The sequence below is a fragment of the Dasypus novemcinctus genome, chromosome 6 (genome assembly GCF_030445035.2).
Source record: "Dasypus novemcinctus isolate mDasNov1 chromosome 6, mDasNov1.1.hap2, whole genome shotgun sequence".
Lineage (NCBI taxonomy): Eukaryota > Metazoa > Chordata > Mammalia > Cingulata > Dasypodidae > Dasypus > Dasypus novemcinctus.
Genome location: NC_080678.1, coordinates 7,226,381 through 7,370,559, shown reverse-complemented (window position 1 = coordinate 7,370,559; position 144,179 = coordinate 7,226,381). Strand labels below are relative to the sequence as shown.

The window sequence follows — 144,179 nt, the reverse complement described above, 5'->3', positions numbered from 1 at the left end:
GCTCGGGGTCAACGGGCTCCCCAGCGGCCGTCCCCTGACCCCAGGCCCTGCCAGAGCCGAGGGCTCGGGGTGGGTGTGCCTGGAGCACGAGCGGAGGCCGCCGTCGCCGCCTTGCCATGAGAGGGTCCCTGGGGAACTGCAGGCAGGAGCTGTCCCTGCCGATAGCCAGACAATGGGCATCTCGGGCCCATGGCCATAGGGAACTAGATCCTACTGGAAACCAGAAGGAGCTTGGAGCGGATTCCTCCCCAGAGCTTCAGGGGAGAAGGCAGGTGGCCAGCATCCGGATTGCGGCCCCTGGACTCTGAGGGGGAGGCTGGGCCCCTGGGGTGGACCTCAGAGCCCGTGCCAGTCGGGCGTTGAAGCGGCTAAGCCTGCGGGAGACGTTACGCAGCGGGTGAGAATGGTCGGTGGTTTAGCTTCCTCTCGACCCCACGCCGTGTCAGGAAGAGAGCTCTCCCGTTCTTCAGAGCTCGGTCTCCACAGTGGGACGCTCCATGTGGCCAGGTGCTCTGGTTTTTCAAGAAAAGATCTTGTCTCAACGTGCAACTTCCTGGCTTTAAAGTTTTCAGTAATGAATCTCAGCTCCAGGTTGTCGGTCGTCTGCGTCCGTTTTTCCTAAGATCTTACAAGATGGGCCTCGCCGAGGGGTTCCTTAGTCAAAGGACTTTGGGAAATGTTACATAGTTTTGTAAATGGGCACGTCTTGTGAATTCTTTAAGGGCTCTGAGAAGTCTTGCAGTAAAGATACCCTCTGGACTTTGTGCTCTGGGGGACAGGTCTCAAACTCTCTTCCTGGGAACCTAAGCTGATGTAACGTCTGTTGACATCGGACAGGCTGCCCTCAGTCTCCTACCTTCTGGCAGCCTCCCCCAAAAGTGTGTATGTGGCAGCAAAGGTACATACGAAGGAGCGTCTGCAACGGCACAGATCCTAGGAAGACTCGCCAACCGGCCGATCGGGGGGCTTCGCGAGCTTCTGGAGGATGGCAGGTGCGTGAGAGGACAGGGCCGCCTGGGGCAGAGCCGAGGGCAGGTGGCCTGGAAGAGGCCCAGGAGGCGCCAAGGCAGGACAGCAAGCGGACAGAGAGGGGTGGGCGACGGGGACCCAGGAGAGCGAATCAGAGGGCGAGCGGGCAAAGGGGACTGGCGGCTTAGGGGCATGGGCTTTCTTTTGGGGTGATGAAATGTTCTGGAATTAGAGAGTAGTGAAGGTTGCCCAAAGGTGAGAATATACTAAACACCATTTAATTGTACTCTTAAAAAAGGTGGATTTTATGGCATGTAAGTTACACCTCAGAATACCCATGTAACCAACTGATTCTCACAGAATTCTTTTGTTTATTTTTTATTTTTTTTGAGATACCGGGGGCCGGGGATTGAACCCTGGACCTCATATGTGGGAAGCCGGCGCTCAACAACTGAGCCACATGGGCTCCCTGAATTGATTTTTTTCATTTGTTTTGCTTGTTGTTTTGTTTTGTTTTTGTTTTTAGGAGGCACCAGAAACCAAACCCGGGACCTCCCACGGGGGAAGCAGTGTACAACCATCCGAGCCACATCTGCTCCTCTTTTGTTGATTTTTGCCCAACTTTTGTATTCCTGACCAATCTCTAGTTATAGTTGATGAATGAGAGTAGTTCTGGCATGAATGGGGGTTGACATTTAACAAGTCATAGAGCACAAAGCAATGAAGAAGTTTGTCAGAGCATTACCCATTTGTCAAGGGCCAAGCTACTTCTCTGCTGAATTGGATAATAGTTTTTGAACACTGGGAGAATACATACTCAATTGTTGTCCTACTCATAATGTAACGGCTACAGATAAGACATCCTTTTAAATGTAACCTGCATTGTTACTATTTCTTCCATCACTTTTTTTTTTTAACTCTTTTTTTTTTTTAAGATTTATTTATTTCTCTCCCCTTCCCCCCTCACCTGGTTGTCTGTTCTCTGTGTCTCTTTGCTGTGTCTTCTTTGTCCGCTTCTGTTGTTGTCAGCGGCATGGGAATCTGTGTTTCTTTTTATTGCATCATCTTGTTGTGTCAGCTTTCCATGTGTGCGGCACCATTCCTGGGCAGGCTGCACTTTGTTTCACACTGGACGACTCTCCTTACGGCATGCACTCCTTGCGCGTGGGGCTCCTCTACGTGGGGGACACCCCTGTGTGGCACGGCACTCCTTGTGCACATCAGCACTGTGCATGGACCAGCTCCACACGGGTCAAGGAGGCCTGGGGTTTGAACCGCGGACCTCCCATGTGGTAGATGGAAGCCCTAACCACTGGGCCAAGTCCGCCGCCTCCATCACTTTCTTAAGTCTATACAATCAAGGAAACAATGAAACAAGTCTTGACTGGTAGCAAAAAACCAAAAACAAAATGCAAAGTAACAAAAACAAAACAACAAAGAGGTTGATACTCAAAGAAATAAAAGAGTTCTTTGAGATTAAATAAATGGCTGCCCACCACCACAAAAAGAACTCAAGGAAAAAAAGAAAAGAGATCCAGAAAATAGTTGCATTAATCCAAGAGGGCTATATGAAAAGAAACCCTAGTCTGAGAGCTTGCAAGACAGCTAGTCCAAATTAGACATTCAGAAATAGTGCGATTGAGAAGCTGGATGATCTTCCTGACACGGTGAGAGAAGCATGTTTCTTCCATCAGGAGAGAAAAACAAAGGCAATTAGCAATGCCAGGATAAACAAAGAGTTATAAAAGAAAGCCATATGAAAGACTGTGGCATGATTTTGAGCCGTCGATAAAGGGTAAAAATTGTGTAAATCCATTTTACATTGGTTCATAGATCATTCTGGGTTTAGATTTTATTTTCTTCTTGGGGATAAAAAGGAATAATATTTACAAAATCATAATATTATATATTTACTTACTTTAAAATAATAGACTCTGTGATTTCACTAAAAGCCATTGATTATGCACTTTGGATAGATTAGATGTTACGTGACTATGTCTCAATAAAGCTACTTAATAAATAAATAATTGTGCAAGAATAGCCAGAAATAGCAGCTATGTACAGCAGGGGAAATATCGAGGGATTGAGAAGTGAAGAATTTTCTTGTTTGTTTGTCTGTTTTTTGTTTATTACTATTATTGAAATAATGAAAATGCTCTAATAATGATTGAAATGATGAATGCACAACTATGTGGTTATACCAAACACCATTAACTGTACACTTTGGATGAATTGTATGCTTTATTAATATGTATCAATAAATGATAGACCTGATGTATTGGGAAATTACAGGAGAGACTAGTAATACATTCAGAACCAAGTGCAAAGGTTATCAATTCTGCTCTGGCCATTTTTTAAGTCCTAACTCCCACCTCGCTTCTCTTTTCCCTGCTTTAACTTTCTCCCTAGCACCACCACTTGATACACTGTGTATTTTAAATATTTTTGTCATTTGTTGTGTCTTTCCCCAAAACTAGAAATTAGCTCCCGAAGAGGAGGGGTTTCTGTCTGCCTTGTTGTTGCCCAGAGCAGCGTGTAAACAGCGCGTGCTTCTAGCTGCTTTTTACTGAGTCATTGAAATCCAGACGAGGTAAAAGTGGGGGCCAGACCAGCGTGGGAGCTCTGGCACAGGACGGGGGGCTCCTGCTACTTCACCTGACATCGAGAGGGTCACAAGATTGTGCTCCTGGCTGGTGAACCAGGAACAGAAGTCTATGGATGTGATTCTGAGCTATTAATGAAAAAAAAAAAAAATAAGAGCTAAAACTAGTATAACTATAAGGGGAGCGCTTAGGAGGTAGAAATGACTTAAACTTCTCTTTCATACCGGGAAGTCAAATGGAGATTGTTTAAAATTGATAAATCCAGAAACCAGAAGTAAAAGCGTTTTATTTAGAATTATGGTGGTAACAACAAGATCTGAAAACATAAACTGTTCAAATGATTTTCTCCCAAGAGGGGGACCAGGAATGGGAAACTTTTCTTGTTCAGATAATATCAGCCTATACAGCTCTAATATTTTCACTTGGTGTGTGTATTACTTTTATAATTTTAAAAAATGTGGGGAAAAAGCCATGTACACAGACTCTAATATCTTTGTTTCCTGTAAAAATGTCTTCACTTATTTATGATTTAGTATTACAACACTGAATTTTATAGACGACAATATAAAAAATGGCCACCTGAAGAGTGTATCTAGATCATTGAAAAACTGCAATAAAAGACATTCATGCCCATTATGTCACCCAATGTCCCTTATACAAGGAGCCGTGCTGCAAACTTCTAGAATTTCACATCTGAAAAAAGTTTGTCCCAACTGGGGAAAAATATCTACAGAAGATCTGAAAGACAAAGGGGCTGGCATTCTTGATATAGGAAAACTCTCTCAAATTAATAAGCAAAATTCCTAAATACTTCACTACAAAAAGAATGAAAGACACAAACTGCCTTAGAAAAGAAGAGATTAAAAGTAGCCAAATCAAGCAGAGAACTCGCATGTTTACTTCTCCGAGTGGCAACGTTGCAGGAGAGGAGACGTGGGAGGAGAGGAAAAGCCAGTGAGGACGGGCCCGGGCCAGGCTCCTGCCGTCGCGGCAGTGCCTCCCGCGTGCTCAAAAGCAGCCTCACGTCTGGGAGAGCAGCCTAGGGAGTAAGCCAGCATGTGCACAAAGAGGGATTGCAACCAGATGGTCGAGAGAGAGTTCTTAAGCACCTACTGTGTGCCAGGCATTTAAGGATGCTCATTGCAGCATTCTTAAAAATTTAATGGCCAAATATTGGAAACAAACTGTGTTCCCAACTAGGGTCATGCCTAAAGATATAAAACACTCCATACCTTCAAAGCTATGTGGTCGTTTAACTGAGTCTGGACATTCATATTTAGTGACAAAGAAGAGGGTCCGCAATGTAAGGCTGAGTGACAACTGCAGTCACAGAGTATCACCAGCATGGCCCGGTTTTACGCACACGCGCACACCCGAAGGCCCTGTTCTAAAACGCTCAAGGGTCGTGCCCACCTGCGCCTCTAACACACGTTTCTACAGCACCTGTCCTGGGCTGAGCGCTGGAGCCAGCGCCGCGGAGCAGCCGGGGAGCGGGGGCTTGGGGTCTGGTGGAGCAGCGTGGAGATTCCCTTCTCCTCCTCCGCATTTATCAGGATTTGTAATCACCCAGCTCCTCGCGGGTTCCACTGTTCTCTGCGCTTCGCGGGCACCACTGTCCTTCACAGCCGGGGACCAGTCATCCAGTCAGCATTTAAGTTGCCCAATCAGCATTTAGAAGGAATTGTGCGTGCTTTAATTTTCATCTTTAGTTTTGCTTTGTCTGTATTTCCTAGTTTTTCTACAAATGAGCACATGATTGCTGTCCTACTGAACAGTAATCAAAGGGCTAAATAAGACTTTTTTCCCTGTGAGGAGCTCAGCAGTTGCTTGGACGGAAGGATGAGTGCATGCAGTGAGTTAACGCTGGAGGACGAGTACGTGCCATGAGTTAACATTGGAGGACGAGTACGTGCCATGAGTTAACGCTGGAGGACGAGTACGTGCCATGGGTTAACGCTGGAGGACGAGTACGTGCCATGAGTTAACGCTGGAGGACGAGTACGTGCCATGGGTTAACGCTGGAGGACGAGTACGTGCCATGGGTTAACGCTGGAGGACGAGTACGTGCCATGGGTTAACGCTGGAGGACGAGTACGTGCCATGGGTTAACGCTGGAGGACGAGTACGTGCCATGGGTTAACGTTGGAGGATGAGTACGTGCCATGGGTTAATGCTGGAGGACGAGTACGTGCCATGGGTTAACGTTGGAGGATGAGTACATGCCATGGGTTAATGCTGGAGGATGAGTACGTGCCATAGGTTAACGTTGGAGGATGAGTACATGCAATGGGTTAATGCTGGAGGAAGAGTACGTGCCATAGGTTAACGTTGGAGGATGAGTACATGCAATGGGTTAACGCTGGAGGATGAATATGTGCAATGAGTTAACATTGGAGGACAAGTACATGCCATGAGTTAACGCTGGAGGACAAGTATGTGCAATGGGTTAATGCTGGAGGACGAGTACGTGCAATGAGTTAACATTGGAGGACGAGTACGTGCAATGAGTTAACATTGGAGGACGAGTACGTGCCATGAGTTAACGCTGGAGGACGAGTACGTGCAATGGGTTAACGCTGGAGGTTGTTCGCTCTGTTTCCCGCAGCTCCCTCTGCACACGGCAACCTTCTCCAGGGCAGCCAGGGGCACCGCCTGCCTTGGTGGGCATTAGGATTCCTGCAGCATGAAGGCAGGGGTCCCCAGGTTCTGACATCCAGGCAGGGGGTCACTGCAAGACCAAGGGCTTAGAAGCCAGGTGTTTTGAAGAGAGGACTTTCCAAATCCCTTTAACTTCCAACCTGGCACCGGTCAGACTTGGTGGATCAGAACGTGGACTTTACCTAAAGAGAGGCCCTTGGTGGACAGGTGAGGAAGGGACCCCTGTCATTCTGGCTCCCACGGGCTATGGGATGGATGGGAGGCAGAGCTGGGGAGGTGGGCAGCACCCCCGAGCCTCCCTGCCCAGGGTGTCTGAGGCAGTGGGGGGTTGAGGAAGACAGGGGAGAGGGTGCAGGGCCCGATCCCACCCTGTGCCCTGGGAGACCCCTGGCATGAGGTGGGGCCCCAGAGGTGTGGGGGCAAAGCAGCACAGGCGGGCAGCCCTTCCAGCCCTGATGGGCGTAGAGGCGGGGCTGGCCCAAGGTCCGCCCCACCAGGGCAGGTCCCCCAGGCAGGAGCTGCACAAGGGACACACCAGACAGGGGCTGAGGCATAGTTGCCCTCCACCAAGGCGTGCCCTGTTTCCTGAGTTTGCACGGCCTCGGCTCAAAACCCTGGCCCCGTGACCCGTGCGTGAGTGTTAGGCTAAGCTGATGCAGCACTGGGACTGAAAAGACACCGTGGCTTAGAGATGCTGGATGTTGGGGCCTCCCTTGGTACAGCCCTCAGCTGGCCAGCGGTCTCCACCCCGGTCCACAGCAGAGCCCCAGATGTGGCTGCCACAGGCGTGGCTGCTGCAGGGTCGGCTGGCAGGGTGGAGGGAGCCCCAGGACTGCAGCCTCGAGGTGAGGGTCTGCTTGGAAGTTGATGCCACTGCTGCCCCACCCCCCAATGCCGTGATCCTCGGGGTCCCTGACTACAAGAGGGGCTGGAGAGGTCCACAGGCAAGTCCCTGCTGGGGCCCAGGCTTCTCTTCCGTAGAGGAGGGCAGACGGAACAGGAAGTCTAGCCAGCTCGGCCCCACCCAGCCTGGCTCGATTTGTTCCCATCCCAGTCCCAGCAGGTGTGGCCTGGGAGGCAGGTCAGATAAAACAAACAGGCCCCTAGGGCCACCTGGAGAAGGCGGCATGGGCTCTTGAAGGAACGGGGCTCCCCAATTGGCTACAGATGTGAGACTGGAATAAGTCCAGAAGATGCAATGCCCCAAAGTGTTGGCTCTCCGCCGTACAGTCACGGCGAGTCCCTCCTGGGAGGGTGCTGCTTTCCCTGTGAGCTGCAGCAAGAAGCAAGCGGGAATACGCGTGATCTGACTGTGTCTAACCGGAGGGCACCGCACGTGTCTGTGCGCCAGGATGTCCGGTGCGTACCTGGACCTGTGACCTGGGCCTGTTCCCCTGGATCTGCATGCCACGCTGGCACCTGAGGGAGTCACGGGGGCCACTGGGCACATCGTCCAGCGTCACAGCTCAGAGGCCGGCGTGGGCCTTTGTCGAGCCCCTGTGCGGTTGGGGCAGCTGTCACATTCGGGCGAGGGCTCTGAGGGCTTTCTAGTAACCCATTCGCGTCCGACTCCGGGTGGCCGAGGAGCCCGTTGGGACCCCACGAGGAGCTGGGCTCACCACGCTGCACACACAGCACAAGCTAGAAAGCTCTCGGGCTCTTTCAAGCCACTAAGGTGGGGGGCTGTTGGCTGTTGCTCGGCTCCTCCCAACAGAGGAGGGACACAAGCTCAGCAGCTGTCGGGCAGCGCCAGCTCACAGCCCCAGGCCTGTGGCCGCCGGGAAGGCGAGGGCAGCGCGCTGCAGGGACGGCCTCGCCGCCGGATGCCGCGTGGGAGGCGGTGCCGGGCGGCCGCACCGTCTAAGAGAAGCCGGGCCCTCGGGCGCTGGTGAGCTTTCTGACCACGGAGCAGGCAGAGCGGGGCGGCCGGGGGCCGGGGGGCACGCAGGCCACTGCCCGACCTGGGTGATGGTAAGCGATGTCCACGCCCTGCGGGAGAACGCACGCAGCCCCTGGTCAGAACAGTTCGCTTGCTGCTTCTGACGTGGCACAATGTCCACGAATCGCAGAAACACAAAATCCCATTTTAGAAAACCTGAACATAGAAATAAAAAGAAATGTCTGTATCATACATACATGAACGGATGAAGGAAATGGGACATGGCTGCAGTACTGTTAAGGAATGCTACTCGGCCATGGAAAGGGAGGGAGTGCTGATTCACGCCACAGAGGATGAACCTTGAGGACGTGATGCCAAGGGAAAGAAAGCAGACACAAACACCATGTATTGTGCGATTCCGTTTACACTAAAGAAGGTAATACAAATAAATGATTCTGTTTCTATAAAATGTGCAGAGACAGAGAGATTGGTGGTTGTTTAGGGCCTGGGGGAAGGGCTGGAGAAAGGGGTCATACTAAAGGGTACAGAGCTGCTTTTCTGCGGTGATGAAAACTGCACTGCTCTGTGAACACACTAAAAGCTACTGAATTACCCACTGAATGGGTAACTTGTATGGTTTGTGAATCGTATCTCGATAAAGCTGTTTAAATATAAGGAAGTGTGCATATTTGCACACTCATGGACCAGACCTGCTAACAGCACCAGCCCCGGGGGGGTTGGAGGTGGGACGACCCACCTCGAATGGACAGCCTGCCGTGGGCGCCTGGCCGGGGAGCCTGGGGGGTTGAGGGCCACCCACTGGGCGTTGCCATCACACGGTAGGTGTTTGGACAGGCCCCTACTCCTCTTTTTTAGGAGGGGTGGGAGTGAATGCCGGCGCTTGTACCTGGGAAGCAGGTGCTCAACCACTGAGCGCCCCCGCCCCAGGCCTCTACTCCTCTCTCCAGCCAAGGGCCCTGGTCCCAGGGGGGCTTTGGTGGCAAGACCTGTCGCCGGTGGGCAGAGGGCCAGTTCCTGGAGGGTGGTGAGGAGCTCCGGGAACCCACAGCGGAGGGGCAGCAAGGATCCCCGGACGTCTCAGGGCGGGAGGCTCGCGATGGTCTGGGGGCGAGGGCGCGTGCGCTTGGCACACAGGACCCCCACGAAGACCGAGAGCTGCACCCCTGCACACGGCGTCCCCGGGAGGTGGGGGCTTCACGCCCGGGGGGCCGCCTGCCAGCGCTGGCACAAGGCTCCCCGCAGCGCGATGGCGGGTGCAGCCTGGAGCGCCGGGCGCGGGGCTGGAAGGGGACACTGCCCCGGCCAGTGGAGATGGGGCGTGCGGGCAGCGCCCAGGGCCCAGGCACGTCAGGGCGGCTTGTCCCGCAGCGAGCAGGGGGCTCAGAGCTGCGGTGCCCGCGTCTCCCCTCCCCTCCCCGGGGCTGTGTGGTGAGCTGGGCTGTGGCCTAATCCCTGAACCTGGGGGCTACTTCATGTGGAGAAGGGTGCACTTGACATCTGGGAGGAGAAGCTTCTCCTGGGTGGGCTCCAAGGTCATCCCGTGTCCTGGTGAAGAACTCGGAGATCCGGCACAGACCCTCAGAGGAGAAGGCCGTGTGACAACGGACACAGACGGACAGACGTCTGGGGCCCCGGAAGCAGGACGGGGCCTCAGCGGGAGCGCGGTCCTGCCCCCGGCCCCTCGGATTCAGACGTCTGCCCCTGGAACCGTGCGAGAATGAACTTGGGTTGTCGTACCCCCTTTGGTGGCTGTCGGGGACGGCAACCCAGGAAGCTGGGGCAGGCGGTGCCGCTGTCCCCATCCCCCGTGCTGCTGTCCCCGTCCCCGCCGGGAGGACATGGGGCTCAGACGCCTGAGGATAGTCGCAGCGGCCCCAGGCAGGATGCAGGTGGACCCAGGACGCAGGCTCAGGCCTCTGGGTCCTTTTCATTTCCACTCCAGGGCGGCCGCCCGCACCCCCCTCCCATGTGGCCCGCTGTCTCATCCTCGAGCTCCTGGTACTGCCAGGTCATGGGGGGCACCGCGGTGGGGAGTGGGGGCAGGAAGCACCAGGAGGTGAGCGGCCTGGGGACAGCGACGGGTGTCCGACTCGGCTGGTTGTGTCCACCGTCTCTGTCCTCCTGGGGCGTCTGGAACGCCTGACGGAGCCCCGGCTGCGCTGGGCCTCCCGGTCCCACCCGGAGGGGCGACTTTCACCAAGCTCAGCCCCTGAGAAGGCAGCAGGCGCCAGGTGGCCACGTCCGGGGGCGGCCCCGAGGGTCCCATGTGCCCCAGGAGCTGCCCGGGCTCCAGATCACTCCCACGAGGCAGGAAGGGCTCCGCGCCACGGTCAAAGAGGGAGACCTGGGCGCACGGCGACATGGCCAGGTGCGCAGGGGTGGAGCCTCCCTGGTTCCAGAAGCCGCGCTCGGCTGCCCCCTGCGAGAAGCTTGTCACGCTTAGCCGAACGAGGCGGGCGTGTCACGCCCAAGGTCAGAGCTTTCCTCCGACGCCGTCCATCCCGGGAGGAGGGTGACGCTGGCGTCGGGGTGAACGGTGGAAGGGACGAGCCTCTGCTGCTCGGGTGCTTTCCCCATGCCCGGCCAGGGAGTCCAGGGCTCGGCGGGGCTGAGCGCAGAGGCGAGGCCGACACCCTGCGCCGCCCCCCCGGCTCCACCCCGGCCCCCCGACCCCGCCCCGGCTCCCCGGCCCTCACTCGCCCGTCCAGGCTCCTCAGATGTTCCAGGGGTGGGAACCAGGCCCGGGCGCGCGACGCGGTCAGGGGCGCCCCTGTCCCCCCCAGAGGAGCCGCCGCCCTTCCTCCCCGTCCACTCAAGCCCCTCACCCAGCACGGCAAGAAGAGCAGCCCAAGAACAAGGAAAGCAGCAGGAAGTGCCGTGGGGTGGGCTCGGGGCCATGGGCGGAGGGCCACTTGGGCCCAGGTCGGCGCTTTCGTGACAATGTCGCCCACGTGGGGGCTCGGCCACCTTTGGTGGCGACGGGTTCCTTTAGAAACCACCTGCCCCTTTCCGCTTGCCTGTGGCCTGGCGAGTTGGACCATGGCTGGTGTCGGAAAATTCCTCCGTGGCTTTCCGGGGCGGTTTTGCAAAGGCGGACCAAGCGCAGACTGTCCCGCCCAGCCAAACGAGGACGTCACGGGAGCGTGAGCTGTTGATTCAGCATCCCCTGAGTCATGGCCACGCTCCGTGAGGAAGACATTTTCAGCTCTGGAATCTGATGGGCTTGTCCTTTCTAACAAGTCCCCCGTCAGGCCTCCGCTGTCCTCTGCACTGGCCTGTCAGGAGCTGACCACGTGACAAACGGGCTTACAATGTGCATTTCCATTTCCAAGGGAGCCTTCCGGCCGGGGCTGCAGCTTGCCGGCCTCTGGGGGGCTAGTCCTGGGGCCCTGGGCAGTGGTGGGGAGGGGGTGCAGGGTGGGAGGTGGCTTGTCTGCAGATGGCCAGACAGATGGTCATGCTGCTGGGATTCCCGAGACGACATGGCCTGTCCACCGTCCCGCGGGTCCTGGTGAGGACAAGAGCGGCACCTCGCGCAGACCCCCTGGAGGGGCCGGTTCTGGGCCAGGGGCTGCTCAACCATCAGCCCACGTAATCCTCAAGCAGGTCGTGGTATTATCACAGCCTGTGGAGGAGGAAACTGAGGCACGGAGAGCTCGGGAAACTTGCCCAAGACCACACTGCAGGGAAGCTCAAAGCTGCAATTCACCCCCCTGGATCCGGCTCTGGGCGACGAGAGGCGTGGACGTGGCTGTCTCCCCGGTAGAGGATCCTCTGCTCGCCACTTCGCCCTCTCCCGGGGACCCCGGCCCTGCTGCTCCCACCCTGCCTCCGGGGCCGTGCCAAAGCTGCCCAGCGGCTCACGGCTCCTGCCCTCCTGTCCACTGGCCGCACCCTCCGGCCAGCTACAGTCCCCGCGGGCTGCCGAGGGGGCGGTGGACCCTCGCGCGCCCCCGGAGCCCGCTGGCCAGGCAGGCGCAGCCAGCTCTGCCCGCAGGCCGCCCTCCGTGCGGGCAACGTGGCTCGGCGGAGCGGTGCGGACGCTCTCTTTATCAATAATCCTCACTTGGGTTGCGGGGCTTTGCTTTTTTCCCTTTTATTGATTTTGTTGCCTCGCTACGTGAGATTTTTCCCAGGGCTTTACCGTAATAACGCTTTCTAGTCGGGCTGATGATGTCTCCCCTAAGAGGTATTAATATTCGAAGAAATTGTTCTTAAGGTGCATCTACTTATGAAATAAACTATAATAAGCTCTCGGCAGCGTCCCGTAGAGCGCAGTATACATCATCATATAGAGAAAGCTGTGGAGTATTCGTAACTTTTTAAAACTTCCTGAATCAGTCAGCAAGGGATGGGGTGCCTTTCTAGAACAATCTCTGTGAAAGAGAGAAACTCAGCCAATGCTTCCTCTGGTGGGTGGGGTGGGTGGCGATCAGCGGGGAGGGGGCTTGGGCCCCTCGGGGAGGCGTTCTGGTGGCAGCGGGAAGCCGCTTCACCCACACGCAGCCAGCAGGCCCCAGCAGGCACCGGAAACTGAGGTGTAGCCCCTGGCTCCCCCGAGCTCCCGCCTCTGACCTGCCCGGAGACGCCACTGCCTGCACCCCAAAACCCCTCTTCCAGGAGGCTGGCCTTGTGTTGGGAGCTCTTCTCTTCAATGGGGGGTGTCAAATACGTAGCCTCATGGAGAGAGCCGCTCATGAAGGATGAAACATCTGCTCTAAGCAGCCCTGTGACGGGCAAATGAGAGCCCCTGGGCTAGGTGTGAATGCAAGGTTCATTATCCGCACAGCCCCAAACCTTCCCACCTCACCCCAAGGCTGCGCGCTCACGGCTGGCTGGCAAAGAGGTGCCTCCGCGCCTGCACCCCGAGGCTGCAGGGGGTGAAAGGATGATGCCAGCCGAGGGGCTGCCTGGAAGAAATGGAAAAGAAAGTCACACTTGGCCAGTTTTGATCACCCCCAAGAAAAACCTGAGACCCAGTTCAAAGAGCTCGGGGGCTTCACGGCCAAAGCAAACCCACCTGTGTCCTTGGCTGCAACGGTGATGGTACCTGCAGGCTCCGGCTGGGTGGGGGGCCGTGTGCCGAGAGCTGTGTGCTGCCCGCGGGGTCACCTCCCTGCAGGACATGTGGCAGAGAGGACTCACTGGTGGTGCCCCTCCTTGGGGAGATGAGCCCGGTGCTTGCCCCAAGATGACCGAAGCAGGGGGAGTGAGGGGTGAGCCAGAGCCTGGGCTCCCCGAGCCCCGGGGCCCCTCGGAGGCTGGTTAAACCATGGGCTGGGGAACTCCCTCCTCCCTCTGCCCGGGGCCCTGCTAGCTCAGCATCTCTCCAGAAACGATCTCATCTCGCCAAGCCCCACCCCACGCCAGCCGCCTCACCTCCCGGGCTAGATGAACATTCTGGAAGCTGGCTGCCTTGCTTTGGGACTCCCCACTCTCTAGGACACCCCTTCTTCTCTGCTACTAGCCTAGGGCTTTGCATGTGGCAAACGTTCAATACCTAGTTCTTGAGTCCCTGAAAGAAGAAATGAAGGTAATGCAAAGCCTGTGAGAGAACCTGTGAGTCTAACCTTCACCAGGCCCCAATCCCAACTCGCTTCCCGTCAAGGTGGGGTGGTCAGAAGCCAAACGGTAAATGCAGAGGGTCATGAGTCCCCTTAGCTGACCACACGGAAGGGGCTTCCTGGCTCCCCTATGCCGACAGCTGCTGTTTTGTCTGCCCTCACCCTCTTCCTTGTGGTGACCCCAAATCAATGTGGGTGGGGCTGGCCTCAGGCCCATCCTCCTCACGCAGGAACTGGGTTGGGAATGGGCAGAAACTCAAGCCTCTGGTCCACTGAGGCCTCCTGGGTCGTTCTCCCGAGCTGCTGCAGAAGGCTGGGGCTTTAACACACACCCAGTGCTTCTTAGAAGTTTTTTTTTATTATCCGTATGAAGAAATGCATTTTGCTTCGGATCCATACTCACAGATTGATATTCCACTTATTGTATGTTCCAATGGCACGTTTTTGGCCTTTTAGCATCTCTTAGACGCTATTGCACGAAGGCCCCACAACATCTCCACCTGCCAAGAGGCGGCCGGCCCCAAGCACCACTGTGCCAAGCGTGGCCCTTGCCAAACATGTGCTTACCGCCCCACTTGAGTTGCGTGGATTATTGCTACCACGTGTGTTGAACTTAATTTTCATTAAAATGTCTTCAAATGGAGTCACTATGATGGGGCCTTGAAAGGAAGAGATTTTAAGGACACAGAAAGATACGGAAGCAGAGCAACAGGGCATCAATTCCATATTAGCGAAGCAAATGTCCATTGCGGGGAGAACGACCACAAGACTTTACTATCATCATCATCACCATCATCATCATCATCACCATCATCATCATCATCATTATTGCAAAACAACACCCAAGGGCTTTTTGAGTCTTAAGAATAAAAGAGACCCACAGGCAGGTAAAGTTGGATTGTATCTGTTTCCTGAGACCTGTGCAAAAGGTTGTCCCCCAGTCTGTAGCAGATGATGACAGACTCAAAACCACCAAGAAGCTGCTGTGACCGAGTCTGGCCGTTAACACACTGCATCGTGATTTAACTGGCTGCATGTTTTCTTGCTTCATCATTCATAAAATCACAGCACACATTGGGGCACGTGACACTTAAATGGACAATGTGACAAATGCAACCCTGAAACAGGTTTGAAAAAACAATATTCCCCTTTCATGGGCCATCTCTAAATATTCCCCCATTTTATTCTATTTCCCTTTTTTTTTTAGGAGGTATTGGGGATTGAACCCAGGACCTCTCACATAGGAAGCAGGTGCTCAGTCGCTGAGCTACATCCACTCCTCTTTATTTCACTTTTGAAGCATTCTGGTCATGATCTACTAAATTGAATTCCTGACCCACTAATGGGTTATGACCTACAATATAAAAAAAATCTAAATTAATAAGAGTTGAGAAAACAGTACTGACAGGCATCCTGTCCACTGTGGAAGAGACTTGCCGATGGTGGTGGTGACACCCCCAGGCCTCCAGTCCACACTGCCAGAGAGAAACAGGACGGGAGACACAGATGCTACTCAATGTTCTGGTAGCCACGTTAAAAGGGTAAGAAGAAGAGGTTAAGTTTATTCTAGCAATATATTTTATTTAAACCAATCTATTTAAAAATATCTTAACCTGTCGTCAATATGCAAAAATTATTAATGAGTCATTTATTTTACGTCCTTTTCACTCTGTCTGTCTGTCTTTAAAATCTTGTGCGTGGTTCACGCTCACAGCACATCTGCATTCAGACCAGACACGTTTCAATCACTCAGTAGCTTCAGGACACTGGAGGCGGCCCTCCTGGGTATCACGGCTCCAGACCAGGGGTCGGCAAACTGCTCCTGTGAGGGGCCAGATGCTAGCCCCGCAGGTCCTGCCTTTGCCGTCTCAGCTCTGCCACTGAGGTGTGAAAGCAGCCATAGACCTGCGCAGAGCCCTGCCGTGACTGTGAGCCACTAAAGCTTTATTTGCAAAAACAGGCAGTGGACCAGGTGTGGCCCCGGGGCCATGGTTTGGCAAACCCCCAAAGTGGATCATTCCGTTCTTGAAACCGTCAAGATTTCTCAACTTTCCAGTCCAGGTCAATACATCATCATCATCATTATTTTAATTTGCTTAAGCTGTTGTGGCCGTTTGATAATAGCATTTGGTACCAAGAAGTGGAATGGTGCTTTTGCAATTACCAAAATGCTGGAATGATTTTATAAGTGGGGAAGGGGTAATTTTTGGAGGAATTGGGAAATGCTTGATAGAAAAGGCCTAGATTGCTTTGAAGAGACTGTTGGTAGGAATATTGAAGATGAGGCCTTAGAAGTAAATGATGAAACTGTTATTGGAAACTGGAGGAAAGGTGATCCATGTTTTAAAATTGCAGAGAACTTAGCAAGATTGACTCCTGGTGCTGTACGGAAGGCAGAATTTGAAGATTATGAGCTTGGACATTTAGCCAAGGAGATTTCCAAATTAAATATGGAAAATGCAGCCTGGCTTCTCTTTGCAGCTTATACAAAATGTTAGTGGAAAGAAATAAGCTGATAACTGAATTGTTGAGCACTAAGAAATCAGACACTGTTTCTGGAAATTCCAAGCCTCTGGAAATCAAACCCCCAGGCAATACTGTCCCATTTGAGGAATTAACTAAACTAGGAACTTTTAAGTCAGAATTGAAAATGTAAGTCAAAATCTAAAATCTAGGAAAGGCTTATGGAAAGTCTTATTGTCTGTTGGCTTGGACCCCTGCTTCCTGCATGCTAAATCAAAAAGCTTCTTGAGAAAGCGATATGAACAAACCACTGTCAGGCTGGACTGAAAGGGACATAGAGGGGAGAGATGGAAGGGAAAATGGCTTTAAGAGGAAAACCATGGAAATGGAGGTTTGGAATTAAAACATCTTCTTGAGCCCGAAGAAGGGCCACACCCATGTGTACGGGGAGGTTGAGTTTGCCCTGGCATTTGAAGAGGGTAGATGTTCCAGCCCACTGTTCAGGGAGAGTTTTGCCACCCCAGGCTACAGAGAGGGTGGAGCAAATTCCCCAAGGGTCAGGGAGAGTGAGGTCAACACACCAGTGCTCTGAGAGGGGTGGGCTTCTTCCATAGGTCAGGGCAAGTGTAGCCACCACCCCAGTGTTCTTGGAGGGTGAGGTCTGGAGCTCAGTCACCATGCAGATGCCTGATGAGGCTGGACCCAAGAACAGGGCTGTAGGGCAAGCCTGTGGGAAGGGTGGGACCCATGAGGCCCCGGGAGAAGAAGAAACTATTATCTTAAGAATGTCTCTTGGGAAACGGACTTGGCCCAGTCATTAGGGCGTCCATCTACCACATGGAAGGTCCGTGGTTCAAACCCCGGGCCTCCTTGACCCGTGTGGAGCTGGCCCATGTACAGTGCTGATGAGCGCAAGGAGTGCCGTGCCACGCAGGGGTGTCCCCCGCATAGGGGATCCCCACGCGCAAGGAGTGCACCCCGTAAGGAGAGCCACCCAGCGCGAAAGAAAGTATGCCTGCCCAGGAATGGTGCCGCCCACACTTCCCGTGCCGCTGACAACAACGGGAGCGGACAAAGAAACAAGACGCAGCAAATAGACACAGAGAACAGACAACTGGGGGAGGGGGGGAAATTAAATAAATAAATAAAATCTTAAAAAAAAAAGAATGTCTCTTAGACTTTGAAATCTAATGAAGTATGCCCTGCGGGTTTTCAGAACTCTTCGGGACCTGGGGTTCCTATTTCCCTCCTAAATTCTCCTTATGTAATGCAAATGTTTATCCTTTGTATATTGGAAGCAGATACATGGTTTTGTTGGTTTCTCAGGTCTACAGCCAGATTGGACTTTGCCCCAAAACAAACTGTATTTCTATAAACTGAGTGTGATATGATTTTGTACGTAGCATTGTTACTGATTTAAGGTGTTTGTTTGTTTGTTTTAATATTGCAATGTCTTTTTGGAATTCAGAGGGTGGAGTGTGGCAGTTTGATATTATTTATGAACTCCAAAGAGAGATATTGTTTATGAACTGGTCTGCGCCTCTGGGCATGATACCCTTTGATCGATTTAAATTCAAAAGCTTTACATTTACTTGGTTAAATCAAGATTAGGGCTTTGATTCAACCATGCCATTGGGTGACTCTTTTTGAGTCCCTGACCCTTTATGGGCTTTATAAATTGACACTCAATCAAGAAGACAGGGAAATGAGATACAGAGAAGTAGATACAGAGAAGACTCTACAGAGGAGAGAACTTGGTTTTGACACTGGAGCCCCAAAGAGAGATGAGCCACTCGCCTGATCGTCCACAGCTGACCTTGTGAGGAGAACACAGCAGCTGAGCCCAGAAAGAAACAAGCCCTGGGAAGAGATGAGCCTCATGCCAGCCCACAGCTGAGGTGGGAAGAGGTTGGACCCACAGAGCCTTGAGAGGAAGAAGGAAGGCTGAGCCGGACATCACCCGCCATCTTATTTCAGCACATGACAACAGACTTTGGGTGAGAAAGTACCTCTTTTTATTTGTTTATTTGTTTGTTTGTTTATTTATTTATTTCTCTCCCCTTGCACCCCCATCTCTCCCGCCCCCGTTGTCTGTTCTGTGTCCATTGGCTGAGTGTTCTTCTTTGCCTGCTTCTGTTGTTATCAGCGGCAAGGGAATCTGTGTTTCTTTTTGTTGCATCTTTCTTTTTGTTGCGTCATCTTGCTGAGTCAGCTCTCCGTGTGTGCGGCGCAATTCCTGGGCCGGCTGCACTTTCTTTTGCGCTGGACGGCTCTCCTTACGGGGCGCACTCCTTGCGCATGGGGCTCCCCTATGCAGGGGACACTCTGCATGGCACGGCACTCCTTGCGCGCATCAGCACTGCGGGTGGGTCAGCCCCACGTGGGTCAAGGAGGTCCGGGGTTTGAACTGCGGACCTCCCATGTGGTAGACGGACGCCCTAACCACTGGGCCAAGTCCACTTCCCAGAGAAAGTACCTCTTATGGTACCTGGAGTTGAACTCTTTAGGGCCTTGTGATTGTAAACTTCTACCCCAAATTAAAAACCCAACAGATTTCTGGAACCTCGCATCAGCACCCCTTTGGCTGACTACTACAGCTGTCATAAAAAAATTCCCAGTAGAGAACTCCAGCCCCAGTGACCCCAAGGGCCGCTGTTAGCCCTCCAAGCCCCCAGGGCCGGGCGTCCTCTTCCTCTAGAGGAGGTGATGCGCTCTCCCGGGAGCACTCCTGGGACCCTGCACCCCCTCCCCCCCGAGGGCTCCTGCTCTGGCCTCACCACCTCCCGCCACCTCCTGTCCCCACCCCTTCCCTGAGCTGTCACTGGGTTCCCCTGCATTTGAAAAGCGAGGAGGGTCGAGGGGCCGCCGTCTATGAAAGCCAATACCGTTTGCTCGTGGACACGGAAGCCCCGTCCCACCAGTGGGGAACAGGCAGAGCGGCTCAGGGCAAGCCGAGCAGGCGCAGAGGGCCTTCAGGGTGCACGGAGAAGGTTTTGCTCCCTGTCTCCCTGGCCGGTGTCCTTTCGCGGTGCCGGAGGAGCTGGCAGAAGCAGCGCCGAGCGCCTCTCACTTGCCAACACAAGTCCATCTCAGCCAGGCGACTCGGACGTTTGCTTTTAGCTCCAGGTTAGGCACTTGCTCAGCGCCGCGCAGGAACGCTTCCCAAACGACAAGCACTGCCTAGCGGCTTCCAGCTCCCACCGCCGGCCGAGCAGGTGCGCCTGCTGCGGGGTTCCTGTCCCACTCCAGCCTCGGGTGTTGCTGTCCTGAGGGTACTGGATTGGAGCAGGAAGTGCGGGAATCTGTCGGTGGAGGCAGGCCCGCTCCAGGGAGAAGGCCGATGTGCCGTGGGGGCGAAGGAAGCCACCGGCCAGTGTGCCCAGCGGTCACGCGAGGTCCCCGGGCACTCCTGCCTGGCCCCGGCCTGGACACCTCGCTCACGCCTGCTTTTCTGGCCCCGCTCAGGGCACTCGGTGACATCTCCAAGCTCTTTCAGTCCCCTTTCCGCCTGAGCCACTTCCAGTTTTGTTTCCACCACTTGCAAACCAATGACAGGCCAGCCGGGGAAAAAGGCAGGCAGGCAGAGTCCAGAGACACCGGGGTGGGGGTGGCTGGGTCCCGGGGGGCCAGGCCATCTGAAGCCAGGGGGCTAGGGGCACTTTCCCACCACCCGCCTCCTTACCAGGGTGCTAGGTGTGTGGGCAAAGAGGCCTCTGCCTCGTGGCGTGGGCACTCACTCTTCACCAGGGGCTGGCGCTTGGCCCCGCTGCCCTCAGGGGCACCCGGGGAAGGGCTGCTGGCTCAAGAGACGGGGCGCCCGGGAACTGGAGGGTTTGACCAGTGAGATCCGCCCCCCAAGAGCGCTCACAAACAGCCGATTCACCTGCTGCAGTTGCCTTTAGAAAGCCTCTGAGACCTCGGGCAATGTCCCAGGACACGGTGGCATTACAGGCATGGCTTGTCCCTCCAACCCGGGGCTCCTGGTCACAGACGCTGTCCAGGGAGTGCACTGGGGTGAAGAGTCTCCCCTCCAAATTCATGTCCACCCAGAACCCCAGACTGTGACTTCACTTGGAAATAGGTCTTTAATTAGCTCAAATGAGCTGAGCGCACGCTGGAGCGGAGCGAGCACCCCCAATGACAGATGCCCTGTAAGACGGGCACAGGGCAGACGGTGCCCGCGGAGGCACAGCCAGCGGCCGAGGAGGCCGGGAGGAAGCATGGCCAGCACCCCTCGTGGGTGACCAGAGCCAGCTGGGACCCTGACAGGTGTGGGGTACAGAGCTGGGGCAGGGGAGAGCTGGCTGGGCCCCACTGCTTGGAGACCCCAAAACACGGGGGCCAGGTGGGAGCTGATTGCAGACTTCCCTCTGCTCACCCGCCTCGGCTCACCCATCTCCCTCCTCCAGCCCCAGCGAAGGCTCGCGCTCCTCCCCCAAAGGCTGCTCCACTCTCACTTCCACCTGGCTTGATGCTTGGCTAATATTTCCAGGTAGGGTGGTAGAATCTTCCAGAGCCTTTCGCTGGCCTGCTGCAAGGAGCCTATAATCGATGACACCTATCGGGGACCTCCTCCGTGCTGGTTGCAGAGCCACGACGGCAGGATGGCTCGTCCCAAGCCCAGTTCCGACCAGCCTGGCACAAGGGGCTTCCCGGGGCCACCGGCCGCCTCCTCTGTGCCTGAGGCCGAGAGGAGGGCAGCTCTGCCCGGAACACCTCTGGCTGGCGGGACCTGCCTTTGTGAGAATCGGAGAAGGGCTCCTTCCCAGCACACTCGGCTCTTCCTCAGGAGCCGTCTTCCTCTGCTGATGTGCCAGAAGGAGACAGCGTGGCCTAAACCCTGCCAGCGGCCAAGGGCTGCCCAGCGGCCTGGCCCCCCCCCCCACTTCTCCGGTCAGACCTGTCAGGCTCATCTGGGGCTGCCTCTCGGCGCCATCACCCCAGCCTTCTGCGCCCCTCCTCCTGTCCCTTCCCTCCGGGTAAAGTTATAGAAACCGTCGCATGGAAAGCTGCATGTTGATTCCATAAGTGCTTGTTCCTGGAAGTAGGCACAGGAGAACCTCTACCCTGGGCAGGCGGAGGCTCTCGGGGAAGGACGGGCGTGAGAAGCGGCTGGAAGTTCCTTTCCTTCTGCATCGCTTGTGGGAGGGTTGCCAGTTGGAGATTAGAATGTTGAAGAAGGCTGCCACGACTCACCCTCATTGGCTGTCTAACGTGGCCCCAGTGCGTCCTAGAGTGGAATTCCTCCCGCGTTGTCTCCCCCCCGGACAAGGAAGCCTGGGCCATCCGGCCTGCAGGGCACACACCGGCCGGCTGGCCTGGGCAGGCAGCCGTGCCTCCGAGCCCCAGTCCCATCCTCCAGGTGGGAAGACTGATGCCCATCGCGAAAGGTCATGGCACAGGAAGGCTGGAGCAGTGGGGCTGGCACACAGGAGGGCCCCGCTAAGTGTTATCGATTACAGGCTCCTTGCTTCAGGGCAACGAAAGGCTCTGGAAGGTTCTACCAGCCAACCCAAGCAGAAGCATTAGCCAAGAGTCAAGTCAGCAGGAAGTGTGAGTGGGCAAGCCTCCCTGGCTGTATCTCCTTGTCCTGAAACTTCGATGTTTTAATTGATTCACTGAATGACACCCTGCCGTAATCCAAGATGGACTTAAGTGGTTTTACAGTCTGTGTTTCCAGGCAGAGGTGCTGGGGCCAGTTTTTAAGCCACACACAAAGCTGTGAGCACTAGCCTTTCGCCTCTACCGGCGTGTGGCTTCTGAGTCCGCATCTCGGGCAGCATTCCTGAGCCAGCCGGCTGGTGCGCGGCACCCTGGTGGAGGGACCCCCAGGAAGACGCCTGCATCCTTCGGCTGGTAGGATGGGTGCTGCTTCCTGAACGCCTGTGGGCTTTCCTCAGGCTTCTACGGCTTCCAATCTGTGAGTTCTTCAAATTTCTTTTCCAAAGGATTTTGAACACATCACGTGCCTCCCGAATGCTCCCTGCCAGGCGAGTTCACGGGACGTGCGGGGCAGGTGTCCCCTCTCTCCTGCCAATGCACTTAGACATGATTGTGTTGCTAAGGCTGTGGATTCCAAAGCCTCCCGCCTGCTGGACGTTTCCCCTAATTTGAAACGTGCTCCCCTCCCAGCGCTGGGGAGCCTGTGCAGACAGCCTGGACCAGAGCTGCCCAGCCGGCTGGCCGCGGGGACAGCGGAGCAGGTCAGTGCCTTACGAAGGCAACCAAGGGCTCTGTGCACACATCAAGGCACCGTGGAGGAGCGCGGGATCGGCAGTGGAACCACCGGGCCACTGCTGTGGGGCCCAACGAGAGGCGGGCCTGGCGGGCCAGGGGTCCTGCCAGGGACAGGGGTGCCGGGGTCCCCAGGCTCCTCGCCTCCTCGGGCTGGCCTGGCTCTGTGGCTGTTTGGCCGTGAAAGGGGTCCTGAGAGTCCAGCACCGCTGAGCAGAGCCCACGGCAAGGGTCCCTGCTCCAGCCACTTGCCCTTCGGAAGGCGGGGGGCTGGCTGCAGCGTGACATCCTGTGCCTCCAGCCAGCGAGAGCAGGCACGTGAGCCCTGACTGCTGAGGGGTCACTGGGTGCCGAGGGACAGGCAGAGGGGAGAGGCCCTCGCACCACTGCCCACCTCCCCAGATCAAAATCAAGGCCAGACACACCCGGGCACCTTTTCCAGGCTGAAGCCTGCAGCCCTGCTGCGCAGCTCCTTTCCCCCCACTGCCCACTTTGGGGACCTGCCCTGCCCAGTGCTCCCTCCCCAGCTGTACTAGTCAGCCAAGGGGGGCTGATGCTAAGTACAAGAATGCTGTCAGCTATTACAGAGCATATTTATCTGGGGTAGAAGCTTATAGTTACCAGGCCATAAAGCCTAAGTTACTTCCCTCACCAAAGTCTGCTGCCACGTGTTGGAACAGGATGGCTGCCGACATCTGTGAGGGTCCAGCCTTCCTCTCCCTCGTCAGGCTCCATGGTCTCAGCTTCTTCCAGTATCAGCTGTAGACTGGGTACGTCTCATCTCTCTTTCGGGGCCCGATTCTCTCCAGGTTCAGCTGCTCTGCTCCCTCCCCAGGCCTGCTGTAGACCATCAGGTGAACGCTCGTCTCTCTTCCCAGGCAGGAGCGCCCAGCCGAGCACTCACCCCGGCCCTGGCAGCGACTGCCACGGGATGGAGGGTTCTGGGCCCTCCGCTCCAGCCACCTGCTCCAAGCACCTCCTGGGCCCAGGAGGAACCCGAATGGATGCCGCACTCTCAGGACGGCAGCCCCTGCAGCCCAGGGCCTTCCCGTGCCAGCCACGCCGGGAGCCTCCTCCCTGCCCCACCAGCCTTCCCACCCTTTCCTGAGCGACCGGGCCTTGGTCCCTGTCAATGAAAAACAAGAAACAACAGCTCCCGACGAGGAGCGAGTTTTCCCTCTAGTTCTGCCTTTTGCTTTCCTCCCTTGGGTGGCGAAACCCATGGACTCTGCCCGACCTGGGAGGGACAGGGGCTGGGGGCTCGAGGGTCCCAGGGTGCAGATCTGCCTGGGCTCTGGCAGTCTCCTTAGCATAATGGTTTGCGGTCCTTGCAAGTGCTGAGCTCCTGGGCAAAGCAGGTGCCCAGGGCCTGGGCTGGCGCCCGAGGAGAGGGCCAGCTTCAGGGTCAGGGCTGCTGGGAAGGCCGGAGGAGACTGCACATCAGGGGCCTCGCCTGGGGCAGGATGAGCCGGGGACCCGAGGTCTGATCGCGGGCCCCTCCTGCCAGCTGGGGCTCTGGGCTGGCTCCCCTGCCCTGGGCCGAGCTGCCAGGCTCAGCACCGGCTTCCAGCTCAAACAGGTCAGTAGGTGGCCACCCTGGAAGTGGGGCCTGCTTGCCCAGGCAGCTCCGCAGAGTATGGACATCGGCGTCCAAATCCCACCGCCAGGCCTGGGAAGACAGGAGCAAGCAGAAACCAAAATAGCCCCCCACCTCTTCTAACCTCCTTAATTTTTATTTCAGTGACGTCTAATTATTTCTACAGCCTCAGTGCATGGAAGCTGAGGTTTTTTTTTTTTAAGGTCACTTATTTTTATTTTCCTTTCCACCCCCACCCCAGGCTGTTTTTGCTGTGTCCATTCTCTGTGTGATCTTCTGTATCTATTTCTCTTTTTGTCTTCTCTTCTCATCTCTCTCCTCTAGGATCCACTGGGATTCGATCCCGGGACCTCTGAGGTGGAGAGAGGTTCCCTGTCAGTTGCGCCACCTCAGTTCCTGGTCTCTGCTGCACTTCACCTTGACTCTCCTGTTAGTCTCTCTTTTGAGTCATCATCTTGCTGTGTGACTCATTTGAGCAGGCACTGGCTCACTGCGTGGGCACTTGGCTTGCTGTGTGGACACTCGGCTCGCCACATGGGCACTGGCTCACCACGCAGGCACTCAGCTCACTACGCAGGCACTAGCACGGGCACTGGCTCACCGCGCAGGCACTCAGCTCACTACGCAGGCACTAGCACGGGCACTGGCTCACCGCGCAGGCACTCAGCTCACTACGCAGGCACTAGCACGGGCACTGGCTCACCGCGCAGGCACTCAGCTCACTACGCAGGCACTAGCACGGGCACTGGCTCACCGCGCAGGCACTCAGCTCACTACGCAGGCACTAGCACGGGCACTGGCTCACCGCGCAGGCACTCAGCTCACTACGCAGGCACTAGCACGGGCACTGGCTCACCGCGCAGGCACTCAGCTCACTACGCAGGCACTAGCACGGGCACTGGCTCACCGCGCAGGCACGCTTTCTCTTCTTTTTCACCAGGAGGCCCCAGGGATTGAACCTGAGTCCTCCAATATGGTAGGCAGAGACCTTATCACTTGAGTCACATCCACTTCCCTATATTAGTTTTTTATTGCAATAGAAATTACTGCCGACTTACTGGCTTTATACAACAAATTCTATTATTTTACAATTCTGTGGGTGCAAAGTCTGACATGGGTCCAACGGTCCCCATGCTGGCAGGGCTACACTTCCAGATGCTCCAGGGATGTTCTGTGGCCTTTTCCAGCCTCTAGAGGATTCTTTGTCTCATGACTCCACCTTCATCTTCAAGGCTAGCAAAGGTCGGACCTCTTCTTGCACCTCTGTCTTCTACTGGTTACTGCATCAGGCCCACCCAGATAATCCACAATAGTCACCCTAGTTTAAGGCCAGCAATTAGCAAACTTAATTCCCCTTGGCCATGGAAGGTGACAGATTCACAGATTCTAGGGATTAGGGAGGCCATTATTCTCCTAAGATTGGGGTTTTCCTGGATATTTTATTGTTATTGGTTTCTACATTAATTCCATTTTGGTTAGATAACATTTTCTGCATTACTTCTATTCTTTAAATTTATTATTTCTTGCTGTGGGGCCCAGCAGGTGGTGATTCTGTCTTGGGCAACATACCATGCACACTCAAAAGAGAATGTGTCCGATTCCAGTGTGCTTTTTGGGGCCCAGGTCCCATAACCTAGAGGAAGTAAGTCAGCCTCAGGAGAGGCAGGTGCTGCACTGCAACAGGACACCTACCCCAGCATGGTTTTTCCACCAGATTCATCCAGCCCCTGAGATACATGGCTGCATATCAAGAAGCACCAGGACTTTTCAAAAGATGCCCCACTTCCACCAGCCCTGACTCCCACTGCAGAGCTTCCTTTTAAAAAGTAAAGGAGTAAGAAGGTAGAGAGTGCATGTGTAGTGCTGACATTTGAATCCCTGGGCCTGATCATTGTCTTAGGATTTCTGAGGTTTCAACCTGAGTCTTTATTTGTTCTTCCTCTTCTGGGAAAATTTAGAACTTATCATTTACTCAGGGTTAAGACAATAACTGTTTTTTTGTTTTTCTCATTGACTCTAGTATTTATTTTCTTTCTTGATTGTTAACCTCTTTATCCAACTGAAACTGGAGTCTTTGATGGGTTTTGTTTTCCATAGTATTTTTTTAAAGATGCATAGATCATAGAAAAAAATAAGTGATTTTTTATAGTCCTTTGTAAAAAAAAGAGAGAATGTGTGTTCTAACGTTGTAGGGTATAGTGTAAATATCAATTAGGTCAAGGTAATTGATAATTGTTTTTTTTGCTAAAGACTGCTGAAAGCCATATGCCAGAAATGGGTTGGCTTTTACAGTGGGATTTACGGGGCCACGGAAGTGTCCAAATCCAGGCAGCATCAGGCGGTGCTTCCTCCTGAGGACCCACACGTGCAGCATCGTCAGGCTTTCCCTCCGCTTCCGGGTTCTGTTGCTTCAGCTTCCGGCTTCCTCTCTGCTGGGTCTGGTCAGCCCTTTGCTCTCTGGACTTTCTCTCTCTGCTCCTGTGGCTTTTTCTCTGTCTTCTGTGGATTCATTCTGTTTATAAAGGACTCCAGTAAGAGGAGGAAGACCCGCCTTGGGTCAGGTCCTACTAAGTCTCCTAATAAAGACGGTCCCACCTACGACAGGTTCACACCCACAGGAGTGGATTAGCCCTGAGAACAGGATTTTCTGGGATCCATAAAAGTCTCAAATACCACGAAAATGTTTACATATCACCTATATTTTAGCCAATCTTTTCTCTATTCTATTAACTGTTGGGAGAATGTGGCAATTTGAGCTTATTTTTGAATTAAAAAAAAGATTATGTTTGTAAACTGATCTGTTCCTCTGGGCACGATACCCTTTGATTGTATTAAATTCACAGCTTTTATGTTTACTTGATTAAATCAAGATAAGGGCTTTGATTCTACCATGTCAGTAGGGCATAACCCAAGGTTGAGTCCCAGCCCCCTTAGTGGGCTATATAAATGGACACTCACTCAAGAAGATACACAGAAGAAGATACACAGAAGAAAGAGAGAACTTTGTCAGTTTTGGTCCTGGGGCTCCCAGGAGAGCTGAGCCATTCCCCTATTAGTTTGCAGGGGAAGAGACCAGAACCCTGAGCAGCTGAGAAGGCCCAGAAAGAAACGAGCCCTCCAGCTTAAGCTGAGATTGGGAGAAGCTGGGCCCACTGAGCCTGAAGAGGAAGAGGAAGGCTGAGCCCTCACAGACGGGTTGCCCACCATCTTGCTCCAACATGTGGAGGTAGACTTTGGTGAGGAAGTAACCTTGACTTGGACTCTTTGGGGCCTTCTAACTGTGAGCTTCTACTCCAAATAAATACCCTTTATAAAAGCCAGCAGACTTCTGGCACTTTTCATCAGCACCCCTTTGGCTAACACAAAGAGGGCTGTGAAAATCTCTAACTATGATTGTGGAATTATGTATTTCTTCTTTTGATTCTGTCAATGTTTGATTTATATATTTTGAAACTCTTTTATTAGGTGTATACACATTTATAATTGTTATGTCTTCCTAGGGAAATGACTTTTTTTTTTTAAAGCTCTGAAAAGACCTTTAACAACCAGGGCATGGACTTAAAGGTGGAGTGGTCAAGGCCGTGGGCACCGCAGTGGAAAGATCAGTAGGATGTCTCACCTGAAACCTGAGATTGGTACCGGCAGTGGCTACCTTAGTGCCTGTAGCCCTCATTTTTGCGGTCACCATCCTTCTGGCTTCAGAAGTAGCCATCATATGTACGCTGCTTATGGTCACATACCTGCTCATTATTCTCCACCAAGCTGCCCAGTTTCTTGGCCACTTGCATAGCCCAGTTCTGCTGGGCAGTGGGCTTTGCGTGGTGAATCACCAATGTCTGTGCCAGCTGTTCCAGGGAGGCCATCAACTCCTTGTTAATGACCATCTTGCTGATGATGGAGTGCACAGGGGACAGATCCAGCTCAAACATGTGAGGCAGTGTCTCCATGCCAGTGGAGTCACAGACGTTGCTGTAATGCACTGACTCTTTTATCATTAAGAAGTGTCCCTCCATGGAGCTGCCCTGGATGGTGCTTCAGAGGTAATCACCGGACATTGTAAATCCTCACAGGGCCTACATGATGGAATAGAGGAGAGTATGGGCCATGATGTGAACCAATGTATATGAGGTGCAGAGGTGCCCAAAGATGTACTTACCAAATCCAATGGATGTGTCATGATGATGGGAACGAGTGTTGTTGGGGGGGGGGGGGGAGAGGGGGGGGTGGGGGGGTGGGGTTGAATGGGACCTCACATATATATTTTTAATGTAATATTATTACAAAGTCAATAAAAAATAAAAAAATTAAAAAAAAAAAAAAAAAAAAGAAGTGTCCCTCTTTATCTTTCTTAGTACTCTGTCTTGAAATTATTTTGTCTGATATTGATGTAGCCACTTTAGCTTTCTTAAGCTTACTAGTTGCATCTTCCCCCTTCTATTTACTTGCAACATATTTTAATTTTTATATTTAAAGTACAACTATTATGTCTGGGTATTGCTTTATGAAATCTATTCTGATAATCACTGCCTTTTAACTGGGATGCTTAATCTGTTAACATTTAATGTAATTGTTGATATGGCTGTATTTAGGTATACTAATTTATTTGTTTTCTGTTTGTTCCTTCCATTTTATGCCCCTCTGTTCCTCCTTTTCTACCTTCTTTAGAATTATTTGAAATTGTTAAAATTTCATTTAAATTAATCTATTGTGTTTTAGCTACACCTCTATACATTACATTTTTACGAGTTGGTTAGGGATTGAATTAAACACCCATAACTTTTCACAGTCTAGTTAGAGTTAATATTGTACCACTGTACATAAAATGTAAACTCTTAAAACTGTTCAGGTTCATTCATGCCTCTTGAGTCCTTTATGTGAGAGTTGTCATAAATATTACCTTCATTCATCAAATGCAATGAATGTACAACACTATTGAAAGAAGTTGTTGATGGAGGAAAAGTGGGGGGTGTGGGGAGTGGGGCATATGGGAACCTCCTATATTTTTTAATGTAACATTTCGTATGATCTATGTATCTTTTAAATATTGAGGTGGAGTGGACATCACCAACCCAGGGTCCATAGGATGAGGAATAAAATATGGGTAAGAATGAACTTACTGGTATTCTACTATAGAACTATTGTGACTAGTAACGGAAGAAACTGTAGTATTGATCTGGAGAATGTAGCCACGGTAGTTGCTGAGGGCAGGGAGAGGAAAGAAGAGATGAGATGTGGGGGCATTTTCAAGAATTGGAGTTGTCCTAAATGATATTGCAGGGACAGATGCTGGACATTATATATCCTGCCATAACCCATGGACTGGGGGAGAATGTAAACTACAATGTAAACTATAATCCATGTGGTACAGCAGTGCTCCAAAATGTATTCACCAAATGCAATGAATGTGCCACAATGACAAAAGAGGTTGTTGGTGTGGAAGGAGTGGATGGGTGGGGTGTGGGGTATGTGGGAACCTCATGTATTTTTTAACATAACATTTTTTGTGATCTATGTACCTTTAAAAAAAGGCAATTTAATAAAAAAATAAACTTTTTAAAATGTATCTTTTAAAAATAAATTTAAAAAAATTTTTTTAAAGATAATAATATTTCATTATCCCCAAAAGACAAGGTTTTAATTGTTGCTTTAAATAGTCTTATGTATTTTAAAGAAATTAATATTGTTAAGCAGTCTTTTACATTTGCCACATATATCCAAGGTTTGATACTCTTCATATTTTCCCTAACATCTGAATATCTAAGTGCTATCATTTCCCTCCAAATAATGTCCTTTAGTATTTCTTATAAATGGCAACAAATTATCTTAGTTTTATTTTATATGTAAATATCTTCATTTTGCCTTTATTTTTTATTATAGAGTTCTAGTTGTCAGATTTTTCTTTCAGAACTTTAGAGATGCTATTCCACTGCATTCTGGACTCCAAAGTTTCTGATGAGACGGCAGCAATTATTCAACTCATATTCCTTTTTATATAATGTGTACTCATATTTCTTTTATATAATGTGCAGTTTTTCGTTTGTTTGTTTTCTGGCTGCTTTCAATATTTCTTCTTTCTTTTAGTTCACAACAGTTTGATTTTGATGTTGTGGTAATTTAAGTCTTTTGTGGACCCCAGAAAATTATGTTCTTAAATTGGTCCATTCTTATGGATATGATACCCTTTGATTGGATTGGATTCAGTTGAGGGCGATTTGATTGAATTGCTTCAGTGGAGCATAGCCCAGGGTGGATCTTGGTCCTCTTGCCACAGAAACAGAGAAATTCCCAGAAGCTGAGAGAGAAGGCCCTGGGAGCCAAAGCAGAAATCAATGGGACACAGAAGTTGAGAGGATCCATTGAAGCCAAAAGCTAAAAGCAACAAGGAAGGAGAGATGAAGCTGCCATTGTGCTTGATCACCCACAGCTGCAGCTCAGGGAGAACACATCTCCTGCTGAAGCCTTGATTTGGACATTTTTCTTGGCCTTGAAACTGCAAGCTTTTAAGATTAATAAATCCCCATTGTGAAAGCCACTGCATTTCTGGTATAGTGCCTTGGCAGCCTTCAGCACACTAAGACAAATGCATCGCTATGGTTTCTTTGTATTTATCCTGTTTGTAGTTCACCAACCTTCCTGAATCTCTAAATGCATACATTTCACCAAATTTAGGAAATATTTTGGCCATTTTATCTTTGAATACATTTTCTGCTCCATTTTCTCTCCTTCTGAGAATCAAGTTACATAAATTTTAGATCTTTTTTTTTGTGCCAAACATATTAGTATTTACTTTCTTTTTCTTACGCAAATGGCAAAGACCCTGTTAACCAGCTTTACTTTTTATAAACGTAAGCTTAACATTACATATTTAAACACTTGTCAAAACTTACTAAGTTACCAGCATTCATGCACACATCCTTAATTTATATTAAACCAGAAATGTATCACTATTAATGTATTAATATATTTTGCTATTATATATTGACAAAAAATGAAGTTATTTTTGTAGAAGCTTCATCCTGGCAATGCTAACTTCACAACAAACTAAAAATAGTTGGCTCACATTTGAAACAAAATGGAAAGAGCAAGATCCAAGCTGATGTTAGTGTACAATTTTGTCTTAGCACTACTAGAGAATTACAAATCACTTTGCAAAGTGATAAAGTGTATACAGATATTTACAATTTTTAAGACAAAAAAAAGGTCCTATTAATGTGGTCCTAGCAATAAACTCAAAAATCTATGAAAAATAAATGCTCCGATGAGCTATTCATAAAAATTTTAGGTACAGTTATAGTGAAAGTAGAGTTCATTTGAACTCTTCCAAAATAATGTTCCAGTTAATCCTCAAATGGTGCTTGTTAAGTTTAACATTTCTGTTGAATGAGTGTGTTGACTTGTTATCCAAGAGTAGCAGCTGCTCCTTACCATTTATTAAGGACTTTGCCTGGCCATCTTCTTAAACTTCTATTCATTCTTGGCCATTATCAATAATTTTCTTTGTTGTAATTGTTCTGCCATTAACTATTTCAGTAGAAGTTGATATAGATTTGAAGTTGCCCATCCTATTACCACCAACAAATGTCGAAGAAAATGAAGTAAGGCCCCTGTGCCCCAGTGAACCAAATGAAGTAAATCCTGTATTGAAAGAGAAAATCCACTCCAAGAGATGGACCCACACTGAAGGCAGAGAAAATTGATCTCATGCCCTTGCTTCTGGTTCCACAGAGGCCTCTTTGATTTCCAAAAAAAATGTCCCAAATGGGTCTTTGAAGAAATCATATGAAAATGGGTCCCTTCCACCAAAAAACTCCCTGAGGACATCATCTGGATTGCGGAATGTAAAGTCAAACTCCAATGGACTGCAGAAATGACTTCCACCCCCATCGCCTCCGTGTGATCCTTCTTTGCCGTACTTGTCATAGATGTTCCCTTTTTTAGCATCTGGTAATACCTCATCTACCTCAACTACTTGTTTGAATGTTCCATCTGCTTCTTCTTTAGTCTCAGTATTTTTATCAGGGTGCCACTTCGGTGTCAATTTATGATATGCCTTTTTTTCCCTTCTTTATTTTTTTTTTAACGTTACATTCAAAAAGTATGAGGTCCCTGTATACCCCCCACCCCACCTCACCCCACTCCTCCCACATTAACAACCTCTTTCATCATCATGGCACATTCATTGCATTTGGTGACTACATTTTGGAGCACTGCTGCACCACATGGATAGTGGTTTACATTGTAGTTTACACTCTCCCCCAGTCCACCCAGTGGGCCATGGCAGGACATACAATGTCCAGCATCTGTCCCTCCAATGCCACCCAGGACAACTCCAAGTCCTGAAAATGCCCCCACATCATATCTCTTCTTCCCTCTCCCTACACTCAGCAGCTACCATGGCCACTTTCTCCACATCAGTGCTACAATTTCTTCCATTACTAATCACAATAGTTCCATAGTAGAATATCAGTAAGTCCACTCTAATCCATACTCCATTCCTCCAGCCTGTGGACCCTGGGATGGTGATGTCCACTCCCCTTCTATATCAAGAAGGGGCTTAGATTCCACATGGATGCTGGATGCAATTCTCCTACTTGCAGTTGTAGGCACTCTTGGCTTCCTGGTGTGGTGGTTGACCTTCTTCACCTCCCTGTTAGCTGAGTGGGGTAAGTCCAATAAACCAGAGGGTAGGTGTTGCAGGTCTGCTGAGGCTCAGGGCCCGCCTGTCACATGAACAATCCAGGGATTCAGGTCTCCTGAGTATATACCAACCCCAGTGCCAACCACAGGTCTGGTAAAAGTAACAGAAGAGGCACGTGTAGAAAGGTCATATCTGAGTCCAACTCCATCACACTCAAGAACACAAACTCCAAAGTAGGGTCAACTGACATGGCACCAAACTGCCTTTTTAATATCCTTGGTAAGTCCTGTCTCTGCACACCTAGAACTTCACAGTAATCTACCAGGTTTTCACAGATTGTTGGAACAAGTCCTGAGGAGGTTGGCAGCTAGAGGCAGGAAGGAGAGGCTGGTGAAGGTGGTGGTGGTGATCTAAACTTTAGACCTTTTGATATTGATCCACAGGTTTCAATAACTCTGCCCATTTTTCTTCAATCTTTTTTTTCTCTCTTCTTCAGATTGGATAACTGATATTCATCTATGTTTAAGTTTACCGACTCAGCTGTTATCTCCATTCTGCTATGAAGCCAATTCTGCGAATTCTGAATTTCAGATCCTTGTATTTTTTTTCAGTTCTAGAATTTCCATTTGGTTCTTATTTTTTTTTTTTTTTTTCGTTTTTGCTTTGTTTTATTTTTTTTATTTTTATTTTTTTAATTTTTTTATTTTTTATTGACTTTGTAATAATATTACATTAAAAATATATATGTGAGGTCCCATTCAACCCCACCCCCCCACCCCCCCCTCTCCGCCCCCCCAACAACACTCGTTCCCATCATCATGACACATCCATTGGATGGGTTCTTATTTTTTGTAGCTGAGCTTTCTTTTCTTTCACTGCCAGCCTATTTTCTTTTACTTTGTTGAATAGATTTATAATACCGTCTTTAAAATACTTGTCTTCTAATTCCAACATCTTGTTCATCTCCGGATTGTTCTCCATTGACCAACTTTTCTCTTGAGACAGGTCACATTTTCCAGGTTCTTCATAAGCCAAGCAATTTTGTGTTGTGTCCTGGATATTGGGAACGTCATGTTGTGGAGATTATAGATTTTCCTTAATTCTTCCAGAGAACATTGATTTTCTTTTTAAGCAGGCAATTAATGTGGCTGGATTTAAACTGCCGACTCTGTCTCTTGAGTAGTAGCTCAAATCATAGTTCAGTTCTCTTATCCTTAACTTCTTTGGATGGAAAGCACGTGCAGTTCATGGGCCAGTCAGAGACTTGGGTAGAGTTTTCTTTCTTTTTTTTTTGGTCGAGAATGGATTGGTAGGAGGTCTGGGTCCAATAGCAATTTCCTTGGCTTCCCCTATGTTTGTTTTTAACACTTATTCGCCTGTCACAAAGCTAAGAAGCCCAAGAGCAGGTGTCTTGGTGACAGAGAACAACCTTGGAGGAGGGTGGGGGATAAGGGACCAAGTCTCCCACCCTGAGGGCAGAGGCCCCCGGGGGCAAACCTGCCGTCAGAGGCTGAGGGCTGCCCCCCCGAAAGGCCAAGGAGGGAAGAGGCCGACCGCGGGCCCCGGCTCACGAGGCGCCCAGGCGGAGACGGCTGATCCCAACAGCCAGCACGACTCCCGTGGGCCGAGCCCCTCCCGCTCACACGGCACCTTCACCTGCCCGTCTCCTTCGCCCTCCCCGCTGCCAAGGTGGCAGGTACCGCCCCCCCCACGGGAGGTGTGCAGACCCCCGCACCTGGCATGGACTCCGCCGACCTGTGCTCCAGGGGGCTCTTGATTGAGGGGTCCCCATGTCACACCCCTACTGTGGTGAGGAAACCGAGGCTCAGAGACGTGTGGTCATGGAGCCAGTGAGAGGCCCAGCTGCTGACCCAGGAAGCCCGTCCTGGCCTGAGCTCTGGGACTGCCATGACCTCAGGACGTCCCTTCGTGAGAAAGCTGTTAGCCCCGGACGGGCTGGGGGGCTGGACGGTTCTGTGGGCTCAGCGTCCACTCTGGCAGGTCCCACAGCCTGGCTCGAGGCCGCGGTCCCCTCTCCAGGCCCAGGGCCTGGGGTCCTGCCTGAGGCCCCCACCGCCAGAGGAGCGGCCCCCTTTTGTCCCTGGCCACACAGCCGCACGGTCCCTGCGAGTGCCCACGCCTCGGTGGCCTGTGCTTGACCATCCAGGGGAGACGTTTTCACCCTCGCCGGCGTCACCATTCACTGTAGAGTGTTTCAAGCCCACGATACGACAGCACCGCGAACGGGCCCGCAGCCCGCCCGTGCGCCCTGCCTCGCGTTGCTTTCTCCCCAAGGGACAAGGCGGGGCTCCCAGAGGACAGTGGTGCGAGCGGGGTCTGCAGGGCGGGGCCTGGAGCAGGGCATGGGGCGCCCCTACCGCCCCCCCCCAGGCGACCACACTGGAAGTGGGAGTCTCTGCAGAGACCTGTGCTGTGTGGAGTGGGGCGGGTCCTCCCGGGTGCAGGGGAGAGGGGTGGAAGGACACCCAGAAGGAGCAGAACTGGACGGGGGGGCAGAGGGGCCTCGAGGTCAGCTTGAAGATACTGAAGAGTGTGATGGACAGCCGAGCCCACGGCCCACTCCCCTGCCCTTGGAGCCTCCAGAACGCCAGGGCGCAGGGACCGTGGGAGCAGGGTGACGTCCTCGCCACCGCAGGGGGCTTGGACAGGTAAAAGGCCTCTCGGGACTAGACTCCACCACGGCCAGCGCTGCAGTTTCTGTGGGACTTTCATGTCAGAGGGAATGTGTCCCCAAGCACTGCTGCTTGCCCCAGCTTTGCTCATCCACTGATTTGCCTCAATTACACTCTCTGGAAAGCAGCTTGTCACCCTTGAATCCCTGGGGCAGATTATCTGATAAGCAAACAGATTCAGAGCAGGGGCGCTCAGCCTGACTCGCCAGCTCCCCTTGTCGTGAGGGGAGTTGGGGGGCTTGACCTATGGCCTCCCATTTGTCCTACAAGCCTGCCCCCTGTGGACCGGCCATCCCCAGGGAAACGCAGTGCGCAAGGTGCCTGTCCCGGACAGAGAAACAGCAGCACACGCGCAACTTGTTGTCGGGTAACTGTAGCTCAATGCCAGCCGAGTGCAATCCCGGCGGGCAGTGGCGCAATTACAGGGACAAAAATGCCCCAAGGAGAGCAGCACGCACTTATTAATATCCGAGCCAGAGGTGACAAGTGTCAGACGATCGGTCAACAAGATGCCGGTGGCCGTGCAATCCCGGCTAACGCGGGGCGGTCTTTATGAAGCGTTCTTCTGGGGGTCCAGATCTTCAAATATGAGGGGAAGGCCCTTTCCTTTTATTAGCAGCTAAGCTCTTTATACTTTTACCATATTGCGGCAGGTTAGAAGTCTAAGCTTTATTGTCTTATGTTATTGAAAATCCAGATTCCGGCAGCCTTCTCCCTCAGGTCAAGATTTGTCTGCGAATACATTCTCATTTTTCCATGTTCAGAGACTGTCTGGAGAGAGGCAGAAAAAGATTATGACTGTAATATACTTAAATCCAATTTATTTGCCTGACCAGAAACTTCCACCCGCACAATTGCTTCCAACCCGAGATTCTGTCTTTAATTCTTTCATGACAGGAAGAAACACACACCAGCATGGTGTCCAACAGGTGCAGGCCGAGAGGGGGCACGGACCCCGCACACGGGCCAGCGGGGGCCCCGGGGCCCGGCCAGGTGGGCAGCCACTGGCGCGTTCCCTTTCAGTCTTGGCATTTGTTTATTAGGCGTCTTCAATCCCGCGTCTTTTGCTGGAAGAAGAAATTGATTTAATTAGAGAAGAGCGCATCACCTAGAAGAGCTCACGGCCAGCCCTGTGAATGCAGGCGCAGCCCTTCACTTCTGTCCTATGTCGTCTGGGAGTGCTGTCCCCGCAGCTGCCCGGCTCGCGTGTGGGCGGGAGGTCTGGGGCAGCCTGCGCACGGGCTCACGGCTGTGAGGGGCATCGTCCGGGGTGATGTTCGCACATTTTAAGTGATCATCGCGCAAAGGCCCTGAGGCACCCACCAGCCGTCCACATCCCGGGGGGCAGTGCCTGGCGCCTGCCCTGGCTCCTGACGGCTTGGCCAATGAACTTGGACTGGGCGTCCCCCCAGTTCAGTGCAGCTTGGCATGCATCATTAAGCACCTACTGTGTATACTCTTTTGTGCCAGAAGGAGGAAGCAGAGATGGCAACTCAAAAAGAGTGATGACGGAAACGAACTTGGCTCAATGGATAGAGCGTCCGCCTACCACATGGGAGGTCCGCGGTTCAAACCCAGGGCCTCCTGACCCTTGTGGAGCTGTCCCACATGCAGTGCTGATGCACACAAGGAGTGCCCTGCCACACAGGGGTGTCCCCTGCATAGAGGAGCCCCATGTGCAAGGAGTGTACCCGTAAGGAGAGCTGCCCAGTGTGAAAAAAAGTCCAGCCTTCCCAGGAGTGGTGCTGCACACACGGAGAGCTGACAAAGCAAGATGACGCAACAACAACAAAAAAAGAAATACAGATTCCGGGTGCCGCTGACAAGAATACAAGCGGACACAGAAGAACACACAGTGAATGGACACAGAGAGCAGACAACGGGGGGAAGGGGAAGAGAAATAAATACAAAATAAATCTTTAAAAAAAAGGAGTGATGAGGCGGTGTGCCCGAGCTCAGGACATGGGAGGAGGGCACTGAATGGCTGGGGTCCTGGCTGGCAAGGAAGCCCCCAGGGAGGGTCCTGGGCAGTGTCCTGGGAGCTGCCAGTGTCCCCAGGCGAGCAGGGACGTTGGCCACTCTGGCAGCCAGGGGTGGCCCCAGGAGCCCCGCCCACTGCTGAGCTGCTCCCTCGGGGACCCCCGCAGTCCACTTCCCTCCCTAAGCCCCTGCTTCCTCCCCTATAAAAGGCAGGCGGTAAGGACCCATCGCCTCCAGAAACCTCACAGCGGCTTCTACGCACCCTCGCTGGGTCCGGAGCTCCCTGCAGGGCACGTGGGATGCCTTTAGGGAAAGCACAGCGGTGGCCCCCAATTTGGTGTCCCCCAAGAGCCCATGGCCATGACTCTTCTAGGGGCGGCAAAGCCAGCTGCGGGGGCCTGTGGGCCCCGAGCACTGGGCTCCTTGGACTGCGAGGTGGGCCAGGGGGGCGCCAGGCCTGCCCCCGCAGGAGAGTGGCCTTGGCCGCGGGCGCAGGCGCTGGGAGCCGGGCTGCAGGAGCCTGAGCTGGGGTGCCGGCTCTTTAAGGGGAGGCCGTGAGGGTGCCCCGGTCCCAGCGAGCCTGTTGCCAAGCAACCAGGAGCTGCTGGGACTATGCGTGTCACCCCCCGGCCGCCCTGCTCGGACTGTGCTACCCGAGGCCAGCGGGCTGGGGCCAGCCCTGGGCCTGTCCGAGAGGCGGCCACGTTGAGGCTCAGGCTCGGGAGGTGCGTCCCTGGTTGACGGCCTCTGGGCGCTGCGGGCAAATTCCTCCTCAGACTGTGAACACAGGGTGAACTGTGGTCCACGTGGTGCAGCAGCGCTCAGAGTGTGTTCACCGAGTGCAACGAGAGTGTCACAGTGAGGGGGGTGGTTGGTGTGGGAGGAGTGGCGTGGGGATGGGGGTGTACGGGAACCTCTTATGTTTTTCAATGTAACATTTTTTTGAGATGTATATATATATCTTCAAAAAAATACAATTTACAAAAATGATAGGGTGGGGGGTAGGGAGAGGAATATATGGGAACCTCTTACGTTTTTTTATGTTTTTTAGTGTAACGTTCTTTGTGATCTATTAACTTTAATTTTAAAAAGTTAAAAAAATATTCCTCCCCACTGGACTGAGGCAGCGTGAGGGTCCTCGGGGCCCACTCGAGCCCAGCCCGCCATGCCCCGGGGTGGGAAGACGCTTACTCAAAATGTGGGGAGACCGGGGGGAGCTGGGGGCCCTGGGGGGCCGCACCGAGGGTCTGGGAAGCCGGGCGGCCCCCTTGCTCAGCGACCGTTCCCGGCATGAAGCGCTGCGCGGGGCGGCTTCGTGAGGCCCCCCCTCCCCGGGCCCTCCAGCCTCCGGGGGCAGGAGGCGCGCCCGTCCTCCCCTGAACGGCAGTTGTGCAGGTGCGCCTGGTGTTAAGGGGGCAGGGCTGCGGAGAGGGGAGCTGGAGAGAAGATGCCGACGCGGCAGCGCAGAGGGCGCCGCGGCTGCGTCCCGAGGCTGCTGGCAGCTGCACCAGCTTCTGAGTGTCAAGACCTACCCCGGAAGGGGAAGGTCAGCGCCCTGCAGGCCGCATGGGAACGAGGCGGGGGCCAGACCTGGGCAAAAACCCACACGTAGAACCAACTCTCAGGCAGGCACCCATGGAACAAAGGACCATCGCTGGCCCAACTGTCCTTCGAAATGCCTGTAGCGCTCTCCATTGCTGCAGCAGTGACCGACAGCGCCGAATTTCAAGATCCTTGCTGCACCGTCGTCAACTCCTAAACTTTTGCTGACATGCTGGTAAAACGGTATCTAGGGAATTTGATTCACGTTTTTAAAAAGTGTTTGAGCATCTTTTACTTTTGCTGTTGCAAAAAGTCAAGAGCAACCCAAGCGTGCGTCAGTAGGAAATGACGTGAACTACTTTTCATCTCGTCAGTGTACGAATGCATGGCTCTTCCAATGAGGCGTGCAGGGAGGTCAGGGTGTGCTGGGGCTGCGTGTACAGGAAAGACCTCCAACGGAGTAAGTGAAAATAAAAGGCGCAGGGCTTGTGTGTAATTTTAATACACGTGTGCACACACTCACACACACATCACCTGCACACTCATACACACATACGAGTGCACACACCATACTGTACACACACCGGCAAACTCATACACACGTGTGCATGCACCATACAACACCTGCACACTCACATGCACACGAGTGTACACACCATACAATACACACGCCTGCACACTTACACACACGAGTGTATACACACCTGCACACTCATGCACATATGTGCACACACCATACAACACACATCATCTGCACACCATGCACACACACACATGCAGACACTCACACACACACATGCGCACAACCCCAGGCAGAGCATCATGAACATCTAGTGGGAGGACGGGAGGCAGTGCCAGCCTGCGTGTGTGTGCCAACAATTGGGCAGGGTCCCACCACACGCAGTCGCTGTGGAGACGGAAAGCGCCTTCTGCAAATGTGAACCACAACCACATTAGGATAGTTTGGATGTAGCTACATTAAGTGGTGGAGGAAATAACATTAGAAAACGAAGAGGTGCTGATTTACTGGTGCTTACATTCGGAGAAGGGTTTGTGAGTTTCTAGAAGTCACCTCCTTTAGCTCGCTTCTCAGAAGAAAGCCTGTGACCAGCATCTCCTGCTGGGCTTCAGGCGCTCTGACCAGCGGGTTTCGGGCTGAAGCCTCCACGTCCTGTTCCGCTGCCCGGCCGTGGTGCCCTCAGCGAAAACCTCACTCAGCCAGACGCTGCCACCCTCTTTCCTTCGCCATCATCGGGCCAGGCTGCCGCACACCAAGCATTTGTAACTCGTCCTTCACTGTTGGTTTTGCATCTACATGAAGGCTGTTCAACGCCGCAGCCACTTCCATCTTTGCAAGCCATGCTTCAGAAAGGTGACCTAGGGAAGCAGCTGTGGCTCGAGCAGTTGCACTCCTGCCTACCACATGGGAGGCCCTGGGTTTGATTCCCAATGCCTCCTAAAGAAGATGAGCTGACATGATGGGCTGGCGAGGCAAGCTGACACAACAAGGCGATGCAAAGAAGAGACGCAAGGAAGAAAACACAGTGAGAGACCCAAAAAACAGGGAGCGGAGGTGGCTCAAGTGACTAGGTGCCTCCCTCCCACCTGGGAGGTCCCAGGTTCAGTTCCAGTGCCTCCTAAAAAGATGAGCACACAACAAACAGACACAGAGAGCAGACAGCGAGCACAAACAATGAAGGGTAGGGGGGGAATAAATAAATAAAATAAGTTCTTTTTAAAAAGGCATAAAAAAGTCAACGAGAGAAGGCAGAAAGCTGAAAAGAAGAGGGCTAGCTCCGTGCAAGAAGGTGGAAAGACAACATCATTTGGAAGAAAATCGAACATATACTAGATAGCAGATGATATGAAGTCGTTTTTGCTAATTTTGTTAGGCATAATAATGGTGTCAGTTACATCAAAATATCCTTGTCTCTTCAAGAAACATATTGAGGTATGTAAGGATGAAATAAAACGATGTCTTGAATTTACTGTACTCCAGGAAATTGTCCTAGAAAGAGGCAGCAAGAACACAAATGTTAACCCTTGCTGAAGCTGGGTGAGGCATGCGGGCACTCGTTGCCCTGGTCTCTCTAATGTTGAGCATGTTCAAATTAACCATTACAAGTTTTTAAAGGCAATAGTAAAAATATTAGTAAAAATAAAATTAAAATAAGGAAGGTAAGGGACGAAGGCACTTAAAACAAGGAAGTGATTATTTACAAGATGTTGGTATCCTTGGAAAATCCAAGCGAATTAATTTTTTAAAAATATTGAAACTGGGGGCTTCATAAGCTGGTCATATAAATAATACATGTACAAAAATTATGGAAGTCTTCTCCTGACCGAGCCGAGCGCCCCTGGCTCCACAACGCTGCCGTGGAGAACGCCCGGGCAGGCTGTGGGGGGACGGCCCCGGGCTTTGCGGGGACGCCTGAGGAAGAGCAGTGGGGTGGGAAGCGCGGGGGGCTTTGTGGGGAAGAGGCCGAGGGGGCGTCTGCAGGTGGGCGGCCCTGGGCAGCACAGCCGGGCCCTGGGCTCCAAAGAGGGGCCGACTGTGGGCGGGTTGTGTGAGCCGCTTGTGGCGTAGAACCCCGGTTGGCTGGGGGAGTTGGAAGAGAGGCGAGGAGGAGTCTTCTCCAGAGCCGGAAAGGCCACAGGGCCCGCGGCTCGCCCCCGAGGCCTGTCCTGGGCCTGCACTGGCTCCGCGGTCCTTCATGCGCAGCTGCCCGTGAGTGGCACAGCCCGGACTCCAGGCCCAGTGGGGCTGCTCTGAGCCCACTGTAGGGGCGTCCGAAGGGGCGACCAAGCCCGGGGCACATGGCTGCCAGCTGTTCTGCCAGGCCAAGGACTTGGGAAAGCTTTGGAGCTTCAAAGGGCACCCGGCTGCAGAGGCCAAATCCAGGGTGACGCGTGCCTTGGACTCTGCGCTTCCAGGTGGCTTCTTAGCGGAAGAGGTGCCACAGGCTCTGGGGGACCGTGAGCCAGACTGAGCCGGCCGACCCAGCTCGCCTCTGACCCGCTGGTGGCTCTGGAAGTCCAAGCCCCTTCTGAGGACGTGCCGTTGCTTGGAAGTGGGACCACAAGGCCACCCCAAAGGGTCTCTGCTGGAAGGGCTCAGAGATGTGGACGGAGAGCCACCTCAGCCTCCGAATGGCCCGCGGGTGCCAGCAGGACCCATGCTGCGGTCCAGGCACTGGCGCCTCTGCTCCAGGGGGGCTGGCAGCCCACCGGCCCCTCACGCCCATCTCCTCATCCCTCGCTCCTTGGGTTCCAGGGCCACCAAGCCACTGCGGGGGCTCGAAAGTCCCATCCCCTCCTGCCGAGGTGAGCAAGGCCCGCCCTGGAGAAACCAGGCCAGGAGGGGACCATGTCCCTGGAGGGCAGGAGCCGCCGGCTGGGCCCAGGCCAGGCTGCCACAGGCTCCAAGCGGCTTTTCCTTCCGTTTCCTTCTAACAAGTGTAGTTGGTGTCCCAAGAGCAGGGCCCTGCGGCCAGAACCTTCTGACCCCAGAGCAGAAATCTGCACCTTTCTACAGGGTTTCCGGCATGACAGGGGTAGGTGACTAAAGGACACAGGCCCCACCTGCCCACGCTGCGTCCACTGGGCCCCCAGGTGAGGGAGGGACGCGGCCACAGCCCCTCGGAGCGCCGCCCCCTCCACACCCAGGCCTTCCCCAGGAACCACACAGGGGCAGCAGCAGTGCCCAGGGCCTGTGAATTGTGCGGCATTTTCATCAGAACCAAGGGGTTTGGAAAAAGCCAGTGCAAACGCCAAAGTGTCCCTCGGCCGCCAGCATGGCCACCCCCCCTCTGGTGGGGGCGAGGGCCCAGCGCAGGAATCTCCCCCGCCCCAGCCCGCGCGCGTGTTGACTGTCGGGGTGGGGACGTGGGCACAAAGGCGGGTGCGCCTGCGCCGCGCCCCGCACCTCCATCCTCTCGGCGCTCGCCCACGTCCCTGCGCGGCTGGGGAAGCCGTTTGCTGCGCATGGGGCTAGATCGCCCCGGAAAGCGGGTCTTCCTAGAAACCCGGTGTTGGCGCGTTTGGATTCTGGGGCATATTCGTCGTTTGGTGAAATCACCGGAACGCAGGAGAGCCGGGGCGACACCGCTCGGAGCGCGGTCAGGGAGGGCGCCAGGGTGGGCCCCGGGGTGCGGCCGGCGCCCCCTGCGGCCTGCGCCTCCCCAGGGCTGCCGCACGCCCCCGCGGCGCTCGGGGTTCTCGGGCGATCCGTTTTAATTACGTGTGACATAAAAAGACCACCTGCAGAGGAGGCCCGCTGCCGAGTCTCCAGGTTACTGCGGGGAATACTTCATAACCAAGTGTGTTTTCCCCAAGGAGTTACGCCACCATTTGATTTAATTTTTAATTTTTACATTTTAATCAAAAATAGATCAAATGGTGGTGGTCTCTCCAGGGAGACGCTTCAGCTGCGAAGCCGGCCACGTTCCTTAGAAATATGGAGAGCTGCCACCTCCCCGGAGTCAGGGCGGCCCCTGCCCCGCTCCCGCCCGCCCGCCCTGGTAAGCCCGGGTGACCGCCAGGGCGCACGGGGCTTTGGCTCGGCCCGCAGCCCTCCTGGCGCCACTGGGTGCTGCGTGAAGAGACGCCCTTCCTCCAAAGCGCCGGCCCCGCGCCCCGGGAGAGGCGGGCCTGAAAGCCAGCGGCTGTCCAGGGGCGCTCCGAGGGCAGCCCCAGGCCACTGTGCCCCCTCGGGTGACCCACTGGGCCGCGCCCTCCGTAAAGCGGGGCTGCGGCCCATCTGTGCAGATTAAGGGGTCCATCAAAGTGACAGGGAAGTCCCGGCCGCGCATGCGAAGGGCTCCTGGAGCGTTACTGTTCTCGCCAGGGAGATGAAGGCAGTTGGCTCCCCTGATCTCCTTGTCCTGGGTGGGGGCCAGCTCAAGGCGAGAGGGTGCCAGGTGTGCGGAGCAGAGGCAGGGGCAGCGGCCTGTCCTTCCCGGGGCTGCGCAGCACCCAGCAGATGGCTCGGCTCTGCCCCGGCGCCGTCCTGCCCCAGGCCCTGGACTCCCTCCTGGGAGCCCCTGGGACACCCGCCATCCGACTGCCCCTGGAGACCCTGATCCCAAGGCCAGACCCTGCCCAGCCAGGGGAATGATGAGCAGGGAGGGGAGAGCGCCTCATTCCTGGCCCTGCCTCGGCAGAGGGCAGCGTCCCCCGGCCACGTCCACCTGCCTGGAGGAGGGCTTTCGTGCTTCCGCGCCGTGGCCTTGGCCTTGTGTGCCTGGGAGGGATGCCCAGGGCAGGGTGTTGCCCCCACCAGGGCTCGTCCACAAGGACTGCACAGGAGAACGGCGTGTTCTCCCAGGGAGCAGGCGTGGCACCACCTCCTCTCGTTCCTTCTCGCTTAGGAGCCGAGAACAATCTCGCCCTCTCGTCTGGTGGTGCCAGTTCTGGGCCGTTGTCCGCCCCTTCGTTATTCTGCCTCTGTCCCTGTGGCTTGTCCTCTGTGACGCAGCAGGGCTGCCTGGCCTGGCCGTGCCCCTCTTCGGCCCTGTGTGTGACCTCAGGCTGCAGGCGCCCTGTGCCCCGGCCAGGTGGGACAGCTGATGGGGAGCAGGTGGCCCCCGGCCTCCTCCACTACCTTGGCCCATGCTTGGTGGGACCTGCCCAGTCCCCAGCACCGCCACTGCTGGGGGCACCACAGCTCCTGGGGGCACCCGTGGGCCCAGGGCAGGGCCACCAGCTTCTGGCTCCATGGGCCACCAGGGAGGGGCATGGCACACAAGTCCTTGAAACCCCATTTGACCAAGTTTCCTTGCACAGTGCACTGCAGCGAAAACTCCTGGGGGAGAGCAAGGGCGGGCAGTGGGCCCCGGATGTGCAGGGGGGCCATGGCCATGCCCTCCCGAGTGTCCCGAGAGCCCCCTTCTGTGGCCTGGCAGGGTCAGAGGCTGGTGCTAGCGCCGCAGCACGTTTCAGCTCGACCAGCAGGGACGCCACCCCGCAGAGGGCACCTTGGGGTGATGGGGACTTGGGCAAGTGCACCCTGAGTCTCTGCGTCCCCCTCGAACTGGAGGCAGCAGGAAGGCCCACCTGGAGGATGGGCTCCCTGCCTGCCTGCTGTTTCCAGTCTCTGCTCTGTTCCTGCACTTCAGAGTTGGACAAATGACAAATGACAGCCAGATGGAAGGAGCGTGCCTATTGGGGGCCAGTACTGTGACCCTAATTTTGGGCACCCCAGAATGGGTAACTTGCCAGGAGACCCAGCTCCCCTCCCTGCGGGGGCAGGAAGCTGCGGTCTGGACCAGCAGCCCTGCCCCTGGGGATCGAGGGGAGCCCTGGGTGAAGCCCGGCTCCTGGAGGATGCTCGGACCACCCCTTCAGTCCAGGACAGCGGCTCAGGAACCCAAGTGCCCGCTTGGACGGGCGCTCTCAGGGTGGGAACCGGGCGGGGAGGAAAACTGCAGAGGCTTCCGGGCTTGCGTGGTAGCCAAGGCATTGGGGACTGACTTCGCAGTCACTTCTCTCTTAGCTGCCAGAGTGCCGGTTCTTTCCCAGGCAACATCCGGGAAGTGACACATGGAGCCCTGGGGCAGGGGGCCTCTGGCTGCAGCACTGAGCGCAGGTTCCCAGAGTCTGGGGGCCCGTGTCTCTAAAAGGATGGCTGGAGTTCTGAACGTCATAGGACATGCTCATAAATGATCACCTTGAGTGAAAAATCCAAGAAAACGGGTGAGTACGGTATCAGAATCAAAGCAAAGAGTGACAGCAATTGTCTTTAAAAGTTATTGCCTCTAGGAGAGGAGACTCAGTGGCCAAAAATCTCATCTCCAAGTCTTCCCCGATGTCTACAGCAGCCGTCACTGCTTTCAAAGGCCGGAAGATCCACCAGCCTAACCGAGAGGCTGTGGGGGGAGGCATGCTGGGGAGCAGAAGGCCCGTGGGCTCAGCTGCGCGGGGCGCTCCCCCAGGACGGCCACCCGCCGCAGGGCCGAGCTGCTGACTGCCAGGCAGCAGCGGAGCTGCAAGCTCCGAAGCGCATTAAACATGGGGTCAGACTGCTTCCACCCATTTTGCTGGAACCCTCCCTGATGCCAGGGAACTTTGCCCAAGCCAGGGGACGCCCGAGGGCGAAGGGGCATTGTTCTCTCCTCCCAGGGCCTCAAGCCTGGGGATCCGCAGAGCTGCAAGCCCTCCGGGGCTGGTGCCCCTGGTTCCTGGGCCTGAGGCAGCCCTCCCAGCTGCGCCCGCCTCCCACATTGAGCCAGGGAAGGAGGGGCGGGGGCTTCGCTGGGCAGGTGGCGATGACCAGGGGCTTTGTCATCTGAACAACAAACGCCTTTCAGATCTAAATACCCCACTACTCACAAAATAGAACGGGAGGAAAGAAGGGGTAATTTAATGAGGCTTTGAAAAGGTAACACTTTTCAGAGAAATCTGACAATCTTCTTATAACATTTTCCACCTTAAATATGATACGAGACATCTAAATTTAATCCCACATTAGCTCTCAGGTTGAAATTCTTTTAAATTAATGGACTTTATTTTTTAAAGCAGTTTTAGATTTAAAGAAACTTGAGGGAATCAGACTTGGCCCTACGGATAGGGCGTCTGCCTACCATATGGGAGGTCCAAGGTCCAAACCCCGGGCCTCCTTGACCCGTGTGGAGCTGGCCCACGCGCAGTGCTGATGGACGAAGGAGTGCCCTGCCATGCAGGGGTGTTCCCCGCGTAGGGGAGCCCCACGTGCAAGGAGTGCACCCCGTAAGGAGAGCCGCCCAGCACGAAAGAAAGTGCAGCCTGCCCAGGAATGGTGCTGCACACACGGAGAGCTGACGCAGCAAGATGATGCAACAAAAAGAAACACAGATTCCTGGTACCGCTGATAAGGATAGAAGCGGTCACAGAAGAACACACAGCGAATGGACACAGAGAGCAGACAATGGGGGGTGGGAAGGGGAGAGAAATAAATTAAAAAATAAGTAATGAGAAATAGTTAATATTAAAAAGGATCTTCTGGTTATATATAAAAAAAGAAACTGAGCAGCTGGTAGAGTCCCCACGGACCTCCTTAGCATTGCTTCTCAGTGGCTTTGCATTTGTGGGGTACATTTTCTTTTAGGTTTCTTTCTTTTTTTTCTTTTAAATGTTACATTAAAAAAATATGAGGTCCCCATATACCCCCACCCCTCCCACCTCAACAAACTCTTCCATCATTGTGGCACATCCACTGCACCCGGTGAATACATTCTAGAGAACCACTGCAGCACATGGCCAGTGGTCCACATTGTAGTCCACACTCTCCCCCAGTCCAGCCAGTGGGCCATGATAGGACACACAACGTCCAGCATCCATCCCTGCAGCACCACCTAGGACAACTCCAAGTCCTGAAAATGCCCCTACACCATATCTCTTCTTCCCTCTCCGGACCATCAGCAGCCAGCGTGGCCACCCTCTCCACATCACTACTACAATTTCTTCCCTTACTAATCACAATAGTTCCCCAGCAGAACACCATTAAGTCCACTCTAATCCATACTCTATTCCTCCATCTTGTGGACCTGGGATGGCTATGTCCAGTCCCCCTCTACATCAAGAGGGGGTTTAGATTCCACATGGATGATGGATGCAATTCTCCTGCTTGCAGCTATAGGCACTCTTGGCTCCCTGGTGTGGTGGTTGACCCTCTTCACCTCCCTTGTCAGCTGGCCAGGGTAAGTCCAAGAAACCAGAGGGTAGGAGCTACAAGTCTGCTGAGGCCCAGGGCCTGGCCGTCACATGGACAATTCAGAGATTCAGGTCTCCTGAGTATACACCAACCCAAACGCCAACCACAGGTCTGGTAAAAGTGACAGAAGAGGCATGTGTAGAAAGGTTATATATGAGTCCAACTCCATCACACTCAGGAACGCAAACTCCAAAGTAGGGCCAGCTGACATGGCCCTGAACTCCAGAGCCATCTGCCTTGACCATAGAACCTGTGGGTTGCTGCAGCCCTCAGGAGAACCAGCACCTGGTTTTCCATCTACCTTGGCTGTCTCTGGTATCCTGCTGAGGCATGCATAAGCATCACCCCCTGATGACCCCACAAGTCCTATTTTGGAGACTCTTAGCCATATAAACTCACTTGTCCTTTCCATTTCCCCCTTTTTATCCAAAGTGAAAAAACAGACTTTTTTTGTTTATTTCTCTCCCCTTTCCCCCCCATTCCCCGCCCCACCCCACCCCCAGCCAAGTTGTCTGTCTTCTGTGTCCATTTGCTGCATATTCTTCTTTGTCCTCTTCTGTTGTTGTCAGCGGCATGGGAATCTGTGTTTCTTTTTGTTGCGTCATCTTGTTGTGTCAGCTCTCTGTGTGTGTGGTGCCATTCCTGGGCAGGCTGAACATTCTTTCATGCTGGGTGGCTCTCCTTACGGGGCACACTTCTTGCGTGTGGGGCTTCCCTACACAGAGACACCCCTGAGTAGCATGGCGTTCCTTGTGCACATCAGCACTGCACGTGGGCCAGCTCCACATGGGTCGAGATGACCCAGGGTTTGAACCGTGGACCTCCCATGTGGTAGACGGACACCCCGTCCACTGGGCCAAGTCCACTTCCCCAAAAAGCGGTTTTTAACACCTGATATTACATGTAGGCTGATATTCTGCCGGTCTGAGTTGACCTCTTTGTTCATGGTCTTTTTGTAGTTGCATCATCAGCTGGTGCTTGGTAGTAATCCCTCAGTGCCAGGGAGGCTCATCCCTAGGAGTCATGTCCCATGCTGGGGGAAGGTAATGCATCTATATAGTGAGTTTGGCTTAGAGAATGGCCACATTTGAGCAACATGGAGGCTCTCAGGAGGTAACTCTTAAGCACCCCACAGCTATAGGCCTAGTTCGTATTTCAGGCACACAGGTTCATAATCGGAGCCATCAATATCAAGGGTTCATTGTTGGACAATCCATCTTTATTGGTCTTTGCCATTACACTTGGGGGATTGTTGTTGTTCCATTGGGGAATGTGATAGAGCTCCCCTGGTCAGGAATTCAGCTCTCTCTCATCTGTCATTTCCAACTGAAACCACCATGAAAATATCCAAACCTTTCTATGTACCCTGTATATGTGCCCTAGAGAACTCCCTCCAATCGTGTGCAGCCCTCCAATGACACCTCACACAAGTGCTCCTCTCCCACCATAGTTGAACCACTCTATAGTCCAAAACTTCTTCAAAAAGGAAGCCCAATATATCGCCAGGTTCCTTTAATAGAAAAATGGAATATAGTGATGGGTTTAAAGGTAGATATAGAATACATAGAAATTAAGAAAAATTAAATAAAGGAAAAATAAATTGGGGTATCAAAGAAATGAAAAAATGAAAAAGTTTTGTTTTTGATATTTTGCCCTTCATCACTGCTACAGGTGTTGCCCTGTATTTACAGTGGCAAGGCAATTTCTTCCATTTCTTCCTCAGTGTCTACCTCCTTTCTTTCTTTCTTTCTTTTTTTTTTTTTTTCCTGATTATTAAGTTTCTCTTGACATAAGTTTTAGGACACAGTAATTTACATATACAATATATGGTACTCCCACATATCCAACATCAAACTCTTTGTCCCTGCTCCAACAGTGATCTTTTCACATGTTCATATTATATTTGCTGCAGCTAATGTACAGATATTGAAATGATAGCTTTCAAACATGGTTCCATTTGGGTTTACATTATGGTTTATATTTACGACTATACAATTTTCTAAATTTTTAGTTATCTTATGTTTTATATTATGGTCTACATTTTAGCCTATAGACTTTTATACATTTTTGGTGTAATTTAACATGACCTATATCCATCATGGCATGATCTTGTGGAACACTTCCATTGCCCCAGTTACCCTGATTCCATGTATTCAACACCTCTTTTCCCCTCCCTCAGGGCCCACCATGACAATCATTCTTCATTACTTGAGGGACCATATTCAGAGATACTTGCAAAAATGTTGAGGGCTTCACATACTTGACTGCCCTAACACATTGGGAGCCACCGATTCTCTCAAGAGATACAATTCCCTCTGTTTGAGAACTTCAGTCTCCTCCCAGGATGTGGGTATACCTTCAGTCTCATTCTATGGGTCTCCATCCAATGATATAACCCACTATGACAAAATGAGCACTCACTCCCTAGAAGCCTGTCTGTGCCGGATTCTCCCCTTTAAGCATCTTAAATAGGTAACCTTCCTTATCATATGTTTGAAAACGTTTTCTCAACATTATATTCTCAACCACATACCTGACAATCTCCTATGTTCATATGTTCCCCCACCCTCTCCCAATTTCTTGGGCCATATTACCCATCCTCCCATCCCTAGCCCCCCTCAAGCCCTCAAAGCCCCACTCTAAGTTATCCCTAGGCCCCCATTTTATCCCTTCCCTGTACAAATACTTACCTCCAGCTTATCATAGGTTTCACCCAAGTAGCTGTCAGCTCACAACCTTCCTCTGCCCTCCAACTATCTTAAAGCTTATCATCCAGTCTCTAGCTCTCTGAGACAGCTTGGTTTACTTATTTCATATCAGAGAGGTCATGTAGTATTTGTCCTTCAATGCCTGGGTTGCTTCACTCAACATAAAGTTCTCAAGATTTATCCATGTTTTCACATGTGTTTCTACTGTATTTGTTCTATAGCTGAGTAGTATTCCATTGTATGTATATACATTTTATTTATTCATTCATCTGTTGATGGGCATTTGGGTTGATTCCAACTTTTGGCAACAGTGAATAGTGCTGCTATGAACATTGGTGTGCATATATCAGTCTGTGTCCTTGTTTACAGATCTTCTGAGTATAAACCCAGCAGTGGAATTGCTGGATCATATGGCAAATCTATAGCTAGTTTTTGAGAAACTGCCAAACTGTCCTCCAAAATGGCTGGATCCTTCTGCATTCCCACCAGCAGTGGATGAGTATTCCCATTCCAACTCATCCTCTCCAGCAATTGTAGTCTTCTGATTTTTTGATAGCTGCCAGTCTTATGGAAGTAAGATGGTATCTCACTGTTGTTTTGATTTGCATTTCCCTAATAGCTGGGAATTTTGAGCATTTTTTCGTGTGCTTTTTAACCATTTGTATATCATCTTTGGAGAAGTGTCTGTTCAAATCTTTTCCCCATTTTTAAAATGGGCTGTTTGTCTTTTTATTTTCAAGATACAGGAGTTCTTTATATATGCAAGATATAAGTCTCCTATCAGATATATGATTACCAAATATTTTCTCCACTGTGTAGGGTCTCTTTTCACTTTCCTGACAAACTCCTTTAAGGTGCAGAAGGCTTTAATTTTTAGGAAGTCCCATTTATCTACTTGTTCTTTTGCTGCTTATGCTTTTGGTGTGAAGTTCATGTAGCTGTTTCCTATTACAAGGTCCTGTAGATGCTTCCTACTTTGCTTTCCAAGGTCTTTATGGTCTTGGGTCTTATATTTAGGTCTTTGATCCATCTTGAGTTGATTTTTGTATAAGGTGTAAGTTGGTAATCCTCTTTCATTCTTTTACATATGGATATCCAGTCTCCAGGCACCATTTGTTGAAGAGGCCATTCTCTCTCAGTTGAGAGGGTATGGTGGCCTCGTCAAATACCATATGGCTGTATATATGAGGATCTATATCAGAACTCTCAATTTGGTTCCATTGGTCAGTGTGTCTATGCTTGTGCCAATACCATGCTGTTTTCACTACTGTAGCTTTGTAGTATGTTTTGAAGTCAGGTAGTGTGATTCTTCCAATTTCATTTTTCTTTTTCAATATGTCTTTGGCTATTTGGGGCCTCTTTCCTTTCCAAATAAATTTCACAGTTAGTTTCTCCAGTTCATTAAAGAATGATGTGTTGATTTTTATTGGGATTACATTGAATCTGTAGATCAGTTTTGGTAGGATAGACATCTTAATGATATTTAGTCTTCCTCTCCATGAACAGGGAATATTCTTCCATTTATTTAGGTCTTCTTTGATTTCCTTGAACAGTGTTGTGTAGCTTTCTGTGTATAAGTCTTTTACATCTTTAGTTAAATTTATTCCTAGATATTTGATTCTTTAATTTACTATTGTGAATGGTATTGGTTTCTGATATCCTCCTCAGATTGCTCATTATTGGTATACAGAAATGCTACTGATTTTTGTGCATTTATCTTGTAACCTGTGACTTTACTGAACTCATTTATAAGTCCTAGAAGCTTTGTTTTAGACCTCTCAGGGTTTTCTATGTATAGGAGCATATCATCTGCAAATAGTGAAATTTTGACTTCTTCCTTTCCAATTTGGATGCCTTTTATGTCTGGTTCTTGTCTCAGTGCTTGAGCAAGTACTTCTAAGACTATGTTAAATAGGAGGGGTGATAGTGGGTATCCTTGTCTTGTTCTTTATCTTAGAGGGAAAGATTTTAGGATTTTGCCATTGTAAATGATGTTAGCTGTAGGTTTTTCATACATACTCTTTATCATGTTCAGAAATTTTCCTTCTATTCCAATCTTTTGCAGTGTTTTTGTCAAGAAAGGGTGCTGTATTTTGTCAAATGCTTTTTCTGCATCTATAGATATGATCATGTGATTTTTTTCCTTCAATCTGTTTATGTGGTTGGTGTATTACATTAATTGATTTTCTTATGTTGAACCATCCTTGCATACCAGGAATGAACCCCACTTGGTCATGGTGTATAATTTGTTTAATGTGTGGTTGAGTATGATTAGCAAGTATTTTGCTGAGGATTTTTGTGTCTAGGTTCATTAGAGAGATTGGTCTGCAATTTTCCTTTCTTGTGGCATCTCTGTTTGGCTTCGGTACTAGAGTAATGTTGGCAATCATAGAATGAGTTAGGTAATGTCCCTTCTGTTTTGATTTTTTTGGAAGAGTTTAAGCAAGATTGGTGTTAGTTCTTTCTGGAATGTTTTGTAGAATTCACCTGTGAAGCTGTCTGGCCCAGGGCTCTTCTTAGTTGGGAGGTTTTTAATGACTGATTCTATCTCTTTTACTTGTGATTGGTTTGTGAGATCGTCAACTTCTTCTTTTCTCAGTGTAGGCTGCTTATGTGTTCCTAGGAATTTGTCCATTTCCTCTAAATTGTTGTTTTTGTTGGAATATAGTTTTTCAAAGTATCCTCTTGTGATAGTCTTTATTTCTGTGGGATCAGTGGTGATAGCGCCTTTCTCACTTCTTATTTTGTGTATTTGCATCTTCTTTTTTTCTTTGTTAATCTAGCTACGGGTTTGTCAATTTTATTGATTTTCTCAAAGAACCAGCTCTTGGTTTTGTTTATTTTTTCAAGTGTGTTCTTTTTTATTTCATTTAGTTCTGCTCTGATCTTTGTTATTTCTTTCTTTCTTCTTCCTTTGGGGTTAGTTTTGTTGTTTTTTAACTAATTCCTCCAAGTGTGTATTTAGTTCTTCAACTTTAGCTCTTTCTTCTTTTTTTTTTTTTTTAAAGATTTATTTATTTATTTATTTAATTCCCTCCCCTCCCCTGGTTGTTTTCTGTGTCTTTTTGCTGCGTCTTGTTTTCTTTTGTCCACTTCTGTTGTCGTCAGAGGCACGGGAAGTGTGGGCGGCGCCATTCCTCGGCAGGCTGCTCCCTCCTTCGCGCTGGGCAGCTCTCCTTATGGGTGCACTCCTTGCGCGTGGGACTCCCCTACGCGGGGGACACCCCTGTGTGGCACGGCACTCCTTGCGCGCATCAGCACTGCGCATGGGCCAGCTCCACATGGGTCAAGGAGGCCCAGGGCTTGAACCGCGGACCTCCCATGCGGTAGACGGACGCCCTAACCACTGGGCCAAAGTCCGTTTCCCATCTTTCTTCTTTTTTGATGTATGAATTTATGGCTATAAATTTCCCTCTCAGTACTGCTTTTGCTGCATCCCGTAAGTTTGGATATGTTGTGTTATCATTTCATTAGTTTCAAGGTAGTTATTAATTTCTTTTGAGATTTCTTCCTTGGCCCACCATTTTTCTAAGAGTGTGTTGTTTAACTTCCAAATCTTGGTGCCAAATCTGGGTCTCAGGCCCTTGCAGATTTCCAGTTTCTTTCCACTGGGGTCAGAGAAATTATTTTGTATGATTTCTATCTTTCTGAATTCATTGAGACTTTTCTGTGGCCTAACATGTGGTCTATCTTGGAGAATGATCCGTGTGCACTTGAGAAGAATGTATATCCTGCTGTATTTGCGTGTAATGTTCTGTATATGTCAATTAGGTCCAACTCCTCTAATATATTGTTCAAAGTCTTTGTTTCTTATTGATTCTCTTTTGAGATGTTCTGTCCAAAGTTGATAGTGGTGTATTAAATTCCCCCACTATAACTGTAGAGGCATCTATTCCTTCACTTAGTTTTTCCAGTGTTTGCCTCACGTATTTGGAGGCGCCCTTGTTAGGAGCATAAATGTTTTATGATTGTTCTTTCTTCTTGAAAGAGTATCCCTTTCACTAATATGCAATGTCTGTCTTTGTCTCTCACAACTGTTTTGCTATTAAAGTCTATTTTGTCTGATATTAATATAGCTACTCCTACCCTTTTTTGATTATTGTTTGCTCCTAAGACTGTTTTCCAGCCATTCACTTTCAACCTCCTTGAATCCCTGGGTCTAAGATGTGTTTCTTGCAGACAGCATATAGATGGGTCATATTTCCTTATCCAATCTTCCAGTCTGAGTCTCTTGACAGGTGAGTTTAATCCATTGATATTCAGTGTTATTACCTTCAAGGAATTACTTATATTAGCCATATTTTCTTTGGATTTGTGTTTGTCATATTCTGTTTGATTTTCTTTTTCTGTTTTTGTCTTTTTAGTTGTTCTTACACTCTCCTCCAACTCTGTCTCTCTTGTCTTTTTCTTTCTTCCTGCAGAACTCCCTTTAGTATTTCTTGAATGGCAGGACTCTTGTTGGCATACTCTCTTAGTTTCTGTTTATCTGTGAATATTTTGAACTCTCCATCATTTTTGAATGCTAACTTTGCTGGATAGAGTATTCTCAGTTGGAAATTTTTTTCTTTTAGTACTTTGACTATGTCATACCACTGTCTTCTTGCCTCCATGGTTTAAGAAAAGAAATCAACACTTAATCTTATGGAGCCTCCTTTGTATGTGATGTTTCTCTTTTCTCTTGCTGCTTTTAGTATTTTCTCTTTGTCTTGAGCATTGGATAACTTGACAAGTATATGTCTTGGGGTAGGCCTGTTGGGATTTATGCTATTTGGGGTGTGTTGTGCTTCCTCGACATATACATCCATCTCCCTCAATAGGTTTGGGAAGTTTTCAGCCATTATTTCCTCCAACACACCTTCTGTCCCCTTTCCCTTCTCTTCTCCTTCTGGGATGCCTATAATACTTATGTTTGTGCACTTTGCATTGTCATTCAGGTCCCTAAGCCCCTGATGGATTTTTTCTATCTTTTTATCAACCAGTTCTACTATCTGTTTGATTTCAGATGTACTGTCTTCCACATCACTTAATCTTTCTTCTGCCTCTTCAAGTCTGCTCTTATTTGCTGAGTGTATTTTTTATTTCTTGAATTGTGCTGTTCATCACCATAATATCTGTTATATTTTTGTGTATGATTGCAATTTCTTCTGTATTCTCTACAATTGTTTTCTTCATAGTCTTAATCTCTTCCTTCACCTCATCAAATTGGTCCCTAATATATGTTTTGAGATCTTTAATTACTTGTTCGATGTTCTACTCCTCTTCCTGGTTTTTAGTTTGTTCATTGGATTGGGGCATGTTTTCCTGATTATTGGTTTGGTTTATAGTTTTTTGTTGCTGTCTGGTCATCATTTTATCTTGATGGGTTTAGTCAGTTGCTTAGCTTCTTTGTCTAGTTTGGAGTTTAATTAGTTGTTGTTTTTGCGTGCATGTTAAGTCTTCTCTTTGTCACTTTGTTCTTCTTGTTCTATTTCCTTGTTGGCTAAGTTCACTTGAAGGAAAATATTAGGGTCAGAGAAAGCAAAAGGAGTCAGAAAAGAAAATTAATAATAGTAATATTGATAGTAAATATTATCAGAGGAACTATGTGAGATATAGGAGAATGGATATTAGATTCATGTAATGTATGTAGAGTTATAACAGTAAGAAAAGTAGAGTACGTAAAAATCTGAATATGGGGAGGAATACAGTATCAATTAAAAGGCCTGTGTGTTCAGGAGAGAGGGAAAGAGAAAAAGAGAGGACAATAATATGAAGAGTGAGTATAGGTGGCAGACTTGGCCCAGTGGTTATGGCATCCGTCTACCACATGGGAGGTCCGTGGTTCAAACCCCGGGACTCCTTGACCTATATGGAGCTGGCCCATGTGCAGTGCTGATGCGTGCAAGGAGTGCCGTGCCACGCAGGGGTGTCCCCATGGAGGGGAGCCCCATGCGCAAGGAGTGCACCCCGTAAGGAGAGCCACACAGCGCAAAAGAAAGTGCAGCCCGCCCAGGAGTGGGGCCGCCCACTCCCCACATGGAGAGCTGACAAAGCAAGATGATGCAACAAAAAGAAACACAGATTCCCGGTGCTTGTTGACAACAACAGAAGTGGACAAAGAAGAAGACACAGCAAATAGATACAGAGAACAGACAACCGGGTGGGGGAGGAGGGGAGAGAAATAAATAAATAAATAAATCTTAAAAAAAAAAAGAGTGAATATAAGGCAGAAAACAGAAGAAAGGTATTAGTAAGAAAAAGTAAAAAAAAAAATAGGGGGGCAAACTAAGGGAGGTGTAATGTAATAGAAACAATCAATGATGGAGGATAGAAAGACATGGAGGAAAGAGAATAGTGTTGGTAGCCAAAATCAACACATACAGAAAAGCGTAAATGGAGGATGAGGAAATACAGCAAATGTGAAGCTCTGCCTGCAGCACCTAATGTAAGAAGAATAAGAAAGCAGAGAAAGAAAGAGAAAAAAAAAAAAGGGAGTGGGGAATTAAGAAGGAAAAAGAAAAAGAGCAAGAAAGAAAAAAGGGTCTTGGGGGGATAAAGAGGAAGGAAAAACAAGGGAAAACCAACCAAATACTAGGGAAAGTTTTAAGCAAGGAATCCTGTTTGTAGTTAAATAAAACGCTTAGGGATCTGACGTTCCCCCTTTCTCTCTTCCTCACTTCCCTCTCTCCCAGGCAGCAGGAAAGCTGCCTGAGAGGTCCGGTAGGAGATTCAAGTGGGTCCTTGCTGAATCAGCTCCTCACAGAAAACAGTGATTCTTAATTTCCAGAGAGAGAGCACCCACCAGGAACCCCAAGTATGGTATTGGAGGCTTGGAAAGCACTCCTATAGTCCCTCTCCTTTAGGTGTGCTATGAGAGGGCTCGTTGATTTTCTGACTCCACCTTCTCCCAGGTCAAGTTTCCTATTCCAGGGTATTTAGGTGAATCAGGCTTTCTCAGCAGATTCGCCACTCCTCCCTTCCCAAACTCTTCCCAAGCCAACCAGTATGCTCCTGCAAGCACAAGAAAAGAAAAAAAGAAAAGAAAAAAAACAGGGGAGGGGGGGAAACACCAGAAAATCAAACCCACACTAGCCAGGTCCCCCTACTGCACCCCCCACCAAATCCCTCCCACCCACGGAGTCAGTCCAAAACTGGAGGGCTGGGGCAATCCTGGACCTCTGGGAGCGATGGGCTTGGGAAAGGGAAGTCTGGGACTCTGCAGACCCAGGGCACATAGGTCCGTGGAACACAGGCTACAGGGGCTCAGGGGACAATGACTTGGGGACCACACATCCGGGGACCATGGTGCCCAGGAACAACAATGCACAACCGACAGATCTCAGGAAATACCGCGGCCCCCAGCCCCAGGGGGAAGGGTCCCACCAGTCCACAGTTTCTGACCTCTGTACCTGTAAGCTGCAATTCTACCTTTAACAAGCACGACCTCCACCACTCTCTCTCCAAATCGATGTCCACACACCCTCCACCCTGCAAGCCCCCAACACAGCCCGCTCCATCAAGACTCCAACCCCACTCGGCCACCTCTTGGCAGGAGAGACCGTAAGGTGCACTCACTCAGATGCCATCTTGCTCCGCCTTCCTATGGGGTACATTTGTCACAACTGATGAACCAATACTGGTACATTATTATTAGCTAGAGTCCACAGTTTAAATTAACATTCATGTTAATTAGCATTGTGTTGTAAGGTCTATGGGTTTTGACAAATGTGTCATGTCAGGTATCCACCATCCCAGCATCACACAGAATCGTTTCTCTGCTCTGAAATTCTCCCAGTCTCCACCTATTCCCCACAACCCCCAAGCCCCCAACACCTCCTGAACTGTGTACATCTCCATAGCTTTGCCGTTTGCACAATGCCAACATTTTCAAAATGGCTTCTGTCACTTAGCAATGTGCATTTGTGTTTCCTCCATGTCTTCATAATTTGCTGGCTCATTTCTTTTTATCACTGAATAATATTCCGTTGTATGGATGTACCAGTCTGTTCTTCCATTCGCCCCCTGAAGGGCATCTCGGTTGCTTCCAGTTTTGCACAACTAGGAATAAAGCTGCTGTAGATATCTGTGTTCAGGTTCTTGTGTGGACAAAAGTTTTCCACTCCTTTGGGTGAATACCTTGGAATGTGATCGCTGGGTTGCAGGGTTAGCCTATGCTGAGCCTTGCAAGAAACTGCCCAACTGTTTTCCAAAGTGGCTGTGCCATTTTGCAATCCCATCAGTTTCCATTTTACAAATTATTCTACAAGACTGTTTTAGATACAGACAGCTTGTGGCAAGAGCTCCAGTCTTTGAAGCTGGGGCATGGTGCTCTGTGGTCATGGGCCAGTGCTCAGTCCCTGTCCAAGCACTGGCTAGGGTGTGGCCCCAGCCAGCCACCGACCTCCTCTCCAAAGCAGGTGGCAGTAGCTCCTCAGTGAACCGCAGGAGTCAAAGGCGCTCCTCTGATGTGGAGGGCGTGCAGTCTGCCAAGGACAGCCCCGTGTCAGCTGTGACCCCAGAGCTATAGATGGCACAGCTATGCCAGGTCAACCATTAGTCAAAGTTCATTTCTCTGAAGGAAGATTCTAAGAAAAAAAATTTTTAAATAGAAAAATACAATACACGTAACAAACATCACTTGCTCACCAGAATTAACTGTTGGTACTTGGTCATATTTGCTTTCTAGTTTTTAATTAGTAAAATGTGAGCGTTACAGCTAAATTTCTGCTCATCACCAGTACAGTCTCATTTCCCTCCCCAGCCTGAACCTCAGGTTCCCTGTGGTGCAGCCTCCCTACATACAGAATAGCTGGTCTTGGGGTGCCAGGACAGGGGAAGACGTGGAGAAGACTGCAGGGAGGGGCTGGGAGGGAAGGTGAGCACTCACTATTCTGCAGTCTGAGCACTTGCAGGCAAGGGGCCAGTCAGGATTTGGAGTGACCCGGGCACCACAGCGAGGCAGCTCTGCCCTGCAGGCCATGCTCTGGAGCAGGGTGCTGGAGCCATGAGGGAGCAGCCAAGCACACCCCGACATTCCGGAGTCTCCCCACTAAATGATGCAGGAGCAGCAGCCAGGACAGGCTTACTGGATCCTGCCATCTGGCCAGCTGGAGGCCCCGGTAATGCATGGACCCCACTGCACCCATCCAACCACAAACATAAACTGCCCGTGTCGATATCAGGAACTGTTTTAAGAGAAATAAAGGATTAAAGTAAGAGTGTACAGGGCATATGTCCAGGGGGCATGGAAATGTTTGGATATACTCATAGTGGGCACAATTAGAAACAACAGCTGGGGGGGTACTGGGTTACTGGCCAGGGGGGGTTCTGTCATGGTCCTTAGGGGAGCAGCAGCAGCCTCCCAAGTGCAACGGTAAGGATCAGGAAGGAATGAGGGTCCAACAGTGAGCCCCTGATACTAATGACTATGCTTGTGAGCCTATACGCCTGAAATAAGAACAAGGCCTAGAGCAGCACTTTGCCTAGGAGTTCCCTCCTGACAGCCTCCGTGTTACTCAAATGTGGCCGGTCTTGAAGCCAAACTCAGCATGTAAATGCAATGCCTTCCCCCCAGCGTGGGACATGACACCCGGGGATGAGCCTCCCTGGCACCGAGGGATCACTACCAAGTACCAGCTGATGATGTAACTAGAAAATGACCTTGAATTAAAGGTTCAACGTGGACCAGCAGAATATCCCTGTCTACATATAATAACAGGAGTTAAAAATGCTGTTTGACCTAAATTAAGGGGGAAATGGAAAGGACAAATGAGTTTATATGGCTATGAGTCTCTAAAAAAGAGTCTGGAGGTTGTCAGAAGGATTGCCCTCATGCACACCTGAGCAGAGTCTCAGAGACAGATAAAGTAGATACAACCCCAGGTATTGGTCCTTTTGAGGGCTAAAGAGACCCACAGGTTCTATGGTCATGGCAGATGGGGTTCACTGCCATGTCATTTGGCCCTTCTTTGGAGCTGGTGTTTCTGCGTGATGGAGCTGGACTCAGATGGGATCTCTTTTCATAAGCCTTTCATGCTACTTTACTGGAATTGTAGTTGGTGCTGGGGCTTAAGATATATCTAGGGGATTTGAATCTCTGGACTGACAAAATGATAGCCAGGCCCTGACCGCAACAGACTTCAGCTCCTACACTCTGATTTATTGGACTTACTCCACTCAGCTAACATGGAATTGAAGAATGTCAACCACCACACCATGGAGCCTAGAGTGACTACAACTGAAAGCAGGAGGATTGCATCCAGTATCCATGTGGAATCTAAGCCCCCTCTTGACATAGATGTGGAATGGACACAACCAAGCCAAGGTCCACAGGAAGGAGGAATACAGTAAGGATCAGAGTGGACTTAATGATATTCTATTCATGAACTATTGTGGTTAATAATCGAGAAAATGTGGCATTGATGTGGAAAAAGTGACCATGGTGGCTGCTGGGTGCGGGGAAGGGGAGGAAGAGATGTGGAGGCATTCTCGGGACTTGGAGTTGTCCTGGGTGGTGGTGCCCCAAGGACAATTGCCAGATGTTGTATGTCCTCCCATGGCCCACTGGATGGAACATGGGAAAGTGTGGGCTATGGTGTGCACCACGGGACATGGGGTGCAGCGATGCCCGGAGATGTACTCACCAGACACAATGGATGTGACATGATGATGGGAGTGTTATTGGGGGGGGAGTGGTTGGGTGGGGGTGGTGGGGGCGAATGGGGACCTCATATTTTTTTAATGTAATATCTTTTAAAAAAATGAATAAATTGAGTAGAATTTGAAAAAAAGAAAAAGAAAAAATAGTTAATAAAAATCATGTTATTTTCTGGGGGGAAAAAAAAGAGTGGAGGCCTGCACATGAGACGCACAGCCCAGCCTTTTCCATCACTCTTCTGTGAGCCTCAGCAGCATTCTGGACAAATAAAATAATGGGAGCAATTTGAAAATGCACTTTGCACTTTGATAAGAAAATCTATATGTTCTAAGAATATTTTACAAATGCCCTCTGCTAACTGCAGTCTAATGTTGGTGTGGATTGTTTGTATAGTAAACATTTACAACCAGATGCCAGCACCACATCTGGGGGCAAACCATTACAACAATCCTCCCCATTTAGGTGAATTATGTGAACATAGGAAATGCACGGGCAGTGCAGTACTTTGATTTTTTTCTTACGTGAAGACACACTTTCTAAAACTGATGAAAGAATGAGAAGAACGCTTCAGCTGCTGCAAGATTTCTTTTTTAAAGTGTGAAGACTGTAACTGTTAGAAGATTTTGGGGTGAGTGAGTCAGCCCTGCCCTCTAGCCTCTACCTCTGTGCTGGTACTTCTCAGAATAAGGTCTCGGGAAGATTTCCACTGTGTCAGAATTTTGCTGTTACACATGAGAATCGAGGAGACAAATGGCTAGCCGTGGGACTTGCTGCAGTTTGGAAGGAGTGCAACAGCCAACATGGGCCTCTCTGCAGCTGAAACTTTTGGACAGCCGATCTTGGGCACATCTATCAATTACTCTGGATGCCAGTGAAACCACATCTTAAGTGGAACCATCTGGAAAGACAAGGAGTCTTTGTCAAAAGTGCTCCTCCTTTCTGTGGTCAGGCTGCTGCCCCATCGTAGTTCCAGGAGAAACTGCTGGCCTCGGGGACTGGGGGAAGGTCCTTCCGGGGCGTCTGGGCCCAGAGGGTCCTCACAGTGGGGCGTCCACATCTGAACCCAAATGGAAAGGAGCGCCCATGCTGCAGGCTGCAGGTTGCTTCTGACCATCAACAAATCAGGGACTGGAAAAGGCATTCATGGACCCCCAGATTATCTTTCTTCTGCTAATTCAAGATAATGGTTATAATTATTCAAAGGACCATCATTGAACTGTCTCTTCTCAAATATGGATAAATGGACCTCCCCAGAAGAGGCAGTGACTGAAAAGATTATTTTCAGGTAGGGCCCAAAAGGCCCCTCTTAAAAGATTACTGATCTATACATTTTTGGTTGCATGGTTGCATCTTTTCTTGTAACTTTTTCTTTTTAATAAAGGTCATATATAAATGAATTAAATGTGATGGGTCCTCTGACCCAGCAGTTCAACTTCTAGCATGTTCTCTTAGGAACATAATTGGAAAACATCACAAAAGAGCATGTGTAAGGATATCTGTCTAGCAGTTGTTATAATAGCAAATAAGTAAAAAAGCAAGCAAAATATAACAACTTAGATGCTCACCATCAGGAAACTGGGTAGACACTGTGCCACTCCCATCCAATGGAGTATTACGCACCCATTTAAAATGTCAACCTAAACCAGTTTTATGTTCATGGAAAGATGTACACGACGTTTAACACTGGTCATCAGAGGGGCCGCGCTTATGCACATCTCAGCAACTTCTCTGAGACAGCCAAAGTAGATACAGCCCCAGGTAGTGGTGCTCCTGAGGGTTAAGGAGACACCTAGGTACTACGGTCATGGCAGACTGCTCTGGAGTTCAATGTCTTGCCAGTGGGCCCTACCTTGGAATTTGTCCTCCTGAGTGTGCTGGAGTTGGACTCAGATGTGACCCCTCCACACATACCTCTTCTGTCACTTTCACTGAACCTACCTGTGGTTGGCGCTGGGGTTGGTGTGTATGCCCAGGAGACTTGAATCTCTGCACTGGCCATGTGCCAGCTGGGCCCTGAGCCTCAGCAGAGTTGCAACACCTACTCTCCAGTTCGCTGGACTTACCCATGTCAGGTAAGTCAACCACCACACCAAGGAATCAAGAGTCTACAACTGCAAGCAGGAGAATCCCATCCATCAGCTATGTGGAATCTAAGCCCCCTCTCAATTTAGAGGTGGAGTGGGCATCGCCATCCCTGGGTCCTCAGGATGGAGGAAGAAAATATGGACTAGAGTGGACTTATTGGTATTCTACTACAGAATTGTTGTGACTCTAGCAATGGAAGAAAATATATCACTGATGTGGAGACAGTGGCCATGGGAGTTGCTGAAGGCAGGGAGAGGGAAAAAGAAGTGTGATATGGGGGCATTTTTGGGACTTGGAGTTGTCCTGAATGATAATGCAGGGATAGATGCAGGACATTATATATCCTGCCTTCACCCACTGAATGGACTGGGAGAGTGTAAACCACAATGATGGAGTAGAAGCCATCCTGGAGGCTGGGTATATGGGAACCTCTTATTTTTTTTAATGCAACATTTTGTATGATCTATGCATCTTTAAAAAATAATTTTTAAAAGTACATGTAAATGTGCATATGTGATGTTCACACAGAAAAAGTTTTATAAGTTACATGTCAAAATGTTAACATTAATTACCTTTGAGTAATGGGATTATGGGTGAATTTTATATTTATATTTCATTTTTACTTAACACAATTTCCTAGTTTTAACAAATACGGATTTCAGGTATAATTTTTTAAAATGTTTTCAAAACAAATTTGAAAATAAATTTTACAAGGAGGTAAGACATTTGCAACAGTTTTAATATATCTTTGTTACCCATTTGCCATGATTACAAATATTCTGAAATGAGCTTTCATAATTTGTTGGACTAGAAACTGCTATAAACTTATTTTGTGAAATCATAAAAAAGTGTATGTTGTCATTTTTACACCTACACAAAAAGCAAACAATGACAAATTATAATTAAAAAACAAATTGAAAATTTGCTTAACGGAATTATACACATATAAATGCCTAGTCTATTTCCTCAGGGTGTAAGAAAGTGTATTATTCCTCCCCTTTTGACTGGAAAACAAAGATGAAGCTCTTTGAAGGGATAATCACATTTCACACTTTCCATGGGTGAGCTGAGAGCCAGTTTAGTGAAATATATGCAGGTCTGGGTTATTAGCTAACCTGTTTAATACCTGTGGTGCTGACAAATTAATGTGGCAGGGAGCAATGGGTTTCCGTGCGCAGACAGTGAAGGCCGGCCGCTCAGGGTGTCCTGTTCCAGGGAGCTGCCGCAGCACACGTGACTGTGGCGCAGGTCTGCTGAGTCCACCGCCCTGGCTTTCCTCCACTTTCCAAAGATAATGAGGTTTCCGACGTGCCACCTAGAGGCGTCTTCTCAAAGAGGTCAGATTTGGGGTTGCTTTTGGGAGAGCTGTCAAAACGACAGCCCATTTCAAAGAGGGATACTATGTAGCTTTTAAAAAGATGTTTTCCTAGAACTGTTCATTTGGGAGAACATCAGCTAGATGAGATCTAGTTGAAAACAAAAAAGTGGCCCACATCTGGAAGGAAGAATACAGGGTGATCTGAGGCAGTGACTGTTTTTGTTTTCCTGTATTTTCCACATCCTTCTATAATGAAACAAGTATTATTATAATCATAAGAAAGCCACTCAAAACAAGAAAATTTTGCTACCAAAATGTCATTTCTCTCATACCTTTCCAGCTGCAGGTTCCCAAAGTAGGGGGCTGGTCTGGGAGCAGAAGCCATTCTGGAAGCCGGGAGGTGGGGCCCAAAAGGCCCTGAATTACACCATGATGACCAAATGCAGAGGGAGCAGAACTGCGGGCTGGCTGCCACTGTCCAATGCAAGGAGGGATGCCGGGACAGCCCGCCAGGTGAGGGCTGGCCAGGTGAGGGGAGCAGGTGGCCCCAGATGGGGTACCAAGCCTAAACAAGCCAGTCCCCTGGGGAATAAGGCTCTGCCAGGACAGACAGAGGGCTCTGCACTGGACCCGCTAAAAATCGAGAATTTGATGCCATGTCTTTCAAGTGTCCTGTGACAAGCTTGTCATGTCAACCCCTCTCTCTACAATCCAAGAATTCTAGCGTTTGTGCTAAGACTAACTGCTTCACCTCATCCATGCCATTTTGCACTGCTAGCACCTTTCCTGCTCTCAGCCCTGTCACAAGAGAACACCCACTTCAGCGTTGGAGGGGCTGTGAAGCAGGGAAAGGACATGAATCCTGACTGGTCGAGTCTCTCTGCACCTGCTCATGGGTTTAATGACCCCCTGGTGGCACCCTCACTCCACAGCCAAGGAAAGAAGCCAAAGAGGTCACCACGGCGTTGCAGACGTGAGATCTGAACCTGTCTATACAACTCAAAATTCAGGGCTTTCTCCACTGGGCCAGGATGATACGTTGGGGGTTTCTTCTCTACAAAAAAGCTTTTAATTTGTATAAATAGCTGGGTAAACTTGTGTGCTACTTCAACTACCAAAATAACCAGGCATAAATATGTGAACATCACCCCTCTTTGGGAACTTGTAGGAAAAGGAAGCACTTACACACAAAATGAACATGTTGTGGATCTGTTTTATTTTTTTCCATAAAAATTGATGTGTATCTCCTTTTGAAAGGAAAGGAGCAAGCTAAGGCATTTTAAAAATATGTACTTTTAAGTCACAAATCCAAATACCCCCTCCCCACTGCCAGCCGTGATTTTCTGGCATGGACCAGCTTTCCCAATTCAGTCACAGCTCTGTGACCTTATTCAGGGTCAAAGGCCCAGTGACCTCAAACCAGGCTGGGGGGCGGGAAAGCCAGCCCTGCTTCCAGCGTTCACGGCAACTTGCTCTGTGACTCATGCAAGCCGCTCCACAAATGGCACTGTTCTGGTTTCCTCTCAACGACTTGTCTTATTTCGTTCCATCTTTACAATATGAAATTCCTCCCACGACTACACACCATGATTATTTATGGATTGGGCTCTTCAAAATGTCAATGCTGAGGGTTGGTCACTGCCAGAGAACACGGCCCAGGTGGATAACGTAATGAAAATATGGAAAGGACAAGTTTCCGGTCTTCCCTCTGCTTTAGGAAGGTTAAAGAACTTGAGATTAATCCCACAATCCCAGTTTCTCTAGGTCCTTGTCTATTATGTGAGCAGGGTATCTCATGAAGCTTTCAAAGCCAGGGAAAATAATGTCTGTCTCCACAGTCAGCCAATACATTGAAAACCCATGAGAAAATTAGAATTGCCATTTTAAAATAAAAGGAGTGCTATGTCTGCTAACTTCAGTTGAAGACCTATACAGAACAAATTGGATACTAGCACTTAGCAAACTTCAGTTTAAGATGAAAGAGCACTTTAAATATAAAAATAAGTCTTTCATTTAAAAAGGGTACTAAACAGCCCCAGATACATCCACAAAATAAATGAGAAGTATAAAAGCAGAACTACATCTGGATATGATTCCATAAGCCAAAGGTTCCCAAACCTCACAGGAAGTTTGCTACTGAATTGTTTTTAGCTCTAAAACAATGCAATTGCTCTCCTTCACGCTCTTCTCAAGCAGGACGTGTGTGACAGGAGCTGCAGTGGGTGGGCACTGGCAATCTGCAGGCCTCTGGACGTGGCGCGGCTCTTCCCAGCTCTGGGGTGGAGAAGGTGGGATTACGCCAAGGAGAGAACAAACAGGCCCCAGCCGGGTGCGTCCGGCTGCTATTTGAACAGGTGGGCATCTAAATCCATCTGTAAGAGATTTACATTCATTGTCGCAGGAAGGATTCAAAACCAAAATTTAAATCTTCCTTTTCTCCAGCTTGTATCTTCTAATGATTCATGGTGTGGTTAAAATGCCCCTACAATGAGAAGATAGCACAGCAAGGGGATTAATTTCCAGTGGAAAGCATTTACTTCTACCCTGGCTACACAGCCACCAACAGAAAGCAGGGCTTAAAAAAGACTGAGTCAATATTCAAGTTCAATAATGTCTTAATTTCTGACGGATATATTTCCAGGTATGGTTTATGTAGTATATCAAAATTAAGGTATTTAAAGCTGCAGCTGTGCCTAGTGTTAGAACGTTCTCAATGCCTTTTCTCTGCTCTTCTATGGTACCATGAGGGGGAGAGAAAAGAATAAAAATGCCACCTAAATAGTCATAAAAATTATAAAAATGAAAAATGCTTAAATGATGACTAAATATCACATCAGGATTCACACAGAAACCCTGAGAGGGTCTCTCACCTGGGAAGCCTGGCAGCCACCCAGACTAAGTACCAACCCCACCTCACCACCCCCCACCTCCATCTCCTGGAGCAGGCCCCTCGCCTCTTTGCCTGCAGCAGCAGCACTGCCAGGGAGGCCCAGCGGCCGAGGGGCTGACGGGAGGGCTCGCCCATCACACCTGGCCATGCAAACCAGCCAACAGCAAAGCAAGCCAGGAGCCCTGCCGTCTCCCAGGACCGCTTCACGGTGGCAGCGGGCCCAGGACAAACGCTAGGAGCAAGGGACTCTCTCCCTGATGAGGGGGCTGGAAGGCTTCGCCCCAGGAAAGGCGGCTCGAGCAGGCCATGGAGGAGCCGGGGAGCAAACCAGGTGATCAAGGGCATCCTGGCAGTGAGAACAGTCCAGAATGTCCCAGGGTGGGGATGGAAGATCTGCCTGGAGGTCAGGGTGCTCGCAGACTGGGAGGAGCCCTGAGCACCAGGACAAAGGCAGCTGCTAAATTTCCTCAATAGGCCTTTTATCTCCCCCAAAACTGTCTCAGAATTACATACATAGTAGGCACACTTCTACAAAAGGGAACTTTGGAAACTCTAGATTAAACAAAATCAAGCAAGTTTCTTGCTGCCATTCTTAAAGTATGTATGTACGTATTTATTTATTTCTCTCCCGTTCCCCCCTCCCCCAGTCTGCTTGTATTCTTGTCAGCACTGGGAATCTGTGGCTCTTTTTGTTGTGTCATCTTGCTGCATCAGCTCCCCGTGTGTGTGGCGCCACCCCAGGCAGGCTGCACTTTTCTCCCGCTGGGCGGCTCTCCTTATGGGGCGCACTCCTTGCACGTGGGGCTCCCCTATGTGGGGGACACCCCTGCGTGACACAGCACTCCCTGCGCGCATCAGCACTGCATGTGGGCCAGCTCATCACATGGGCCAGGAGGCCCTGTGTTTGAACCCTGGACCTCCCATGTGGTAGGCGGAGGCTCTATCCATTGAGCCAAATCCACTTTACTCAAAGTCCTTAATACGCCAATGCATAGAGAATCTCCAAAAGATGGGGAAAAGTAGGCAGCGTTTCCCAAACTTCCCTGACCAGGAAAGTCTTGGTCTGAGCCAGGGAAAAGTCCGTGCAAGGCGCTGGGTTTGCAGTGCAGATGAGGCCAGCCCTGCACGTGGATGCTGTCTCTCAGGCCCTGTGCAAGAGAGTGAGGGGGTGAGACCCCGAGGGGATGGGGAGCAGGGCACAATGCTCTCTTAGTTATTTCTAGATTACTATACCTACTACTTCACCACCACTGTGGCTCAGAAAACAGAATGATTTTAAAAAGAAAAGATATTCACTAGGAAGTCTCATGCCTCCCCCAACCCCATCCTCCCTTATGGAGGGAAAAATGTGGAAGACATGTTGGAGGCTAAGGGACAAGATGGGGTAATTAGACAAAGAGCGTCACTGTGGGGGTTTGAATCTGCATTACCCAAGAAAAGTGCATTCTTCAAGTTAATCCAGGGAAGCGGATGTGGCTCGAGATAAGGCCTTCGCCTACCACATGGGAGGTCCTGGGTTCAATCCCTGGTGCCTCCTGGTGAAAAAGAAGAGACAGCGTGCCTGCGCGGCAAGCCAGTCCTGTGTGAGTGCCCACGTAGTGAGCCGGTGCCTGTGCAAGGGAGTCACGCAGCAAGATGAAGATACATCAAAAGGGAGACAGGGGAGAGTCAAGGTGAAGCACAGCAGAAATCAGAAACTGAGGAAGCGCAATTGACGTGGAACCTCTCTCCACATCAGGGGTCTCAGGATCAAATCCTAGTGAAGCCTAGGGAGAGAAAATGAAAAGAGAAGACAACATGGACAGCAAAAACAGCAGGGCAGGAGGAGGGGAAGGGGAAAAGTAAGTAAATAAATAAATCTTAAAAAAAAAAAAGTTAAACCATTTCCATGGGTATGGACCTATTGCCAGCATCTTTTGGTGAGAAGGATCTTAAGGTGTCACTTCCCTCATTTAGATGGGTCTTAATTTTACTAGAGTTTTTCACAAGAGAATGAAATTCATACAAAGAGAGAGAAAAAGTGAGGGAAGCAAGAAGCTGGAAGCAGCAAAACCTGGAAGAGAAGGAAGAGACCGGCCAACACTGCCAAGTGCCTTGTCACCTGACAGAGGGCCCAGGACTGCTGGCGGCCCGTCTTCAGGAAGAAGGCATCGTCTTGATGCTGCCTTGAACTGGACATTTTCATGGCCCCAGAACTATAAGCTCGTCAGCTAGCAAATCCCCACTGTTAGAGCCCACCCATTTCTGGTATATTGCTTTCGACAGCCTAGCAAACTGGAACACTCACCAATAGCAGGATTAAGACCTAGAATCTTTGCAGTGAAAGGAATTTTAGGAATTGCTCATCCACACCTTAACTCCAACACTGTCCGCTGACAGGATCTCAAGCCTTTGTGTTATCCCACTCCTCTTCTTTGGACATGTTCCAGATTCTCAATGTCCCTCTCAAAGCACAGGGTCCACAGTGGAAATCAAGATATCTAGACCTGTCCCTGATCCAAACAAGGCTGGTACAGTGAGGTCTGACATTCACAGATGACACACACCAACCTCAAGAGCTGAAAGAGAAAGCAAGGGCACTGACTACAATTTGGCTAACTCAGGAAGGAAGAGAGGGTTAGTAGTACCTGGCTGTAAGTCATCGCTGCCAGTTAAAATGCCTTGTTTGGTTAGGCTTGAAAAGTGATCTGAAAAGTGATCTGATAAGCAACAGTGTGAACAAGTTACCACTTTTGGTAAGACACTATTTCAATCTTTCTGCACCAAGCAAGAGAAAGATGATTTTAGAAGGGGTGGTTTTTCTTTATGTCTAATATTGGGATGAAAGGCACCCAGGTCAGGCTGCTCTCACTGCCGAGAGCCCTCTCCCACCATATCTTCCTGTGCCACAGCTGTCTGAAGGTTTCTTGGCACTCGCGTTGTGAGGACTTCCTCCCTGAATGCTTACCGCAATTCAGACCCTGGCGGCACTTCCCATTTTACTAAAAGCTTCCTCTTGCCGCTATCCCTCATTCTGGCCCAAGGTACACACTGCTGGATGCCCCCTCTCTGGGGTCACTACACGAAACACCAGACGTGCACCTTCTACAGTAAGTCTTATTACAACTGAACCCATGCTACCGGGGCCAAAGAGAGCGTACCGTGTGCTGCTTTCCCTTCGTACTGACACCACTTTCCATTAATGGGTGGAAATAATTAGCTTTGCTGCTAGCTCCCTGCCTCAGCCTGAGTAACTATAATGTGAGTACCAGTAGTTTTTTGTGATTTGGAGACCTCTGTGACTCCTGCAACTTGTTGAGAAATGACTTTCCTTATTTCTTTAAGAGCATACTCATCTTTGCTGCCACCAAGTAGGGCCTTTTCTCCACAGAACTCAAGTCTTCAACAAAAGCCTGGCATCCCCAGTTGCCCTCTATAGTCTTCACATAATGAAATACCTTTGTAACAAAAATCCACAGGCTCTCTACTCAGCCTTACCAAACATTAGTGTACAGGAGACTGCATGAAGGGCTTACTTGCAGAGGACCTATTTACAAAGCTGTGGGTGGGGTAGAGCAGGCCCATCTGGCAATGCCAAAACCTGGAGAAGGACCAAAGGCTCAGGGGTAGAGGTTTCCAGAACCTGGAAGCATATATACTTCTGGCTGCCTTGAGAAGAACAGATCATCTGTCGAGACATATACCTGTCCTGCCCTCCTGCCCCATCTCCCTCCAATCTCCTGCTGGCACCCCGATGGTTGGCCCCAGTGGGAAGCCAGAGGACCCAGGTGTCCCACTGGTATAGACCCTACAGATCAGAATGCAGAGGGAAGGGTGCAAGTGGACCTGGAGGGGCAGAAGCGAGCGTCCATGACCCTATCACTTTCCTCTTCATGTGTGCTAATGACAATAGGCACTACAGTTGATGGCTTTAAAAGGTAGAAGACAGTACAACTCTGCAATTCTCCGTCTGTAAGTTGTTATTCATTTAAAAAATTTTTATTGAAATCTTTCTTCATACACAAACATACATAAACAATAAGATATCATGAACTTACAAAGCAAACATGTATCGTTATGTAGGGCTCCCATACATGGCTACCACCTTGTACTGCTGTGAAACATTTCTTATGAACTATAAAAGAACATCAAAATATTACTACTAAACAAAAATAAAAACAACAGCAGCAAAAACAAAAATATATATATTACTACTAATGAGAGCCTGTATCTTTCATTTGGTATATTCTTCCCCGATCCCACCCGATTATTAACACCCTGTATTAGTATTACGTATTTGTAATGCCAGTACCATGCTGTTTTGTTCTGTTTTGTTTACCACTGTAGCTAAGTAATACTCTTTAAAGTAGGGAGTGAGAGTCCTACAACTTCATTCTTCCTTTTGAAGACATTTGTCTGCTGATATTCAGGGCACCTTACCCTTCCTAATAAATCTGATAATTGGCTTTTTCATTTCTGCAAAAAAAAAATAAAAGACTGTTGGGATTTTTTTTACTGGAATTGCATTGAACCTGTAGATCAGTTTGGTAGAACTGACATCTTAACGATAGTCTCCCAATATTTGAACATGAATTGTCCTTCCATTTATTTAGGTTTTCATTGGTTTCTTTTAACAGTGTTTTGTCTATTTTCTGAATTTAAGTCCTTTATATCCTTGGTTAAAGTTTATTCCTAAGTATTTGATTCTTTTAGTCAGTATTATAAAAGGAATTTCTTTTCCTGACTTCCTCCTCAAATTGCTCCCAGTAGTGTACACAGACACTACTGAGATTGCATATTAATCTTGTACCTAGTCATGTTACTGAACTCATCTGTCTTAGTAGCTTTGCTGTGGATTTTTTGGGATTTTTGAGATATAGTATATCATCAATGAATAGGGATGTTTTATTTCTTCCTTTCCTATTTGGGTGCCTTTTATTTCTTTTTCTTGCCTAATTGCTCTAGCTAGAACTTTTAGCATAATATTGAATAACAGCGGTAACAGTGGGCATCCTTGTCTTTTTCCTGATCTCAATATGTGGAAGTCTGATGTTATTTATGAATCCCAAAAAGAGAGATTATGTTTGAAAACTAATCTATTCCTCTTGGTGTGATACCCTTTGAATGCATTAGATTCAGCTGACATGTCCTGATTAAATTAAGATAAGGGCTTTGATTAGACCATGTCAGAAGGGCATGACTCATACTGAGTCTCCGCCCCCTTGGTGGGCTGATATAAATGGACACTCACTCAAGAAGACACACGAAAGGGAAAAGGAAAGCACTCTGTCATATTTGAACCTGGGGTGTTGAAGAGAGCTAAGCAATTTGCCTGATAGTTTGCAGCAGAGCAGCTGAGGAAGCCTGGAAAGAAATGAGTCCTATGTCAGTCTGATATAGGAAGCCCTATGTCAGCCTACAGCAGAGCTCAGAAGAAGCTGGGTCCATGGAGCCTTAAGAGGAAGAAGGAAGGAGAGATCAGGCAGAGACCACCCGTCATCTTGCTTCAACATGTGGCAGCTGACTTTGGTGAGAAAGGATCTCTTATGGTACCCTGAGTTGGACTTTCCACAGCCTTAGGACTGTAAGCTTTCCCCCAAATAAATACCCTTTACAAAAGGCAACAGATACCCGGCACTTTGTATCAGCGGGAAAGTTGTCAGTCTTTCACTGCTGAGTACAATGCTAACTGTGGGTTTATGCACTTCACCATGTTGAGAAAACTTTCTTCTATTCTTATCTTTTGGAGTGTTTTTATCAAGAAAGGATGGCTGTGTTTTGTCAAATGCCTTTTCTGCCTAAATAGACAGGATCATGTGATTTTTCTTCTTCAGTTTACTGGTGTGGTTTACTACACTAATTGAGTTTCTTGTGTTGAAACACCCTTACATACCAGGGATAAAACCCACTCAGTTGTGGTATATACTTCTTTTAATGTACTTTTGGATTCAGTCTGTGAGTATTTTGTTGAGGAATTTTACATTTACATTCATTAAAGAAATCGGTCTGTAAATTCCTTTTCTTGTAGTGTCTTTATCTGGCTTTAGTATTAGGGTGATGTTGGCTTCATAGAATGAGTTTGGTAGTGTTCTTTCCTGTTCAATTTTTTGGAAGAGCTTCAACAAGACTGGTATTAGATCATCTTTGAATGATTAGCAGAATTTACCTGTGAAGCATCTGGTCCTGGGCTTTTCATTTTTTGTTTTTTGGGTTTTTTTTAAAGATTTATTTCTCTCCTCTCCCCTCCCCCCACAGTTGTCTGCTCTCTGGGTCCATTCACTGTGTGTTCTTCTATGCCTGATTCTATCTTTACCAGCGGCACCGGGAATCTGTGTTTCTTTTTGCTGTGTCATCTTGCTGTGTCAGCTCTCCATGTATGTGCCACCATTCTTGGGCAGGCTGCACTTTCTTCTGCACTGGGCAGCGCTCCTTGCGGGACGCAATCCTTGCGCACATCAGCACTGAGCATGGGCCAGCTCCACATGGGTCAAGGAGCCCCAGGGTTTGAACCGCGGACCTCCCATGTGGTAGGCGGACGCCCTTTCCATTGGGCCAAGTCTGCTTCCCTGGAGTTTTTTTGATAACTATTTCAATCTCTTACCATGTGGTTGGTTTGTTCAGGGCTTCTATTTCTTTAGGGTCAGTGTAGGTTGTTCATGTGTTTCTAGGAATTTGTCCATTTTGTTAATGTTATCTATTATAGTTTGCTCGTATATAGTTGTTCATAGTATCCCCATATGATCTCTCTTATTTCTGTGGGGTCAGTAGTAATGTCTCCCCTCTCATTGCTGATTTTATTTGTATCTTATCTCCTTTTTCTCTTTGTCAGTATAGCTAAGGGTTTTTCCGATTTTGTTGATCTTCTCAAAGAACCAACTTTTGATTTTTTTGATTCTTTCTATTGTTTTGTTGTTGTTGTTCTCAATTTCAATTTATTTTAGTTCTGATCTTTCTTTCTTTCCTTTGGCTTGGTTTGGGATTGGTTTGCTGTCCTTTTTCTAGTTCCTCCAAGTGTTTTATTAGGTCTTCAATTTTTAGCTTTCTCCTTTTTTAATGTAAGCATTGAGGGCCATAAATTACCCTGTCAGAACAGCCTTTGCTGTATTCCATTGGTTTTGATATATTGTCTAGTTTTCATTCCTCTTGAGATATTTACTGATTTCTCTTGCAGTTTCTTCTTTGACCCACTGATTAATTTTATGTTGTTTAATCTCCATATATTTGTGGATTTCCCCTTTTTCTGTTCATTATTCATTTCCAGCTTCTTCCATTATGATCAGAGGAAGTGCTTTGTATAATTTCAATATTTTAAAATTATTGAGACCTATGGTCTATCCTGGAGAAGGATCCATGAGCACTCGAAATGAATGAATATCCTGCTTTTCTGGGGTGTAATGCTCTATAAACGTCTGTTAGGTCTAGTTTATTTATACTATTCAAGCTGTTTGCTTATTTTATCCTGCCCAGATGTCCTATATCCAATGCTGAGATTAGTGTATTGAAGTCTCAAACTTATTGTAGATATGCCTATATCTCCCTTCAGTTTTGCCAGTGTGTGCCTCATGTGTCTTGTGGCACCCAGGTTAAGTACATAAATACTTATTACGGTTATTTCTTCTTGGTGAATTGCCTCTTTTATTAATAGTACTATGTAGTAATGTTGTTCATCTCTTAGAACAGTTTTGCACTTAAAATCCCTTTTGTCCAATATTAGTATTGCTGCTATTTTTGGTTACTATTTGGTTACTAACTGAATGAAAAATCTTTTTTCAACCTTTTTTAGTTATTATTTGCATGAAGTATCTTTTTCCAGTCTTTCACTTTTAACCTGATAGTGCCCTTACATCGGAGATGAGTCTCTTGTAGACAGCATATAGATGGCTCATATTTTTTAATCCATTCTGTGAGTCCACGTCTTCTGATGAGGGAGCTCAATCCATTAATGTTCAATGTTATCACTGTAAAGGCATTACTGACTTCGTCCATTCTATCCTTGGGCTTTCTGTTGTCATATCTTACTTGTTTGAGTAACAAGTATTGTCTGTTTTTTACAATAACAAATACAAGTATTGTCTGTTTTTTTTTTTTTAACACTTTAAGTTACCCTTTCTAATAATCTTCATTTCTACACTCTTCTCCAAGTCTTTCACCCTTGTCTTTTCCTTTCAGGCTATAGCCTTCCACTAGTATCTCTTGCAAATCTGATCATTTGGTAACATACTCCCTCAGTTTTTCTTTGCCTGTGAAGACTTTAAATTGACTCTCATTTTTGAAGGACAGTTTTGCTGGATAAAGAATTCTTGGCTGACAATTTTTCTTTTTCAGTATTTTAAATACATCATACCACTGTCTTACTTTCATGGTTTCTGATGAGAGATAGGCACTTAGTCTTACAGAAAATCCTTTGTACATGATGCTTTGCTTTTCTCTTGCTCCTTTCTGAATCCTCTATCTCTGGAATTTGGCATTTTGAATAGTAGGTGTCTCAGAGTAGGTCTATTCGGATTTATTCTGGTTGGGGTGTGCTATCCTCTTTGGATATTGATTTTCCCCCTCCCCTGCTTCCCCTGCTGTGTTTTTTCATTTGTTTTGCTGTGTTCATTCACTGTGTGATCTTCTGTGTCTATGTCTCTTTTTATCTTCTCTTCTTGTTTTTCTCCTCTAGGGGTCACCAGGTTTCAATCCTGGGGAACTCTGATGTGGAGAGAGGTTCCCTGTCAATTGCATCACTTCAGTTTCTGGTTTCTGTGGCTTCTCACCTTGACTCTCCCCTTCGTTTCTCTTCTGTTGCATCATCATCTTGCTGAGTGACTCACGTGGGCAGGCACTGGCTCGCCACACAGGCACACCTTTTACCAGGAGTCCCCAGGGTTTGAACCCGGGTCCTCCCATATGGTAGGCAAAAGCCCAATCAGTTGAGCCACATCCGATTCCTAGATATTGACATTTATGTCATTCATAAGAGTTGGGACATTTTGGTTATTATTCCCTAAAATATTCTTTCCGCCCCTTTTCTCTTCTTCTGGAACACCAATAACATGTATGTTTGTGTGTTTCGCATTGTCATTCAATTCCCTAAGACTGTGTTCCATTTTTTTCATTATTTTCTCTTTCTGTTCTTTTATCTTTTCAAGTTCAGATACTTAGTCGTCCAATTCACTAATTCTGTCCTCGACCAATTCAAGTCTGTTTTATATGCCTCAAACGTATTTTTAATTTCACCCACTGTATCTTTCATTCCATAAGCTCTGCTACCTTTCTTTGTAGGCTTTCAATTTGCTCTTTATTCTCATCCAGTGTCTTCTTAATATCCTTTATCTCTTCAGTCATATTTCCCTTCAACTCCTTGAACTGACTTATAAGGTCTGTGTTGTCTTAAATCCTGTGACTCATGAGGATTTTTGGTTTGTTCATTTGGCAGGGCCATCTCTTACTGTTCTGTAGTATGATTTGTAATTTTCTGCTGATGTCTAGGCATCTGATTATGTTGGTGAATTTACTGTGATGGTCAATTTCTCTCTCTTGCCTAGTGGTTTTGTTTCAGAGCTCTTTGTGTTTTGGTTCAACTTATTCTAAGTATTTTAAATTGCCCAGCTTAAGTTATTAAAACAGGGCAAGGGTCTCATTAAAGGGGTGCAGATCCGATGAAAGGAGTCTGGGATGTGAGACTCCAAAGAGCGGTTTTTCTCCTTGCAGTTTCCTGCCCGGCCAGCACATGCTGCTTATCGGTGAATCTCTCCACAGATGTGTCTCTTTCAACCTCCACTTGCCCATGATTCTGGTTTGTCCAGAACCAAGATTCAAAGCAGGCTCTGCTGGCCAAATCCACTGAGGAGAAACCACTCTCTGCCCTCTGCTGTACCCTCCCCCTCTTCCAGGGAGGAAGATATCTGTTCCCCTCTCAGTAGGCTGCAGTGAGCCATGGGTTTTACTTGGGCTGCTCCCATGAGGGAGGGGGATGGGTGCCATTCTCAGCTGCAGGGGCTAGTAACTCATGATGTGCATTTCGGCTTCTTCTTCCCTCTGCCCCTCACCCTCTTGGACAAAGTGCAGCACATTCCTGGTCTATAGATCCCCAAAGCAGTTATCTCTGACAGCTTTTTGCCCTTCTTCCATTGTTTTAGTGAAACAGTAGACCTACTCCGACACAATCTTCCTAGAAGCCTCTTGTAACTTGCTTTGTGCTCATCAATTTTTTGGAGGTTCCCTCACTCCCCTGCTAAGTAACGGTTAAGTTGATTCTCACTGATATTAAGAGTGCCACAATGAACATGGCTGCATACCTCTCCCAGGCTGTGTGGGAGCCTAGAGCACAGAACCAGAAGCAGGAATGTCTGCCAGCTGAGAGCGCCTTCTGCTGTTCTCAACAACACTCAACTGTCACAATTTTAAATGTCTGCCAATCTGATGACTATGGACAGGAATCTGTGAGGTCAGAGACTCACCCACTGCCATTCAGAGCCCCTGAAAGGAGTGCACATGGCCTGACATCACATTTGACCCTATTTCTACTGAAATTTTCTTATTCTCTGTAGAAGTGTTTCACATATTATACATAATCATTATCTGTCAATTATAATTGACATGGTAGATATCTTCCAATGTCTGTAGCTCATCTTTAAACTTTGCAGACATATGCTATTGTCTGTAGGTTGTTTTTAATTTTTAAGTAATTTTATTTAGCAGCTGCAGCAGTTTGATATTATTGATGAATTCCAAAAAGAAATACTGGATTGTCTGTAAAGTGATCTTTTCCTCTGGGCATACGAGATTATATTGGATTATACTGGATTTAGTTAAGTAATCAAGTAAACCTTTCGTGTCAGTAGGGCATTGAGTCCCCGCCCTTAGGTGGGTGGGAGCTTACAGATAACAGGCATGACAAAAGACAGAATTGGGGGGCTTTCTAATGTTGGAGTTTTGATGTTGGAGTTTGATGCTGAAGCCTTAAGTGGGACCCATGGGAAGTAAGCACACAGAGGAAAGAAAAGCAAAAGGAAGAGAGGAACCCAGGAAGCCTGAACCCTGGCAGATGTAGGCAATCATCTTGCTCCAATGCGTGGAAATAAGACTTTGGTAAGAGAAGTAACTTATGCTTTATGGCTTGGTATCTGTAAGCTCTTACCCCAAATAAATACTGTTTATGAAAACCAACCAATTTCTGGTACTTTGCATCAGCACCCCTTTGGATGGCTAATACAGCAGCCTTTAATTCCAGGTTATGATTTTCATACACTGCTTAAGAAAATATATTCTACAAGACATCAGTATTCTATATTTTCTTTTAATCATTTCAAAGTTTTCATTTTCACATTAAATCCTTTATCCTTTTGAGCAGATTTTTATGTTCAGAACAAAGGACAGATCAATATTTTCCACATGGAAAGCCAATGATCTTAGCATGGTTTTTTAACAGTCCACTCTTCCCCTGCTTAGTTATAATTTCTCCTATGTACAAAACCACCCATAACAGTGTAATCTGTTCCTGGAGTCCAATCTATTCCATTACCTACTTGCTTTTTCTTTATCTATTAGTATTTGTCACTATTACAGCTCTAAATATTATGCTTCTGTGAGAAGCTATAATCCCTAGCAAGTTCCCCCAACACTGGTTATTCACAATCTTCTTGGCTATTGTTAGCTTTTAAAACCCTTATATGAATTTTATAGTCAACATGTCAAATTCCACATGCAAAAAAAAATACTATTGGAATTGTGATTGAACTGCCTGAATCTGTGGATTGATTTGGATGAGACTGATATAGTTTTGATTTTGAATCTTCCTATCTATGAGCAAGGACCATTTCCCCATTTATTTAGGTCTCCTTTATATCTTATATAAAGTTTTATGGTTTTCTCCATATGGATCTTGTAACCTTTCATTACATTTGTTTCTAGGTACCTGTCTTAGTTTGCCTGGGTTGCTATGATAAATACCACACACTGGTTGGCCTTAAAGAACAGGAAGTTAATTGCCTCAGTCTCGAAGGCTAGAAATCCAAAAATCAAGATGTTAGAAAGGCGTGCTTTCTCCCATGGTCAGTAGCATTCTGATGATTGCAGTTCTCCATCACATGGCGATCGGGCTCCTCTCTGGTTTCTGCTGACTGACTCTGTATTTCCTCTCTTTACAAGACCTCCAGTCAAATGGATTAAGACCCACCCTGATTCAATTTGGCCATACCTTAACTAATAATAACATCTTCAAAAAGGTCCAATTTACAAATGGGTTCATACCCACAGGAACGCAGATTAAGGTTTGAACATGTCTTATGTTGGAGTCACAATTACATTTTCCAATAGTACTTACAAGTTATGTTAACATGAATGGGGCTGGATGTCACTGAAAATGGTGGATTAAGAACCTCCAAATATCCTCTGTTCCATGAAGACAATGCGAACACTGGCCAAAATAGAATCAACTTTTTCAGAACTCTGGAAATTAACCAAAGGCTTGCAGCAATCCAGGGAGTGTTTACTCAAGAATATGGCCAAATCTTGGTAAGAACAGTGAGCTTAGCAGTGTTTTTACACTTGCCTGATTCCCATCCCCTCCTCGAAAACTCCATGGTAGCCTTGTAAACAAACCAACAGCCCACAACCACAGTAGAAACTAGCAGCCTGGCAGCCAGTGGAAGGGGCAGAGTAGCCTGGAGTTCCCGCAAAGCCCTATTCCCAGAGAGCTGTCATTACTTAACCTATTTGTTGGTTCCCTGCAAGACCCTACTGCCAAGGTACCTTTATTTGACGTGACACTGGTTTGAATGGTGTCCCTGGGAGCATATGTCAAAAACAATCAATTATGCAACAATGTGCCTGTCTAAGGTGGTGGATAACCATAGGGCCTGCAATAGGCTTATCATAAAACGTAAAAGGAGAAGTGGGGAATGAAAGGTCCATGGGGGGCTTTGGGAATCCAAAACACCATGCACATGTGCAAGCAGGAAGTGAAAGATAAGGCAGAATTGTAAGGTGCTTGGCTGAGTGTGAAGGTGTGATCCATATATAGAGTACCTTAGTAAAGAGTAGAAGACTTATTAATTCCAGGCATTTTTAGGAAGTCTGTGTCTAATCACTAGCTGACCACTAAGCTAACTGAGCAGAGACTTCAGTGACCACAAGCAACAAAGAATGCAGGTTTTACAGAATTAGCTCAGAAAGTCACTAAACAAAGAGCAGCAGCAAAGCCTGAAGAAAGGGATCTGATTTCCAAATTTACCATATAACATTACATAAAATGTCCAGTTCTCAACAAAAAATAATAAGATATACAGTGAAACAAGCAAGTGTGGTGCATACACAGGGGAAAAAAGCAGTCAAGAGAACTGTTGCTGAGAAAGGTTCCAGACATTGGCCTTACCCGATACAAACTTTAAATGAGCTATTTTAAACATGGCCAAAGAACTAAAGTATACTGTGATTAAGAACTAAAGGAAAGCATGAGAACGAGGTTTCACCAAATAGAGAATATCAATAAAAAGACAGAAGTTAAAAAAAAAAAGAGAACCAAATAGAAATTCTGGAGTTGAAAATTATAATTGAAATCAACAATTCACTAGAGAGTTCAAAAGATTTCAGGGGGCAAAGATGGAAACACTGAAAAGAAAGATAGATCAATTAAGATTATCCCATGTAGGGCAGAGAAAGAAGGCAGAAAAATGAATAAAGTCTCCGAGTTTTGTGGGATACTACAAAGCATACCAACATACACAGAATGAGAGTCCCAGAAGGAAGGGAGAGAGGGGGATAAAGAATATTTGAAGGAATAATGGCCGACAACTTCCCAAACTTGATGAAAAACATTAATAAACACCCAAGAAGCTCAAGAAACTCCAAGTAGAATAAACTCAGAGAGCCACACTTGGACACATCATAATTAAACTGTCTACCAAAGACAAAAAGAAATCATGAAAATAGACAGAGAAGAATTCATTATGTAAAAGCAATCCTCTTTCCATCAGAAATCATGGAAGTCAGAAGTCAGTTAGATGACACATTTAAAGTGCCAAAAAAAAAAAGGCCACCTTCCAAGAGTTCTATATATCCAGCAAAACTAACCTTCAAAATTGAAAGAGCAATTAGGACATTCCCAGATTAAAAAACAAAACAAAACAAAACAAAAATCTATCACTAGTAGATATACCCTATGAGAAATACTAAAGGGAGTCCTTCAGGCTGAAATGAATGGATACTAGAGAGTAGCTCAAATCTAAGAAATAATGTGAATGGGATATTTTTCCTAATTGGTTATTACCAATAAACAAAAAGTCTATGGATTTTTACATGTCCATCTTATATTCAGCAATTTTGCTCAATTCTCTTATTAGTTATATTTTATTTATTTATTTCTCCCCACCCCCTCATTGTTTGCTGTGTCTCTTCAACTTCCCTGTTTCTTTAGGAGGCGCCAGGAACAGAACCCGGGACCTCCAGTATGGGAGGAAGCCGCCTAATTGCTTGAGCCACCTCCATTCCCTATTAGTTCGAATAGTTTATCTGTAGATTTTCTTGAGTTTTCTATATAGATAATTAAGTCATCTGGAAATAACTTTTTGCCTTTCCAATTCTTATACCTATTGTTTCTTTTTTCTTGTCTCATTGTGCTTTTTAGGAACCCTAGTTCACTAAACAGAAATAGTGACAGCAAGGACCTTTGTATTTTTCCCATCATTAACAGAAATGTTTTCATTGCTTATGATGTTCCTTAACCTTTACCACGATAAACTCTTCTTTTTCTTGCTTGCCAAGGTTTAATCTTGAACAAGACTTCAAGTTAAATGCACACAGATTCTGCATCTATGAAGATGATAATTTGTTTCTTCTCCTTTAAACAATGTAGCAATTTTTCTAATATTAAATCATTGTTCATGCAGGACTGTTTTAACCTGTAAAACCATCTGGGAGTAGCTCTTTCGTTACTTTACGATTTCTTTTTCCTTGGGGGAAAACCCTCATTACATAGACTGTGTAGCTTTATGAGCAGTAGCTGATTGCCCAAAAGGGCTCACACAAATACAGCTCCTTCAACATTTTGAAGATGTTATTCCAATATCTCCTGGAATCTACTGTTACTAATGAGACTTCTGTTCTAAGTCAAATTTTAATTCTTTCATGGGTAATCAGTCATTTTCCTCTCTACAGATTTTTCTTGAGTTTCACCATGATGTAGCTATGGGTTAACAGATTGAGCCCAAGACTCATCATGATGAGTATGCCTCATCAGGCATACAAAAAAAAAGTAGAGATAACAAAAGAAAAAACACCCATGAACATCACATAACTTAAGAAATAAAACCTCAAATATAATTGAAACCCCTATGTATCCTTAGTCCTCACCCTCTCAGACAGAAAAAGCCTTCAGTACCTTCAATTTGGTACCTAAATATCATCTTATACATATCATTCTGTAATTTATTTTTTTCAGTCCCACCATCTTCACTACTGTATATACTATGTTATTGAATAAATACATACCAATTCATTTATCTATTCTCCATATTAAAGAACATTTAGATTGTTTCCAGCTTTTCGCTAAGCAAACACTGCTACAACCATTATTTTATAGATATTTCCTTGGAAAACTGTTAGGGTCTATATCTATGAGTCAAACTTCTATGTCACAGAGAATGCCCACCATCACCTTTACTAGATCTTTGCTTTCTAAAGTGGTATGCCAATTTATACTGTTTTCAAGAAAGCAGAGAGTACCTATATCTCTATACCTGCCCATCTTATGCCATCAGACACTTAAAAATTTTTATTAATTTGATGCACTAATTTGCAAGTTTTTAATTACTAGTGAGGTTGAACATCCATTCATACATATTGGTCATTTAGATATCTTCTCTGAATTACCTATTCATAAATTTTGCCCATCTATCTACTGGGCATTGATTTATATAACTACTTACTTAAGATACTCATCTTTTCCATTTTGCGGGGTACAAATGTCTTCTCCTAGACTGTAGCCTCTTCTTAAACAATGATGGTAGAATTCTGTTATGCAAAGTATTATGTATGTATTCAAATATATCAATCTTTTCCCTTTTTGATTTATACATTTTATAAATCTACTAAACTTTATACATATATTCTCCTACATTTTCTACTAATATTTTTGAAGTTTTGTTTTGCATGTTTAGATTCTTTAAATCCCCCCAACCTCCTGGAACTGATTTTTGTTTGAGGCAGAGCTCTAACTTTATTCTTCCCCATTTATGGATAGCTAGTTGCCCCAGCACAATTTATAGAATAGCCTGCCATCCCCAACTGATTTGTAATGCCTTCTCTTGAGCTGCCATATATGCTGGCTTTGTTTTAAGCTCCCAATCTTACTTTATTGGTCTATTTGTCTATCTATGGCTAATAACACATTGTCTTAATTATCAGAGCTTTGTAATACATCTTGATATTTGATGGGTGATCTCCCTCACTTTGTTATACTTCAAAATTCTTTGGCTACACACGGCTTTCTCAATTCTAGAAAATTATCAGTCATAATCTTTCCAAATATTCTTGTCCCCTATTCTGTAAATTCCTTCTTTCTGGATTTCCTAATGGACCTTATCATTCTTTGTTTCTTTTTTTTTTCTTTTTTTAAAGATTATTTATTTCTCTCCCCTTCCCCCCCCCACCCCGGTTGTCTGTTCTCTGTGTCTATTGCTGCGTCTTCTTTGTCCACTTCTGTTGTTGTCAGCGGCACTGGGAATCTGTTCTTTTGGTTGCATCATCTTGTTGTGTCGGCTCTCCGTGTGTGCGGTGCCATTCCTGGGCAGGCTGCACTTTCTTTCGCGCTGGGAGGCTCTCCTTACGGGGCGCACTCCTTGCGTGTGGGGCTCCCCTACGCAGGGGACACCCCTTCGTGGCAAGGCACTCCTTGCGCGCATCAGCACTGCACATGGGCTAGCTCCACACGAGTCAAGGAGGCCCAGGGTTTGAACCACGGACCTCCCATTTGGTAGATGTACGCCCTAACCACTGGACCAAGTCCGGTGCCCTCGTTCTTTTTTTCTGTGCATCCTGTTCACATGTTCACACTTTCTCTTTATTTCTCTTGCTGTATTTTGGATGATTTCCCCAGATCTATCTTCTAATTAACTAATTCAGTCTATAACTGTGTCTAACCTCATAATTTGATTTTCTAACTTCAATTACTTTATTACTTACTTTTACAAGTTTTTTCTTTTTAACCTCCCTATTCTTTTTTTTCACACTGTCTTCTTTCATTATGGCTTATTTCTTTCATTATGGCTTTATATCTTCCTTAATCATTTTAGGAATTTTAAACATACTTTATAGTGAGTTTCAGGTTTTTCTATTTCAGATCCCTGGAGTTTTGGATTCTCCTGTTTGTTATACTTCCTGACTCCCCCATGGTAGTAGATTTTGTTTAGTTGGTGGTGTTTTGTTTTGATCTCACCTTTAGTGGATTGTTTTATCTCTGAAGGGTGGAAGCATGCCCACAGGCTATTTCTGCATTTACCATCCAGCCCTTAAGGATTTCAATGGACTGTATCTATTTTTACATGTATGTCTTTGCTTTTGGTTTCTGAACAATATAGACAGAATAAACTTAAAGACTATGTTCATGCACAGGCTGATGTTTTAGTTCTAATTCTCTTTTAAGGGAAAGGTATGTTTCCAAGGTTCTGAACTTTATGAAAGAGTACAAATTCTAGCTCCCATACCTACTTCACTGGGCCAAGTCACATCTCCCATGTCTGCAGACATTAGAATTCTAGCCTTCCTGGGACCATGACAGGACCAAAGCCAACAAAGGCCAAAACCAACTAAGTTCACCAGGGAATGTATTTGTACCGGCTACTCTGATATTCTCTTCCCTTACTATTTAACCAACTCTGCATTTAGTTTTTATTAGTGTTTCCCAGCAGAAGGGGAGCCATCTGCATTAGCTTAGTCTAACAGATATGCAGGAAGCCTAAACTGCATTTTTCTTAAAGTGCTGACTTTTCTATGAAAATCGATTTCACCAACTCCTCACAATTTAGCACACTTTATCTAGAGAAAAAATTTTTGTGTTTTTTTTTTCCTCTAGCCATCTGAAAGCTGTTTGTTTTCTCGGAGCCTATGACTAATTTAAATTCCACAGTTAAATGTTTTTTTTAAAAACCAAACTATTTTTCTGGTATCCATATTCCAGAGAAAATATTTATTGTCAGAAGCTAAATCTAAATATTTTTGTTAGTGACTCTATTTATACTGCTACTCATCCATTTCAGGATTCATATTTGGCTACACCACCAACACAGCTGAACTCTTGTTTTGACCAGCTTATTCTTTCACAGTTTGATTAAGTCAGTCCTGCGTCTTAGCAAGACTTCTGCACTATGCCTGGAAAGGAAGCCGGCAAAGGCCCCTGGCTCTCACTGATGCATTTCTCAGGGGACCACCAGTGTAGCACAGCGACTGCAAACACACAGAACAGCCAAGTAGGGAAGAAAGAGGAGAGGTTCTGGGGCACAATCCTGCCCCTCAGCCTAACTGTGCACCACAGGCTTATCATCCCCCCCAAAGTATTACATTTTCCTTATCTGCAAACTGACTGGGTTAGACTGATGAACTCTAGGATCCCAGACCGACTCAGGAAAAAAACTTGCAGAGGACAATATGAATATTACAGAATGATCAATGAAATTCTGTTGAGTCCTACTACTTGACTGTGTTTTCTTCTCTCAGGACAAAAGAACAAAAAGACTGACAAAAACTAGCTGTCATGTAGATAGAACACAGAAAGTAAACTGCTGCCCACAGACCTTTCTTAATCTGTCAGACTGCTACATTTTTATCCTCGACATTTGTCCCAAGCTTGACATTTATACCTACTCTATAAGGCATTAGTAAACACTTCTCTGCCATTACAGCAGGCTCAGAAGAAAGGTAAAAATCTCATTTACACCAGGCTCTATGTAAGTTTCTGTTTTAATACAGTGTTTAAAGATGCTACAGATGTGTGAAGCAACCACAAAGAAAACAGATATGCAAATTAAATAAACACACCTATTTTAAAGGTCACCCATCTGGAAATAAAGAGAAGTACAAAGAAAAACTGTTTATCCCTTTAAAATCAGAATAATCATACTTTGGCTCCTCCTGCTGTCCCTACTGGGGAACAATGAGTTAAAACAACGGATTTGGGCTCAATACCTACTTCCCAAGCACTCCAATTCTACTCTCTCAAGCTGGCCTCTCTCCTACACACACTCACTAGCACTCCACTGTCAGGGTGGATCTCAATCTCAAAGCAGGAATAACAACATAGAGGCTTATTACGACTACTCCCTTAGCATCTGCTTTTAAGTGAAAAAAAGAAGAGTGATAACATCAATGACTAGGCTGGGATCCAAAACCAATTCCTTGGAGGGGTTCACAATACTCAGAAACAACCAAGTTTGTATGTTGGCATTTAAATAGAAAATCACTACCATTTTGGGTAAAGAAAATTCAATGACCCAAGGTAAAAGGAAGGGAAGGATCCTATAATGACGGGCAATACCAAGAAGCCTCAGCAACTTTCACATCATATGCCCACATGACCTATGACTGTACAGGGCTCTGCCAGCACCCCAAACACTACGTTTGCTGGACTAAGCACCTGAGCCTGAGGGAAGGCAGCAAAGACTCAGAAACCTCCGTTTAAGCAGCATCTTTTTTTCTTCTTCTTTTTCAGGAGAATCTGTCCATTTATTAGCTGATTAGCCCAGATAGGTCCAGTAAGAAAATAGAAACCAATCTAGGTATTTCAAACAGAGGGAATTTTTTTATAATTAATGATTCTCATGCCATATAACCCATTCAAAGTGGACAATCAATGACTCTCAGTATAATCACAGAGTTGTGCTTTCATCACCACAATCAATTTTAGAACATTTTCATTGTTCCAACCATAAAAAAAAACAAAATAAAAACCCTTATCCTTATATCTTCCTAGCATTAGTATAGTATTTTTGTTACAATTAATGAAAAAATATTATATCACTATTCACTATAGTCAAAATTTTGCATTGTCTTTTTTCCCCATATACTGCCCTATTATTAACACCTTGTAATAGTGATGTACATTTGTCCTAGTTCATGAAAGAACATCCTTACATTTTTACTATTAACCACATTCATCAACAAAAGGGTTCACTATATTATACAGTCCCAAGTTTCACCTCTAGCTTGACTTCTAGTGATATACACAACTCTAAACTTCCCTTCTCAACCACAACCACATGCACAATTATACAATTCAGTGCTTTTAATTACCCTCACAATAATGTATTCCCATCACCTCTATCCCTTTTCAAAATTATTATCAACCTTATTGTAAATTCTGCACAAATTAAGCATCAGCTCCCCTTTCTTCACCCTCGTCCAACAGAGGGAATTTAAATCTTGACCTTGACTACACAAATGATGGTTCCCCACAGGGGAGGTGAGGCAACCAAGTATAAGGGCATTGGCCCAGCTGGCACCTGGAGCCCTCCACGGAAGGAGAGGAAGTGTACCAGTTGAGGTAGTAACCAGCACCACTTCTGGAGGTGTAGCACTGGACCTGGCCTAACGGAGAGCAGCCCAGACCCCAGGTGTAAGGACAGCCACATGAACAGGGCATGGCTTCATGCCAACTGCAGTAACAGGAGCAGAATGATTCAGGGTTCAGAGAAGAGGGTTCTAAAGGATTTGGAATATAACAGGGATACTCTAAGAAGTTGTGTCAGCAACTGTTGAAACGGCAACTGCCATGACAACCAGCTAGCTGCCGAATTTATGTCAATGAGTCAGAGAAAAAAGGGACCAAAACATAAGCTTGGATAATGAGTTTGAGCAGATCTATAGAAAACAGAGTCAAGACCTTGTCTATGTGAGAAACGACCCAATGATAAAATTAAGGAAAGGCTTAGGAATCAGAGGACAGCGCACTTCGGCACCAAGCTGATAATGGCTACATTCAGAATTCAGAGCAGAACTGTTAAGATCAGTTGATTGCCTGGTGAGCTCAGAAAACACTTAAGATGCAAAGGAGGTTATTGGTGAAAAGCTACCAAAGAAGCTGAGAATCACATGCAAGTTTCCTATTAGGAATTCCATACAAACTGCCTCTAACCCAACTCTGTCTTCTCTGACCTGAGAAGACAGTTGGGTCAGCTAAGGCAACTCTGACCCAGGAGTTAGGACAGACTCACTTGTAAATGGGCACGTGCTTGTGAATGTATGCACATGTATAATAAAGTCTTTTGAAGCTTGGAATTGCTGCCCAATAGTGGCTGACGGTTAAGCACTACTCCCTGGGATCTTGCATTTCTAAAAACACTATTTGCTTTTTATTTAACACTGAACCTTTTGGTGTTTTAGAATATAAAACTAGTGTCTTATTATTTTAAAAGCTTAGGAGAGAAACTAGCTATATTATTAGAAAAAGAAGATATATGCAGCTATAGTCCGTTCAAATATCAAGAGGTGTGACTTTTCAAATTCATATTTCAATCTTTATTTACATAAGGCTTTTAGAAATAGTGGGTGTAAATATTAAAACATCCAAGCCTAGGTGAAAACTTATTGAGAATAACTACAAATAATGGGAAACTGACTTTTTAAACTCAGTTTCTGAAATTTAGATGAAAAGGACAGGGAGCATTAATCAAAAAATGCTATATTCACCTATCAGCATAGCTCTTCCAGCCAGATTCCTCTCCCAGAAGCCTAACAGCGGCAAGCCTGGGGAATCACAAGGGGAACCCTAATCAAACAGGCATGTGTATAAAGAGAGTATTAGAATATTAGCCAGAATGGTCCAGCCAGGTGCTTGGGCCCAGTGTAATTTTTCTCTTTAAGCCAAGCTTGCCAGAATCCAAGCCCTTGGAGCGTTAAGAATCACTATTACATTCCCAGGGTTTGCCTCAGACAGTGGGGGATGTGGAGGCTACAGCCCATGGACATGGGACAACAACAAGGAAGGGCACTAGTGTAAGCAAAATTTAATCTAACATAATGTGGTCATATTTCTCCAAGTAGCTATCATTTATTTGCCTTCCAGGGTAGGTTTGACAACTATATGAATCAGCTTACATAAACTAAATCCAAATGGCTGGATGGATCTTTAATTTCACCATTGTTCAGAATTACACTGTAGAACACAATGTGTGGAAATTTTTCTGAAAATAGAGTACAAAAAGTTGAAAAATACATCTTCATGAGTTTTACATGAAATTTGTTTTCATGTTTGCTTAATGACTTCAGATAAGCCCAGGTTCAATGATGTGGCTATAACAGTTTTAGGTCTTTGCTTAAAAGAAAATCAGGGTACCTATCATCACAAAGCACAGTGCCTGCCATGTGTCAGTTGGGTGACTCCAAACTTTACTGACTCATGCCACTGCTTATCAAAAACAGAGAAGGGAGCAGATGGGGCTCAAGCAGTTGAGCACCTGCTTCCCACATGGGAGGTCCCAGGTTTGGTTCCCACTGCCTCCTAGAAAAAAAATGTAAAAAAACAAACAAACAGCAAGCAAAATGAATGGAAAAAACAACTCAGGGGAGCCAATGTGGCTCAGTGGTTGAGCGCCAGCTTCCTACATACAACATCCCGGGTTCAACTCCTGGCCCCCAATACCTCAAAAAACAAACAAACAAAAACAGAGCAATATATTTCTCTAAAGATCATTAGGGGCAATTTCAGAAATATTCATCCCTATCCCCACCCCAAAATTCCTGGTTTCTATGGAATTTAAATACAATTCAATTTTATTACAATATTAAAATTCCAAATTCAAATTTTAAAAATCTAAGAATAACAGAGGTTATCAAAGACATATTAACTTGTTCTTAAAGGAAGTTCAAATTTAATAATAAGGGTAGTATTATGCTAATGTACACCTTTATGATATTCTGCCCAACAAAAGAGACTGAGAATTTGGCTCTGGTAGGCTTTGACCTTTCTTTACTTTGAATTAATGATGTGAATACTGCATTTCTTCTACTGAAATCAGTGGTTTATGTGAAGTTTATGGAAATAGGGGGGAAAAGCTTAAACAGGGAAAAGGAAAAAAAAACCCTGTTCATTCTCACATGAATAATTAAGTAAGAAAGTTAGGTTGTTTTGCAAGATGATGCTGTTTTAACCAAACTAAGCAGCCCATTCCCTTCCCTAAACCCTGCTTTTTAGAAAGAGTTTTAAATGTATCTACAGTTTGCCCCTAGTAGAATGTTAAGGAGGGCATAAATCAATCTGCACTTTTTAATTTATGCTCCTCATTCCTTAGAAGCTGACTGTAGTTCTTCTTAACTTTGTTTTATGGCTCTAATATTTAGGAACCAGCCTATCTGCTATGTCACAGCAAGAAGGTGAGTGCACTCACGGACTCCCCTGCAGCACATCTTGGGCAAGGCTGGGCAGGGCTCCTTCCACTGTCCTGAGGGATCTATTTAACAAATCACACCCAAAGTTGTATCAGAACAGTGATTATTTACACTTTTTATTAAAATATTGAACTGGGTTCAGCTAAGACATGGTGAGTGGATGAACATACCCCTGTGCTTTGCTTCCCACGGACACACTCGGGACCAAGGGCAGTGGGGGGCCCTCCAGGTCGAGGCTCCAGCTCCTCAGGGATCCAGGATTCCAGGGCAAACGTGTTTACCTCGGGGCAACCAGGATCGGGGGCAGCTGCTTCTAATCTCATGCATGTTCGCTTCTGAAACATAAAAACTCACTTTAGACGGCCTCATAAAACACACAACACTCTAATTTAATTTGCTTTCTCAAAACTTGGGCTGCAAATACAGACCCCTGTGGAGCTGGAAAACTTTATATGATGTTTGAGGAGAATACTTTAAACTTTTTCTTTTCAGAATAACAACTATCAATTAAATTTAACCTCATTACTTCCAGTATTATCTGATATTTACTTAGCTTTTATAGAGTTAAAATAGTCATTTTAAACAATTTTGACTGAATCTATTATAAAAAACTATCTCCACTGTTCTATCAATATTGAAAACATACAAAACCTATAAATTGTGCTCAAGAAACTAGTTATATGCCTCAACACATTCTGCTTAAGCATCAAGTTACATACTTTCTTAACACAAAATGAATAATACACCTGTGAAAAAGTCTTTGTCTTAATGACACTAAAGGGCAAATTAATTTTATTTATTTCAAGAGTTCCACATACATTCTACACTGTTGACCTCAGGGAAAGTTAGCATTTACTTTTTACTTCCACATGAAGTAAAGATAAATTCTAAAAGTAATCTAATGTTCAGTCTCCTAAATACTGTATCTAGAGGGTGAACAATGCAATGCTTTTATTGACAAGTTGCAGAGACAGAAGGACCTTTGTAAATTGTTACCAAAACCCCACTCCTTCCCTGTTCCTGATGCCCACCTCCACAACCCTAGTGGCCTGCCCAGACCCTTCTGCTAGACAGCTCCCAGACCAGAAATGCAGGGAGAAGTGCCTCTGAAAATTGGGTGGTAAAGAGAAAAAGAAGAAAGGGAAAATTTAGGGTCCTACAAGTCAAACGAGAACTATGATATTGGAGGACACCCTGCTCCCCAACCCAATTACCAGAATAAAAGACCTGCTACAGGACCTTGACTTCGCAGTATATGCAGAAGAGGGTACCAACAGACTAAGAATCTTTAAAAAAAACAATCAAACAAGCAAACAAAACCAATACCATAAAAATGAACAAAGGAAGCTCAATGAGTTCATACAAAGCTACTGCAAGAAAAAAAAAAATCAGGAAATGAATTTTTACACCTATCAACAGAGGAAAATTCCCTCCTTTAAAACAACCAAGAACTAAAGAAAAAATGGTAATTCAACACTCCAAACAAACATAATTTTAAAAATTCAAATAAGAATTAGAGGATATGAAAAATCACCTTGAATCATTAATTTATTAATAAAAACAAAAATGGTACAAAAAAGGGGGGGGGATGAGAGTTGAATGAACTCAGGAGAAAAACAGAAGAGAGACAAAATTATTCAGCAATAATAAAAGGCAGGAATATAACAAAAACAATGAAAATGACATTTAAAAAAATGAAGGGTGAGAGAGAAAGCAATGGAAACAGAAGATAGGCAAAGAAACAGCGTTTGCATAATCAGTGTCCCTGTAGCAGTTCAGTATTATTTATGAACTCCAAAAGCAGACATTGGATTCTGTTTGTAAACTGGTCTGTTCCCCTGGGCATATTAGATTGTACGGGATTCAGAGGTTTCACTTTTACTTGATTAAATTATGATTAAGGCTTTGATTGGGCCACATCAGTAGGACCAAGGATGCAGGGACTCACAGAGAAAACTACAGGGCAGAAGAGACAGCATCTTTTGCTGCTGGAGCCCCACGAAGAAAATACACAGCAGAGGATCACAGAGGAATAGAGATGGCTCCACAAACTTAGCAGAGGCCCTGGGAAGAAAGAAGTGAGCCCTGGGGATAAAGACAAAGCTTGAAGGAACTGGGACCACAAAGCCTTAGGAGGAAGAGGGAGGCTGAACCCTCACAGAAACCAGCAGCCATCTCGCTCCAACACGTGGCAACAGACTTTGGTGAGGGAAATAACTTAGGCTTTAGGGCCTTGTGACGATAAGCTTCCACCCCAAGTAAATACACTTTCTAAAAGCCAACAGACTTCTGGTACTTTGCATCAGCACCCCTTTGGCTGATAATCCCTGAAGAAGAAAAATAAAAGCGATAGAACAAAGCTAATATTTAAAACTATAATACAAGAAAACTTTCCAGAAACAGCAAAGGACCTGAAACTTAGATTGAAAGGGTTCTCTGAGTATATGGGAAAATTAACTCAGAAAGATCAACTCTGAGGCATATCCTAGTAAAACCATGAGATTTCAGAGATAAAATTCCCAAGTCTTTCAGCATAAAGATCAGTAATTTACATGAGCAAAAGAAGTGGCCTGGAATCAGACTTTTCTAAACCAACAGATAAGGAAGGCAATAGTGGCACAATATTTTTTTAAAAGCTCAATAAAAGAAAATATGAACCAAGAATTTTAAATCCAGTCAAGCTGTACTTTCAAATATGAAAACTATACACAAGTAATTTTCATTCATTCATTCATTCATTCATTTATACCACACACCCATCCCCACCACCACCTGCACTCTCTGTCTGCTTTCCGTGTCCATTTGCTGTGCGTTCTTCTATATCTGCCTGGCTTCTCTTCTCTTCTCATCTTCTCTTTAGGAGGCACTGGGAAACGATCCCAGGACCCTCCAACGTGGGAGAGAGGTACCCAATTGTTTGCACTACCTCAGCTCCCTGGTTTGTTGTGTCTCTCACTGTCTTTCCTCTGTGTATCTTTTTTGTTGCATCATCTTCTTAGGCCAGCTCAATGTGCAAACCAGCTTGCCTTCACCAGGAGGCCCCAAAACCCAAACCTGGGAACTCCCAGTGGTAGACAGGAGCCCTTGTTTGAGCCACATGCACTTCCCAAGTAATTTTCAACAGGAAAGAATTTAGAGAATTCTACACCCATCAGTCCTTGTTGAAGAATCTATGTGAGAATAAGCTTCATCCACCCAAGTGAAGCCTGGGAAACTCTAGCAAAAGGACTTACAGTAAACATTTACAACTACTTAGATGTACATCTAAGACCACAACAAAGATGAGATGATGCCGAAAGACTAATGTGCAAATACTATATCATAAAAAGTGGGAGGTGAAGAGAAAGGGACAGAGGAAGATTCTCACTGTATAATTCATTACTACATAACAATAGGTGGGTATTAAAGATACTGGAAAAAATTGATAAATCAGACAGCAAAGGGTTAAATAATAAAACAAGGTACTAAAGACATTAAAATAGGTTTAAATAAAAAGGCAATCACTAGATGAAAAAATACAAACCTTTCAAAATAAAAAAAATACCAATAAACAGCAAATACACATCTCATAGAGAAACATAGCAAATAAAACAATACACATAATTATGAAATATTATGATAGATTAATGAGCAAACAAATCATTTGCATCAGTAAACGTGAAAGGGCTTAACTCACCTATTAAAGGAAAAAGATTTGCAATTTGGCACACAAAAAAAGATCCAATTATATGCTGTATACAAGAAAAACACCTAAAATAGTGATTCAAAAATGCTAAAATGAAAAAGGATGGACAAAGGCATATGAAGTAAATGGAAGCAAAAAGAGATCAGAGATAGACAAAGTGAGATTCACGCCCTCAGCTCTCAAAAGGACATGTTTTTAATGCTAAAAGCCACAGTTCACAATGAAGATACAATGCTTATGAATATTCACGCACCAATTGAAACAGCAACCACCTGTATGAAAGGAAAACTACAGGAGATATAGGAGACATAGCTTAGAGTAGGAGATTTAATATACCATTCTCAGAAATGGACACATCAAGTGGACAAAAACAAAGTGGGGAAGGCGAAGACCTAAAGAACATAACTGGTGAAGGTAATCTTGTGGCGATATATTGAATACTTCAACCTTGGCATGGGGAAAGACTTTCTAACTATAACTCAAATCCACAGGCAATTAAAAAAAAAAAAAACCAACAAAAAAAGACTACCTTAACAAAGCCAAAAGAGAACGGAAAAATATGGAAGAAAATATTTGCAACATATAGCACACAAAAAAGGGGATAAAAGACCAAATAATTGGGGGATCAAGGGCCTAACCCTAAAAGAAAAATGGTAAAATAACATGAACAGACAATTTACAGAAAGAGTTTAAAACATTGAAAAAAAAAGGCACTTGAACATATGAAAACATGTTCAAACTCGCTCATGCTTACAGAAATGCAAATTAAAACAATACAACGATACCATCTCTCATGGGTCACATAGGCAAAAATTAAAATGTGATGACACACACTGTTGGCATGGCTGTAAGGAAACAGACACTCTCATACATTGCTGGTGGGAATGCAAATTCTGGAGGGAAATTTAGCAGTACCTAATGAAGATATCCAACACACCTTTTAAATCAGCAATTAAACCTCTAGTAATTTACCCTGAAGATATAACTCCAGCAATGTGAAAATATATTTGCCCAAGGTTATTCTTTGCAGCGCTGTCTGAATTGCAAAATATTGGGAAAAACCTAATTGCCATACTTAGGAGAGTGGATGAATAAACATTGCACATCTGTACAGTGGGGGGCCACACAGCTGTAAAAAGGAAAAAAAGAACTCTTTGGACTGACTTGGAGTAATTACCTGGATACACTGTTAATTGGAAAAAACAGCGTAAAAGAGCATCTAGAGCATGCTACCCTTCGTGTAAGAAAAGGTATACAAGAAATCTACCTGTACCTGTGTATCTGCTCATCTGTGCAAGGAAATACAGAAAGGACGCATCAGAGACGGGTTTCCTACAGAGGTTGGGGGAGACAGGGTTGGGGGACAATGACTCTGAAGAGGGAGCAACACTTCTCTGAGTACGCTGTTTGGTACAGCTCTGGGTCTTAGAAAGGTCTCACCCACACACACAAATAAACAATAATTAAAACCAGCCAGGATGTGGTGAGGGTGGGGGTGGGAGAGCCCCAAATGGAGTACAGAATGAACCTAACTACATTACTAACGTATTACAAATGAACGTTGGCATACTGAAGGGGGTGAAGATGAAAAGAACTACCCTTAAGTAGTGCTTTGGGGGTTCTCAAAACTACCCTAAGTAATTCTGAATCGAATCCTGAGAAAACGTTGGCCAACCCAAACTGAATGACATTCTAACAAAAGAGCTGACCAATATTCATTGAAAGTGTCAAGGTCGTAAAGGACACAGAAGACTGAAGAAGTGTCACAGAATGGAAGAGATGAAGGAGACCTGAGAGCTAAATGCAATGCGCACCCTGGATTAGATCCTGGAACAGAAAAAGGTCATTGGTGGAAAAACTGGGGGATCTCAATCAGGTCTATAGTACAGTTAATTGCAATGCTAATTTCCTGGTTTGCTAACTGTCCTATGATCATATAAATTGAACGTAGGTGAAGGGCCTACGTGAATTCTCAGTATATTTTTTTTTTGCAACCTTTATGTAAATCCAAGACTATTTCAAAATTATAAAAAATGTTTAATTAAAAAAGAAAATATCATTCCTCCAGGGGTATGTGTAACACACTGCTAGAAATACTGAGTTGAGTCAAATTGCTCTCCCATATTTCAAGCCTTTGATTCTAATCTTTCCCTCCCGAGCAACTTAAAATAAAGAGATTCCCTTCAGAGGTTTGAAGCGAGCTACTCTCTTGTACTTTTAAGGCTTATTTTCTTCAAGCAAACATTCCTGGCTTGCCTCACAATTCCATTTCTGAGATGTCTCTGACTCTTCCTATGCTAGCACACCCTTGTCCAGAGTGTTTCTAAATAGCCAATATCCTTTTTAAGTAAATCACGCAGCATGCACAGCGTGTCACCTGGCCCCAGAGCATGGAACAGGCCTACTGAGGCAAGAAGGACCCCTGCATTTCCACAGCCGCCCACACTCACTTAGCTGCAAGAGCCCCGTTTCACTGGGTCCACGTGAGGACCACACGCCTCAGTGACCCCCTCAGCTCCTCTACACCAAGCAACAATTCTTCTGGTTCTGGTACTTTTAATTCTTCTTCGTTTAATTTAAATGTAGGCTTTTCTATGTATCTGCATAAATTTATCTAGATTTCATTGTAGTTTTGTAGCTTATCAAAATATATTCAATCCTTATTCTACCCTATATTGTAGTAAATATATTAATCATCTTTCCGGCTTTTGCAAACAATGTGGCCTTCTATGTGTTCCAAGTGAGTGAAGGATTTTACGGAAGAAGAAAAAACCAGGGACCTAGGCCTCTGGGTACTCAGGACCAGCTCAACTTTTATGCTGGGAAGAGGGGAGATGTGTTAAAATTGGTCTGTTGTCACCTTTCAATTATCCGGACTAAAAGGAAAACATGAAGCTATTAAATATCCCCTACCGTTTCACACACAGGTGTCCATTTTCCCTCTATCAGTAACATCATAAGCTCATAAGCAACAGTAATATTCCCTTGCTCCTTTCTGAATACAATAAGACTTACTAAAAAGGAAAGCGAAGCGGTGTGGATAAATACAAACTAGAACGTCCTTTCTGCATGAAACTGAAAACACTCTAGGACTACACGCTAAGCTATTTCCGGGGGCTCGAGTGACTTGGAACATCAAGGTCAGCACACTTCCGATGGTCCACAGGGAGGAGCTACTCAGGCGGCTGAGGGTCGGGGTCCCCAAGCACAGTGGCAGGTAAACGGGGAGCCATGCTCTGGGCCCATCCAGAGAAAGCGGAGAATGTCTGCTTGGTGGCCCTCAGCCAGCTCAGTGCCTTAAATTATTCATATTTTCTGTTATTTACTGAGGATTACTGGGAGCTGACCACATGTGATATTGATCTGTGCATTTACTTGGCAAATAGTCCAGTTACCATGGATTGCCCTGGACCAAAGAAAAATGAATGCTGCCGTGCATTTAAGTCTGGGGCTGCTCAGTGAAATGGCTCAGTCTCCCTTTCTCCCTTCCAGAGAGGTTCTGTCAGCCTTCATAATAGCAGATGAAGATTTACCACCAAACTAAAAAGACACTTGGCACTATATAAACAAAATTAAAATCCAGAGTATACACAAAGACCCCATTACTTAACAGTAATTGAAGAAGATCAATCAAATGGCAACCTCACTAGAGAACAGCTCAAACAGGAACACAGTTGAGAAGAAGACATTTGATAAGATGCATAAATTAAAATATAAAATATAGAGCACGTTGCCTCAACGACAGAAACTGAAAAGGTTGGTGCGGGTCTTGGAAAGACAAGCTGCCCTCCCTGAGGAGGGCGATGGCCCCTCTGTTAGATGGACTTTTCCCTTTATTGAAAGTGAAGGGACACGAGAGTCAGCTTAACAAGCAAAGCAGATGGTTGGGATGGAGGGCTGAAGGCTTAACACGCTGCCATAAAGCAAATTCAAAGCCTCAGCTTCCGTGATGAGGCGGCCTTGGAGAAGTGGCACCGGCAGCCTGCTCACCACGCACCTGAGCACACGTCAGGTGAGCCACGTGAACAGGCAGCACCAGCGCACACAGTGCGCGCTGGGAAGGGAGGTCTGAGCCCCCGTGCCGGCTCTGCTGCCACCACAGCCGGGAATCCACTTCGCCACCCTCCACCCGCTTGGAGAGAAGGTGGAGAAAAAGCAAAAAAGACGAACTTCTCGAACTCTTCAACCCCAAAGCATAATCTAATCTCTTGATTCAAGAAATTGAGATTAATACGAGCAAAATAGTGGCACATTCTGAACATTTAACCACCAGAAATAAGAGTCTAGCATTTATACTATAAAGTAGAATACCAATGTAAATCACTAGAACTCAGTAAAATGCAATTAGTGGCAAATCCATAATAAAATAATCTAATCTTTCTCTTATTTGGAAGGCATTTTGACCATTTTTATTGACTAATGATCTTTATCCTGAACGTTGATTGTATTATAAATATGTGATGGTGGCGAACTGAGTTGTAGTTATCAGAAATAGTTTGCTAAGTGAGGCGTTTTTTTTCCTTTAGTTTGGTTTAGGTTCAGTTCTACTACACTATAGAGGTTTACTTTTGCTGGAGTAGAGAGCCAGACAAATTTAGAAGAGTGACTGCTGGATGGAGTACCATCAGTGAGGCCCTGTGGACTGCTATTTAGAAAGAAAGCATGGTTTCCATTCAGCAGATACCTTTCCGATGGCATTTTCATTTGGAAAATGACCTTGCACCCTTGTGAAGTTTGCTCTCTATAGCATAGTGATAGTTGGTACAGCGTCAACTAGAGAAAGAGGCAGAAGTTAGAATTCCTAAATTCAACTTCTGTATTATTTAGGGCCTATTTGACGTTCACATCAATGTCAACATCTTGCCTGTGGTAGGGGACAGTCCTAGCATGGCCCGCTGCCCTTCCCTGGGACCCACAAGGGCATGCTGTGCTGGAACAGATGGGTCAGGTTGGCAAGATAAAACCTAATTCCCCAGCAGATAAGGGGACTGATGGGACCTATCCCTAGTGTCCTGAGCATATGGAAATATTCAGAGGGACAATATGATTCATTTGGGCATGTTTTATGGCATCCAGCTCACACCCTGGTAGTATATCCATCCATGGTGCAGACACAGCCAGGCTCTTCCCCACTCACAAACACACGAGCGCACGCACACACACACAGAGGAGTGCCCGCCTGGAATATCTCCCCACGAGGGTTGGGGACCGGCTGGCTAGGTTGAGACCGGCTGGCTAGGGGAATCAACACCCACTAGTGAAGCTGACTTTGCTCTTTCTCTTCTCTATGTCAAAGAAACACTGTTCCATTCAGCGAGGTGTGAGTCGTGCTTCTCTTGGGAGCCCCGACACCCGTAAACCGTGGGGTGGGTTGCCCCCCTAGGCCTGAGTTCCCAGTGGCAGGCATTATGACACTTCTGCCACCCTCCACATGGTGAGTCTTCACCCCTAGAGGTGGACACAGGTCCCTCTCTTTCTGACCAAGTGTTGCTCCTCTGTGACAACACTGTTGGTCAAAAGTAAATGGTCAGCTGTGCCCATTTATTTAGACTCCTCCACTTAGTATGCATGAGCTTTCTGTCCATACTGCTGACTAAGTCTAGCTTGGCAAAGAAAAGGAACTGCGGAGGAGACAAGCAGGTGAGAGTCCCAATTCGATGTGAGAAGAGTTAATCTAGAGGAAGATACCAGAGAACAGAAGAGAAAAACCACTCTTCTAGCTCGAAAAAAACAGATAAATGCACACAGTGGACCAGATGCAGATGAATTTTAGGCTTGGAAGCATTATCAAATATACGCCATACCTAACTTCTACATAAAAATTAAGGCTCTTAAAGAAAGCAATACTGTAAATTTACTTACAAAAGGTAGAAACTAATAAATGTCCCTTGTAGTAATAACAACTGCAGTTTAGAATGCTTCCATATTTGTTATTTCAAGTGAGTCTCATAACAATCCTACAACATAGGATAGGCAGGGAGTTTGGTTCCTATTTTATAGATGAGGAAAATGAAGTCCCAAAACCTTCACCAACTTGCCTGAGGTCTGGATATCTGAAATGACACAGGTGATTCTTTTGTGTGTTTTAAATCTAGTTGGAGAGGGGGGACTGAAAAATAAAATGAAAGGAGCTGTATAAGCAATATATGAAAAAAAATATTTCCCGATGTAAAAATGTACTATACAGCAGGGAAAACATAAAAAGATTGAGAGGTGAGGCATTTTCTTGTTTGTCTTTTATAATTATTAATGAAATAATGAAGATGTTCTAATAATGATTTAAGTGATGAAGCACAACTATGTGATTATACCAAATACCAGTGATTGTACACTTTGGATGAACTGTATGCTTTATTAATATGTATCAATAAAATTGATGTAAATGTACTATAAAAGCCACACCACTCCAAGATGATTGGTACTGGCACAAAAATAGATATTTAGAGCAATGGAATAGAATTGAGAGTCTAGAAATAAACTCTTAGATTTATGGTCAATTGATTTTCACCAAGAGTACCAAAACAATCCAGTGGAGAAAGAACAGCTTTTATAAGAAATGGTTCTGTGACAATTGAATATCCACATAGAAAAAGGATGGACTTAGACTCCTATCATAAACCACATACAAAAATTAGCTCAAAATGGGTCACACACTAACTGTAAGAGCTAAAACTATAAAAATCTTTAGAAGAAAACAGGAGAAAAATCTTTGTTACCTCAGATTAGGCAAAATTTTCTTAGATACAACACCAAAAAAAAAAATCCAAAAAAATGATAAACTGGATGCTACCAATATTCAAAGCTTGTGCTTCAAAAGACACCATTAATAAAGTAAAAAGAAAAGCTACATTTTTTGAGAAAATATTTACACCTCACATATATGATAAAGGACTAGTATCCAGAATATATAAAGAATCCTTACAACTCAATTAAAAAAAAAACAAATAATTTTTAAATGGGCAAAGGGTATGAAAAGGCAATTCTCCAAAGAAAATATACAAATGGCCAAGAAGCACATGAAAAGATGCTCAACATCACTAGTTACTACAGAAATGCAAATTAAAACCACAGTGAGATACTACTTTACATGCATGCGAAGGGCTACTATCAAAAGACAATAACAATTGTTGGCAAGGATGAGGACAAAGTAGAATCCTCTTAAAGCTGGTGGTAAAGTAAAATGGTGCTACCACTTTGGAAAGTTTCAGAAAAAGTTGAACATAAATTTACTATATGAACCAGCAATACTAATCCTAGGTTAGGTATCTTTCTAAGAAAAATGAATACGAATGTCTACATAATGACTTAGTGTGGCCACCCCTCGGGCTGAAGTGTGGTTTGCTGACCTGGAGGGGGGGCGGCGGCCGCGGTAGGCCTATTCCAAAACGCTGCCCCCATAATAGGGTGGCTGGTCGGGCCCACCGCCACCCCTGAAGGGAGCTCGGCATGGGCGCAGAGTGCCCTCGGGTCTCCCCTTCTCGGCAGCCATGCTTCCGCGGCCGCCCCTCCTCCCGGATGGCGCCACACGATGCCTTGTGGGGCGGCACCCTTCTTCTTCTTTCTCCCTGCGCAGGCGCAGGGCGGAAAATTCCAGTCTGCCCTTCCCCCCTCCCCCGACAGCAGCAACAGCCAGGCGTGGGCGGGAAACTCAAGTCTGCCCTCTATCCCAGCAACAGCAGCCACCAATCCCTAAACCCTGCCACTTCCCCCAGCAACAGCGACAGCCAATCCCTAACCACCACCCCTCCCCCTTCCAGTACCTCCCACTGACCTTTCTCCAGCAACCAATCAGAACAGGGCGTGGCTTCAACCAATCAGCCTTCCCCAGCCCCTATAAAACTGTTGCCTCTCCCTCAATAAAGTTGGACTTGCGTGTTTACCTTGTCTCCGCGGTAGTTCTTCTGCCGTGCGCCCTCCAGTCCTGAGAGCCCCCGACAAGGGCCTGGCCTCCCTTGTCCCCAGTTCGTCGCCTGCTTCTCCGGGCGACCCCCTCGTCGCCGGCTTCGCCGGGCGACCCTGTCAGCCAAACCGCGCAACCCCTGTGAGACCGACCCCTTGTCTGCTGCCGGACCGACCCCTCGTCCCAAGCGGGACCGACCCCTCGTCCGCAGCCAGACCCCACCTCTACCGACCGAGCAAACCGTCGCAACTTAGATGTGAATTTTCTGAATGTTTAGCTTTATTCATGTGGCAATAAAAAAAGAAATAGACTTAAAGTCCACAGACTTGTGAATAATAAGCAAAACATGGTATAGCCATATGATGGAATATTACTTAGCAATAAAAAGGAACAAGCTACTAATATATGCATTAACATGGATAAACCTTAAAAACATTATGCTAAATGAGAGAAGCCAGATGCAAAAGACCACCTATGCATGATTCTATTTATATGAAATTTCCAAAAAAGGAAAATCCATAGAGACACAAAGTAGATTTGTGGTTGCTTGGTGCTGGGGGTGGAAATGGGGATTGACTACAAATGGTCACAAGAGCTCATTTTTATCTGAAATGTTCTAAAATTGGACAGTGATGATGACTGTACAACTATGTAAATTTACTAAGAATCACTGAATTGTACACTGAAAAATTTAAAACCTAAACAATGTGTTTGGATGTTAAGTGCAAAATGGAAATCTAAAAGAGAAGAGCACAGTGATGGAAATGAAGGGTAGGAAAATGACACAATGATGAAGTTTTCCCAAAGTGGACAAAGGCTTCCCTAAAAAAAAGATTCTTTAAAAATATCAATGATTTTCAGGCATTAGTGTAACTCTCCTTCATTTTTTCCCAGTTTAACAAACACTACCTTTACATGTCAATTGAACAAAAAGTATTTGCTGAATAACTACCAATTGCTTTGCACATTTCTCGGTACTCGATAACTAAAAAGTACAAGTCAAGCCACAGTCCTTCCAGAGTTACTGCTAAACATAAAAGATATCTGTAAGTAATATGTCCAACCAAGGAAAAATACTTCCTTGCTGACCCTAACCTCATTTTGACTTTTCTGTGTCATATAATATGTAAAGAAATTTACCAAAAACCAGAAATGGTTGAGGCCATGTGCAGCTGTTGGGGTGAACATCTGTGTTAGAGCTGTAACCAAAAAACTATTACTGATAAATTTCCATCATCTAGATGGGAGAATGCCTGAATACACTTAAACTGAGTGGAAGAGATGATATGAAGCAGCACAACAAAGTTATTTCTAAAATTAAAAATGGGTAAGAGAATTAAATAACTTATTTCTTGAGGAGAGGGTTATAATTATTTAGAATGAAAAGAATGACCAAAGAAAGGCAAAATAAAAGGGTTTTGTCAGGGGTCCATATCATCAGCTACTATTCATTAGGTTCTCACAGTGGGGATTGCACTCAGCAGATGAGCTATAAAACCTACATCCAACGGGGTGAGACAAGCAAATTTAACTCTGAATCTTCTTTCTTTATAAGTTAGACCCCTTAGGGTTAGTTGGATGGAGTTAAAGCCATCAATATATTTAAGTGGTTTTGCTGAAAAGGACTACTAGCTTTACCAGATAATTTTTCAAGTGTTAGCACTGTTAGTTCTAAAAGTACCCAGAGAGTAGAGTGGATTTAAAATATCCTCAGGCCCCTATATTTGGAGCAGCTATTCATTATATCAAGAATTGGTAAAAAATGGCAGAGAACTTAAAAATTTACTCACATCTAAGTATCTGTAGTTGGATCAAAAAACATTCCAAAATATCACAGCTGAAAATTATTTGCTTTTTAAAGGTTCAAGCTTCTATATGACCATGTGTGGGTATAAAGGAAAGGAAAAGCATGAAGCCAAAAGAAGGTGTGCCAGATTGCTAGCAAATCTGCAGAAGAATCCACAGAGGTAAGAAGACAGCAGAGTTATACAAGGTCACCCTTATGTCTGACAAACTAAACTCTAAGCAGAAAATATTCACAGTTAGTGGTTTTAGTTATCAGGGAATTTGCTGCTACTATGTACAACCTCCATGAGCTTTTTTCTAGGACAATTTAAAAAATATATAGTAGAAGGCATTTAGAATTAATATTCTGGACGTTTTTAGAGGTTCCGTCAAACATAACTTCATTGGTTTTACGTGTGTGTGTTTCAACTTCTTTCTAAACTTGCATCGCACTGTATATCCAACTTCCTCTTTGGCCCAAGTTTGAGCAACAGGGGTCATATTTACCCTTCTGCAAGAAACAACCAAAAAATGGACAAATGTAGAAAATAATGGACACCAAGCCTTTGGGATCCACTGTCAACCATTAAGCAACAAAGGACCACGACCCGTAAGATAGGGACACAAATAAGGTGAGCCCTGCAACTGCCTTACCTTACTGTCTTGAGAGTTTTAGGCTGTGCCACAGAGAGGTGGAACCCAGGAAGAGCCTTGTGAACTCCCTGAGCTGAGAGATGGAGCTGAGATTATGGGGAAACCAAGGTGGTAAAGTTCACAGAGCAGAGTACTGGAGAAAAGAGAGGAGCACAGGAAGAAAAACAAAGATCTGAACGTACCAGTCAGATCAGTACAGGGTGAAGAAACCACCCAAGACCATGGAAAGAACAACCCAAAAGGATTAGAAGTAACAGAGCTTGGTAATCACACCAAGGAACAGTGCCTGATCCTAACAGCAAAACTATAAAGCCTCATGATGCATGGGGTAGGGGACAGAATAAACAGAAGGGTCTTGGTTCGGCAATAGAGAAACATTAGTGCTAGACTGGGGACTTCTGTGGTGCCAAATAATGAATCTTGAAACCAAGACCAACACAGGCTCAAACTGTTCCCAACTAATTTAACTGTGCCCCAAAATAAAGTTCAAGAATATTCATAGGAATCCAAAAATATCCAGCATCCAGTAAGGTAAAATTCACAATGCCTGGCATCCAATCAAAAATTACTAGGTATGCTAAGAAGCAGAAAAGCATAATCCACAATGAGAAAAATCAACCAGCTGAAACTGATTCAGAACAGAAAGAGATGTTGTAATTAGCAGAAAAAAAAACAATGAAATAGTTATAACTATTCAAATGTTCAAAATGTTAGACATGGGTAATAAAAAAATTATGTCAAGAGTTGAAAACTACAATGTTTGAGATGAAAACTGCACTGTGTGAAATTAATGAAAAATTAGACATTTCAAAAGACAAGATTAGTGAACTTGAGCAATAGAAGCAATCAAGAGATTAAAAAAATTAAAAAAAGAAAAAGAAAAAAAAAGAACAGAGAAGCAGTAAGTGGTAGAACAGTTTCAGCAGCTTAATAGATGTATAATTGCAGTTCTTGGGGTGGGAGGAGGGGGAAGGAGTGAGGAGAAAATACCTGCAGATACAGTAGCTGAAAATTTTCCAAATTTTTATGATAACTATATGGCTATATGATAACTATAGCCAGAGAGAAAAGACACATTACATGTTGAAGAACAAAGAGAAGGATGGAAGCAGATTTCGAATGGAAATAATACAAGCAAGAAGACATCTTTAAAGTACTGAAAGAAAAAGCAGGCAATTTAGAATTCCATACTCAGCAAAAGTATTTTTTTTAAAGAGAGAGTGAAATAAAGGCTTTTTCAGACATACAAAAATGGACAAAATTTATCACCAGCAGACCTGTACTACAAGAAATGTTAAGCAAAATCCTTCAAACAAACAAAGAGGTTGCACACAGAAATACGCATCTAGACAAAAGAATGACTAAAATCAGAAACGATAACTATGTGGGTAAATATACATGGTTTTTTTTTCTTATTACTGAAATTTCTTTAAAAGATAATTGGCTGTTTAAACAAAAATATGAATGTAGTGTGGGGCTGACAGCATATATAAAATAAAATGTAGGGCAAAAACAGAACAAAAAGTCAGAAGAAGAAAAATGGAAGTGTACTATTTTAAGGTTTCATAGTGTATGTATGGTAAGTAAATATTACCTGAAAGTAAAGATACATATATTGAAGATGAACACTCTAAATCTTAAAGCAAATAAAGAGTTATGGCTAAAAAACTAACAAAGGAAATAATATGGAATCACTAGAAAAAATTCCACTAATCCAAGGAAGGGAGAAAAAGCAGAAAAATTAAAATAACATAAAGGACAAATAGAAAAATAAAATAGCAAGATGATAGATTTAAACACAATAATATCAATCATCACATTAAATGCATATAGACTAAACACCTCAATAAAAAGGCAGAGATTGTCATAATTAATAAAACAAAAACAAAAACAAAAAAAACATGTCCTGACTATAGTTCACCTACAAGAAACATTTTAAATAGATAGTATTTGGGAGGTTATGTTTATGCAGGATCTCACTGACTACCACAGTCAATGGTGCCTCAAACACTGGGGCTCCTAAGGGCTCAGGAATTCCACACCCCGTCAGCGGCCTTACTCTGGAATTTATGCTCCCTAGGGTAACAGACTTACTTACAGTTTCCCTACACATGGCTCTTCTGCCTCTTTTATTTGAACCTGTAATTTGCACTATACTTGTTAAATATATGTCCTAGAGGCTTAAATCTCTGGTCCATTCATATGCCAGTTGAGCCCTGAATCTCAACAGAGCTGCAACACCTACTCTCCAGTTCAATGGACTCACCCAGGACAACTAACAAGGAGATGATGATGGACAACACCCATCCCAAGAAACAGAGTGTCTGCATTTGCAAGCAAGATAGTTCCATTCATCTGCTCCATGGGACCTAAGCCTCCTCTCAATTAGAAACAGAGTGGGCATCACCACGCCCACACCCTCAAGACTGAGGAATGAACAATGACTAAAATAGACTTACTATTATTCTATTATAGACATTATTATTCTAGCAATGGAAGAACGTTTATCATTGATATAAAGTCAGTGGCCACTAGAGGCACTGAGGGAAGGGAGAGGGAAGAACAGGTGTAATATGCAGGCATTTCCAAAGCAAAGGAATTGTCCTACATGACACTGCAATGACAGATACAGGCCATTATATATTTAGTTATAACCTACAACACTGTGAGGAACAGAGTGTAAACTATAAGGCAAACTATAGTCCTGGGTAGTAGCAATCCTTCAATATGTGTTCATCAATTGTAACAAATGCCTCACACTAATGAAGGATGTTGTTAATGTGGGAAAATGGGGGGGAGAGGTGGCATATGGGAATATCCTATATTTTTATGTAATCTAACTTTTCTTTAAAAATTAAAAATAAACATAAAGCTATAAATAAGTTGAAAGTAAACATATGCCATGCTAACATTATTCAAAAGAAAGCTGGAGAGGCAGTATGAATATATCAGACAAAGTAGATTTCAGAGCAAAGATTATTATCTCAGATTTTTTGAAAAATTAATTTCATAATGATAAACAGAACAACTCATCAAGAGGAGATAAAATTCCTAAATGGTTATACACCTAAGAACAGAGCTTCAAAATACATGAAGCAAAAACTGACAGAACTGCAAGGAGAAACAGACAAATACACTATTATAATCAGAGACTTCTAAACCCTGTCACGAAACCTGATAAAACACAAAAAAGGAAATCAAAAGGATATAGAAGTTTACACACACACACAAAAACATCAAAAACCATAATTTAATTGACATTTACAGAACACTTTACCCAACAAAAGCAGAACATCTATTTAACAAGATCAACCATATTGTAAGCCATAAAAGAAGTCTCAGTAAATTTTAAAGGATTCAAATCAAACAAAGCATGTTTTCTGACCACAATGGAATTATGTTACAAGTAAACAACAGAAAGTTCTCTAATGAAATGACATACTTCTAAATAACAAAACAGATTAAAGAAGAAATTATATAGAAGAAAAATTATAAAGTATTTTGAACTGAATAAACATTAAAACAAAAAATCAAAACAGGGAAGCTGATGTGGCTCAAGCAATTGGGCTCCCATCTACCATATAGAAAGTCCAGGGTTTGATACCCAGGGCCTCCTGGTGCAGGCAAGCTGGCCCACAGAGTATTGCCCTGCACAGGAGTACTGGCCCACGCAAAGAGCTGGTGCAGTAAGAGGATGCAACAAAAAGAGACACAGAGGAGAGATTATAAGAGACGCAGCAGATCAGGGAGCTGAGGTGGCGCAAGAGAATGACTGCCTCTCTCCCACTCCAGAAGGTCCCAGGACTGGTTCCCAGGGCTGCCTAATGAGAATACAAGCAGACACAGAAGAACACACAGAGAATGGACACACAGAGCAGACAATGGGGCGGGGGAGGGGTATGTGTGGGAAAGAAAATCTTAAAAAAAAAAAAATCAAAACAAATCATACAGGGAAGCAGATGTGGCTCAAATGATTGGGCTCCCGTCTACCATATGGGAAGTCCAGGGTTCAATTACCAGGGCCTCCTGGTGAAGGGAAGCTGGACAGAGTGCTGGCCCACAAAGCGAGCTGGCCCAAAAGGAGTGCGGGCACACAAAGGAGTACTGGTCCATGTGGCAGGCTGGCCCGAGCAGAGAGCTGGCGCAAGATGATGCAACAAAAAGAGACACAGAGGAGAGACAATAAGAGACACAGGAGACCAGGGATCTGAGGTGGTACAACAGATTGAGCACCTCTCTCCCAGTCTGGAATGTCCCAGAATTGGTTCCCGGTGCCACCTAAAGAGAAGACAAACAGACACAGAAGAACTCACAGTGAATGGACACAGAGAGCAGATGGGGGGAGTGGGGGGAGAGGGAATAAATAAATCTTTTTTAAAAATCATACAGAAGTTTATATTAACACCACAATTTGGGGAAAATTTATAGCACTAAGTACCTATTTCAGAAAGATGAAAGAAAGGTCTCAAAACAATGACCTACCTCAAGAGGGAAAAAAGAGAGCAAGTGAAGCAAAAGAAAGAAAGGAAATAATAAAGATCAGAGTGAAAACCAATAAAACAGTGAATAGAAAAGCAATAGAAAAAATTCCGGAAAAATACCCCATGTTCATGATCAGATAACTTAATATTGCTAAGACAGCAATATACCCCAAATTACTTTACAGATTCAACACAAGCTCCAACAAAATCCCAGTGGACTTCTTTGCAGAAATTATTAAGCCAATCCTAAAATTCATATGGCAATTCAAGGAATTCAGAATAGGCAAAATAATCTTGGAAAGGGACAAAGTCGCAAGACTCAAATTTCCAGATTTCAAAACCTACTACAAGGCTACAATAATCATGACAGTGTGCAGTTACTGGTATAAGGACAGACATACAGATCAATGGAAAAGAAATGAGTCTAGAAACAAAACTTCATGTTTATGGTCAGTTGATTTTTTTTTTTTTTAGGTACGAGGGCCAGGGATAGAACCCAGAAACTCGTATATGGGAAGCTGATATTCAATCACTGAGCCACACTGGCTTCCCCAAGTTAGTTTTTTCATTTGTTTGCTTGTTGTTTGTTTTCTTGGTTTTAGAAGGCACTGGGGACCGAACCTAGGACCACTCAACTGGGAAGCACACATTCAACCGTTTGAGCTACATCTGCTCCCCTCAACTGATTTTTAACAAGGGTGTCAGAGCAATTAAATGGGAGAAAAGAACAGTCTTTTCAACAAACGATGCTGGGACAATTGGATAGCCACATACAAAAGAATGGTGTTATATCCCTACCTCACATCATATACAAATATTAACTCAAAATGGATCAGAGACCTAACTAAATGCTGAAATGATAGAACTCATGGAAGAGAACATATGACCTTGGATTTGGTTATAGACTCTTAGCTATGACACCAAAAGCATATATAAAACAAAAATTAGACATCATCAAAGTTTAAAAAATTGTGTGTCAAAGGACACCATCAGAAAGTCCTACAACTCAACAACAGAAAGACAACCCAATTTAAAAATGAGCAAAAGACTTGACTAGACATTTCTCCAAAGAATATAATACAAATGGTCAATAAACATATGAAAGATGCTCAACATCATCAGTCATTAGGAAAATGTAAGTCAAAACCACAATAAGATACTATTTCACACTCATTAGGATGGCTACATTGAAAAAGACAAATAATAACAAGTGTTGATGAAGCTGTAGAAAAAGCAGAAGTCTCTGCTGGTGGGAATGTAAACTGGTATGGTTGCTTTGGAAAACAGTCTGGCAGTTAAATATACAGTTACTATATGACCCAGCAATTCCATCTTTAGGTATCTAAATGAAAACACAAGAAGCTTTATTTATAATGACCAAAAAACCCAAATGGTACTTTTATCTGTACAATTTACTGTATGCCAATTATATTTCAATAATGGCATTAAAAAATAGAAGAGTTTCTTTTGGGGTGATGAAAAAGTTTTGGTAATAGATGGAGATGATACAGCACAACAATAGAGATGTAAATAATACCAATGAATTGTAAACTTGAAAATGGTTAAATTGCAAATTTTGTGAGATATATATACAATCACAGTAAAAAATCAATAAGAAAAACATAAACGGAAAATCTGTAATATCCACTAAATTAATGTATCATTATATTCAATTTCTAAAAGAGATAAACTACGGCAAGAAATTACAAAAGTAGATATGGCCAGTAATCCCTAGGATTAGAAGGATGGAAAAAACAATCACAGATCAACCCAGGTGAAACGATAAAAGATATTAACTAGGTTTCCAAGCCAAATCATCTCACTGTTGCTTCGTCCAGAGAACTTGCTCTTTCGAGAGTTATTTGGGGAGGAAAATCTTGGCAGAGATGAATGGCTGAGTGGACATGAAATTTTAGGTGTTCTGGGCAGTTTTATTTTGAAGCACATGAGTGTGCCAAGTGTGTTGTAGGCAGGGTTTTTTGTGAAAACAGCCTGGCACTGGATTCCATAAGTTGGAGAGTAAATCTAAGCAAAGCCTTCACTGTTTTTCTTATTCATCACTTGAACTGTTCTTGCAATACAGTGCGTGCTTAAAAAAAAAAAGGTCTGCCCAATGGAAGTGATAAATGCTACCGACATGTAACTGCCATGTGTGTCACCACACTAGCTAAGCTTATGGCAAAGAAACTGACAGTGACTATGACACCCAGCATTTCAGAAGCTGCTCTTGAGTCTGGCTTTGCATTAGCTCCTGTGCAGCTGTATTTCCTATCTCCACTGGCAGTTCTAATGCATAGGCAGAAGGTGAAGCCACTAGGCTGTGAAGAGAGACAGGACACTTCCCAAACAACACTATCACATTGCAGGGGAGAGGGAACAGAAGTGGGACAACAGAAAACTTAGGACAGAAACTTGGATACTTTATTGAGCTCAATCTGGTTTATTAGATCAAAGACCAGGACAATACAATAAACAAGAACTTTATCAAATTAAGAGGCAATACACACCACAGCAATAAGAAACCCAACTCATTATTCTTTGGTAACAGTCAGGAAGTATTGCAGCCTCAAATTTGGCACTTCATTTCAGCAATTCCAATCTGAAAGATCATTCAAGGTTTCTTCCATTAAGCCTTCCTGTTCTCTCTGATCAATAATGACCTCTGGCTCCCCGTCCCTGACAGCCCATCACACCATAGTTTTATCATTTTATGATAGCCAATTTAGGACGTCATTGTGGAGCTTCACATTTTAGTTCCACAAGGCCAACGTGGCAGGCTCTAGAGTCAGGCACCTGGGGCTTAACACCCACTGTCACCACTTCCTAGCTTTACCTCAGTACCTCTCTACCTCCGTTTCTGTGCTTGTAGCGTAAGAGTAGTAACTGGCTGCTGTGAAACTCAAACAAATCCACTCAAAGCACTTAAAATAGTGCCTGACGCATAGTACTCACTCACTGATTAGCAGTGCCTGCCTCATCTCTGCTAAATGTCTCAAGGACAAATACAACTCAGCCAGTGGGCCTAACTGGAAATCTTCATTTTCTCCCAAACACTGGTTCATCCTGTTTGAGCCATGGTAGTTTGAGGTCTCTTTGTGACAGACAGTTTAGCCCATGCCCTACTAACATAAAAATTGGTGCCTGAAAGTGGGGTCCTGCTGTGACAATAACATATATGGCCCTGGCTTAGTGGTCAGGCTGTGGTGGTGGGGAAACAGATGTGGCTGGGTAGAAAGCTGGTAACTCCTGTTACTCTGTATGGAATACGTGAAAAAGTCAAGTCGCCAGCAATAACTGAAAAGACATATTCTGTGTTTATCAAGTTTGGAGCTTTTGAAGAAAGAGAAAAATATTCAAGTGTTGGGTATGTCAGCTGATGCTTACTATTCTTAGCCAGGAACCACCAAATAAATGACATCAAGTAACAACTGGCCTTTTTGTCAGCAGAGGTGTTAGAGAACACAGCTCTGCTCAAAGAGGCGAAGCTCTTCTCTGCCTTCTAGACTGTTCTCCCTCTGGTCGGGCCTTACCCTGGTCAACATTCCTGTTTCAAGCCGGGCTTGCCCCCCCCCCCCCCCCCCCGATTCGGTGCCCTAGGGTCGTCTCGTCTCCTCCCTGTCCGCTGTGGCACTCGGCACAAGTCTCAGTGGCTCGCCCACTCCGGGCCCGTTTGCTGACCTCTGGGCATGCGCTCCAACGTGCCCGACCCCAACACCTGGCCCAGCGCGCGCGCGTGGTCGACGCCGAGCAGGTGTCCCTAAGACAGTGATCAAGAACGGCAAGGAGCAGAAAGCTGGAGACGACCTAGGCTCGGACGTCCCAGTTCGTGCACGGCGCCTACTTCGGGGAGCGGACTCGGGGACCTCACCCGGGTCGGGACCAGAAGGGGCCCGGCTTCAGGACCTCTGCGCAGGCGCACGCGAAAGGGGAGGGCGGGGCGGAGCCTCGCGGGCGGCGCGCGGGCAGTTCCGGCCGGGTCTCCGCAGAGGCAGGGCCGGGCCAGGAGACGAAGCTCAGCGAGGCCCGCCCACCGGCTCCCGCCTTCCCGTTCGTAACACCAGGGGTTGGGGGCTCACCACGTCCCCCAGATTCTGCAGCTCCTCCGCCCTCCGCCGTCGCCAGCGGCCCAACGCCAGGGTGTCCATACGACCTCAAGCCCGCCGCCACCCCGCGCGCTTCCCGGCTCCGGCGGCGCGCCCCGCCCTCGACGGCCCGGCCACACCCCGCCCCCGACGGCCCCGCCCCTCCGCCCTGCGCCCAACCTGCCTGACCCTTACGCTCTGCTCCCCCCATGCGGCTCGGCCCCGCCCCCGCCGTGCGGCCCTGCGCCTTGGGCCGGTCAGCCGCGGCCGCTTCCACGCCCCTTTGCGCGCGTGTCCTGAGGAAGCCAATAAGGAGCGGAAAGGGGCGGGGCGGCGGAGGAACGCGTGGAGCCAACCAAGGCAAGGGTTGCAGGCAGGAGTAGCGGAGATCCGAGTCTTCAGGGGATCAGGGGACGGTGCGGGAGCTGTTCGTGTACCCTGCGCCATTGTTGCGCAGAGAAGGGCTGGCCTGCCGTTTCCTGGTTCACTCACCCCTTTAAAGTTCCCGGCCAGCTCCGACTACCGACGTCGGCTCTGCGGCAGCAGCGCCCGCCTCCTCTCTCTCGTAATTGGTCGTTAGTCCTTGCCTGCGGTTACTGTTACTGGTTGGCTGATAGGTGTCGCAGCGCGCCAATCAGCGACGGCGCAGCCGCAGGGTTCTCCGGGAGTTGTAGTCCCGGGGCGGCCGCCTCACGGGCGAGCGCGTCGGGTTCCTCTGGGAGCTACCAGCTCAGGGAAGGCGAAGAGCCTCTTGCGCTGTTTCTGAAGCCCTTCTTGGTCCTAGTATACAGTTGCTATTTTTAATGGCTTCTTTTTCCGAAGTCTTGAAAACTCCCAGCTTCTCCGCGTGGTCGAGGTAGTCCGACTTCCACAGCCCGGATCATCCCTCAGAGCTGCCGGCCCCGTGGTCCCTGAGGAAGAGGTTTCGGAGGCCCAGAGAGGCGCCGGCGCCGAGGCAGGCACGGGCCGTGGTCCTCGCGGCCGGGACAGTTGTTACCCCGGTCCGTACTGCACCACTTCGGGAAAAAGAAATGGGGTGGAATGCAAGCGGCGCAAATCCATAAAAGATTGGCCCGGGGATAAGGATGTGCATCAGACCAGGCCAGGTCGTCCCTCCTCAGAGCGGACAGTTCAGCCGCCACTGTCGGAGCCTTTCCTCACGTTTCCTGCTAACGTGCACAGCGCTGCGCTGGACCCTGCTGTGCCATCATCTCCTTTAGGGAACTGACGGCGTGGACGAGGCTAAGCAGCTGGCCGTCTGTCCAGCCCCTGCAGCCCGCGTGGGGGCAGCACTGGTTACGTTACCAGCGCCCGTCCTGCCCGGCGGGCCGCAGAGCTCCTCCACCATCCGGACCAAAGCGCCCAGGCTCACAGCGCTTTTTTGTTTTTAATGATTCAACATTTTGATGACTCAGAATTGCTGTAAGCCACTCAGAAGAGAGAGGAGCAAAAGAAAAAAATGTCCACAGGAAAACTGTGAGTAAAAGTTGTAGTTGCAGCTGCCAGTGCCCATCCCCCAAACTTCAGAGCAGGTAGCTTTGAATTCTCCAGCTTCTGGCTGGTAGTTAACAGAGAGAGAGGGGTGCAGGGGTCCTCCTTTGTAGGAAAGGGGGAGAGAGCGATGCAGACCAAGGCTGATACACGTTTGGCCAACAAATTTGGTCTGCTCTGTCCCATGAGGCCTTCCAACCTGGGTGGGGCCAGGGAACCATTGTTTGCCCAGGGACTAAAGAGATCGAGCTCTCACAAACATTCTTCATGCTGACTGGGACTGATTGTTAGGACACAGAGGGGATTGCAGTTATTTCATACCTGGGAGAAGAGAAGGGTCTGCTGACAACGGGAAGAGAACAGCTTCAGAGAAAGCTTGATTTGTGAGGTTCCAAATAGCTCTGAGATGGGATCCTCTATCACATTGTTCTGGGTCCCCATTGCAGCGAACACAGTCCTACTAAGGTTTGAACTGAAAGGGTTGCTGAAGAGCACCATCTGCTGGCAGACTGAAAAAGTGTATGCAAAGACATTAAAAGTAAATAAATAGCTTTACTGTCCTTGCTTTTCATCGTTGGCTGTGCCATTCTGTGCCTGCCTCCCAGCACACCTTGTCACCACGTCTTGCAAAACTGAGGAAATCAAGGACTTCCTGCTCACAGCCACGTGAAAGGATGCCAAATCTGTCAAGATTAAGAAAAATAAGGTTGATGTGAAATTTAAATTTTGCTGCAGCAGTTATCTTTATAGCTTTGGTCATCACAGACAGAGGGAAGGCAGAGAAACTGAAGCAGTCCCTGCCCCCAGGTTTGACAGTGAAAGAGCTGAAATGAGCCAGATGTGCTCATTTGAACTGTATTAAAATTTTTAAAATTCTTTAAAAATAAATATATATATATAAGAGATTCTTTTCAGGCCTTTATACCTGCCCTCCCCAAGGCCCTTGGAAGAAGATCTGCAACTCCTTACTGGGTTCAAAGCCCAGATTTGAGCAACTAAACAGGGATAATCCTAAAGAGCTAAAAATAGATTGAACCAAGAATCAAAGGATGGCAGTAATACACACACTCCTGCCACTAAATCTATATGCAAAAGAGAGAAATTGAGCATCAGAATAAACTCACTGGCATGCGCAGCACAGCCTCTCCTGGATGCTGATGCCAGGTTTCTGAGCGCTGACCCGCAAAGATGAACCTTTGACCAAAGTTAAGCTGATCAACGAACTAAATGAGTGAGAGGTCCAGCTTGGGGTGGCAGATAAGGTGTCCTGGCACTCCGAGTACAAGGACAGTGCCTGGATCTTCCTGGGAGGGCTTCCTTATGAATTGACTGAGGGGGACATCATCTGTGTGTTTTCACAATATGGAGAGATTGTTAACATTAATCTTGTGCGGGACAAGAAGACTGGAAGATCCAAAGGATTTTGTTTCCTTTGTTATGAAGACCAGAGGAGCACAATTCTGTCTGTCGACAGTTTTAATGGGATCAAGATCAAAGGAAAAACGATCCGAGTGGATCATGTGCCTAACTATTGGGCTCCTAAGGACTCAGAAGATGTGGATAATGTGACCAAAGAGCTCCAGGACAAGGGCTGTGGGGCTTGCACCCCCTTACCAACCTCATCTGAGGGATCAGAAATTGAAAAACCCATGAAAAAGCACAGAAAAGACAAAAAGGAAAAGAAGGAAAAAAAGAAAGACAAAGAGAAGACTGACAGGGTGGTACAGGCAGAACAGCCTTCCTCCTCCTCACCACCCAGAAGCAAGTCATTGAAGAAAAAGGATGACCATGGCTCTAAAAACCACATAGCAGGAACTCAGAGATGGGTCAGAAGTCAGAGTCTAGAGAGGGGTGGAGGCACTGTTCCAGTTCCTCCAAGGTCAGAACTACCTCTTGTGATGGAGCTGAGTGCCTAGAGAGGGAGCTGAGGAAGGAGAAACCCAAGCATGAACACAAGACCTCAAGCAGGAGGGAGGAAAGGGTGGAAAAGAACAGGGATAGGGAAAGAGGTCGAAGTTCAGACACACATTCTAGCTGGCACAATGGTCATTCAGAAGGGTGCAGTCATAGAAGTAGAAGTTAGGAGCCGTGAGAAATCCCATAGGTACAAAAGGACCCAGCGCTCCCTGGATTGGGAGCCCCCAATACTAGTGACCGAAGGCACTACTGAAGCTGCTGCCTGATCAGCTGTCAGTAGATTTGGAAATGAACCACAATTTTAAATGCTTTCAAATTCAGTTATGCTTTTACTGTTTCTTCATATAAAGTCTCTGGGACTGAAGTTTTTTAGCCCCTTGAGAAGTTTTTTAACCCCTTGAGTATTAGAGTCATTGGGAGAGGGCTGTTGTTCCAACAGTCAAATATCCTGGTGTTTTTAGCACAGTTCATTGTCCCTGGCAATATATTTGTGCTTACCAGATTAATTTATGATAAGAGTGCCAAGAAAGGGGAAAGGCCAGCCAATTCTAGTCTGTATGCTAGATGTTTTGAATCTAGCATTGTAGATCTTTCCATTAGCAAGTAGAACAGTAGAGTAGAGGAGTGTGGCTTCCTAGGCTAGGACAGCTTGGTGCCAGTATTAAGATCAGCCAGCTCCCTGCCCCCACCCCTGCCCCCTTTTACTTGAAATTTTAAATGTCATTTTTCTTTCTTTTTTGGGGTTTGATATGTTTCTCCATTTTCTTTTCCCCTTGTGATTATTTATTCTTTTATGAAGTTGGTATTCACATAATTAAAAATTAATCATTTTGAAATGAAAAAAAAAGAATAAACTCACTGTCATAATTAGATGCTGAGAGATCAACAAAATATTACAAGACATGCTAAGAAAATGGAAGATATGGCCAAGCAAATATCAAAGCCCCAGATGAGATACAGGATTTGAGACAACCAGTTAATGAGGTTAATACAAATCTCCTAAATCAAATCAACAATTTGAAAGACAATAGGCTAAAGAGATAAAGTACAATGAGAAAACACTGGGTGAGAAGAATTTGACACCCCGAATAGCAAAAGAATGGAACATATGGGAATGAAAGACACAATAGATGAGATTGAAAACACATTAGAGGGATCGAGCGTCTGCCTACCACATGGGAGGTCCGCGGTTCAAACCCCAGACCTCCTTGACCTGTGTGGAGCTGGCCCATGCACAGTGCTGATGCGTGCAAGGAGTGCTCTGCCATGCAGGGATGTCCCCCACATAGGGGAGCCCCACACGCAAGGAGAGCCACCCAGCGTGAAAGAAAGTGCAGCCTGCCCAAGAATGGCACTGCACACAGAGAGAGCTGGCATAACAAGATGACGCAACAGAAAGAAACACAGATTCCCAGAGCCACTGATAAAGATAGAAGCAGTCACAGAAGAACACACAGTGAATGGACACAGAGAGCAGACAACTGAGGGGAGGGAATTTAAAAATTAAAAAAATAAATCTTTAAAAAAAAACACATTAGAGGCATAGAACAGCAGACTCAAAATGATAGCATGAGGGATATTTTTTTCAGTATAAAAAGATTGAAATTGAAGAGAGAGAATAGAAAAAAATGAGCAGGGCTCAGGGAGTTGAATGATAACATGAAGCACAACGTATACGTCATGGGACTTCCGGAAGGAGAAGAGCAGGGAAGGGGCAGAAAGTGTATTTGAGGACATAATGGCTGAAAATTTCCCACCTCTCATGAAAGAAATAATTTACATGTCCGAAAAGCACAGCATACCACAATCAGAATAAATCTAAATAGACCTACTCCAAGACACATACGACACAGAATGTCAAACACCAAAGAAAAAGAATAATTCCTGAAATCAGTAAGGGAGAACCAAACCATCAAATACAAAGGATGCCCGGTAAGATGTAGTGTGGATTTCTCATCAGAAATCATGGAGGTGATAAAATACTGCTATGCTATAATTAGGATATTGAAAGACAAAAATTGCTAGTCAAGAATATCTTATCCAGCAAATTGTCCATCACAAAAGGGGGGTGAGCTTAAGATATTCACAAATATCTTGAAACTAAGAGAATTAAAAGAAAAAAAGTCTAGTTTTACAGAAAGCATTAAAGGAGCCTTGTACCCCATTGGAGGAGAGTATAGAAGGGAAGACTTCTACAAAGGATAGCCAAAAGAGTAAAAAGAAAAACAAAAATAATGTTAAAAGATTAAACTCCCCAATCATAAGATAGAGACTGACAGAATAAAAAAACAAACAACAACAACAACAATAAAAACCTGAGCCATACATAGGCTGTCAAAAAGAGACTCATCTTAGACCCAGGGATATAAATCAGCTGAAAGTGAAAGGTTGGAAAAAGATATTCCATGCAAACAGTAACCAAAAAAAGAGCAGGGTAGCTATGCTATCAGCAAGACAGACTTTAAATGCAAAAATGTTATAATGAGATGCAGAAGGCAATTATATATTAATAAAATGGAAAATACACCAACAAGAAGTAACAGTCATAACTAACTATGCACCTAACCAGAATGCCCCAAAATACACGAGGCAAACTCTGGCAAAACTGAAGGGAGAAATAGACATTTCTACAATAATAGTTGGAGATACCAACACACCATTCATGTCAATACATAGAAAAACTAGACAGAAGATCAACAAGGAAATAGAACCTGAACAATAAGATAAATGAGTTAGTCCTAACAGACATACAGAAGGTTGCATCATAAATCAGTGGGTTATACATTCTTCTCAAGTGCTCATGGATCTTTCTCCAGGATAGACCACATGTAGGGTCACAAAGCAGGTCTCAATAAACACAAAAAGACTGAAATTATACAAAGCACATTCTCAGGTCATAATGGAATAAAACTGGAAATCAATAATAGGGGAAATTTTGCAAATATGTGGAGGCTAACCAACATACTCCTAAACAATCAGTGGGTCAAAGAAGAAATTGTGAGAGAAATTAGTAAATATCTCAAGATGAATGAAAATGAGAACTTATCAAAACTAATGGACTACAACAAAGGCAGTGCTGAGAGGGAAATTTATAGTCCTGAATGCCTGTATCAAAAGAAGAGAGCTCAAGTCAGAAATCTAATTGAGCAATGGGAGAAACTTGAAAAAGAACAGCAAATCATTTCCAAAGCAAGCAGATGGATAGAAACAATAAAGATTAGAGCAGAAATGAATGAATTAAGAACAAAAAAAAAAAAAGAGAGAGAGAAACAATACCAAAGCTGGTTCCTTGAGAAGATCAATGAAATTGACAAACCCCTAGGTAGACTAACAACAAAAAAAGAGACAATGCAAATAGATAAAATTAGAAATGAAATGGGGGTGTTAAGACTGATCCTGCAGAAATAAAAAGAGTCACAAGAGGATATTATATGAAACTGTATGCTAAGAAATTAGACAGTCTATATGAAATGGACAGAATTCCTAGAAAACCACAACTTATATTGATTCTACAGGAACTACAAGAACTCATCAAACCAGTCACATTTAAAAATGATTGAATCAGTCATTAAAAATCTCCCACAGGTCCCAGGTTCAGTTCCCGGTCCTCCTAAAGAAGATGAGAAAGACAGCGAGCTGATGGGACAGATTGGTGCTACAGAATGATGCAGCGACACAATAAGGTGATCTAATGAAGAGACGCTAGGAAGAAAAACACAGAGACACAACAAACAGGGAGTGGATGTGGCTCAAATGATTAGGCGCCTCCCTCCCACATGGGAGGTCCAGGGTTTGGTTCCTGGTGCCTCCTAAAAAAAAAAAAATGGTGGAGAAATAAATAAATAAAATTAATCTCTAGAAAAAACTTTTTATGCAGTGGTAAGAAGAAATGAAGTCGTAACAAATATAACAACATGGATGAACCTGGAGGATATTATGTTGAGTGAAGCAAGCCAGACACAAAAGGACAAATACTGTATGATTGCACTACTACGAACTAAATATATTGTGTAAGTTCATGGAGTTAATAAGTAGAATATAGGTCAGTAGAAAATAGAATGAGATTAGATAAGGGAAAGTTGAGAGCTAATCTGTGCAGAATTGGTAAAAAACGGTTGTTCATAAATCTTTGGAAAAGAATATAAATGATGAAAGCACATTATAGTGTTTGTAACTAGCAGTGCTGATATACAAGTGTGACAGTGGTTGAAAGGGAAAGTCTAAGGTCATGTATATTACTAGAAGGAAAGCCAAAATATGTAACGTGACTATAGCATGGCAAAACCTTGTGTGAAATAAGACAATGGGTAATAATGCACATATGACTGTTTTCCTTTGAAACTGTACAAATGTACATTTATGTTACAAGATGTTAATATCAGTCAAAAATGCAACCAAAGCAAAATATGGACAGTAGTATATCATAATACATGAATAATTTTCCATTAAGGGTTAAAAAAGGAAATATACTAAGTGAAACTAGACAAATGGTGCTACATATTTTTTTACTCCATATATACAAAATATAAATACAAATAAATTGGAAAGACAAAGAATACAGCTATGTATGCAGGGGAAGCATAGAGAGATTGAGAGGTGATTATTAAGCTTTTTGTTTGTCTTTTGTTTTTTATTATTATTATTATTACTGGAATAATAAAAATAATGACTGAAGTGATGAATACACAACTATATGATTATACGTACCATTAATTTTACACTTTGAATTGTATGCTTTATTAATACGTATCAATAAAATTGATTTTTTAAAGAAAAAATAGGAATCTAATTCTTTAAATCTTAAACTGCTCTAATAAAAAAAAAAGGAATCTTTTAAAAATTTGTGTAAGACAGTCTTTTACAAGTGAGTGGCTAGCAGTGGGAGTTTGGCCCAGTTTTGACCAGTGACAAGGCAGGTGTGTTGGGGATGGACTCTGTGAAAGATTTTCCTTTTTGATAAAAAAAAAAGTGGATGGATTGGTGGACGCTGCTTTCCTTCCTGCTGTTACTGTCTAGTGTAAGATTCCTAGAGCTGATGCAGCCATCTTTTTTTTTTTTCATTCATTCTTTCAAAAAACATTTATTGAGCATCTACTATTTGCTAAGTGCAGAACTATGTACACAAGATACAGCAGTGAATAAGACAGACTCAATCCTTAACCTCCCCGAGCGTGTGTTCCATCCCTGCGCCCCTCCCTTGAGGAGGAAGCTGTGGCAGGGAGGAGTTCAAAGCCCTGTTGTGCCCCTTCTTGTTCTGAGTCCTCTGGCAAGTTACTCTCCCCCTCTAAACCTTGGTCATCTTGCCACCATGAGGGAACATGATGGGAAAGCTGGTGGGAAACCTAGTGGAAAAAAGGAAAGAACCTATACTGGGAAAAAACATGAGCTACTGAACCAACTCAGAAATAATTGCCAGTCTGCAGAGTTTTTGTTGTTTCTCTAATATTTGAGCCACTGCGAGTTTGCCATTCTGTTGCAATTGAAGACATCTTTTGTTACAAAATCCTGCTCTTCACCATTCTGGTGAGAGACATGAACTTTTATTCAGTTGGAATCCTTGCTACATGATCTTCAACAAATTAAGTAGCTTCTCTACCTGTTTACTCATTTATAAAAAATAATAATGGCCTTGTGTGGTATTGTACTGGGTACTCAGTAAATGTACAACTACCATGAGGACTCATACTAGGGCTACTGGTTCATAATTCCTTATCTAAAACCCTTGGGGCCAGCAGTCAACCAGGGTGGGAGTGTAAGGCACTTGAGGGAGCCATCCCCCCACAGAATCTTTGAACAACTAGGAAAAAGAAACTGGTAGAGCCATCTTCCTCAAAGCTCTGTAAGGATTGCAATAACTGGGCAAAAGCGGAATCATGAAAATGCAGCTTTAAAAATGGTAAGTAAAACTCATGGTGTCCTTGCTAGTCCTTCCCAGCCCCCTCACCAGCATAGGGTGGAGCCAGCCTGCACTCCCTTTGTGAATCCCTGACCCTGTTCCAAAGAGAGCAGTGTACCCCTATGCACATACTGGAATGCCTGTATGTCATTGCCAATCTATCAGCTCATCTCAGGCCCACCTCCCAAAACTTGCACTTCAAGGAAAAGTAGCTTACAAACAGCTAAACATCAGCATGACCTGGGGCAAAGACTTACCTGTTCTAAGACACGCAAAAAAGCATCCAGATGGAGAGAGGGGGAGTTTAGTTCATAGGGGATAGAGAGGGCATTAGAATTCCTGTAAATGGGGATTCCTAAGGCCACAAGTGAGCACAAGCCCAGGACAAGACACAGAGAGAACTCTGCACTTTACTTTCACATCAGGCTGATTTTCTTAATAGGAGGGCTAAATGATGAAGTAGAGCCTATGCAGAGACAATTTGCAAAGACCATGAAAGGTATGCTATGCATTGGTTTGTTTTTTTTTTTTAGTTCCTGACACTCAAGGAAATCTTGATCATATCAGATCTGGATACAAACTTAAGGAACAGACAGTTTAGGGATTAAGTATAATATTTAAAATATTAAAATATACACCATGCAACAAAAGATTATAAGACAAACAAAGAAACAGGAAATGATGGCCCACATTCAAAGGAATAAGACACAAATCAAGAAAACATCAATAAAGAAAACCAGACATTGGACATACTGGGTAAACATCTTTTAAAAATCATCTTCAATATGCTCAAACAGATAAAGGAAAACAGAGAGAAATAACTAAAGGAAAATGATGAATGAATAATATTAGAATCTCAATAAAGATATAAAAAGTTTTAATTAACTAAACAAACAATGGATTTGAATCCTATAATAACTGAAAGGGAAATTCCCTAGAGGGTTTCAATGGCAGATTGGAGCTGGCAGAAGAAAGAATCAGTGAACTCATGGACAAAACAATGGAAATAATTCAGGATAAGGAGCAAAAAGAACAAAGAATGAAAAAAAAAACACTGAACAGAGCCTAAGAGACCATTATCAAGCCTACCAATATATGAGTTATAGAAGTCCAAGAAGGAGAAGAATGAGGGAATGGGCAGAAGAAATATTCAAATAAATAATGACTGAAACTTCCCAAATTTAATGTGAGACATGAATTTAAACATTCAAAAAGCCCAATGAACATCAAACAGGATAAACTTGAAGAGAACCATGCCCAGATGTATAGAAGAAGTCAAACTGTCACAAATACCAAGGAGAAGAGAGTTCTGAAAGCTGTAAGAGAAAGGCAATGTCTTACGTATAAGGGAGTCCCAGTAAGATTAAGTGCTGATTTCTCATCAGAAACCATGGAGGCAAGAAGACAGTGGGATAACATGTTAAAGTACTGAAAGAAAAGAGTTGCTAACCAAGAATTTTATATCAGGGAGATCAAGAGAGCGATTGACATTCCCAGACAAAGACTGAGGTAGTTCATTGCCATAGACCTGCCCTACAAGCAATGCTAGAAGGAGTTCTTCAAACTGGAAGGAAAGGACATTAGACAGTGGATTGAAGTGGCATAAAAAAGTAAATACCTCCAGCAAAACCAGCAAAAGAAACCGTACAGGTAATTATAAATGCCAGTAAAATGTATTATATTGTTTTGTACTTTTTGATATGTAACAACACTTTTATTTCTTATAGGTTCTAAGAAGCAAATGCATAAAAAGTAATCATAAATCTATGGTTTTAGACATGCAATGTATAAAGTATGATTTGTTACAAGTACGACAAAAGGGGGAGACTGATGGATATAAGAACAGTGTATGCTACTGAAGTGAACTTTATATCAAATAAAAAGTATAGTTATAGATTTAGGTTATTTAAGCCCCATGGTAAACATAAAGAAAATTTCTATAAAATATATATAGATGGAAATGAAAAGGAACTCAAAATGTGCAGTACAGAAAATCAAATAACTATGAAAATTGGCATTAGTGGAGGAATTGAGGGGCAAAATATCTGTAAGACCTACAAAGACCAAGAGCAAATATCAGAAGAAAGTCCTGCATTATCAGTAGTTACTTTAAATGTAAATGGATTAAACTCTCCAGTCAAAAGTCAGAGATTGGTAGAATGGATAAAAAGCGTGAGCCAACTATGGTCTATTTACAAGTGACACACCTTATGTTCAAAGATACAAGTCGGTTGAATGTGAAAGGTTAGGAAAAATTATACCATGCAAATTGTAACCAGAAGAGAGCTGGGGTAGCTGTATTGATATCAGATAAAATAGTCTTTTAAGTCAGAAACTATTATCAGGGACAACAAAGGTCACTATATGCTGACAAAGTTTCAGTTCGACAAGAGACATAACAATTATATATACCCCTAAGGCAGAGCTGCAAAATATATTAAGTAAATATTGACAGATTTGAAGGGTAAAATAGACAGCTCTGCTTTAACAGTAGGAGACATCCATACACCACTTCCAATACTAGATTGAAAATCTATACAGATGATCAATAAGGAAGTAGAAGACTGAGAAAACATTACAAAGTAACTAGACTTAACAGACATATATAGCACATGTTTCCCAACAGCAGCAGAATACAGATTCTTCTCTACTGTACCTGGATCATTCTCCAGGGTAGACCATCTGTTAGGTCACAAAACAAGTCTCAATACAGTTAAGAATATTGCAATCATATAATGTATCTTCTCTGACCATAATGGAATGAAGCTAGAAATCAGTGACAGAGAGAGAATTGGAAAATTCACAGATACGTGGAAATTTAGAAACACATTCTTAAATAATCAATGTGTCAAACAAGAAATCACAAGGGAAATTAGGTAATATTTTGGGGTAAATGAAAACAAAAGCACAATATGTCAAACCTTAGAGATGCAACAAAGTCAGTGCTGAGAGGGAATTTTACAGTTCTAAATGCTAACATTAAAAACGAAGAAAAAGCTCAATGATTTTTCTAGGAATGAATTTAACCAAGGACATAAAGGCCTGGTACACAGAAAACTACAAAATGTTGCTGAAAGAAATTCATGAAAACCTAAATAAATAGAATGACTTTCCACGTTCATGGACTGGGAGACTAAATATTGTTAAGATGCCAATTCTAACCAAGCGATTTACATATTCACTGCAATCTCAGTCAAGATTCCAACAACTTTCTTTGCAAAAATGTAAAAGCCAATCATCAAATTTATACAGGTGGGTAAGGGGTCCCAAATAGCCAAAACCGTCTTGAAAAAGAACAAAGTTGGAGAACTCACACTTCCCAATTTTAAAACTTTCTACAAGACTACAATAGTCAAAACAGCATGTAACTGACACAAGGACAGACTTAAAGACCTATGGAATCAAATGGAGAGTGCAGAAATAAACTTTCACATCTATGGCCAATTGATTTTTCACAAGGGAACCACATCCACAAAATGTGGAAAAATAGTCTCTTTTGATGCTGGGAAAATATGATATTTATATGCAAAAGAGTGAAGGTGGACTCCTATCTCATACCATTTACAAAACTTAACTTAAAATGCATCAAAGATCTAAATGTAAGAAGCAGGGAAGCAGATGCGGCTCAAGCAATTGGGCTCCCATATACCATATGGGAACCCAGGGCCTCCTGGTGAAGTCAAGCTGGCCCTCACTGCGGAGAGCTACAAGATGAAGCAACAAAGGGAGACAAGCAGACGCAGAAGAACGTGCAGGGAATGGACACAGCAGACAGCGCAAGCAGCAAGGGGGGGACGACAAATAAAATAAATCTTTAAAAATAAATAAATAAATATAAGAAAGAAAGCTATAAAACTCCTGGAAGAATGGGGAGCAGATGTAGCTCAGTGGTCAAGTGCTGCTTCCCATGTACAAGGTCCTGGGTTCAATCCCTAGTACCTCCTGAAAAACAAACAATCAAACAAACAAAAAAACAACTCCTGGAAGGAAACATAAGTAAGCATCTTCAGCACCTTGTATTAAGCAATGGTTTCTTAGATTTTACATCAAAAGCATGAGCAACAAAAGAAAATATAGATATGTAGGACTACATAAAAACTAAAAACTTTTTTGCATCAAAGGCCTTCTTCATGAAAGTAAAATGACAGCTCACAGAGTGAGAGAAAGTATTTGGAAACCACAGGTCTGATAAGCATTTGATATCAAGAATATGTAAAGAAATCCTACAATTCAACAAGTAAAATACAAACAACCCAATTTAAAATGGGCAAAGGGTTTGCATAGACATTTCTCCAGTGAAAGATAGATGAATAGCCAAAAAGCATATGAAAAGATGCTCAACTATATTAGCCATTAGGGAAATGCAACTCAAAACCAAAATGAGATACCATTTCACAGCCACTAGAATGGTTACTATTTTAAAAAATGGAAATAGCAAATGTTGGAGAAGATATGGAGAAATAGGAGTATTTGTTCATTGTTGGTGAAAATGTAAAATGGTGCAACTGCTGTGGAAAATAGTTTGGCAGTTCCTCAGAAGGTTAAGTATAAAATTATCATATGACCCAATAATCCCACTTCTAAATATATACCCAAAAGAAGTGAAAGCAGGACCTCAAAAAAATGTGTGCACACTGATGTTCACAGTAGCACTATTCACAATTGCCAAAATGTGGAAGCAACCATGTCCATCAACAGATGAATGGATGAACAAAATATGGTATATACATACAATGTGATATTATTCAGCTTTAAAAAGGAATGTAGTTTTGACTCATATGACAAGACGAATGAATCCTGAAGACATCATGTTGAGTGAAATGAGCCAGTTACAAAAGGACATACATTGTATGATCTCACATATATGAAAAAATTACAAATTCATAGAGTCAGAAAATAGAATACAGGTTACCAGGGCCAGGGTGGTTGGGGTAAGGAATGGGGAGTTAATTCTTAATTTTTGCAGAGTGTCTGTTTGAGATGATGAAAAGGGTTTTGTAATGGATGGTGGTGATGGTAGTGCAGCACTGTGATTGTAACTAACAGCACTGGGTTATATATTTGAATGTGTTTAAAAAGGGAAATTTTAGGTTGTATATATGTTACTAGAGTAAAATTTCCTTAAAAACCATAGAGCTGTACAGCACAGTGAACCCCAATGTAAATTATGGACTATGGCTAATAATATAATTATGATAATAATGTTTCATCAATTGTAACAAAGCTACCAAACTAATGCAAAGTGCAATAATAGGGAAAATTGCATGTGTGTGTGTGTGTGGAGGTGGTATTGGGAACTTTGTCTTTTCTGTATGATTTTTCTGTAAACCTACAACTTCTGTAACTAAAAAAGGATAAAACCTGAAATTTCAAGCACACAGGCTCATAAGCATAGTCATCAATACCAAGGGCCCATCATTGGACTATTCTTCTTCACTTGTCTTTGTCCTTTCTTTGGGGGATTGTTGCTGCTCCATTGGGGAGTATGACAGAGTTCCCCGGAATAGTAACTCAGCACTCCCTCAGTTGTCGTGTGAAACTCTATCAACTATGTCAATATCCAATGAACATTGAACATAACTATATACCCTGTATGCATGCCCTGGAGAACTTCCTCCCACCCATGCATCCCCCATCCATGACACCCCACACCAGTGCTCCTCCCCTGCCATAGTTGAACCCCTCTGTGATCCAAAACTTCTTCAAAAATGAAGTCTAATATATTGCCAAACTCACTTAATAGGAAAATGGACTAGTAATGATAGGCTTAAAGATTAGAAATAAAATACATAATAATTTTTAAAAATTAAAGTAAAAAGTAAATTGGGGTATTAAAAAATGAAAAATACCGTAAAATATATTTTTTTAACATTTTGCCTTCCATCACTGTAGTAGGTGTTGCCCTGTACATACAGTGGCAAGGCAATCTTCCATTTTTTCCTCAGTGTCTACATCCTTTTTTTAAATTTATTATGTCTTCAAAAAAGTTTTAGGTCACAGTGAAGTCATATATAGAATATAGGGGACTCCCATATACCCAACATCAAATCCCTTTCCCCCTTCCCCAGCAATGATCTTTTTACATGTGGATGTTAAATTTGCTGCAACTGATGTACACATATTGAAACATAGCTACTAACCATGGTTCCATTATGGTTTACATTATGGTTTATATTACAGAGACACCCTGGTCCTATGGTCATGGCAGATGGCTCTGGAGTTCAGTGCCTTGCTAGTGGGCACTACCTTGGAATTTGTGCTCCTGAGTGTGATGGAGATGGACTCAGATGTGACCTCTCTACATATGCCTCTTCTCTCACTTTTATTGAACCTGTGGTTGGTGCTGGGGTTGGTGTATGCTCAGGAGACTTGAATCTCTGGACTCTCCATGTGGCAGCTGGGCCATGAGCCTCAGCAGAGTTGCAACACCTACTCTCCAATTCATTGGACTTACCCAGGTCAGCTAACAGGGAGGTGAGGATGGTCAACCACCACACCAGGTAACTGAGAGAGTGTACAACAGCAAGCAGGAGACTCCTATCCATCAGCCACAATGGATCTAAGTCCCCTCTTGAGGTGGAGTGGGCATCACCATCTCAGTGTCCTCAGGATGGAGAAATAAAATATGGATTAGAGTGGACTTATTGGTATTCTACTATAGAATTATTGTGACTCTAGCAATGGTAGAAACTGTATCATTGATGTGGAGACGGTGGCCATGGGAGTTGCTGAAGACAGAGAAAGGAGAGAAAAGGTGTGATGTACGGGCATTTTTGGGACTTGGAGTTGTCCTGAATGATATTGCAGGGACAGATGGAGGACATTATATATCCTGCCATAACCCACTGAATGGACCGGGGGAGAGTGTAAACCACAATGTAAACTATAATCCACGCAATACAGTAGTGCTCCAAAATGGATTCAGCAAATGCAATGAATGTGCCACACTGATGAAAGAGGTTGTTGATGTGGGGTGGGGTGGGGGGGTGGTATATGGGAACCTCTTATATTTTTTAACATAACATGTTGTGTGATCTTTTTCAAAAATAGTAAAAAAAAAAAAAAAAGAAGGGTGCTTAAGTGCAAACTTGCTAAAGACCCGAGACTGGACAGTAAAGTGATTTTTTTTATATTTACACTCCTTTCATCACTAAGTTTTAACCAGGGTTTTTTCTTAACACTCAATAATTCCAATCCTGTATATGTAGCAGAAAGAAAAAAAGAGGATAAAAATGAATTAAAAAAAAAATATTTTTAATGCTTTAAAGAAATACCTCTTGGGATGTAGCTAAAGTCTGAACTGCTGGGCCACAAGCCAGCCCCACCCTCGGTGTCCATTCTCTCTCTTCCCTAAATTGTCCTAGATGTCTTTAAGTGTCCTGGACAAGGCAACACTTTTCTTCTTTATTAGAACTTCACCATGACTCCCTAATTGGAACTATTTGCTTTCTCTCCAAACTTATGTATCTTATTTTACCATTAAAAAATATAGTACCTAGAAAAATAAATACCTCCTGGGCTCAGATGTGTTTCTGGAAATCAAAATTATTTGAAATTTTTAAAGGATAATGTATATACTGTATTTTATAAAACCCCTCCAGTGGAGCCTGAGATAGCACGCTATAATAAAACAATTTGTTTTCAGCATAAATGTGTAAATATTCACAGATAGTCACCCTAAATTGGATATATAAAAACTATAGATAATCTTATATCAGTTAAAATGAGTTTAACCCAAACTAAGGGAGAAAGTTCTGCTTTCTAGAACATTTTGTATTTAAGAATTGAAAATAAGGTGCTATGGGGGACCTGTACTTCTAATTCTACTTTTTTTTTAAGATTTATTTTCTCCCCCCCCCCCCCCCCCCCCATTGTCTGCTCTCTGTGTCTATTTGCTGTGTGTTCTTCTGTGTCTGCTTGTATTCTCATCAGGTGGTTCTGGGAACCAATCCTGGGACCTTTTGGAATGGGAGAGAGACTATTACTCTCCTGCACCATCTCAGCTCCCCTGTTCTGCTACGTTGTCTTCTTTTCTCTCCTCTGTGTCTCTTGTTGCATCATCTTGCTGTGCGTCCGCCAGCACTCCTGCACAGGGCAGCTTTCCTGTGTTGGGCGGCATTCCCACGTAGGGTGCCTCTCTTGCACGGGGCAGCATTCCTGCGTGGGCCGGCACTCTGCATGGGCCAGCTCGCCCTCACCAGGAGGCCCTGGGCATCGAACCCTGGACCTCCTGTGTGGTAGATGAGAGCCCAATTGGTTGAGCCACATCCGTTTCCCTATTTCTACTTTAAAACTTTTTGTCTTGCCGTCTATGTTAGACGACTTGCCTTATCATCCAGATTCAGCATCACTGGCCTTTGTACTTTAGGCTGCTTTCTCAAATGCTTCAGCCAGCCATTGGGCAACAGGGAAAAGAGCTGAGCCCATGAACTAGATACAGCAATGGATACCCTTAGAAGGATGCAGTTTAGCTTAGCACACTGTTTACCAGACAGCAGTCATTTGGGTATCAACGGCAAGATATATACAAATCCTCCCCTCTTATTTACCTGGTATATTTATTTAAATTCTCAATATCTTACCATAAACTTTTCATGTAATACACATAATACGGGTAAAATGATGGCTTAAAATGCTAAGTACATTCACATGTTAAAATAAATACATTAAATATTCAAAGAAAAACCTTTTCTGTATGTACTGCTTGCCACCTTCTTGCACACCACCTTTTGTGGAAAAGCTTGTCAGGAGGAAGGGGCCCCGAGGTTGAGTCCCACTCTGCCAATTGCAGCCAGGACCAGCCGCCTGGACTGGGCGAGCTGTTTCACCGCGAAGCCCACCTCTCTTTTGCGCTGGCTAAGATGGGATAGTGACGGCGGTGCCTGCCTCTTGAGGACGCTATGCGTGCAGTGAGGCCCCGTCTGGAGGGTGGCAAGCACTCTCTCTGGCGCAGAGTACACTCTCCGTCGTAGCTTGCCTTTCAGTCTCTAATCTTTCCTGCTCTGAGCCCTGGGTCTTCGGGAGGCCAGGGGGTACGAGGAGAAGTTTCATCTGCCTGCGGCTCCAGCACTTAACCAGCAAGTGTGCTGGGGTGGGTACTCCTTTCTGAATCATGGTTCCTGCATCCGTGAAATAGGAATAAAGGTGCCTGCTCCTGTCACCTGCCTCCCAGAGTAGTCAGGGCTTCAAAACTGGCTGCAGATGGCCTTTACGAACTCGCTCAGCTCTGCCTTGGCAAAAGGAAATCTGGGTGCGTGTGCATCTGTACTTGCACGTGTGTTGTGGAAAGGCAGTTGATTCAATGGAGGCAAAACCATCACTTCTTCCTTTTATTTAGCTCCCCCATTTCAATCATCAATGGCCTCTTTTAGAAATCACTACCCCTGCTTACCTCGTTGGGATGTAAAAGAGATAACATACGTAAAGCCTCCAGCATAGCCTGGCACACAGTGGGAACTTGGGAGAGAAGGGAGAGATGAGGAGATGCTGCCTTGTGCTTTGCCATGTGACACACTGAGGACCAGGGATCACAGCAGCCAGACCCAGAACACCTGGGGAGAAAGCCTTGCCTTGATGAGGCCTTGTTTGGATGTTCTCTTAGCCTCAAAACTGTGATCAAATAAATTCCCACTGTTTAAGCCAAACCATTTCATGGTATTTGCTTTCTTAGCCTGGGAAACTAAAACAGATTTTGATACCAGGAGAGTGAGGTTCTGCTATTGCAAACACTGAAGTGTGGGAACAGCTTTGGAATTGAGTAATGGGTAGAGGCTGGAAGAATTGTGAGGAGCTTAACAGAAAAGGTCTAGATGGTTTGATGAGACTGTTGAAAGAAATATGGATGCTAAAGGCACTTCTGATGAGGCCTTGGAAGAAAATGATGAAGTACCATTGGAAACCAAGGCAAGGCGATCCTTGTTTTAAAGTGGCAGAGAACTTGGCAAAATTGAGTTCTTATGTTGGATGGAAGACAGAACTTGAAAGTAATGAACTTGGATATTTAGCTGAGGAGAATTCCAAGCTAAATGTGGAAAGTATGGCTTGGTTTCTCCCTGCAGTTTACAGTAAAATATGAGAGGATGGGGATATGCTGACAACTAAACTCCTGGGCACAGAGACACCAGAAATTGATGGTTTGGAAAACTTTGAGCTTATCTAGAATAATGCTCTGTGGGGGGTTTAATGGAACATGGAACCAGTCAGCAATTTCCGTAGAAGTCAAGATTGGAAATGCAGTTATCCAGGAAGGATCCATGGGAAGTCTTTCTGTCTGATAGACTGGGCTTCTGTGACCTATATATGAAGTCAACAAGTTTTTTGTGAGATTTGTATGAATGGAACCACTGCCAACCTGGACTAAAAGGGACAGAGAAGGGACAAATTGAAGGAAGAATGACTTCAAGGGCAGAACCATGGAAGCTGAGGTCTGGACTGAAGACATCTTCTTGGGCCAAGAGGGCAGGCTCAGCCTTGTGTGGGGAGAGGGGAAGTCTGCCCTGGGACCTGGAGAGGATGAGCCTTCCACCCTGTTGTTCGGGAAGAGTGCTGCCATCCCAGTGCCTAGAGAGGTGGAGCCTGTGCCCCAGGGATTGTGGAGAGTCTGGCCACCACCCCGATGCTCAGAAAAGGTGGAGCCTTTACCCCAGTGTTCAGCAGATGCACAAACGCTTGGAAGAGGTGGCACTGCCACTCCTCAGGTCCAGAGAACAAAATATTGATCTACGAATGACTCTCCAGTCTTGGAGTCTAATCAGGCTTGCCCTGCTGAGTTGCGGAATTGTTTGGGACCTGTGACCCCTGTTTTCCTTCCAGTTTCTCCCAATGGAAAGAGAATGTTTATCCTTTGCCTTTATCTCCATTGTATATAGGAAACAGATAACTTGTTTTCTAGTGTTCACAGGTCCACAGACAGGGGACCTGTGCCCCAGGACAGACCATACCCATAACCAATTTTTCTGAGGCTTTGTACTTATCATTGCTCCTGAAATGATTTAAGGCTCTTGGGATGTTGTGATGGGATGAATGTATTTTGCATGTAGAAAGAACACATCTTTTTGGGGTCCAGAGGGTGCAGTGTGGTTGTTTGAATTTGTACACACCAAAGAAAAACATGTTCATAAATCCGATCCATTCCTGTGGGTGAGAACACATGGTAAGTAGGACTTTTCAATGAGGCTCCTTCAGTTACGCTGTGGCCCAGCTCAATAAGGGCAAGTCACGAGACTAGCAGAGCCACCTGGTGCCTTGCCATGTGACAAGCTAAGGAGCAAGGATCATGGGAGTCAACCCCAGAACACCACTGTCTTCAGGGAGAAAGTCTCTTTTTTTTTAAGATTTTATTTATTTATTTCTCTCCCCTTCCTGCCCACCCCAGTTGTCTGTCCTCTGTGTCTATTTGCTGCATCTTCTTTGTCTGCTTCTGTTGTTGTCAGCGGCATGGAAATCTATGTTTCTTTTTGCTGCGTCATCTTGTTGTGTCAGCTTCTCCGTGTGGGCGGCGCCATCCCTGGGCAGGCTGCACTTTGTTTCGCGCTGGGCGGCTCTCCTTACGGGGTGCACTCCCTGTGCATGGGGCTCCCCTATGTGGGGACACCCCTGCGTGGCAGGGCACTCCCTATGCGCATCAGCACCACGCATGGGCCAGCCGCACACGGGTCAGGGAGGCCCGGGGTTTGAACAGCGGACCTCCCATGTGGCAGACGGACACCCTATCCACTGGGCCAAATGGCAGCAGAAAGTCTTAATGACACTTAATCCTATTACTGGAATCCTTTATAAATAGAATGAATACAGACAGAAAGAGAGCCATGGGAGCCCGAAGCTAAAATCAAAGGAACCCTGAAGAAAAGAGAGAGATGAACACTGCTGCCTTGTGCAAAGGAGCCAAGGATGCTGGTACCCAGTCCCTGGGAAGAAAGCAATACCTGATTTGGACATTCTCTTAGCCTCAAATCCATGAGCAAATAAATTACCATTGTTCAACCCAACCCATTTCAAGGTATTTGCTTGAGCAGCCAAGGAAGCTAAAACAGTAGGTGCTCAAGAAATGCTCCTTCTTTTCCCTCTTTCCATTTTATTTTTTAAAAAATGCTCAGCACTTCTGTGGGAGCAAGTATCAAGTTATTTTTCATCTTTGAAATCCACAGTTTCTTTAGATGTAATAGTAATAACATTGGCTATCATTTTCCTGGAAATGCTCCCCCCAACCTGCACTTTGCTCCTTTTTGTTTTTGCTGAAAAGTCCCCTCCTCTGAGGAGTCATGTCCAACCACCCAAATGAAAGCAGCCAGCCCCGTGCTCTCACGGCAGCCCGGTGTCAGTTCTCCAGGGCACTGGCTGGTAGTTTTCTTGATGTCAGCTGGTGCTCTCTACCCAGAGCCAGGTGTGCAGCAGGCCCTCAGGAAGTAACTGTCGAGACTTTACTAGTCAGTCTGGCCCCCTTGACTTCCTCTCACCCTCGCAGCACCACTGCCAGGCTACCTTCCTGATCAGATGAAGATGCGGGCTGGGGTCGCACCAATCACCCCCAGAGCTGCAGATCTATGAAGGGGAGACCTGAATTCAAACGTGACACTGCCAGGACGTCCTGCCCCCCTGCTGCTCCCCAGCCTTTGGTTCCCATGTAAAGCTGCCTCATGAAGCCACAGGTTTTCCTAAAAACCAACTGTGCAAACAAAACGACAGCAGTTCTAGCTCTGTCGGGGACCCCCAGGAACCCCCAGGGCCTTACTTTTGCAGTGTGCGTTTCCCAGTGCCGTGCTGGAGCGGAAGCAGCCCGGGGGTGGCAGTTGCCTAGCGTGGGCTCCCAGGGTGGCCCTTGAGCGTCCGCTGTCCACAGGTGTGTGCGTTTATTCTGAGCCCTCTAGCTCGCGTTTGAAGTGGCTTGTGGGTGGGCTTCGGCCTCCCTAAGGATGTGGCGGGCCCCCCTTGCCAGCCCGGGTCTGGGTATCTCCCCGGCCCAGGAGTCCTCGCTCACCAGCCTTCTCTGCCTAGCCTCACCTCTCCTCTCCCTTCCTGCCTTGGCTTCCCTTGCCCCCTGGCCTAGCCGTGCCCCTTCCTTCCACGGTCTTCCCCCCGTAGCTCAAGGGCGCTGCTGGCCCTCCAGAGCGCCCACCCCTTCCCCACACTCTGCATTCCTCATCGGTGCCCATCTTGGGCTGCCGAGGAAGCCCAAGTCGTTGTGGCCAGGCCCCGCTCGGGTGGTTTCTGCATCTCGGCAGCACTTGGCAATGGTCTCTACCAGCGGGAAACGTGGACGACTGGCCACACGTGGAACCCTGATGCACTGCCTCGGTTGAGTCTGTGCCCAGAAACCATCTCAGAGGTGCGACCACCTTCTGACGCCCAGCAGAGCCCCCAGGTCGGAAGAGCAAGGCAGCTCCTCCGCGTACTGACAGGCACTGGAGGCCCAGCGCCCTTCATCCCTCAGCCCGCGGTCGAATGCCTCAGATCACGGGCGGTTCCCGGGAGGTGTGGGTCTGCCTTGCAGACCCCCACTCCGCAGGAGCTCGGGAGGGCATTTATCTCTGCGGAGCCCCGTGTGGGTGCCCCGCGGCAGGGTGGTGAGTGCATGCGCTGGGCAGTGGGGGTGCTGTGGCAGCTGCCCAGACAGGCCTGGGGGTTCTGACGAGAGCGCCCCCTCCATCTCTGCGGCTTCGGCCGGCTAACGAGGCTCCCCAGCCAGAGGGTGTGGAGGGGACAGCAGAGCCCAACGAATGCACCCCGCCGGTCACTTCCTTCCCTTGCAATTACGTCTTACCCTGAGATGTTCAAACCAAACTCTCGCCAGAGCGCGGAAGGGCCTCCAGGCCCGAGCGTGGCTGTCCTTGGCCCTCGGCTCAGCCTTGGGCCTCACGCCAGAGCGCAGGCGCTTGTCGGCGCCGCCTCCGTGGCAGGTGGCTTCATCCCCAGAAGGCGAGCATATGAAGGTCGTCCTCTCCAGGAGCTCAGCTCAGGCCCGTCTGTTGAAGATAGCGATTCCGTTCCCAGGCCCTTTTATCTCAGACCATATTTTCTTTTATGGGAGGAGTCAGCATAAAATCCTTCGAAATCTGATCCGTGTAAGAACCCAGAAATACTTCACCAAGGGAAAAAAATATTCAACTTTCAAATTAATATCTCTACATAGAGATCTTTGTGATCTAAACCAGTTCCCAGAACTATTTACTGACATTAAAAATATGCTCTTTAGAGGTGACCAAAAATACATAATTATTTAATATCAAAAGACTTCACGATCAGCAGCAAATTAGAGATTTGTATGACTCTGTATAACATATGTATCCAAATCCATTGCTTACATAACTGTAAACATTTCATATATATAGGAAGGCAAGGGTTTTACAGCCCATCGTTTTGCATCTTCTTCATAGGCACTCCAGATGCATGAAAATATTAATAAACTATGAAGTACCCACTAAAATAAATAGCTTTATGTCTGAACAGGAAGTATTAATTGTATCCCATTCTAATCTCTCCCTTCTAATAGCTTGATAATGTTGGTGAATGCCTTTCACCAGTGTACTTTCTACTTTATATTAAATTTCAACAATAGATTGAAATTGTAGCGTGATATTTGATATTTCATCCTAAATTTTTTTTATTTTCAAGTGTATGAAGTCACATTGGTTATGTTATTATAATCCATTTTGGCATGTATTTTCATATAAATTATAGGTTATTTTTGCCTCTCAGCTCTCACAACATAGTATGGAGGGGAAAAAAATCCCACCATGTGGAACTATGATGTTGCATTAATGTGTGGTTTGAAAATAATAAGGATTATAAATGACTCACTAGGTGCAGAAAATAAGGGGAGAAGATGTATTGGGGACAAGTAAAAGGCTTGCTTCCTCTTAGCATCATTGAAAAATATATTACTCTTCACCTTTTTTTTTGTTTCTAAGGGGTTTTTATTAACCCCTTTTTATCAATCAAAACAGATTGATTGCCAGAGAGTACAATAGTTTCTATTTGAAATTACAAAACAAAAACAACGGCATGTAAACTTATATACGATCTATTCTGGTAAATAAGAGACAAATCTTCTCCAAAGGAAAGGCTAAATGGTGTTAAAGATTTCTATAGCCATCCTTCAAACAGCTCACTTCATTTAAGGATCAGAGTCGGCCTTGGGATTCGTTAGGAATTTGACTTTTCCTGGCAGGATAGTGACCAGGCACCCCAGAACGCTGCGATTTGACATTTATGTCCCATCCCTAAAGGACACGCTCCTGTCGGGTAAGTGCAGTAGCGGGGACCTGGATGAGGACTCGTGGACTAGCCCGATTCTCGAGGAGAGCGAAGTGGAGGGCCGGGAAGACATTGGGAAGTACGTGCTGCGGAGGGGCCCAGTCACTTCCAGCTGGGGGCAGGGGTACGGAGTGTGCAGGAACGAAGATTCCACTCGGGTTGGCTCCGCACAGGTCTGAGAAGAAGGCTGGAGAGCTGGGGGTGACAAAGCATAGGGTTTCAGAACAGTCTCTGGGGCATGGAGCCTACGAGAGCTTACACATCGGGGGGAGGACCCGGGAGGGCAGCAGCCACGAAATGGAGCCTGCTGGGGGGGCTGGGACTCTGCCCACCACTCCCCCTTTCCAGCAGCCTCAGCCCCAGCCTGACTGCAGGTGGCTGTCCCAGCTCTGCAGAGTCGGGGGATGTGGCTTGGAGTGACCCTCTCACTCTGGAAGGGGCTGCATGTGTGTGCTGGGGTCCTACACGTCTGTCCTTCACTGTGGGAAGGAGACTTTGCCCCGAATCTCCTGGTCCTCATTTCTTAGTCATCTCAACAGTTGTGAACTGAAAAGAGAATGTATTTTACAGTTTGAAGGTCTAAAGGTAAGGTTGACATTGAAATTTTTAAATGATATTATTTCTTCTGATTAAAATAGTTCCTATGGATGGGCAGGTGTTAAATATTCACTTCAATTTAGGCCAGTAGTGGAGTCACCATGAAGCTCATGAAAGGGCACGTACAATGTTTAAGCTTTAGCTAATTTATCATGAGAACACCAAATATCAACCCATTTATTTTATGCACCTAACACAGGCTAATTAGAATCCTGTGCATCTTTTAAAAATCAGTGGCTTGCTTTTTTCCTTTCTTTTCTGTCTGTTTTGTTCCCCAGGAAGGAGTTTAAAGCCAGCCATCACTTTACAGAAAAATAATCCCAGACATCAAAATCAGAGGGGCGTGACCTAGTTTGGAAATCACCTGAACCGCGATTCCTTTTGGGGCTTGAAGCAAATCCAGATCCGTTCTCCTTCATCCAGTGTTACTGAAGCAGGCTAGTAAGGTAGGGAATCAGTAGATGCATCTGGAACCTGGCACGAAGTCCACGTGGACATCAGCAACCCCCAAGATTCTGCTATCCAGAACAAAGACCGCTTCCAGAAGCCAGGAAGAGCCCTAGATGTTCCCTTGGGACTTTATCATTGGGCCCCCATGGGGAATTGATGGGTGGGGTGATCAATCAAAACAGGGAACAGCTGGAACTCCTCCCTGCCATTAGCAGAGGGGTGGAATAATTAACAGTTGAAAAAGCCAAGCGGAGCCTAAAGGAGGGCTCTAGCTCTCAGCTCTCTTGCCTCTGGACCTGTTGCTGCCCTCTGTGCCCTGCTCTCACCATTTTTCCTCTGCCATGTGACCACGCAAGTAAACCTGGGGATTTATAACCTATAATGGGGAATTGTAGCCTGTTAATCAGCCCTCTTTATCACTTTTCAGCCCCTTCCTCTCTACCTGGGACTCCTGCTCTGTTATTTTCTCCCGTTTCTTCTCCCTCCCTACCTGAATAAATTACTGGCCTAACTCATCCGGCGTGCTCTTGAAATTCATTTCTGCAGCATAGCCAAGAACCTAAATAAAATCTGATAACATTATGTTATCACCCCCTTCCTCAGAATGGCCCTGAGCTGCATTGAGAGCAGCTGCTGGCACCGAGTTCCCCAAAGGCAACAAGTAGGGGTGCTAGGAGAACCGCATTCCTGCCCACAAGGCTTGCAGCAGTGGAGTCATTGGAGAACATTCTAGCAAATAACCATAGGGTAAGCAACTCTAAACAGGAGTCAAAGACACAGGCTTAGATCATTGAAAAGGCACAGGTGCTCCCGTGTTTTGCCCCTGGAGGAGAGTGCCAACATGGTATTTCAGAGACTTGTCAGTGTGGAGACCTTTGAGGAATTTGGGCAAATAGAAGACTTGTAGTCACCGGTTCAACCCACGTTGAATGGGCTTTCCAGGCTGGGCGGGTGCGTGCATGTGGGATAAAAAACTCTGTGTGTGTGCACGTGTATATGCACATGTGTGTGCACGTGCATGCATGTTCTCGCTGTGCTCCAGGCCCTCTGCCCTGGACTCCTCGACGGGCAGGAGAGGCTGACTCTCTCGGTGCCCTGGCACCTGCTCCAGGTGCCCATGCTGTGCTGGCTCGTCAGTGTGTGAAAGCAGATCATGCATGTCCGGGCAGAGGGACGGGGTCTGTAGGCTGTGGGAGCATGGGAGGGGACGTGGCTGTCTGGTGACACAGGCGCTCTTGGAGGCTTAAAGCCCAAAGGAGCTTGTCTGGTCAGAACTTCTCAGCCCTCTAAAGAGTCACTTGTGATTTTATAAGTGATTTGGTTTGTGATGCCAAGGCAAGCTCATCTGCAGCCTTCCTTTCTTAGATTCGAATCAAGAATTACAAATAGGGCAAGAAAATTAACTCCACATGGCCTTGGAGAATAAATGAACGCACATACACACATGCACATGCACACCCTAAACTGTTTACACATAAAGCATTTCAAGTCAAAAGAACAGAATGTGCAGCTGCATACAAACGTATGGGGCAACTGCTATACTCAGTGGCCAAAAAAGTGTCATCGAATATGTGTTTGGGTGATGGCATGGAAAGCCGGACCTTCTGGTGAATAAAGATACACATGGAAATAAGTGTCCACTTGTAGCCTGTATTCACATCCTTTCACATACATAGACCTGGTAAATTGTATGGGGCCTCGAGTATGCAGCCTGTTGAAGCAAGAAGGGCTGGAGAAGGTGTTAAAGGTCGGCAGGTATGTAGCTTTGTACATATACATACACGTGTCTGCATGTGTGTGTGCATAAATTAAACCGAGTATCTTGAATCACCAATAATGATTTCTCATCAACGAAAACAGGATCAGGCAAAGCACATGTTTTTCGTGGGCCAGCAGAGCTGGACTCAGTCTGCACGGATTCTGCTTTGTGATCTCTCCAGGTTGTATAAAGAAGCTGCTTGGCAAAGGATGCGCCCACCACAGTCAGAAAACTGTGGACCTACTCTGCCATCCATGGCAACTCGTGTCCGGTCCTGGGGAGCGGAGATGAGGATTTATGTAGCAGACTGAGAATTGGCAGTTAGTTCCCAATACAAGGTTTCCCCCTGAGAAATGTTAAATGATCTAAAAGGCTTTTAAAATTATTTTAAAGACATTTTGGAGATGGTGGCAATTGGGTTAAGATTTACAAACTGCATTTCTTATAAGTGCATTTCTGGGAAGCAGATGTGGCTCAAATGATACAGCTTCCGCCTACTCTATGGGAGGACCTGGGTTCGATCACTGGGGCCTCCTGGTGAAAAAGAAGAAGAGAAAGTGTGCCCATGAGGTGAACCAGTGCCCGTGCGAATGCTTGCGTGGTAAGCCAGTGCCCGTGTGAGTGCCTGTGTAGTGAGCCAGCGCCTGCACAAGTGCCTGCGTGGTGAGCCAGTACCCATGCAAGTGAGTCACACAGAAAGATGATGATGCAACAAAATGATGATGCAACAAAAGAGAGACAAGGGGAGAATCAAGGTGAAGTGCAGCAGAAACTAGGAACTGAGGTGGCGCAATTGACAGGGAACCTCTTTCCATATCAGGAATCTCCAGGATCGAATCCCAGTGAATCCTAGAGGAGAGAAAGCGAGAAGAGAAGACAACACAGGCAGCAAAAACAGTAGGGCAGGAAGAGAGGAAGGAGGAAAATGCATTTCTTCTAGAGAGGGTCATGATGATCACATCCCATTTGTTCTCCCCTCCCCTTTTTTTCTGCCTAGCCACACTACAACATCCAACCCAACCCTCGGCTGGGATCGTGGATACCTACTCATCCAGGGAGTCCTTTCTTCTAGGGAAAATGGGTGCCTGTGAAACCATCAGATAACACACTTCTTCTGGAAAGAAATGAAATGTGTTTTTATTGGCAGAGCTAGGATGAAGTTTGGCTGGAAATATGTTTCACAAATAAACTTGCACATAAATTGTCCATTCACTGCTTCGAAATCTTTTTTCACTTTTGAGGAGCTGTCAGAGGTCCCTAATAAACAGCGAGCCTTATTTAGTTTACAGGATATGTAATTCTTCTTTTCTTTGAAAATAATTATTTTTCAAGCAAGTGCGGCAAAAATACTACCAATAAAAATCTCACTATGACAGCATAAACAACATTTATAGCAAGCATATACATAGAGTTCTTCTAATAAAAGCTGCTCCTGGTGAGGAAGGGAAGGCAGGAAATTGGCTGACTTGTGTTCTGAGATCAAGTTCAAGCTCCTCGCCCTCGAGAGAGGTGACCTCACAGCCATGGCCAGGCTGGTCCCAGGCTGGTCCTTGGTACCAGGGTGACAGGAGGGCATTCCGAAAGGCAAGGTGGCCTGGGCTAAGGAGAAGGAAGGAGCTGGTCGTTTGGACCCAGCGTCCAATTTATCTCAACCCGGCTCCGAGAGAGACACTTCTTAAGGTCCTTTCTTTGGGGCCAGAAAGAGAAGTGAAGTTCCCCGGGGGACTCTGGAGGGGCTGGAGACGTCCACCTCTGGGGTTCCCCATTCTGGATCCTGGAGGGTCGCCCCTTGGCAAAGGCTGTGCCAGGGTGGACGGGGGGCTGGGTGGGTGGTGGTCGACTCCCGGGAGGCAGGACTGCGCAGTCAGGTCTGGGCTTCCTACACCTGGGCCGCGGCCAGCGGGGCGCAGGGCGAGGTGGGAGGCCCCCGGCTGGGGCTCTGCGGGGCGCCGTGCCAGCCAGTTCTCCGCAGCTCCAGAAGATGTTAGCGCAGCTTGAGAAGAGAAATTAAAATATGGATCCTTCCAGTGCAAATCCACTGTACTTACAGTTTTACTGTTTCTCGGCAGGGGACCCCATTAATCTTGCTACAGGGAAATTCCTGAGGAAATTAATTCCCTCCAGTTGGGATTATTCTCAACTGGTCTTTGGGGGTGGAGTAATTGGGGTTTAAGAGTCTTTTTTTCTTTCTTTCTTTTCAAAATATGTTTTTTATTATATTGTCTTTTTTTAAAAGATACATAGATCGCACAAAATGTTACGTTAAAAAATATAAGAGGTTCCCATACACCCCACTCCCCACCGCACCCCCTCCCACATCAACAACCTCTTTCATCCGAGTGGCACATTCATTGCATTTGGTGAATACATTTAAGAGTCTCTTAAAAGAAGGGAGAAGCTGGCCATTTCACTCCAACAGCACCGCCCAAGGCCTCCCTCCACCTGTTCAAACGCCGCCTCCCACCCCCCGCACTAGGCCATGAGACGCCACCCCCAGGTGTCCTTTCCACAGGCCACTGGGTGCTGGAGGGAACGTGCCTGGCGCCCTGTCCGCCTAGGTCTCTGCCAGGGAGCACCACAACACACGCACACACCACACATTGTGTGCGCACAACACAGCGACACACCCCCCACTGCACACACAACACAGCAACACACACCACTCACCCATCACACACACAACAGAAACACACTGTACACACACCACAGTGACACACACCACCCACCCACTGCATGCACAACACAGCGACACACACTGCACATACACAGTACAGCAACACACACCACCCATCGCACACACAAGACACACCACCCCTCCACACACACAACAACACACCACCCACTGCACACACAACACAATGACACACCACCCACCCACCGCACATACAACTCAGCGACACACACCACCCACCCACTGCATGCACAACACAGCGACACACACTGCACATACACAGTACAGCAACACACACCACCCATCGCACACACAAGACACACCACCCCTCCACACACACAACTAACAACACACCACCCACTGCACACACAACACAATGACACACACCACCCACCGCACATACAACTCAGCGACACACACCATCCACCCACCGCACACACAACACAGCAATACATCCCCCACTGCACATACAACACAGTGAGACACGCCACCCACAGTGTCAACACAGTGACACACACTGCACATGTACAACACAGCGACACACACCACACGCACGGCACATGTACAACACAGCAACACACACCACACGCACTGCACAAGTACAACATGGCGACACACACCACCCCCTCCACTGCACACACAACACAGTGACACACACCAACTACCCACCACACATGCACAATATGCCAGCACATACCGCCCTCTCTACCGCACACACAACACAGCAACGCACACCAACCCCCACACAAACACACACACACACATAAACAGATGCATATACAGCAATCCACACACAGTGCACATATGCACATACCAACCCATACACCATGACAAATAACACGTGTGCATACATACCAACCTACCACCCTCCCCCCCACATCCCACATGTACACACTCCAAGTCATATGTACACTCAGCACAATGTCACCTCAAAACCAGGTCGGGTCACAGCTGGGATGGAGCCCCTGGTGGCCCCTGCAGCCCTAAGGGCTTCAGCTCCTGGGGCCCAGAGTCGGGCCTCCAGCCAGGGACCCTGTGCCCACTCCTGAGTG

The 144,179-nt window shown here is 45.9% G+C and overlaps 2 long non-coding RNA genes and 2 pseudogenes across 2 annotated transcripts; 2 read left to right on the top strand and 2 right to left on the bottom strand.

Annotated features, from left to right (window-relative positions):
• Nucleotides 1-23,796: 23,796 nt before the first annotated feature.
• Nucleotides 23,797-33,589, bottom strand: LOC131278869 (dnaJ homolog subfamily B member 6-like; annotated as a pseudogene).
• A 30,088-nt stretch (nt 33,590-63,677) lies between these two features.
• LOC131278655 (uncharacterized) lies at nt 63,678-113,226 on the bottom strand. The gene is made up of 4 exons (XR_009186034.1): nt 113,089-113,226; nt 90,678-90,842; nt 90,507-90,569; nt 63,678-66,759 (listed from the first exon to the last, which is right to left on the bottom strand). It is a non-coding gene; the product is annotated as an uncharacterized lncRNA (long non-coding RNA).
• A 163-nt stretch (nt 113,227-113,389) lies between these two features.
• Nucleotides 113,390-139,212, top strand: LOC139439208 (uncharacterized). Its single transcript, XR_011648973.1, has 2 exons — nt 113,390-114,570; nt 138,526-139,212. It is a non-coding gene; the product is annotated as an uncharacterized lncRNA (long non-coding RNA).
• LOC101433485 (RNA-binding motif protein, X-linked 2-like) lies at nt 114,716-117,263 on the top strand (annotated as a pseudogene).
• Nucleotides 139,213-144,179: the final 4,967 nt, after the last annotated feature.